Below are 144179 nucleotides of genomic sequence, written 5' to 3' on the forward strand. Positions count from 1 at the left end.
TATGACACCTTACTCGACATGTTTTGATAAAGCCAAAACAAAGATAGCATTTAACCGCGAGGTTCATAATGCACTTAAGAGTATATGGTATGGCAGTATCATGGAACAGATAAAGGACGTGGTTCCAAAAGCTGCAGACAGGCTCAGCTCATGCTAGAGCACCATCTCACATATTTCCAAGCACTCTGCCTCAAGGATTGATGAGGCCTTCCATACGAGTGGCTGATAGGAACATATGTGCCCATTTTAGGTTAGATATAGATATACTATACTTAAGTAAGGGGTGATTACACCGACTTACCCCAGCTGACTGATCAGCCAGTTGTGTCAAATATGGAGGCCAGGCCAGGGGTGGCATAATACATGCTGCAGCCCCTGGTAGGCCTTGGAAGCACCTATGCCCCGGGTACCTGGGGTGCACTGTTACAGGGGCCAATAAGGTGAACCAGTTCCAATTTCGTAATGCACCTAATGTGCATTGGCATTAATTTAGAGAGAGAACAGCAGGCTGTGGGTCTGATTAGCAGGCCCACAGCCACATTAAGTCATAAACCAGTGAAGCAAAAAGCAAAAATTTGTGGTGACCATAGGATAGCAGACCCTACTCTCCTACACAACCCCCCCCCCCCCAAACGCAGGGACATTAGACTAACCTTGACCAGTTGTGTCTTCATGTTCTAAATGGAAGTACCGGGAGAGACCATCTGCATTACCATGGTCAATCCCTGGGCGGTGCTCCACTGTAAAGTCCATCCCCTGTAGGGAAATGGACCACCTGAGCAGTTTGGGGTTTTCACCCTTCATCTGATTAATCCATAAGAGGGGCTAATGGTCGGTCTGAATCTTGAAGTGAATGCCAAACAAGTATGGTCTCAACTTCTTCAGGACCCACATCACAGCAAAGGCCTCCCTCTCAATGGCTGACCAACGTTTCTCTCTGGGGGTCAGCCTTCTGCTAATAAAAGCAATGAGCTGGTCTTGACCATCTACATTAAGTTGTGAAAGCACAGCTCCCACTCCCAACTCAGAAGCATCTGTTTGGACAATGAACTCTCTTGAGTAGTCTATGCCTTGAGTTGACTATGCCTAAGATGGCCGCCGAATAAGAGCTCTGTGAAAGAGCTCCTGGGGTAGGGATCACCGTAACCGGTTTAAATCCCAGGAATACCCCGAAGACGAGCTAACTCCCCTGCCTAAAATCTAAAAGATGAGGAGCTGAAGAATAAAGCAACCTGAGCAGCGTAACGGGCAGTGTAACGGGCGCATTGGAAAGCAGCACGGAAGACCGGTCAGCAAACACGGACACCGGACACACACTGACCTGGAAGAAAGAGAACCTCCGGAGGCAGACTGCCCATCCTTGGTGCCTGGTGGAAGCTGGACGAAGCTTGATTAAAAATGCCACATCACGCGGACAGCTGACGGGACGTTTATGAACCCCCGACTCGACACTGACTTGAAGAAGCCTGGAATCTGCATGGGAGAAGAGACGTCCCCCCGGTAGGCGATGAGGCCAGGGGACTCCTGCAAGGACCATCCCATGTAAGGAAGAGCACTTCGCAGCAAGCCAGCCCCAATAGTAGCGAGGCGGCAACGGAGACTCCACAGCGCGAGAGGAAGCAAACCAACCCGTCGGAGACATCAGCTAACACGTCTGAAGCCGCGAGCAGAGGAAAGATGCGAGGCGGCAATTGAAGCGAGGGCCTGTGGAGGTTCCCGCACTCAGCGGTGAGGAGGAAGCGGGAAAGCGGGAAAGCGGGACCTTGTATTTTTCATAAAAATCTCAAAGAGTAAACAATCCGGGAGCCAAATACAGCCCCGCCTGACCTTAAAATGGCGCCCAAACCGGACATGAATAACAATAACCCGGTTAAGGCGAAATAAGCGCTCGATTAATCAAGGCTGGGATTTCAATACTAATCAAGAAAGGTAACATCCGGAACAGTGCAAACCTAGTTCCTCCTGGAAATAACCAATAACGAAATAAAATAACAGTTGACCAGAGAAGAGGGACTTACTCGAAGTAATGGAAAGAGAGAAAGTCTTCTCTGCTCAATGAAGGAAGAAGTGGAAAGAGAGAAAGTCTTCTCTGCTCAATGAAGAAAGAAGTGGAAAGAGAGAAAGTCTTCTCTGCTAAATGAAGAACCAGCTTGACAGCAGCCATCTTACAATGTCTGTTTACTATGAAGACACTACAACTAAGAGATAACGAGAGAACTAAGAGATCTCAAATTGCTACCATCAGGGATTACAACGACAATAAGATAATCAGAAGTAAACTGAGATGAAAGTGGAAATTTTATTCACCACTACACAACAAAGTTTTTAGCTATACACGCCTAGATTCGGAAAGAAAGCACAAAACTGGAACAAAGCATCACCAGTAGCCTCTCTACCCTGAGACAAGCTGAGGAAAGAGACACTTGAAGACCTGCCACACAGTGCCAATATGAGCGGGCGATACCTAGAGACGGGAGGCTCGAAAGCTCAGATTATAAAATACCCACCTAATCTATCCAAAAATGCAGCAAAAAAGTTTAAACACGACACCCTGAGAAAAAATCAGGACATACTATTTACGGACCTATATTTCAATATAACCAAAGGCACATCAATGAATGACCTCATATTCCACACGAACAAAACAACAAAATGGCGCAATACCTTCTCAAGGATGCTTGCCATAAAAACGACTACAAACATCCCTCATGGCACAAAAATGATGACCTCACCATCATACAGATGTAGAGCAGAACTAAGTATCACCATATATAAATCGGGTATTGTGCTGATTCAAGCAGCAAACCGAGAACTGGAGAAATTTGCCAAGATATTCCAAATAATGAAAGATTCATTAGAAGACCCAAGACACCAACTACTCCAGACCCCACCAGGAGACATTCCCGTCACTAATGATAACATCAGAGGAGCCATTAGAAACAGGGGTCACCATGCTCAAAGCTCTAAACGAGAAGTTAGACCTGAGATGGTAATGTCCAAGCCTGAGAACCCGACAGAAAGAACGGAGAGGTTTATCAAACACGCAAATAAAGATCAAGACCAGCTCCAAAGAGAAGAGCAGCCCTCGCTCAGGAACGAAGAGACCTCCCAGGTTGAGCATACATCGGACTCGAGAAGAATGCCCCAGGATGACCAAGAAGTGGACGACGAGGGAGAAGGTATCAACCCCCCTACACCCCCTTCGAGTACAATACCAACGTCATGCAGACTCTCACCCTCAAACGCACTCACAACAACACAGAACGGAGCGAGCAATGACGACATCTCCAATAGTAACGGAAGGGCCAATCAAACAGGGGTTACAAGGGGAAAGGATGATGATCTAAGAACAGATCCAATAAAGAGAAGAACAAAATACAAATCCCGGATAAACAGATCCGTCTACCCTAAGAAATCACATCAGAACAGGAAAGATATTAATATGCTCCAGAAACTAGCAAACAAGATGGCACAAATCACTATAAATACCTCACAGGCAATTGAAAAAATCGAGGAGTTAATGACGAGCATTCACTCCAAGGTCACGCACATCCAAAACGTTGTACACTTCTCACAAAAAAAGAATAACGAAACGGTCTGGCAGCTGAAACCTAATGACAACCGACCGAATAGGACAAAACCGTTATCAAAGGAGGAAACTCTGGCCTTAACCCGATCGTATGAAATACCGGACCACGAGAGAGAGGAAAGAATCAAAACAGTACCACTCGACCCAAACAGAACATCGAGAAAGAATGATAGAACATCTAACCCTCACAACCTACAACAGATACAGTTTACAGCAACAGAGAATAAGAATGGCAACCTTAGCAACAAAGAGAAACCTCTGACATGTCTACTACTCAACTGTCGGTCGGCAACCAAACATGCATCGGATATAGTTGACCTCATCATTAATAAGGACACTGATATAGCAGTCCTTACTGAAACATGGCTCACGGAATCCTCATCCCCTTCCATGGATCTCCTAGTACCACCCCAATACAACATTTTGAGACGTGATAGACCCATAAAGTTAGGAGGAGGTATAGCCTGCATTCACAGATCTGATATTGAGGTCAAACAAATTCAAACCGACCCTCTAGAATCCAGCGAATACCTAGGTCTTAATATAAGAACAACTAACAACCAAAGATGCAACCTGCATTCTTTCTACCATCCACCAGGAGACAGCGCAAAGTTTACAGAGGAGCTAATGGAGATCATAACGACCAACTCTAACAACGACGTTAATAACATATTTCTTGGTGATTTCAACTTACATTGGGAAGACCACAACGACAAACTGGTCAAATCGCTGAAAGACTTCCTTGATGAACTGAACCTTACTCAATTATGCACACAACCCACTCACTCGAAAGGAGCGACGTTAGACTGGATTATCTCACGAAACAAAGAGACATCAATCCTCTCTATAACACCATGTGACTGGTCGGATCATCATGCCATAACATTCGTGATACCTATAATGGTAAAAGGCATGACCAGACAACCCCTCAAGACCAAAAAATGGATTAGAGACACAAGAGATGCAAACTTAGAGCTACTAGTTGAAAGCTGGGAAAGAGACCTAAAACCTCATAACAACCTGCATAATGTGAACGAGCTGACCGACCACTACATAACAACGGTCGAAAATATTGTCAAAACGCTTTCCGAAATAAAACAAAACAACCACTACCAAGATCCCCTTCCCGCAAAATGTGTAAAAGAAATCAATCACGTTTTGGTTCCAATATGGACTGAAATTATAAATGCCTCACTATCACAAGGGATCCTCCCTGACTGCCTAAAAACAGGACTAGTTGCTCCCATAATCAAAAAACCCTCAGCAGATAGATCAGACCCAAACAACTTTCGCCCAGTGACCAACATCCCGCTACTGGCCAAACTAATTGAGAAATGCGTACAGAACCAACTAAGCCAACACATCACCAAGTTCTCATTGCTTGATGAATGCCAATCAGGATTCAGAGCAGGGCACAGCACGGAAACAGCGATCCTCCATATTGTCGATGATGCTCTACAGGCACTTGACCAAAACAATGCATGCCTACTGATTCTCCTAGATCTGTCCTCGGCCTTTGACACGGTAAATCACGAAGCTCTATTGACCAGGTTACGGGACAGGATGGGACTGTCAGGAACTGTGCTGAAATGGTTTATCTCCTTTCTACAGAACAGGACACAGCGATTCCTGGTCAACCAGTCAATCTCACCTCCATGCCCTATTTCAATTGGAGTCCCTCAAGGATCATCGTTATCCCCAGATCTGTTTAACCTTTACGTCGAACCGCTCACAGAAATTCTCCAAAAATCACAGATATCCTATCACATGTATGCAGACGACACGCAAATATACTTAAAGATCTCTTCCCTAAAAGACATGGAACTAATGAACACGACTCTAAAAATGGCTCTACAATGGTTAACCACCAACCAGCTGAAGTTGAACGCTCACAAAACAGAGTTCCTACTAATCTCACCAGCTAGGAGCCATACGGAAATAAAGGAATGGACGAAAGTGGTGACTGCGCTAAACTGCACCCCAACACTAATCAAGTCTGCGAAATCGCTAGGGATCACTCTAGACGAGAATCTGGACATGAAAGCCCACATCAACTCAATGGCTAAAAATGCTCGATTCCACCTGAATTACTTAAGAAAACTGAAACCATTCATCTCAGAAGCGGATCTCAAATTAGCAATCCAATCCTTAGTTATCTCGAGGATTGAATATGGCTGCACCACCTTAGCGGGACTACCAAAAATGTCCACAGCGCCATTGAAAGCATGCCTAAACGCTGCGGCAAGAATTATCACCGGATCAAGAAAATACGATCATATATCGCCACACTTGAAAGCTTTAAGCTGGCTACCCTATGAAGCGAGAATCCAAATGAAGATAGCATGTATCACCCATAAAGCGCTACACCACAACACCCCAAGATACCTAGCGAAGAAAATCCAGCTATCGGGAGGTAATCGACCAGCGAGGAGTACTGAGGAACTGCTACTACGGCCAGCCTTTTTCCACAAGAAAAAAACCTATGACAGAGCGTTCTCAGGAGCTGCCCCCAGAATATGGAACTCACTCCCTCCTAACATCAGGAAGATCCAAAATGTGGCATCATTTAAGCGAGAAGTGAAGAGCTTTCTGTTGAAGAAATACATTACCTAGAATAGAACATTCACGATCTGATAATGACCTAACTGTCATACTTGCTTATACATTTTTACTTAAGATAGAAGTATACCCACTATTGACTATCAACGCTAACTGCACACGTGATATTGTATATTTATCATCTACCTCATATTTTGTTGTCCGTATAACTGTCTGATATATATGTATTTCTCCTACGCCTTCTATGTTAAGCGCTCTGATACCCACGGGTCTTGTTCGCGCTATACAAAACTTTATAATAAATAAATAAATAAATAGTCAGGACTCTTCAGGATAGGTGCAGAGCACATGGCCTTCCTCAGGTCATCAAATGCCTTTTGACAGTTTACTGTCCACTGAACCTTTTTGGGCATCTTCTTGGATGTCAGATCATTAAGAGGAGTCACAATGGACCCATAGTTCTTAACAAACTTCCTGTAGTACCCAGTCAGGCCCAAGAAAGCTCTGACCTGAGTCTGGGTAGTTGGAGGGGACCAGTCCTTTATGTTCTGGATCTTACCCTCCAGTGGTTGAACTTGGCCTCCACCTACAAGGTGGCCCAAGTACACAACTTTACTCTGCCCTATCTGGCACTTTGTGGCCTTGATAGTGAGGCCTGCCTTTTGAGGAGCCTCTAGCACTTCCTTCAGGTGGACCAGGTGATCCTCCCAGGTGGAGCTGAAGACAGCAATATCATCCAGATATGCTGCGCAAAAGTCATCCAACCCAGTAAGGACTTGATTCACCAACCTTTGGAAGGTGGCAGGTGCATTTTTCAAACCAAAGGGCATCACCACAAATTGGTAATGCCCACCTGGGGTAGAAAATGCAGTTTTGTCTTTAGACTCCTCAGCTAACCTGATTTGCCAATAGCCAGCTGTCAAGTCAAATGTGCTCAAATACTTGGCAGAAGCCAATTTGTCTATGAGCTCATCTGCCCTCGAATAGGGTGTGCATCTGTCCTGGTGACAGCATTGAGTCCTCTGTAATCCACACAGAACCTCATCTCTCTCTTTCCATATTTGGTTTGAGGTTTGGGGGCCAGAACCATTGGGCTAGCCCAGGGGCTCCCTGAAGGCTCAATAACACCTAATTCCAGCATCTTTTGCACCTCAGTCTTTATACAGTCCCTGACATGGCCAGGTTGCCTGTAAATCTTGTTTTTCACAGGAAGACTGTCACCAGTGTCCACCACATGGGTACACCAGTTAGTCTGACTGGGTGTCAATGAGAACATATGTCTGTATGACTGCAAAACTTGTCTACAGTCATTTTGCTGATGTTCAGTGAGGCTGCCATCTAAGGCCACACCATCAACTGAGCCATCTTCAGGGTTCTGAGTCAGCAGGTCTGGGAGAGGGTCACTCTCTTCCTCCTGCCCCTCATCTGTAGCCATGAGCAAGCCCATGTCTGCCCTGTCAACATATGCGTTCAATCTGTTAACATGGAGCACCAGGTGGGAGCTTCTGGGAGTTCCTAGGTCCACCAAATAGGTAACCTCTCCCTTCTTTTCAATGATAGTATGGGGTCCAGACCATTTGTCTTGGAGTGCTGCTGGGGCCACTGGCTCCAACACCCATACTCTCTGTCCAGGCTGGTACTCAGTCAAGACAGCCTTTTGGTCATGCCAGGCTTTTAATAATTCCTGGCTGGCTTCAAGGTTTTTGGGCGCCTTCTCCATATACTCAGCCATCCTGGAGCGGAGACCAAGTACATAGTCCACTATGTCTTGCTTGGGTTTTCTGAGAGGTAACTCCCATCCTTCCCTCACTAAACACAGGGGTCCTCTTACAGGGTGCCCAAACAACAATTCAAAGGGGCTGAAGCCAACCACCTTTTGTGGAACCTCTCTGTAAGCAAACAGAAGGCAGGGTAGAAGGATGTCCCATCTTCGCCTGAGCTTTTCTGGTAATCCTTTGATCATACCCTTTAGGGTCTTGTTGAATCTCTCAACAAGCCCATTGCATTGTGGGAGATAAGGAGTGGTGAACTTGTAGTTGACACCACATTCCTTCCACATAGCTGTCAAGTATCCTGACATGAAGTTTGCACCTCTATCAGATACTACCTCCTTAGGAAACCCCACTCTGGAGAAAACTCCAAGTAAGGCCCTGGCCACAACAGGAGCTGTAGTGGTCCTAAGGGGAATTGCCTCTGGGTACCTGGTGGCATGGTCCACCACCAATATTTTGAATCTGTGCCCAGATGCTGTAGGGGGGTCTATTGGACCTTCAATAGCAATCCCCACTCTTTCAAAGGGGACCCCCACCACAGGTAGTGGTATCAGGCGGGCCTTTGTTGTTCCACCTGCTTTGCCACTGGCTAGGCAGGTTACACAGGAGCGACAAAACTCCTTTGTATCTTCAGACATGTGAGGCCAGTGAAAGTGAGGGACAAGCCAGTCCCAAGTCTTATTCTGGCCTAGGTGTCCTGCTAAGGGAATATCATGGACCAAGGTTAGAGGGAAGCCCCTAAATTGCAGAGGTATAACCAACCTCCTGGTTGTACCAGGCTTGGGGTCTCTACCCTCTGAATAAAAGAGCCCATCATCCCAATACACTTTATGGGTACCTTGAGCATTCCCAGCAGCCTCAGCAGCAGCCTGCTGTCTGAGGGGTTCAAGAGAAGGACATGTTAACTGAGCCTGCCCCAAGTCTGCCCTAGAAGGTCCCCCTGTCCCCAGAAACTCAACCTGATCAGGTTCAAGTTCTTCAGGGACAGTTCCTTCAGGGGTCTCAAGATCATCTTCCTGTGAAGGCTGATCCTCACTTGTAGGCAGTTTGGAAGGCACAGCCTTTACCCTCCTGTTCTTCTTCTTGGAAGGTGCTTGGTCCATTGTTCCAGGATCAAAGTCCTGAGGTTCAGAGAGGCACTTTTTGGCCTGTGACCTGGTCACAGCAAGGACATGTGATGATATCCCTAACATCTCTGCATGAGTCCTGTACTCAACTTCTGACCATAGAGAGCTCTCCAGGTCATTGCCCAACAAACATTCAACTGAGAGATCAGCACTAACCACAACTCTTTTTAGGCCAGTTACCCCTCCCCAGGAAAAGTTAACAATTGCCACACTATGTGTAGTAGTGACATTGCTGGCATTGGTCACCAGGTAATTATCACCTGGTATGTATTGTCCAGCGTCCACAAAGTTAGGTGTCACCATCGTGACACTGGCACATGTGTCCCTGTATGCTTGAGCCACTTTTTCATTAATCAAAGGCGTCTGCCTGTACTTGCCCAGATTACTGGGACTGACAGTAGTGGACAAATCTATTTCCACATCACAAATCAGAACAGCCTGTGTAGGGGTTCTGACTAGGCCAGACTCTCCCTCAGTTCCCAAGGTGATACCAACTACCCCGTTAGTTTGTGGACCAACACTGCTGACTGTACTATTGGGTGCAGGTGCCTTAGGGGCTGCAGTGTTGGGGGCTCCACCCTTTTTACACTCACTGGTCCAGTGAGAGGTGTTTTTACAAGTAGTACACCAGGGTTTTCTTTGACCTTCTTTCTTCTTCTTCTTGGAAGTTTGGGACCCCACCTCAGTATTAGTTTGGGGCCCCCTTATGAAGACTTCTGGTCTTTAGCTTTCTGCTCCCCACCCTTCTGATCTGTTTTCTTTTGGTCACCACCCTGGTTCTGGGTCTGGTTCTTTTGCTTAACTCTGGTTCTAACCCATTTGTCTACCCTCTTTCCCAATTCTTGGGGAGAGGTCAGATCTGAGTTACCCAAATGTTGATGCAGCTGCTGGTTCTGACAATTATTTAAAATTTGTTCTCTCATCAGTAAATTGTACACTCCTTCATAGTCTGTAACCTTACTTCCCAGCAACCAGCCCTCCAGAGCCTTAGTGGCACAGTCAACAAATTCAGACCAGTCCTGAGTCTGTGTCTTCTGGGTTTCTCTGAACATTAACCTGTACTGTTCAGTGGTTAAGCCTAACCCATCTATCAGAGCACTCTTCAGGACCAGGTAGTTTCTAGCATCCCCATCACTAACTGTGAGGTGTCTGTCTCGGCCTCTACCTTCAAAGGAGAGCCACAAGATTGCTGCCCACTGCTCCTGGGGGATCTGTTGTACTCTGCAGGCTCTCTCAAGTGCAGTCATCCATTTGTGGATATCATCCCCAGCTTTTAGGGGGGCACAATCTTACTCAGGTTTCTATTGTCATAGGACCTGTCTTTATCCTTAGGGATAGTGCTGCCACCAGTGGATCCTAATCCACTCTCTCTAGGCTGTCTTGCTCTAGCAAGTTTCTATTTGGCCAGGGCAACTTCTAGTTCTTGCTTCTGGATCCTAAGCTCAGCCTCTCTCATTTTGGCCTCATGTTCCCTTCTCTGAGGGCTAGTCAACCCCCTTCTGGAGTGACCATGAGAACCTCTAGAAGCTTGGGAAGTATTGGATTCACCTGAGTGATTCCTCCTCCTCCTTTGCTCCTGGTTAAGTCCACTTGGGGGTCTGAGTGGGTTGGACCCTGACTCAGTCCCAATTGTGGCTTAAGTTAGCCTGGCTAAGTCTCCTGACTGGCACCTGACTAAGTCTCTCATCATCAGAATCACTTTCTTCCTCCTCCTCTTCCTCTTCCTCATCCTCAGGCTGAGTATCTCCAGTGTTCTGGTCTTCCTCATCTATCTGGACAACAGGGACAGGGGTGTCAGTATTATCATCTTCAGTGGGAGAACCTCCCTCAACATTCCCTGTGGGGTCTGTTTTAGAGGTCTTTAGAGCTTCAGACTGGTCTAAACGCTCTCTGGGGTGTGCTGTAGTAGGGGTTGGACCCGTCTTGAGACCTCTTAAGGTACACAGCTGCCTCATTTCTTTAAAGTTTAACATAGCAAATTTGGATGGTGCCTTTGGAGGGGCACTCTCAACAGGGATAGGTCCAGTGGACCCCTCTGCTCCAGACATTGCTCTAGTGTGGGTGGATATGTTGCAATGTACCTACACTGGAGTTTACCTACTAAACCTATCTAGTAGTTGTAGTCAGGGTGTGCTACTCCCTATCCTCTACAACAACTAAGTTCAGTAGAACCTAAGTATACTAGTCTTGTTTTATATGTACCTAATAGGTACCCTTATGATCTTTCAAATGATACTCTCAAAGATTGTAATGGTAAAACAACAGCAAGCTCAAATCCCAACCGCTGCTCACCAATGTGAGAAGTTGGCCTGGTATGTGATGCTCACTAGTTCTAGTGATCACCTTGTACCATGCCAAGCAACCTTTATGATGATTGGTTGTAAGTCAACCTTATAGACCAGCTATCCTAGTAGCGTGGACAAAGCAGTCTTAGGCTAAACTCTGTAAAGGCATGTGAAGCAAGCTGTTTTACCATACACAATCCCCTTGAATACCAAATGAAAGGACACTACACAGATATATATTGAAAATATATATATATTTATTTACTACAAATATCCCCTATACTCTTTATGAGCACAGAAGCAAATGCGTTAAAACAAAACACAGTTTAAATACACAAAAGTTGCACAATATGGATGAGCCCTAGGGGCCACCTAAACCATATACTAAAATAGTGGTATAAGGACCACTAATCTGAAAGAAAATAGGCCTAGGGCCTGGGGAATCGCTGGAGCTGCTCGGGACTAACAGGGAAGAAGTCGGGAAAGTCCCGCGGGACTCGGGTGCAGCGCTTAAAGCACACGCATGCACCAATGCAATGTCAATGGTGCATAAAAGTTAAAAAGTTAGTGTTTTAGGAACCTTCCGACTGACCTAGAAGGACAAAACTTTAGAGCTAGGCACTAGAGGTGTGTACCAGTGTAGTAACACTGGCGTTGCTGAGTTACCTCACCCACAGGAAGCGGGTGCACAGGTGCCAAGTCGTGTCGGGTTTCGTCACGCAGGTCGATGGTGCCTGGAGATGAAGATGCTGCAGGCGGGTCGTCGAGGAGAGTTCCGGTGGATACAAGGATGGATCTGAAGATGTGAAGACCTGAAAGCAGAGGGGACAATGTTCAAAGTCACTAGCCAGTGACTACCGTGGAACCAGGATGGAACCAGGTGATGTCGGGTGCAAACAGGTGAAGAGGTGCAGCTTGTCTCCGCAGCCACGTGGACACGAAGAGGTCAAGGATGTCCAGGAGTCAATCACGAGCTGTCTTATGAAGGCTCTAGCTGATGGCGGTGTCGGCAACTTGATTGGAGTAAACAGGCCTTGGCTAATGCATGCCATGCAGGAAGTGGAAAAAGCTTGTTACTCAGACCAGCAAGGTTGTAGCGGGTACTCCTTCTCAGGGGAGCAAGGGCCAGTCTGGAGCAACTAGACCAGCAGTGTAGATTGTAGATTTCATCGCCAAGATGGACGCTAGCCATGTGGCAAGTGGCCGGGATGGCGCATCAAGTGGCAAAGTGCAAAAGGGACCCACGCAGATCGTGGAGATGCTGGGGGGCTGATCTTCAGTGCAGATGCTGCTCGGTAGTGGGGCTTCTCAAACCCCAAAGCACAGCATAGAGGATGCCTCGGGTGCTGCGCAGTCAGCTTCTCGGGGGTCTTTCAAGATGGCCGGTCCCACGTCTCTCGGTGCCTCCACGGGTCTCTTCTTTGCAGGGACTGTGGATCGGGCTCTGAGATGTCTGCGAGTCTGAGTCTCGTTGGGCTCTGGGCTCGGGCTACGGCAGGAGGCGGTGGCAAAGCAGACGAGTTGCTGGTTGGTGCCTGTATTCACAGGGTGGTCACTCCTTGGCCACAAAGGAGATTCTCTTCAGTCTTCTGTGCAGCATAATGTCGAAGTCCAATTTTCTTCTTAGTTTCAAGTCGAGTTCAGGATGATCTGAAGTCTTGGGACACAGCTCCTACTCTTATTCTAAATCTAGGGGCCGGATTACCTGCTCGGTCCCTTCTCTGGGTGGGACCAGGAAGGGGGGTGGTTACACCCCCTTTTCTTTGTCCAGCTTCGTGCCAAGACTGGGGCTGGAGAACCCCAGCACCGGTTTGAACTGGCATATGCACAGGGACACCTTGTGTGCCCCAGGCATGTCTCAATCTATTCAGCCCTGTCCTACCCAATACACAAAACCCTGTCTGGGATGGTGCTAGCACCTCCCAAGGCAGGAAACCCATTGTCCAAGCCTCCCTCGCTGGAAGGACTCCCAGCAGCAGGAGGTCAGACTTGTGTCTGTGGTGGCAGCATCCATTTTGTGATGCTGAGGCTCATGTTTAACTTTACCCGGGTTTCAGGTTATGTACATGTTGTTTCCCTCTAGAAGGGTGGAATGCTACCCCCGTCGCCAGAACTGGCGAAGGGGGTAGTATTCCAATTCGTATGACACCTTACTCGACATGTTTTGATAAAGCCAAACCAAAGATAGCATTTAACCGCGAGGTTCATAATCCACTTAAGAGTATATGGTATGGCAGTATAATGGAACAGCTAAAGGACCTGGTTCCGAAAGCTGCAGACAGCACCATCTCACATATTTTCAAGCACTCTGCCTCCAGGATTGATGAGGCATTCCATAGGAGTGGCTGATAGGAACATATGTGCCCATTTAAGGTTAGATATAGATATACTATACCTAAGTAAGGGGTGATTACACCGACTTACCCCAGCTGAGTGATCAGCCAGGTGTGTCAAATATGGAGGCCAGGCCAGGGGTGGCATAATACATGCTGCAGTCCCTGGTAGGCCTTGGAAGCACCTATGCCCTGGGTACCTGGGGTACACTGTTACAAGGGCCAATAAGGTGAACCAGTTCCAATTTCGTAATGCATCTAATGTGCATTGGCATTAATTTAGAGAGAGAACCGCAGGCTGTGGGTCTGATTAGCAGGCCCACAGCCACATTAAGTCATAAACCAGTGAAGCAAAAAGCAAAAATTTGGGGCTACCATAGGATAGCAGACCCTACTCTCCTACAGTTACCATTTTTCAATTCAACAGTCCTCCACTGTTGCAATGACTGGAGTGGGAATATTACATTTTTCCCCCAATCCAACTCTTTCCCTACTATTGCACTGACTGGAGTGCAAAACTATCGGTAGAGTCATATGTTATGTTCCAATCGTTTTTTTGTGAGCAACAGTGAATCTGACGAAGTCCAGTGTCACATTTTGCGAGGAGCGCAGCGGAGCAGAGAGGGGAGAGTGAGCTGCGAGAGGCTGCGAGAGAGGCTACGAGAGCCCGTCAGCGTTGCCATTGCCGTTGGCGTTTTGGGCATCTAGCACTGACCGCTGCAGAAACGCTGCAGCAGGAGGCGCTGCCGGAGAGCCGGGACTGGCTTGACCCCCACTTGTCTCCCCAATTGGGCCACAACTCACTACCAGCCTCTCTGTGCCTCTCTGAGCCATGGCATGGGCCACAATTGACTTTCTGGTGTCTGGTACAGTGAGACCCTAGAGCTGCCAGCTGACCGTGCCCGAACCAGCAGCTCAGTCTCCAGTTTGGTGGGAGCCGCAAGGCCATCACCTGGTGCGGTTTGGGAGCCGTGAACGCTAATGCGGCAGGAGCTGCTACCGCACGTTACACTCTAGCTAATCTATCGATGACATATGAGGACATCTGAAAGATGTCAGGAATTTCGTGGGGGCCAAGGCTGTTCCTTGCAGGACATCCTGGGGGGTGCTCGTTGCAGGACACTTGGGTGGCAGAGGCGGCCTGGTACTGGGACTAGGACTGGGATACCAAGGCCGGAGGGCAACGGAAGAGGCACCAGTGGAAGAGGAGAACGGGGGACGTGTGCAGGATACAGCGGGCTGTATGGTGAGGAATCCTGATTTACTGATTTACTGTGCAGTGGGGAGAGCTGATTTGACCCCAGCTGCTGTTGTCTCCTTGCGGTATTATTATTATTTATTTATTATTATTTATACAGCTTATAGAGCGCTTGGTTACACTGGCTAGTGTGTCCCCGGGCTGGTTGCTTAGATGCCGCTTCTCTTACGTCCTGGCCTGAATAAGGAGTATCTTTAGTTCATGCACTAATCTTTGGGAAACAGAATTGTTTTGAGTACTCTCCGGAAGATGGACTCTGATGTCTCCAATCACAGCCTCTGTGGCAATTTGTTCCACTGAGTGGCGGTCAGGACTCTGAAGGAGCGTCTACCCATTCGCACTCTATTGAACTTTGGGACCTGAACTTTCCCAGTACCACGGGATCTTAACTGGCGAGTGGGCTCATATCGATTGAGGAGACAATGAAGGTACTTGGGGCCCTTTCCCTGTAGGATGCGGTGCCCTACACAGTGGGCCTTGAAAGTCACTCGCTCCCTGACCGGGAGCCAGTGTAGGGTCCTCTCTGCTTTTTTCTGGGTAGCAGTAGGATCAGGTGGGCAGCCACATTTTGTATGTGTTGTAATCTCTGGAAACATTTTACTCTAGCACCTAGACATAGGACATTTCCATAGTCCAATCTGGACGTTAGCAGGGCGTGGACCGGGGTTTGTCTTACCGGCACAGGCAGAAGATCCAGTGTTTTCCTTAGGACCCGTAACATGCCAAAACAAGGGCCCGCCACCTGTTTAGTCTGGTGATCAAATTATATTTTATTGTCTAGCCAGATTCCTAAGTTCTTCACTGGGTTGCTGGGTACGGGTAGGACACCCAGCGCATCTGGCCACCAGGCCGAGGTCCACACTGAAGGTGATTTGCCCACAATCAGCACCTCCGTCTTGTTTCCATTAAATTAGAGGCAGTTGTCATCCATCCACTTGGCGAGCTCCTGCATACATATCGAGAAATTGGCGGCACATTGCTCCTTTGGTTGCGTCAGGGTCACAATCAATTGTGTGTCGTCTGCATATGACACTATCTCAACCCCAAATCTGTCTGTGATACCTCCTACTGGTGCCACATACAGATTAAATAGAGTGGGGCTGAGACTGGAGCCCTGTGGCACTCCCTGTTTTAGTTTTATTTCTTTAGACCGAAAAGGTCCCTGTGCGACCTGGAAGCTACGGTCTGCTAAAAATGACTTCAGCCACTCCCATGCTTTGCCCACCACTCCTCCCTTTTTCAGACACTGTAGCAGTGTATGATGGGCTACAGTGTCGAATGCGGCACTGAGGTCAAGAAGAATCAGCGCTGCTGTCTGACCTTCATCCGCATATCTTTGTGTAGTTTTGGTAGAGGATAGCAGGGCTGACTCCGTTGAGTGTAGAGCGCGGTATCCCGACTGTGAGGGGTGGAGCAATCCACTAGTCTCAATATACGCAGAAAGTTGTTTATTAACTGCTTTCTCCGTGATCTTGGCGAAGTAAGGGAGAAGCGAGATAGGCCGTAGATTCTCTAATTTCTCCATACTTATGTGGGGCTTCTTTCTCAAAGGAAGAACTACTGATTTCTTCCATGTTTTAGGTATCTGCCCAGATTCAAAAGAGAGAGCAAGTAGGTACCTAATATAGGGCTCCAGAATATCTATGCTGCCATGGAGTATTTTTGGAGATGCCGGATCACTTGGTGAGCCTGATTAGATGCTTCCTGCGATCTGGCATAAAATTTCCCGAAAGGGTACCAGAAATGCCATGAAGAAGTTCCTATCCTGAATAGTTGTGGGGATTCCCGCCCTCCCAACGCCTCCCCTGGCTGCGTCCGGAAAGGCAGAGTAGATCTTATATACCTTGCTAGCAAAGAACTCTGCTACCTGATTACAAGATTTAGCTGAGCCGCTCATAGGAATTGCTAATCGGGCGAGATCTGACAATTCACTATATACTAGAAACATTTCTTTCATGGAGTTGTCGGCATCTTTGATTCTAGTGCAATAATAGGTTTTTCGAGTTTTCCGGATTAGGGCGTGATATTCCCTCAAATCCTGTTTGTATCCACCTCTCTCTGTCTCAGAAAAACATCTTCTCCATTTCCTCTCTAAGCGTTTACATTCTACTTTTTTTTCCCGCAGTTCATTATTGAACCGTGGGGCGGACTTGGATTTCCTCGCCGGTGGGTTCTGCGTCCATGGCGCTGTGTAGTCTAGCACCTTTTGGATCCGGAAATCTAATGCCTCACAGGTAGATTCAATTTCCACACCCTTCGGTGGGCCTCCCAGTGTTATTACTTAATTAAATGCCTCTGTAGAAAATTTTGCCCATATCCTTATCCGTGCTGGCGACAGGCTCGGTCGGCAAGGAAGTTGTGCGATGATTGCTGGAAGGTTTAGGATGGCCAGATAGGCTTGCAGCAAATGAGCACAACCTATTGCTTGAGAGCCAGGTCAGCAAGTGGTGAAGTTGTTTTCCATCCCAGCACATTTTGTCATTATAACCCGCGAATTACCTTCCTCTGGGTTTTCACGGCCAAGTCCAACCTTCACCTTAATCATACCACTCACTATTACCAGAAAGACCTCCCAAAAAAGACAGATAAATATCTAAAGCCCCGCACAAGTAAATATTGTAATCACTTATCCTACAATGGCCTACAAAAAATTAAGATCTTTTACAATCTTTATGAAAAGAATCGGAATACAGCAAGACATACGTAAAAATGCATACAAGAAAGTCCATATGGGACACATGACGGGGACTTCTGAAATAAATGCATTCTTCCTAAAAAATAAATCATAAAGTACAAAGGATCAACTCCAATGACCAAGGAAACGCTCTGACCGTCGGAAGCTTCATTAAAGTGATTTTGACTAACCTTGATGAGGATCAAAAAAACCTTAAGGGGCATTAAGAGAGTAAAGACAGTAACTCCAACGCTCACAGTCTGGTAAATATAGAAGTATTGCAGGACCAGGGAACAACATCATCACCTCCCCTAGAACACAATTTACAACAAGTTCCCGCTACAGACTTTACTTTACCGTACATCAACGTCACTCTCTTGACCCAACGCCTAGAGAGATGAAGGATCACTTGACAATTACAAATAGTACCCCCCGCAAAAGATGCTAATTTAATTTAACTAGGGAATTTCTCCCCATCATCAATATTTCTTTCCACAATGCATTTAAAATCTTCAAATGGTTTTCCCTGCAAATAATTCTAGAATCAATTCTAAACCTTCTGGGGAATATGATGGATAACTCAGATCAGATGCTGGACACACAAATAGGTATGTTGTTATATCATATCGACAAAAAAAGGAAACAGCAATGGATCTGCCAGTCACCACTCCAAAAAGGAATGAGAACAACTGAGGACAAGCTTCCTAATCACAAAGATACTCTTTTAAACGAAGAAACTCTAGTAAAGATGAAGCATACCTCAACCCAAATGGGGAGGAATAAACATAACAAACTTTTTAAGGAATCAGATAACGATAAAGTCTCAAAACCAATCAAAGTATATTATCCAATATTTAATCAGATCAGCTCTAAAGTCACAGCTGATCAAATTAATAAATCCTTGACAACTGGCAGTTACTTTCTCAACTACCTTAAGCTGTAATAAATGTTCCAAACCAGCGTCCACCCAACCGATAGGAAAACTCTGGACCCCTTACGAAGAGCAGATTCACCAGCATACTTTGGAGTTCACTGAACAATTCCATCAGGGAATGATCAACTTAACCGGGAGAGAATTAAAAACCTTATACAAAAGATTCTTGTGTTACACACCTTTTCAAGTGCAGAGATGAAATTAGCAGTCTTTCCCTTAAAAAACCCACATTTATGGTAGCCGTTGTGGAGTTTTTGTCTCCAGTGATTCCGGGTAATATTTTAAAGGAAAGAGAAATTCTGTTTAAGAATGGATATGACGTAGTAGCAGCTGACTACAAGAGATACCACAATAGGAATAATCCCAAAGAAAGTACTGATAAGAAAAACTACTCACTCCCGCAAGGCCACCGTGATCACACTGACTCGATTAACACCACAAATGAAAATCTAACAATGTCAATCAGATATGGTGAAAGAAGGATCTGGAACAAACCTGTCCCTAAAGGGGAGACAAAACCAGATGAAAAGCAATGGTCCTGGATTGCATTGAACTTAAATGCCAAAACAAAGGGAAGGGCACAAATTCTCCCTTTTTAACCAAGGCCTGAGCATTACCTTCTGGAATATCGTGTGGAAAACTCATGAGAAATGTGCAAAGATTATGGAAGATGACCCAGGGATTGTGGCACTTCAGGAAACATGGTAAACTACAACATTTCACTTAGTCAATTATATTGTATATGATATTGCGGCAGAACCAGTCAGCCGGGGACATTCTAAGGGCGAATTAGCAGTACTTTTAAGCGAAGATATTTTATAGAAACAAGAAATCATCCTTACGAAAACACCAAATAACCAATGTATAAAGGTTAAGTGCCAGGAGGAGCTAGCAGATACTCCAAATGGTTCACTCATTTACAACTAATATATTCCATCTGGTTCCAAATTAACCCTGGGCGTAGATTGCGAAGTAGCACTTCGCACTACAAGGCCTGCATAGTGCGCTGTTCGCAATGATTGCACAGTGCCGGATGCTTGTCCACACAGTGCAATCATTGAAAACGGCATCTTGCACAGTGCAAGCTGTCTTTTACTGCCGCTCAAGTAGATTTTTACTCGAGCTGCAGCTTTCTCAATGTGGACTGGTAGTTTCTCATCACGAGCAGTCGCGAGCATACGCGTCCACTCGCAATGAGAAACCTGACCTCCCCACGTTGAGAATCTCGCCGGGAGGTTTATTTTCTATGCTCACGATCGGCAACTTGATGTTGCTGATCGTGAACGAGTAAAAAGTCTCGCCGGGATTTCATTTTGCTTGCTCGTGGTCACCAACTTGACGTTGAGGACTGCGAGCAAGCAAAAAATTACAGGTGCACTACGCTTTGCTCTGCTACGCATGTTTGCACTGTGATACGTGCAATTGCAATTTGTGTAGTGCGTAGTAGCGCAAACTTCGCAAACTATGCGAGCATAGCATAGTGCTTTGGCCAGGGCTATCTACAAATTTGATTTCCTTTTTTTTTTTTTTTTTATTGCCAAATTTTTCCCAAATTTGACATACATACAGGACACGACAATAGATTTTGCATTACGGATAACTAGGCAAGTTAACAGAAGAAAAATGAAATACAATGTTTTTTAATTTCCATATAAATCAGACAATGTTAATACGTTCTATCCGAATCAATCCGAACCATCAATTATTTAAATCAAACCTTTCATTCCACTCTCTCTTCCTTCCAACGAGTAATAGGGCCCCAGATATGTCTACCAATTTTCCTACCCTTTTTTCCCTTTCTTGCATAGATCTCTATTTCCAAGTTATATATTGAGAGTAGTTTAGCCAGCCATTGGTGGTATGTCGGGGTTTTAGGATCTAACCATGACGATGCAATACAGAGTCTTAATACTGCCATAGCCAAAAATAAGAAATATTCCCATCTCTCATCTGCCCTGATGTTGCTCTGCTGCTGTCCATCCCCCTCTTCTTTTACCCCCAAAAGAATAATTGAAGGAGTAAGAATCGCATCTATTGCTAATCCTTGATTTATAAAACCCTCAATGTCTTTTATCAACAACTGTAGGTGAGGGCATGTTGCAAATATATGTATTCAGTCTGCTTCTGAATCCCCACATCTAAAGCAATTAATTCCAGTTGTACCACCCCACTGAGCTATTTTAGCAGGCGTATCATATAGGTGATATAATGATTTGTAATGTTGTGCCTGTAGAGGCGCTGAGCATAACAATGTATATCCCATTTCTAAGGATATATCGAAACTTTCCTCACTAATTTCCAGACTATGTTTCCACTTAGTTGCCCATTTCTCTATATCATCCTCTTTTGAGGTCAGCAATTCTGCATAAAATCTCTTAATGGTGCAATCCTCCCCTGCTTGTATCACTTCCATAATTGCATTTTTATTAAACCCTGATGGACCACCTTTCTTATTATATAGAAAACTCCTAATTTGTAAATACTTTAAAAAATTGTCTTCTATCTAATGCAAACTTAATTTGTAACTCAGAAAACTGGTAGACTCCCTGCTGCCCCAAGATGTCTCCCACCTTTCTAAGCCCCTTTCTTTCCCATTCTGCCAATATGGTCCCTGATGTAATTTCCTCGGATAGATTCGGATTTCCTTTCAATCTCGTATATGCATTATACCGCCCCAACCCTAATTTTTTTGTGAAAGCTTTCCATACAGTTTATGCAGTGATAAGTGTCTTAAACCGTGTCCTTTTGTAATAGCTGGGTTCAGTATACTTCAAAAGAACATTTTCTGCTTCTGGCCCTAGTAGCAAGCCATATATTGCCAATGAGCCTAACTCATTCCCTCCTTCGTCTTCTCCCCCGCCCACCAAACCCACCATATTTTGTAAAGCTGCTGCCCAATAATAAAACCTTAAATCTGGTAGTGCCCACCCTCCCCTCTCCCTTGGCAACGTCATGAACCTGAGTGCTCTCCTAGTTTTTCCCTTTGCCCATATAAACCTATTAATCATGTATTCTATCTTCCTAAATAAGTTGTTCTCAAATAATAAAGGGATTGCTCTAAAAAAATAAAGAAACTTCGGTAACACCAGCATTTTTACCACATTGGTCCGCCCCAGAATTGATAGATGCAAGTTATCTATTCTATCTAAATCCTTCCGTACTTTGTTTATTAAAGGGGTTATGTTTGTTTCCACTAATTTATCTAACTCAGCCGATATACTCACCCCCAAATATATTCCAGATTTAATTACTCGACTATCTGTACAGGGGGTGTGCCAATTTTTAATAATCTGGGTCTTAGCAGTGTTAAGTTTATAGCCCGAGATTATTCCAAACTTCAGGGCTTCCGCTTCTACTTGAGGAATAGCCTCCGTTGGATCTGGTGTAATTACTGCAACATCATCGGCATATGCCAATATTTTACAATACCCAATCCGTGTAGGTAATGGTTTTATTAAAACACTCATTTCTATTCTCCGGATTAGTGGGTCAATGTACATTGCAAATAACAATGGGGAACAGGGGCAACCCTGTCTTGTACCTCTCCTTATCCCAAAGTGGGTAGTGACCCCCGCATTCACCCTCACCGAGGCCACGGGGTTTACATATAGCGCCTGGACTGCTTTAATGAACCCCTTTTTGACTCCTGCTCTTTCCAATGTATACCACAGATAGTCCCAGGAGACCCGATCAAATGCCTTTTCTGCATCTAATAACATAATTGCCATCTGATCCCTTGAGACTGCTGCGGCGTCAAACAGTGTAAACACTTTACGCGTATGGTGGTTGGTGCCCCTCCCAGGTATGAAGCCATGCTGATTTTTGCTCACCACTCTGTCTATTATCTTAGCGTATCTTGTCGCCAATGCCTTAGAAAAAATTTTAGTATCCGTATTCATCAGCGTGATAGGCCTATATGATCCAGGTTCTTCTGCTGGTTTCCCTTTTTTTATTATTATAACTATTTCGGCACCTCCCCATGTCTTAGGTATTGAATTACCATCTTGGGCCTTCTGCATTGTCCTAAGCATATCTATTTTTAGAACATCCCAGAATATTTTATAAAACTCTATTGGGATCGTGTCCGGACCTGCTGCTTTTCCAGATGGGAGATTTGATATAGCATTTTTTATTTCTTCCTTCAAGAAAATCTCCTCTAGACTATCTGCCTCTTCTCCCGTGAATCTAGCCACCGGAATATCCTGTAAATAGTCTCTAATTTTCCCGGGATCACTCCTTATCGGTTCCTCGTATAGCTCTTCATAAAAAGATCTAGAAACTTCCCTTATCTTCTCAGTCTCTGTATGTATCCTACCAGAAGAATCCTTAATCTCCCTTACAGTACCTAGTGCTTCTTGTTGTCTTGTTCGAACTGCTAAAGTTCTTCCCACTGCTTCACTAAACTCGTGACATTTTTCTCTTTTACTAGTATAAAGTTTTGCAGCCCTTCTAGCAATATCTCCCTCAGCTTCACCCTTCACCTTTAATAGTTTCAAGTACACATTTTCTACCGGGGTTCCACTCAAAATGCATTCCTCTAATTCCTCCTCAGCTTTAAGTACTGCCTCCGCTATTTCCACATTTTTCCTTTGTTCCTGTTTTCTCTTATACGAACTAAAACTCAGAGTCTCTCCCCGTACCCCCGACTTGAATGCATCCCAAACCACCCCCACAGAAGTGCTATCTCTATTGTTCTCAAAGAATTCTTTAATCCATAACTTCATGTGCTCCACGTATTTTTCTTCCAATAATAGTGCCCTTTCAAAAGTCCATTGCCTTTGCTGTTTAGTATTTATTGATTTTCTCAATGTGAGGATTAGGGGATTGTGATCGCTTAGGATTCGCGGGAGTCTATCTATCCTAGATTCTATTAATATTTCATTTGAAACAAAGAAATAATCCAATCTCACGCATATTTTGTGTGGGGCAGGATAGTATGTATAGCCCTTATTCCCTGGCATTCTTTTCCCCCAGACATCAGATAAAACATTATTAGTCGCTAATTCTTGTAAAGCACGACACATTCCTTTTTTTCTGCCACAATATTTACCAAATGAGCCTAAGCCTAATCCATCAGCACCATTAATATTCACGTCTCCTGCCATTATAATTCTCGGAGCCCAAGTGGCTAATTCCACATCTAGAAATTGAAAAATCTCCGGGTCATCCTCGGTTGACCCATATACACTTATCAGCTTGTCCACTCCCCATCAATCATGCATTCAACCATTGCCCATCTTCCCCATTGATCGTGTGCCTTTTTTCTCAAGCATATGTTTTTATCTCTAGATAATATAGCAACTCCTCTTTTTTTAACATTTTGCTGTGAAGCTACCAATACTTGAAAACCCAATTGTTTCAAAAAGAAATCTTGTGAGCTCATGACATGCGTTTCCTGAATAAAAATAAAATCTACATTCATTTGCCTTAATAACAGTGATACCTTAAGTCTTTTTTGAGCCTCATTTAGCCCACAAACATTCCACGTCACATACTTCGTTCCCATAAGTGTTTCTTTATATATCTATTGTGTACCCAGCTATACTTGTACTCATACTCATACTCATACTTTACCGCTCTATACCTTTTTTTTCCCCTCATCTTATCGATTATATTTCTCCTTCTTTTTCTTTTCAACCTCATATCTCTTATCTTGCATCTTATTTTATCACCTTTTCCTCCCACTCCTGTCCTTGCTTCCATCAACAATTCTGCCTTTTTCTGCCTTGTCGTGCCCTGTCCCTCCCCCCCTCCCCCTCCCCTAGGCCCCATCCCTCCCACCCCCCCTCCCTACTGGCAAAGAGGTCAATATTGACCTCTGTCTGACAGCCGATCCTCCCCCAGAGGGCCTCTCCGTTCCCACCCTCCCGAAGTGTTAATATCATTTTGTACAATCTGTATCACTAGTGCAATTTATCCGTACTGCCCCACCCTTGATACTTTATTCTCTTTTTATTTCATTTCATTTTTTCTTTTTTTGTGTCACATACTCGGTTTGTCTTATGGCTAACGCTCTCTCATTTTGTGTCTTCCCCTTTCTTTGTGCTTTCACTTCTTTTAAGTAATTCAGATCCTCCTGCGCTACTACTTCTGAGAATAAAACCCTAAATTGGCCATTGTGGCCAACTTTGAGTCGGCAGGGAAACATTAAATATACTTCACATCCCAGATTCTGAAAGGGTGTTATTAGTTGCCTCATACGCCACCTTCTCTCCACAGTAGTGTGGCAAAAATCTGGGCGGGTAAAAAATGTTATATCCTTATATGAACGCTTAGTCATAGGTTTTGCCTTTTTAATTATTTCCTCTCTCAACAAGAAATTCCCAATGTATACTAGAATAGCCCTTGCTTTCGGATTTGTGGTTTTCTTTTGTGTTAAGGGAAACCTATGTGCGCGCTGCACCTCTTTGTCCCAATCCCATTTATCAAGCTCTGGGAAAGCGCCCTTCAACAATTCTACAACAAAAGCATGTGTGTTCGACCCTTCCTTGTCTTCATCAACGCCCAGTATTCTTATATTATTGCGTCTTTGTCTGTTTTCAAAGTCTTCAAGTTTCCACAAGACATCAGATGATGTTTTTTCTTGCTCTTCCCTGTACTCCTGCAACTTTACCATTTCGTCCTCAACTTTGCCTGTCCTCTCCTCAACTTCCGCCAATCGATCAGCCATTTCTGTATACAATTTGTCAACCTTGCGGAGAGACCCTTGTATTTTTTTTGTTCGCCTGCTTAGCTCTTTGACTCTCCTGACGGGCCTCTCCCTGAATCTGTTTTAAAGTTGAGAACAAGAGTTCAAAATTTGCTGCATTGCTATTTTCCTGTGTCTGTGAGCATACCCGTGCCTGATTTTGTGATTTATTTGGTTGCTCAGAGCCTCTGGCTGCGCCCTCTTGATACATCTGTGAAGTGGCTGCGTAGTCCCAATCCAGTTTTTTCGCCACCCCAGATTGAATTACACTCCCTCTTTTCTTTGTTCTTCTACAAGTCCTTCCCTTAGCTCCCTTTTTTCTGCTTAGCTTAGACACCAAATTTCGTTTTAGTATAGTATTATGTTCTGGGTTTGACTCAGTCTCTAATTCTGAGATATCTGTCTGCGAGGTCTCTGAGTCACTTTCCGTAGTTATTGGTGTATCTTCCATATCGGTGGATAAATTACGATTGGAAGCCGTCTCTTCCGGCTCTTCAGAGTCAATTTCTTCCTTATCATCATCATTACCAGTGAAGAAACAGTCATCACTGGGTGAACCAGTGGCTGCTGGGAGGGAATCAACATTTCTGTCAACATGTTGTTTATTTACCCCCCCGTTATTTCTTTGGGAGCCATCTAGTATGTCCTCTGAAATATTGCTAGTGACATTATTAACTTCATCTTTTTTGTGCGCAAGAGTGACTGAGGGGTTTTCTTTTGGTGAAGCTGAGCCAATCATGGATGCAGCTCCCTTATTACTATCAAGCTGTACAGAGATTTCAAGAAGTTCAGAAGCGTTCTTAGTTAGATAGGATCCCCCCTCTTGCTCCTTACCCAATTCAGCTGCCGGGAGAAATACGGGCTCTGCTGCCTCTCCGGTACCTATTTTACCACATGCGTCTATTTCACCCGCTCCCCCGCTGACACAAGTCTGGTGCTCTATAATTACGCTCGGCTGTACAGTCTCATTTTCCAAACCTGAGCAGTTTCTTCCCATATGCCCTTCCTTGAGCATTGTTGCCAACTCATTCTCCTCGGCATTTTCCTTTACACTGTTTTCATTTTTCCCTCGCTGTACACTGCAAATACTCCCCGGTGCATCGTCCCGTTCTTCCGCCTGACTCCGGGCGGCTGCTCCTTCAGAGAGCTCCGTGCTCTTCCCTTCAATACCATCTTCCGCCGACTTCATTCCGGCCTCTGAGTGGTCAGCCTCTTCTATAAGCCTCGCACCAGGGAGCTGCTCTGTAATCCCGTCCAGTCCGTCACAGCCACTCAAACCGCTAACATCAGGTATGTCAGGGACGCCCTCGGTTCTCAGCCCCGGAAAGGACTGAAACAATGTCTGCTGTCGGAGGGAGGCTTCCTTTGATGTTTCGGAGCCTGCATCGAAATTCCTGGTAGAGCCTTTTTTTATTGTTTCTTTCTTTTTCTTTTTCTCTATGTCTTTATCCTGTTTTCTCCTCTCTGCAACTGATATTCTCAGTTCCTCGCGTACTTTAGCAGCCTCCCTTCTTAGCTGGACTCTATGTCTTGTCTTCGCTCTCAGCTTCACCGATGGATTCTCAGTCTCGCTAGTCAGTGGATCCTCTTCCTCTGACCTGTCCATATCCTTATCTGCTCTCGCTGTTTTCGTGGCCATATACTGCCTTCTTACTTGCCACGGACCCTGGACTCGTTGTAATGCTTCTTCTATCGATGCTCCTAATAACTGCCACAAAATCCGAGGTTCTTTCTCCAAGTTGGCGAGTACTTGTAGTGCGGACCACTTTGCAAAATTAGCCCAGCTCGTTAGGGACTTAATCATGCTGTTACATCCCGCAATATCATACGTCGAATCTCTGTTTTCTTTCTTTTCTTTGCACTGCTGTTCACTCCCTTCTTTCCTCTATTCTCCGCAGATGCTGGGTGTTGCAGTTTATTTCCCAAATTCACACCATTCTCCGAGTTTTCAACATTCACTCGGGAGAGTGGACAGGAGCTGCTGCCTCCTACGGTCCGTCGGCGGCCATCTTGCTTTCGCTACAAATTTGATTTCCTTATGTACGAAATATTTGAGGAATTGGAAGAAGTGGTAGAATCCTTAGGATTCCCGTCAGTCTTCCTAATGGGAGACTTTAGCGGGAAATTCCCCAATGACTTGCTGGAGAAATGGGAATGTGTATTACACAATGAGGCGCAGTTAATTTCAACACCAGTTTTTCCTTCAGGGATCAAAGCAGACAAATGGGGGAAACTAATCATTACCTTGCTACCAGCTTTCAACGGAATAATCTTAAACTGTAAGATAGAAGGAGACATACCGGCAACAAGTACAAGAACAGGTATATTTAATTCCTCAATATTAGACTACATGATATGTAGCCAGGACTTGTTTAGGAAGATAGAACACTTAAGCATCAACTTTAATCAGGGAAGCAACCACGCAATTCTTAATCTTACAACTGGCCTAATCGCACAGTCTAGCCCAGCAGGTTTTAACATGTTTCCACAAAATCCTGCATATGTGAATCAAGTACAAGGATGAAACACTTAGAATTTCAGAGCACTCAACAATAATAATGTAACCAAGGCACTTACGCAAATATTTGAGAGTATACGTTACACAGACCCATTAACAAATTTTGGAGTCGCTTTAAAGAAATTAGTGAAATTCCTGCAACCGTCTTTTAATCCCCGAAGTTTGCAATCAAGAAATCACAAAAAGAAAAATCCTGACAGAAATGTAATACTAGTTAACAAATTAATTGGGGCACAATTCGTAAGTTTCTCCGACAGTAGACAATAGAAAATTAAAATACTCACAAATCGCAAACGAAGGGCGAAAGAAAAAGAAAAAAAGTACAACAGGATAAAAATGTATGGACATTCAGATAGAGGCTAAACAAAGAAATATACGTGAATACTGGAACCTTATTGCAAGAGAAACAGGCACAAAAAAATCTTTGCAAGCCTCACCAGCCCCCCCAAGGGAATGGGAAGTGTGTTTAGCAAATTTATACAAAATAAATGAGAGGAAAGAAATCATGATATGACCATCGGGAAAGATACGGGTTTCAACTCTCGATGATCCTGCACCTTCACCAATTTGCACTTCATATAACAAATGCAAGAACATCTGCAGCAATGGGCCCAGATCACATCCCAATAACGGTGCTCCAAAAGAACCCAAAGGAGTGGAGTTTGTTTTTAGCTCCCCTATTTTCCCATAGCTTCGCCACTGGCAAAATTCCCAAATCTTGGTAAGGAAGTATAATTATGCCTCTCTACAAAAAGGGCTCCCGAATGTGCCCCGGCAACTACCGTCAAATCGCCCTGCTCGATGCGACAGGAAAGATCTTCACGGCCAGGGTATTGGAACATCTTAAGGAGTGGGCCTTCTCAACTCAATCAATTCCATTTAACCAAGTTGGGTTTCGCAAATACCATTCTGTTCTCCATTGAGATGTTACAAACAATAATTGATAAATATGTGGTTTCGAAATCACAGGTCGTCTACTCTGTCTTTGTTGATTTTTTAACAGTATTGGACAACGTAGACAGACCAACACTGTGGTGCAAGCTAAAAAAATTGGGAATCCCAGATAACCTATTACATATAATGGTGTCACTCCACTCCGAAACTTGGTGTCAAGTATTATTGGGGAAATAGAAGGGCCTCACATCCCCAATGAAAACTTAGTTTGGCCTAAGACAAGGGTATATTTTAGCTCCTCTATTATTTTACCTCTACCTTAGTGACCTCCCAGATTGTTTTATGCAGATAACTAGTTTCCCACCGAAAATATCACTACCTAAAATTCATACTCTGATGTATGCAGATGATGTGAATATCCTCGATCTTACTCCATTTGGCCTTTAAAGAAACTTGTACGCCCTTGAGTCATATGCAGAAAAAAATTGTTTGGTCCCTAACACAACAAAAACAAAAATAGTTCCTTTCTGAGGGACTAAGAGATACGTAAACTATAATTGGACCTTAGGAGAACAATCTTTTGAAATATTGAATGAATACATCTATTTAGGTCCCATTTTTACCTAAACCTTAAAAAATCATTCCCATCTTCAGCGCCTGGCCTACAAAGCTGATGTTCACATAGGGGTGCTTCAACGATTATATTCTTCTACCGGGCATGGCCAATTTTTAACCCTGTTACAGGTTTTTAGTATCAAGATCCCTCCAGTTCTTTCATATGCTCTTGAGCATATTCCTATAAATCAATGGCCCCCAATACAACTTAAAGAAAGCAAGATTCTTCAGAAATTAACCAAAATGTCTCAAGCAGTACCTGTGCAAGCCCTGAACCTTGAGTTTTCTCTAACTAGTACATATGCTAGAGGAATCACTAGTATCATTCAATGGGCGTATAACATCATACATGCTGAACAAGGTTCTATAAGAGCTTTACTAAAACTGGACATTTTTGATGAAAGATCTTCTAAATACGTCTTTTATCGAAACTTAATATTTGCTCTGAAGTTGTCAGAATGTACAGTTGATCTACTGAAAACCTGGACCCCGGCACATTTGAAACTCTTTTTAAAACACTTGACTCCAAGGATCATCTACGATCTTGATCTCCAGCACTGTACAAAACTGCAATATTATAAGTTATATGCTGAGTCAATTGAATTCAAACATAGGCAACAATATCTTGCCTATAATCTAAGACACTGCGCCCAGCGTTGCATGATTTTACTTCGGTTTGGCATCCTTCCACTCAAATAGTCTACCTGTAAATGGCCAATTAACAATAATGCCAGTAGCTTATGTGAGCTCTGTAAAGGAGGAATTCAAGATCTGATGCATATTTTGTTTGTCTGTCCTAACCCTACTGTAGTCGCCACCAGAAAGTGATTTTTAAAACCAGTTCAAAGAAAGTGTAACTCTACAAGTGTACAGAGTTTGAGTTCCATTTTTAAATCACCTCCCAATGAATTTGTATGCTATGATCTGTTTACATTTTTTAAAACTTTTTAAGAATTGTATTAGGATAAGTGTTTACAATTCTGACTATAAAATGTAATCTTATTGTTTTATCATCCTATTTGTTGTTCTCAGTTCTCAGACTCATATCACTGCTCCCCTTCCCAGTCACAGTCATTGAGGACGCATGCAACCAACAACTATCCAGACACCTTGAACAGCACCACCTCTTGGATGCTCCCAGTCAAGCTTCCCAGCAAACGCAGCACTGAGAAAGCACTGAATGGAGCCACTGACAACATTCAAACACTCCTTGACCAAAGAAGACAGTGGCCCTCATCCTCCTGGACCTCTCAGAAGCCATTGACACCAACTCCCACCATAGGCAAATCACAATACTGAACAACATAGGCATCCAAAGACTGACCCTCAAATGGATCGCCTCCTTCCTCACCAAGAGAACACAATGAATCCACCTCCCATCCCAAACCTCGAATCCCAACCCTACATATGCAACATCTTGCAAGGATTATCTTTCACCTCCACCCTCTTCAATGTCTACATGATAGCCCTGGCAGACCTTGTCAGATCCCACGGACTCAAGACCGTCTCATATGCCAATGGCACTCAGATCATACTCTCCGCCATTTCACCTCTACAAGATAAATCTTTTTCAACTGCATGGCGGGCATTACTGACTGGATAAGAACTGGCTGCCTCAAACTCAAAATGGACACGACTGAAATCTTTATCCTCTGCACCAAAGAATCCCAGTGGAATGCCTCATGGTGGCCTAACAAACTCAGACCTGCCCCAACCACAACCCAACAGGATAGGAACCTCTGCATCATCTTGGACAGCAAACTCACCATGAAATCTCAAGTCAGAGCCGTAGCCTCTGCCTGCTTCAAGTGTCTCCCCAAAGTACCAGATGCACTATCTCCCAAGTCCTCATTACCTGCCATCTAGACTACGGAAATGCAGTCTACTTGGAAATCAACACACACCTCATCAAAGACTCCAGGCCATCCAGAACGCCACTGCAAAACTCATCTTAGACCTCCTGCGTCATACATCATCCCCCACTTCAGAGAACGGCATTGACATTCAAGGCCCTACAAGACTTTGGTCCCACCTACATCAACCACTGCCTGAAATTCCACATGCCCACCAGAGAACTCTGCTCCTCCACCCTCACGCTGACCAACACCCACTACATCCCCCTCAGCATAAAGGGAGAACATGCCTTCTCCAACCTAACAGCCAAGAACTGGAATTAAATGAAATCTCCCTGCACCTGCGGACCTCCCTAGCCCCTCAGGATTTCTGAAGAACGCTGGAGACCTGGCTGTTCAACTGACCTCTTGGTCTGTGCCAGTGCCCTGGATACCTTCATGGGTGACAAGCTGCGCTGTACAAATTGGTTGATGTATTTAATATTCGTGCCCAAAAACAGCTGATAACATACCACTTTACAGAAAATGAACTCTGGGAAATCTAAATATTTTTCAAAACAGATGTAGGTGCTTGATTTACAGAGGTTATGTACATGTTGACTATTGCAAGAGGATTATAATTTCTAAGCCCACAATCTAATATTTAGTTGCAATACATGCCGTGATGTATACATTCTCTGGAAGTCTTAACTGTAGCTAACAAATTCCATAACTCTCTAATTGGTACAGTTGTCTTCAGGTAAGTCCAGGTATGTAATGCTGGTGTGCCACATCATAAGAGCCATCTTAAGAATGTTTGAGGTCCTGAGCTTGAGGCTTATTTTCGGGCAACCTATATGACAGATTCATTGACTAGGGCCTGATTTGGTGTCCACGGATGGGTTACTCAGTCACAGAGGTGATGGGTAGCCGGTCCTCTAAAATCTAAATCCCATTATATCCTATGTGATAAGAATAAGCAGTCATGCAAGGTTAGTAAAAAAGCTTTAAATATTGTGTGCATATTTGTGATACTGTGTTTCTGTGAGAGAGAACATTTGAATGTGTGAGCTTGTTGATATGTGTGAGTGAAGGCGAGGGAATCAGTGAAGGAATGAATCAAGTGAGATGGAATAGATCATAAGAAGAGTGCTCATGAGTAAGAATGAACAAGTGTGTGTGAATGAGAGTGAGACTGAGTGTAAATGAGTGCAACTTTGTGTGATAATGAGTGATTCAGAGTGAGCCTGAGTGAGTCACAGTAAAAATCAGTGACAATGATGGAGTCGGTGTGAGTGAGACTGAGTGAGACAAAGTAGTAGAGACTGAATGAGTAGGATTGTATCAGAATGAGTGAGTGAAAATGAGTAAGAATGAATGTGACTGCATGGATATGGGTGAGTCAGAGCGATATTGATGAATCAGAATGAGTGTACTGCATAAATCAGTGAACCCAAGTGAATTAGGGAAACTGAGTGAGAATGAGTGAACTAGAATAAATCTAAATGAGAATGAGTGAGTCGCAGTGAGAGGAAGTGAATCAGAATGAATAGGACAGTGTGGGAATTAGTGAGAATATGTGGGTTAGAGTAAGAATGAGTAAGACTGCGTGAGGCAGTCGGACTGAGTTAGAGTAAGTAGAAGTGAGTGCAAGAGCAAATAAGAAGAATTAAGCAAAATGAGTGAGAATTGATTGAAGAGATAAGACTCAGTGCAGGCGAGTATGCTGCGGTCTCCTGCTGACAGGAGCTGGGTGTTTGTGAGTAAATCTGGCAGCTGTAGTCTGACTTGTATAAGAATATGGCCCCCTGACCACAAGCCTTCCATCAAAAGGAAAGTCAGGACTGAGACTTGGTATGGAATGAACCTGAAAACATGTAGAGAAGTGTCCACTATGGAAGGATATTAGCATCTTTCGGTACTCCATTGCTTCCTTCACCATCTCCTAAACAGATACCTACCAGTAAAAGGACAATATATAATCAGATTCTTTTTTAGCATTTTCTGTCTTCCGAGGTTGAAACCACATATGACATTCAGCCACCTCTGCCACACATATTGCTGAACAGATCTTGTCAAACATGAGATCTGACAGACTCAGACTACTTTTTTCATGTCAATAATGACTTGAAGGCCATCATTACCCTCTTGAAATATATTAAACAATGCCTAGAAATCTTTAAGTAGGGACTGTGTAGAATATACAGCTTAGAGGGATACATGCAGATTGAAATTCATTACTACATACCATCTACTAAGAGCACCTTTGATCTTCTTATCTACCTGATTGTTCTACCTGAAAATGATCTTTAATGAAGAGGGCTCTACTTGGCACACAGGGCTTGCAATAGCAACTTGCAGATTGAAGATCATGGTGGACAGCCTGCACTCTAAAGAAATCACATTCTCAGTCTGGCAAAAAGCTGTGAACAGGCAGGTGATAATAACCTCGTTTGAGCGGGACATTGAAAGACTGCCCGTCATCCCCACTACCGAGAGGCCGGATGCATCATGCACCCCGGGGAAGGCACAGTCACATTTTCAACAAGCACTTTCAGCCCAGGCATGCCGGAAAATTCTCTACATGAGGCTCTTCGCTCTGTAAATCTCTAATTTTAATACCGTTTCAGCCAGTCGAGTATAGGCAATCTCAGGCTATGCAACTATCTGCAAGAAGCATGGCTACCTAAAACTGCCCGACGAGTGCAGCTGCCTGCTTTTCCCTTTGTTTCACTCTAACGTCATCAGGCGCTGTAGGGAGGCCTTGGATCTATGCTTCTCTGAAAAAAACACCAAGTGCCCTAGCCAGAATGGTGAAATTTATGATCTCTGGGGCTCATTATGTAGTCCGTCCACCATCATAGCAGCAATGGCGTGGGGCCATTGGGCTGGTGGGACCGCTGCACATCTGGCAGGAGGTCCCACCAGCCCAATTAGGATGTTCCCACCATACTGGCGGGCGCATACTGGGCTTTCAACATTACAGGTGTGCTGCTGGCTGCAGCGCTGTCCACAATGTGGAAAGTGATTGCACTTCATTTCCCAGAACAGCGTGACAGGCACCATGCAGTGCCTGCCATGCAGTGCATGGAAATGCAGGGTCGTACCATGGGTATCTAGAGTGCAGCGACACCCCCACCAAACAAGGGGGGCCCGCAACGGGCCCCCAAACCCTATCTCCGTCAGCCTCCAATACCCACATCCTAATATGGCGGACAGTGCCTGCTAGGTATCGCCACCATATGAGTGGCCCTGCTCCGCCCACCATGTAATCATTACAATTGCCACCGGCAAAAAAGTGGCAGATGGACTTTGCATGATACCCACCACCATTCTAATTTGGCAGTGGGTAAATCTCATTGTGATGGCGGTAGGATCGCGATCACGGGGGTGATCATTCCGCTATCCTAATGAGCCCCTCTGTTCGACTTGCACTTACCAATGATGCCTCAGGATGATATTAGCTCTTTGCTGTCCACCACATGTTCAGCACCCAGCTTTCAGGAGACGCAGACAACCAGCATTGACATATGCAAAGGCCATACCCAACGTGCCCCATGGGCATGAGGCCTTGCAATCTGCAGGTTGTACGTTTCGCACTTACATGACTCAGGCCCAATCGTGGTGACCCTCACTCAAGGGGGCTGTGGCGCTAACCAGTCTAGATTAAAACATCCTCGGGGGTCCTTTGCTAAACAGCCCGAGCCCCAAGCATCACTTGGCCTTACTAGTTGTCATGTTGCGCTTTAACCCCAACTAACGAATAGTTCTACACATGTAATGATTTTAATTCATCGAACATTAAAAAATTACTGTTCACCTGATTGCCAGGTTGAAATTCATTCGGCACCACCGATAATTTGAGCATCACAATTGCAAGCAAAACATTTACTTTAATGAGAGGTGTAAAGCCACTTTTAACAAATCTTTAAAGTGTAACCCTGACACAGTATGAAAGGAAACCAGTTTCATCGATTTTTGACCAGGCTTTTAGCATTATCTTTTCAATTGCCGGATACAAGGGTAAGAAATCGGTGTCCGTAGGTTGATACTGGTCAAACAGTTGCTTCTCCCAAACTGGATCTGTTCACTGAAATTCCAAAGTGTTTTAATGTGGTTCCTCATGTGATTCCTTTCTGCAGCCTGCATGTATTTTCATTTGGGAATGTCTTTCATTTTTAAGACTGCACTGCATGTTCGACTGCCTTGTCAATACACATCTTCCTGTCCTCATCACCAGGTGCATCTTTTACAAGAGATGTATTGCACTTCTTTGCTTAACACTTGTAAACCAAAAAAAAAGAAATATTGATGATGACGTATTTGTGTATTTTAACTTTTTTTAAGTCTTTTTGTACATGCATTGGGAATAAACATAATAAATTGTGTACTATTTTTGCATATATATGAGTTCAATGTTTCAGCTGGAAATCTTTTTATTGAACAGTGAGCGAGCGAGATGCAGCAAGAAAAAGGTCCCTCACATGGGCTGGCATCCCTCATGGTGCTTCTCACAGCTTCAAGGTAACCCTAGAACAAACCTCCATCCCACCGATCTCCCCCCTCCCCCCTCCCGCCCCACCCCCTCCCACCTCCTCCCCCAGGGGAATAGCTATGCAACAAAAGGCAAGGGGTGAAGGCAGAGCTCGTATTGCACAGCACAAGGCCATAGGACTTAGCTCACAGTGTGATGCAGCTCGGGAAGGCGTAAAAGCAGCAGGTATTGAGGGGAGGACAGTTCACAAAATCCAGTGCACAGCAAGGAAAGAAATGACTGCCAAGTCTCTGCAAAGGAAGTCCCACCTCCCTGTGGTGTAGAAGAAATGCGTTCCCTACTGAGTACAAACCATAGATGGTGCAACCATCCCTGCATCGTCTGAATCCGACCCATGCCCCAGTGTGAGAAAATATGCTGTAGGGCAGCCCCTAAGGCGATGCCAATTTGTTTCCCTTTACTTGATTTGAGGGTAAATGTAAGCCTGTCTGACACTCCTAGAATTACATAGGCGGGGAAGCGGAAGAGCGCGGTGTCAAAGTGTTTATCTATCTCGTCCAGCACTTCCGTCCAGTGGGAAGTCCCAGTGGAGATGCAGGATTGTGCCGTTGGCATCACAGCCCCTCTAGCAGGTAGGGGAGTGGTCTGGGTCATAGGTATGCAGTAGGGAGGGGGTGACCTTTGTGGCCGTCCCAATGCTAGAGATATTGCGTGCTGTGTGTTCCACTCTATCATAAATGTCTGACCATTCCTAGGTGTCAGGGTCCAGCCGAGCTTGGCTTCCCACCATTTTTGACCATTGGATTTAACTGCCGGTTCCGGGGGATGGATTATGTCGTAGAGTTCTATGATAAGACGTCTTGGAGTGCATCTTGTAAGCAGCCAACACTTGTACTGCTTCAGGGGCCTATCAGCGCTAGTGTGAGTGTGGGGGTGAAGGGCTCAATCTCATATTTGGTAGTAGTGGTAACGTTCAGATTCAGGTATGTTGTAGTCGGTTTTAAAGTCCTCTAAGGGACGAGGGCCCCCCTTGTCAAAGAAACAACCCAATGACCAGCATCCCAGGAGATCCCAGTGCCATAAATTGCTTCAGTCAAGACCGGTGGAGAAGTCCAGAATGTCAGTGATGGGCATTAGGGGCGACAGGAAAGTTGTCAGGCCATGCCAAGTAGCAGTGGTGTCCCAGGCACTGAGTGTGGCCCGGGCCACCGGAGAGCCGTAAAGCCCGAGCCGCTTGGAAGCCTTACATAGGAAGGCGACCTTATAGAGAGCTTTATGTGCTAGGGCTCGCTCCATGAAAAGCCAGCTCTTTTCCGATTCGGGTTGAGCCATTTAAAAAGTGAGCATAACTGGGTGGCCTTATAGTAGCGTTCTAAGTCGGGAATCCCCAATCCCCCTTCTTCATGCGGACAAAAGCCCAGAATCCTTGCAATCACAGGCTTCGTATCCACCCAAACATAGCAATAAACTCAGAATCGAGTTGTTTTAGGATCCCCCTTGGTGGCTCAATCGGTAGGGTCTGAAAAAGGTAGAGGACCTAGGGAAGTATGTTCATTTTAAGTGCTGCAACCCTGCCCAACCATGAAAGATTAAACAGCCACCAACGCCTGAGTTCCCGTTTGGTTTGTTGAAGCAACCAGGAGTAGTTCATAGAGGTCGTCTCAGCAATAGACGTAGAGAGAGAGATACCCAGGTAGGGCATTCTCTTTTTATCCCTTAGAATAGGACAAGCATTGGTAAGGGCTGTTACAGTGGCCTGCGACAGGGAGAAGCCCAGTGCCTGAGACTTGGTGACATTAACTCTGAATCCTGAGAACTTCTCCAATTTGGCTAATAAACACTGCGACAGAGGTATGGGGGGACTCAAGTGTGGCTACAACATCGTTAGCATACAGGCTTATAGTATGCCACTCACCCCCGAAGAGAACCCCCTGGATCCATTGATTATCACATACTCGTAGGGAGAGCAGTTCAATGTAGCAGGCAAACAACAGTGGGGAGAGCGGACAGCCCTGGTGCATGCCCCTAGAGATAAGAAAGGGTTGGAGGTGAAGCCATTCACCCGGACAGTGGCCTAGGAGCGACAATAGCCACGAAGACCCATAGTCGAAAGGGACATCCAAGACCAAACCTCTCCAGGATAGTGTCTAGAAAGGGTCAGTGGACTCTATCAAATGCCTTATTGGCGTCTATTGACAGAAAGACTCGTTCCTCTTGCTGCTGGTGGGATTTTTCCAGCAGGTGCAGCAGCCACCTGGTGTTATCGCTACATTTTCTAATTGCCACAAATCCAGCCCTGACGGGATCTATCAGTCCCGGCATCATAGACCCCAACCGGGACGCGAGAATGTCCGTAAAAATCTTGAAATCGATATTCCCAAGAGATATCATCCTTCACGAGGCACAAAGTCTGGCGTCTTTGCTGGGTTTCGGGTAGCACGGCCACTGACACGAATAACATGGTAGTGGGCAGCTCAGTAGCATCATCTATGGCATGAAAGAGTCTGGTCATCAGCAAGACTATGAGGGAGCAGAAGGTTCTTTATAAAAGGGCAGCTAACCCATCCGGGCAGGAGGACTCGAGTAACTTTAGTTGTGCTATGGCTGAGATAACCTCCCCTATTCTGTTGAGACTATCCAGAGTCAATGGCTGTTCGGTGTTGAGGTTAGAATAGGTCACACCTTGGTAGTACTCGAAGGAGTCCTGTGCAGTCAGAGACTGTGGGGTGTACAGATCTGCATAAAAGTCCTGAAACACATTTGCAACTACCTCATTTGCAACTACCTAAGATGAGGGGGACTGTGGCAGATTGTCTCTGAGTAGGCAGCTTATGAGCTAATAGCCGTTCACATTTGTCCCCCTCGGAATAAAAGGTATGCTTCAAGCAGAGGGCCGCATGTTCTGCCCTGTCGAGATCGAGGCTAGCCAGCTGCACCCTAGCTGCCTTCAGCTTCAGCTAGATGTGGGGTGCCCCAGTCTGTTTGTGAATCCCTTCCAGTTCAAGCACCTGCGTGGATAGCTCATCCCTCTTTTCTTTACACGCCTTATTAACTGCAGCTGACGTCACTATAGTGTCGCCCCTAGCTATCAATTTAAAAGTTTTCCAGAGGGAGAAGATGGAGGGATCTGGTGTGTCATTCGTAGCTAAGAAGTACTCTAACGTTTTCGTGAGACGTGTAACCACATCAGGGCGATGAAGAAATGAGTCCCTTAGTCTCCAGGAATATGATGGCCTAAGGTTGGAGGAAATTGCAGCATCGCAGTGAGAGCCAAGTGGTCTGAGAGTGCCTGGGTTGTGATCATGAAACAAAGTCAATTTTCAGAGCGTCGTGCCCTTGGTAATAGGGAAGAATGGGATCAGTGGCCTAAATTCCCCCTCTCCCACCAGAGAGGGCCCATGCAAGTTTAATCAGCATTTTCCTCTAGGGGAAGGTCCCGGAGACAGCATGCCAGGACATTGTTGCACAGTTGGAGGAGTCGTCCTACTCTAAAGAGGCCCCAGGGAGAGATGACAGCACCGCCTGTCATAATTTAGCCATCTTGCTGGGATCAGGTCATTACACTGGACTCAAAGACTTAATGGTGGTCCAGCCATGGCTGCTGCGGCGCCTGCGAGGGTGCGGGTGCTGGTTAGGTTGGTCCGGAGCTGGCTCAGTGATATCCAGGAGTTTAAAGGCTGCAGAATGTGAACAGATTTGCTGCAGTTCTCCTTTGTAGACAAAAATCAGTCTGAACGGGTGGCACCATGAGTATCTTATACCAGCCTCCCGGAGATGAAGCGTGATCGGCCAGAAGGACTTACATTTAAGGAGGGTAGAGGCAGCCAGATCCTGAAGGAGCACAGGCTTCTGTCACTGGAATGTGAAGTCAAGACAGCATCGGGCCTCCTGGAGGATCCTCTCCTTCAGTTGTTAATCGCGAACACATTTAAGGATGTCTGCCAGAGGCGTGGTTGCCACGCGCCGTGGGCCCACCATGTGGCTGCAATCCAGCTTGATCTGAAATTCTGGAGGTTTTTCGAGGACAGAGCACAAAAGGCCTTCTCCAAGGGCCTTGATGTCTTCATTGCCCATCTCCGTGCGCCATGCCTCTTATGCAGACATTATTTTGACAAGACCTGTTTTCTAGGTCTTTGGTGTGGGCCTGCAAGTCCAGGTTCTGCTCCTGCAAGCAGAGGACCTCCTGTTGAAGGTGACAGTTTCTACATCTCATCCTATCTCATATTCCTCCAGCCAAGTCTTTGTGGAGAGAGGAAAAGAGGGATTCCAGGAACGATCGGCTTACCGGTGCCCCAGGTCCCTCATTCTCCGCAGGGTCATCCGTGTGTCCCGGGTCTGCCTGGCTTCTGGTCCTTCACAGAGCGACCCTTTCTGCGATTAGGGGCGGCTATAGCGGGTGCACGTTCTGGGCTTGCAGCCGGGAAATGCCAGGAGTTGGCCACAGTCAGTAGGAGCAGGCTATACAGTTCTACATGCAGTCTTGCACGGTCTCCCACCGGCCCATGGTGCCCCAGGTGCGGAGAAGTAGGCAGGTGCATTCTGAAGTTGACACTAGAGGCCTGGGTGTTAGTACCAGTCTCTCAGCATGAGGGGCAGATGACCACCCGAGTGGAGATCCAAGTTGCCAGTTCCGGACAGGAACCCCTGCAGCTGAATTGGGCGGCGTGGTGAATGAGTCAGGCCATGCCATTAGGGCAACCAGGACACCATGAGCAAAACAGGCTGGCTAGCGATGGGTGCCGGTCCACAGGATCACAGGGTGCTGTCCTACTACCCCCTCAGGGAGCTCGTGCTGACCAGCGAGCGGGGGGCCCCAACATGACACCCCCGCCTCGTGTGCTCAACTCCCATAGCCTGAGATGCCAAATCTGGTACACAGGGGCCCTCCAGGCAGGCAAAGTAGAGCGTGCCTTCACTCTGCCGTTGCCGCCCACCAAGATGTGCCACACCACTCAGGGTCCTCCAACTGCTCCTCTCATGGGCCCCAAGCAGGAGGTGCTGTCCACTGCATCTTGGGCGCCAGAACCCACACGGGTGTCAGTTGCGGGGTTGCCATCCCCAGCTAGGATGAAAGGATGGGGTCTTCATCCTGTAGCCACGCCGGAGGCTTGCGTAGGTGGCACCGCCCATGCCTCACCGCAGGTATCAGGCAGGAGTCTTCCTCTGTGCCCTGGCGGATGGCGTCGCTGGTGACCAAGTCACGGCATCCACGCAGAGTCACGTGGGCCAAGAGTTGCTTGAAGGTAGTAACGAGAACCAGATTTTGCTTAGTTGGGGATAACCTTTTGTTGAAATTTCACTCATTGACACATGCATGTTTTCCATATTTACGCATGTTTAAGCCTAATCCTGTGAGTTTTCTTGTTTTTGGGAACCAGGTACCTCCAATTTTACTAGGTCAAAGTTTTACTGGTCCAGGTCTGGATTTACCGGTGTGAAAGCATCTAACCACATATTTTGGTCCAGAAAAAAAACTGCTGACAAATCAGAAGAGACTTTGGCTACAGCAGCAGCCAATCCTCATGCTTCTTTTTTCTAAGCGGGGGAAGCATACAGTGCTTTCCTCTGCTAAAAAGAAAACTCACCTTCCCTCTTCTACTCCCTCTCCCTCACACCAGACTCCAAGCACTGACCCTACATACATTTACCACCTGCTAAGAGCAGGTGTAAATGTAAATGCACTAAATCCACATGGAACAGGGCATTCTGATTGGTTTTATGGCCCTGTTGCTTGGAGTTTCAATCGTGAGAGGACAGAACTGGCTGATTTTACTGCACGGGAACTGTAAAATCAAAAATTGTCCTAGTACCATGCAACTTATAATTAGAGGAATAGTCTTAGTATCTGTCTCCAAAGAACAGGGTTTCAGATGTGAGGGAGATTCTGGGCGCACTACTAGGTTAACGCACAAATGGATGCTTAAGGCGCGCAGATGAGAGGCAATTCCCTGTAACCCCTCACAATGTGTTTTGAGGACACATCAAGTAATAGAAAAACAAAATTATGCAGCACACTTGTAGGAATAATTCAAGTTAGAGTGATGTCTCAATGGACATATACTTTACTTTACTTTAAAAATATTTCTAGAGCGCGCGTACACCAGGCGGTTTCATGGCGCTTATTGTAGTACTACAAACCCGACAAGACAAAAAAGCACTAGAAGCCAGGAACAGAGTTTAAGAGGGAAATGCTTGGGAGAACAAAAAAGTTGTAAGAGCTTTGCGAAAAAGGGAGTACTGGGGACAGGATCTCAAAGAAAGTGGGAGAGAGTTCCAAAAAGCTGGAGCCACTGTTGAAAACTTGGATCCTCCCCATTTTTTCCGTTTGAAACGGGGCACGGTGAGGAGCTGTTGGGTGGACGAGCGCAGTACTCTGATCGGGGTATAGTCATGAATAGCAGAGCTAATAAAAGCAGGGGCAGAACCAGACCGAACATTAAATATGATACAGCCTAGCTTAAAGAGGGCACGTTGCTGAACCGGGAGCCAATGTAGAGATTTGAGAAGGGGCGTGACATGGTGTGACTTAGGTAGGTTGAACACAAGACGGGCTGCCTGGTTCTGCACCAGCTGGAGACGCCGCATGAGGTACGCCGGCATGCCACAATAAAGGGCATTGCCGTAGTCCAAGCGGGACGTCACCATAGCCAGAAGTATAAGTTTAAGGGCAGGTGGGGTGAAGAAGCGGGAGACTTTGCGTATAGTCCGGAGGGAAAGAAAAGCTGAGGAGACAACCGCGCTGACTTGGGAGTGAAGGGAAAGTTGGTCATGGAATTTGAAACCAAGAGTTTTGACCGAAGAAACAGGGGTGGGGGGGGGACCTAAAGTAGGGGGCCAAAAAAGTGAAGACCAAGGACTGGAGCAACCACCCGTCAACACCAATTCCGTTTTATCGGGATTGAGTTTCAGGTGGTTGTGATTCATCCAATCCTGAATGAAGGTCATGACAGAGTGAAAGTTGGATATGGACACAGAGGAAGGGGAAAGTGAGAAAATAAGCTGGAGATCATCTGCATAAGTATAGACAGAGACCTCCAGCTGTTGTAAAGCAAAAATGAGAGGGGCAATGTATAAATTAAATAACAGTGGTGACAGTGAGGAACCCTGGGGGACCCCACACTGCACAAACCTGGAGTCAGCTGAGTAATCGCCCAAGCGGACTGCTTGGGTGCGGCCGCTCAGAAAAGAGGACAGCCAGACCAAAGCAGACCCCCCCGATCCCCGCCGCCTTGACACGTGAAAGTAAGATGGCATGGTCCACCGTGTCAAAAGCGGCGTGGAGATCGAGAAGAACCATAGCCTGCGGCTGATTGATGTCCATGCCCTCTCGGAGATTGTCCAATACGGAAATGGCAACCGATTCTGTCGAGTGCGCAGGGCGGAAGCCGCCCTGCCTGGGTGCCAAGACACTGTTCCCTTCCACAAAGGTACTCAGTGTTCTAACTACATGGCGTTCCACTACCTTAGCTAGGAAAGGCAAGAGCGAAATAGGGTGGTAATTGGCTGAGACAGAGGGGTCAGCGCCAGGCTTTTTTAAAAGAGGTACAATTACCGCCGTTTTGAGAGAAGGAGTGACAATACCCTGGGAGAGTGAACTGTTCAAAAGAATGAGAGGAGGTGAAGAACAGGAACCGTAAATCTGTTTCAAGATATAGGTGGGGCAAGGGTCCAGTGGGGAGCCAGACTTGACCAGAGGGAGAAGAGATAGAAAAGAAATGGTTGTGAGAAGCGGGATTGAATCTAAACGTGCTACGGCCAAGGGAAGGGGAGGGTTTGTGAAGGAACGGGATGGGGGGGATGTTGGCTTTAATCTTACTGATCTTGTCAAGAAAAAAAGAATTAAGAGAGTCACAGAGGGATTGGGAAGGGGAGGGTTTAAGTGACGCCCTGTCGGAATAGGCTAGATCCTGGATGATGTCGAAAATTTCTTTTGGTCGATTCTCAGCAAACTGTATTTTTGCAGAGAAGTAAGCCACCCGGAACAGAAACGCGCACTTGAAAGAGTGGACGCTGTATCATCCCCGCACCCCGGGGACTTATTACCAGGCAAACCTCTACTTTTTTCACGTTCTGAAGATACCAACCAAGTGACCATCATCAACACTCTAAAAATAATACCTGTAGCAAGTTTTTCTACAAAGTACTGCTGGAGAAAATCACGATCCATACTTGTGTAATCCTTTTCCGATCTTCAGCACTACCCGGTCTTGAGCGGAGCCGGGTCGGAATTATCACCGGCACCGCGACCTGTGGTAACATACCATCCACCTACAGCCCTGAGGAGTCACGGAAACAGTGTGGTTTCTTGCGACGAAACACGTGTCGGCTGGCTCATGTATGAATAATAAAAGAAGGAACGATACTATGATGGACTACTTCTTCGCTCATGAACTTTGAACTATATGTCCATTGAGACATCAGTCTAACTTGAATTTTTCCTACAAGTGTGCTGCAGAATTTTGTTTTTCAGTCTTAGTATCTGTGACTGGCCATTGGAGTTGGCCTCAGGTAATATATCTTAGAGGAGGTTGCTTCTCAGTTCTTGAAGATGTCCACAATTGGGTTAAGTCGCACCTTGATTCGATTCGATTCAGTAAGGTTTATTCAGTGCATGTAAAAACAACCATAAAAGGACATAATAATAATTCATCAACATACATGATAAAACAACTCTAATACATGGAAGATAGACCATCAAAATCAGTATTATTACAGTATCATACTCTTTCTTGCGTTAATTGATTTAAGTATAAATATTGCAGTAAAAAAGCAGATATCTGATTCCTGCTTTGAGAAAAGCAACTTCATCGATGCATTCACATTAAAAATATCATATTTTATAAACAGGGATTTTAAAAAGGCAATGCGGAAATTCATATACAAATCACATATAAAAAAGAAAGTGCAGCGTGCTTTGTCTAGTGTTACCATCACACGGGCAAAGTGGGTGTGGGAAAGCTACAAGGTGATGAACTAGCCCAAACCTTAATCTGGTAAGGATATATCTATGGGAAATTCTTATGACCTGGCTTAGGTAAGTCTGGAATCCTTCAGAAACTGAATAGCTGTTATAGAACAAACACTATGTTAATTGTCCGCTGAGGCTAAGTGCCTCCTTGATCTATATGACAGAAATGTATTCCTCATAACTGTTTTGGGTATCCTAGTTACAGCATTAGGTTCTTCCAGAATATCTAAATCAAAAACTTTCTTAAAACTAGTTACAATGCACTTTAACCAGGGTATCATTAGATAATTGTCCAGTTTAAGGCATCTTTAATTATTTACCTGTTAAAGGTAGTCTCATTTTTTTGCCACATGGATTTCCATATCATTAAAGGCCTTAAGGCTATCAAGTCAGACAGGTAGCCAACCCCGATTTCCTTATGTATTAACTCTGTTGGCGCAGAAGTTGGTAAACAGAGTAGTTTTTAATTAATCTGTTCTCAACTTGCAAACTACTATCGGGATAGTATCCCCACACACCAGCACCATTAAGTGCGATGGAGACGCATCTAGACTGGAAAATCTGCGTCATATCACTGATACGTCTGTCACCTAACTTGGCTGCAAATCTAAAAACTCCATGCACACTTTTTGCTAATTTTGCCCTGACATTTAATATGTCATGGGACCATGATCTATTTCCAGCAAAGGTGATCCCTAAATAGCAAAATGTTTCCACTTGTTGGATCCATGAAAAAGGAGTAAGATTTTTTACAACTTCTGCCACAAACCATAGTGTAGGTTTTACTCTTATTGATCTGCAACTTCCTGCTGGTTATAAAATATGTGAACCTGTCTATTAGCCGCTGAAGGCCAATCGGGGTCCTGGTTAATATCACGGCATCGTCTGCAAAAAGCAGTACCGGTACACTTATGCCATTAGCCTGGGGGGCGTCAGAGTTTACTAATATAAGTGTTGCATCCACCTCGTTAATAAAAAGGGTAAAAAGCAAAGGGGCAAGGATGCCGCCCTGTCTGATGCCACATCTGACGGTAAATTTGGGCGTACATTCCCCTTGTGACCGTACCGTACTGAAGTTTGTAGTCTATCATACATTTGTGCAAGGAAAGAAATTATATTCTAATAAGGTTCTCCATAAAACCGTATGATCAACTAGATCAAACGCGCTACTTAAATCCACGAAGCAAAGATAAAGGGAACCCTGCATAGCGTAAGTATATTTACCCACTAATTAGTCTAAGTTTTTACACTGTTCAAGTGTTCCGCGCCCTTTCCTAAAGCCGTATTGGGTATCTGCTAAAATCCCGTTCTCCTCCGCCCATTCTTCCAGTCTGACTAACAGAATCCTGGTGATAATTTTGACAGAGGAGTCTAGAAGAGAGATTGGGCGGTAATTTTTAGCGGTCGATTTATCCCCCTTCTTAAAAATGGGGATAATGATAGATTCTCCCCAAGTGGGAGGGACACCATTAGTTACAGCGGCATTGAAGACACTAGTTAATACGGGATCCCATAAGGCTGGAACAGCTTTATAAACATCAATGGCACCCCAACTGGGCCCTGGGCCTTGCCTCCCTTACTTGCTTTAATGCCTTGCTCCACTTCTTCTAGGGTTATATTTAGTGGTACAACCGGCCAGGTGCTAGTGTTCATGGGGTTGGAACTTGGACAATGGTTAGTTTTAAAAATACCGGAAAAATTAGTTACCCAGGCCTCTCTACTCACATGGGACCTTAACTCCGGGACCCTCTCATATCTAAAAAAGGGGGACTTGACTGTTGCCCAAAACAGTTGGCAGTTAGAAGTCTCAGCCGCCAAGGTGAGTTTATCCCAGGCATCTTCTTGCAACTCTTTTTTCCTTAGATTAAGAGCGGAATTATAATCTGTTCTTAGCTTAGTCACTAACAACTGATCCCTAGGTCTACTTGACAGTGCCTGTTTTAACTGGGAAAGGGAAGAAGTGCAAGCATGATCAAACCAGCCTTGATTGCGTACGAATTCCCTATTTTCATGCCTAGTAAAAATGGGAGCAATTGAATGGTTGATTTTACTAAAACTCTTTAAAACAAATGCTGGCGCATAATTAATATTCAAAATGTCATTTATCTCAACGGAACATTTCGATACAATGTTTTTAGTAACCTTATCTGCTTGGGCTCCTTTCCATCTTATTCTACTGCCATTGGGTCTATGGGGTTCAATGTTACCAACAGTTCTAATACTATTTACAGGCCTATTTTCCCAGTTAGCAACTATTAAAATATTACAGTTGTGCTTGCTAAGTAAGGATACATCGATGCTGGGAACAGTACATGATGCCGTGATATTTGAGGATACCATAATGTGATCGATAACTGAATTGGCGTTCCTGCCGGTGAAAGTGGGGATCACTTTTCTGCAATCATCTCTTGCACCTTGCAGGAGTTCCAGATCATAATCTGCCATAACTTTGTTTAATGACTCACCATACAAGGTGTGGGAAAGTAAATATCATCTTCTCCTATATACGTTCTTACCCCACAAACCTGTGTGCCGGACATAGGGCATATAGAAATATTAAAGTCTCCACCCCAGATAAAATCAAAAATAACATTTGCCTCAACACTTAACTTATTAATAGCATTTTCTAGGTCCATGATTACTTTAGATCGAGTGTTATCAAAAATTTTACTATAATAATTAATTAAAAGTACATCCCGGACACGTTTTTGGTAGAACCAGAAAATCTGCGAGTGAGACCCAATTTTGATATGTCTTTTAACTTCAATTGGTAAGTCAATCGATATAAGTATTAAAAGGCCCCCCTTTGCTCTGCCGGCCCCTGAACCCTGTGCCGGTAGATTATACGAGGCGAACCCCTCATAACTGACTAATTCGGTGCACCAAGTCTCTTGTAAACAAATAATGTTGTGAGATCTAATGAAATCTTTCCACCCCAGTTTTTCCCACTTAGAAGCCATCCCAGCTATTTTCCAGCTGGCTATCGAGAGCCCTTTAATGTTACATATAGCTTCTGGCTCTATCAAATGGGTAGAGTTACTTACAGGGGTCACCCCCTCATATTGGCTAGGATGTCTTGTATTATGGCTTGCTGTGACGTCTTCAAAACCACAGTTCCCTGACCCTCCCTATTTTCCCCTTTGAAATCATCAGATCTGTGTTCTACCGCCATATCGACCATAGGGCTGTCCAGGTCTTGTCAATCGTTCTCGTCAAGAGTACTAAATACTTTGAAACGATTAGAGACAGGTACCTCGAACTGGGGTTGTATAGGTTGCGTACTGATCATATGGTGGTCCGGGGTTGTCCCCCTGGGAGATATATGTTTTGAGTGGCTATAAAAGAAGACGAGAGGGCGTAAGTAAGCACACTGGTCGTTAATAGGTAGGGTTGCCGCTCTAATCAGGGAGGTGCTAGCATAATGTTTTTTTTAAATTAATGATCACACAATCACCCCGTATATTCTTTTCCGATGGTCCGATCCAGTTGACCCTCCTAGTAGTGAGGATCTGGTTGGCATGGCTCATTGGAAATCCACAATGATGGTTAAGCCAGTGTACCGTTTTGTTCTTAAGGGAGTCATGAGATTCTATTAGGGTCGGGTTGGGGACGGGTACATTTGTCAAAACCGCCACATACGGTGAACAGTCAGGGGGTACATTTATTGTGTTGCTCCGTTTCCCAACTCTGGGTGTTCTCTCAGATTGTACGTTAATCTCCTGTGTTTTCACCTTTCTACCGATGGCTGAGTTATTAACTCCCTCGGAATCGGTCATCCTTTGCCTATCAACACCAGATACCTCTTTAGGTGGGGTTATTACACCTGGATTTTTTTGGACATTCCTTATAGATAACTTTCATTGATTTAAGCAATTCTTTATGGAGTAATAATTCCCCGCCTAACCTGGTAACTTCGCCATTAAGTAAATCTAATTTATCGTATAGTGGCTTAAAATAAATATCACTTATTGCGGCCAGGGCGTCAATTACCTGATTGACCTGTATATTATTTAATGTACCCGAGTTACTGTTAACTAAACCCTCTTCTGTTGTAGGGACGGGAGTTGATTTTGGACTCCTTGCGGCGCTAATCGTTCCTATTTTTGTCTGTGGCTTCCTACACCCTCTTTTCGCTCTACAGATGGGTGCATCACCGGCAGATAAACTAGAAGCATCCTCAGGTACTAAACCAGGGGGTTTGGATGCAGCCTCACCACAAGCCTGAGTAGATGAATGACTAGGACTAGGGGAATGACTAAGCTCTATAGGGGAATCTATCAAAGGTACAGATGGTGTGGTCGACGTACTACCCAAACCTAAAGAGAGCCGGCTTTCAGCCTTATCAATTTCCACATTAATAGCGCTCACTGCTTTTACGAGATAGGTGTCAATCGTTGCGCCTGCAAGCTCACCCGGAGTTTTAAGACCTTTATGTTTAGACATTATCAGAATAAAATCGCAGCAAACAATAAACATAAAATTGCAAGCCCACGAACCGTAATTAAAACTCAATTGGACAGTTCATTAAAGTCCGACAAGACTACATAACATTTTAAACCATATGGAGATACTCGAATGTTCAGATGTAATGGGCGCAGTGGGCTACTCACTGTCTCAATATCTGCGGCTTGTCCTTAGGGGCACACCATGTGCATCTCTAATGTAGAGCCAAGAGATATGGCCCAGCCTAGCCTCGAACAGTCTCGGACAGGCTCAGACGGGTCCGCCCTTTGCCCAGGCTTAGCGCGGCGTTCTCCCGCGTGCGTCCCACGTGTCTGCCAGCAGTTAAATACCCCTCGTAGTGAGGGGGAGGGGCTGCCGGTCGAGGTCTCGCTGGTCCCTGGGCCTTGCAGTCCTTGGCTGCTTCTTCCCCCGCTGCTGCCCGCACAGAAGAGGTGCACGATGTGTTTCCCGCGGGGCGGGAGACGTGAGGAGCTGATAAAACCCCCAGTAGTCTGGGGGAGGGGCTGCCCATCGAGGCCCCGCTGGTCCCTTGGCCTTGCAGTCCTTGGCTGCTTCTTTCCCCGCTGCTGGCCGCACAGAAGTGGTGCACGATGCATCTCCCGCGGAGCGGGAGACGCGAGGAGCTGATAAAACCCCCGGTAGTCAGGGACAGTGGCTGCCGGTCGAGGCCCTGCTGGTCCCTGGGCCTTGCAGTCCTTGGCTGCTTCTTCCCCCGCTGCTGGCCTCACAGAAGTGGTGCACGAAGCATCTCCCTCGGACCGGAAGATGCGAGGAGCTGATAAAGCCCCGGTAGTCAGGGGGCGATTCTGCCGGTCGAGGCCCCGCTGGTCCCTGGGCCTTGCAGTCCTTGGCTGCTTCTTCCCCCGCTGCTGGCCGCACAGAAGTGGTGCACGATGCATCTCACGATTGGGTTAAGTTGCACCTCATCTTCCCTTCAACCTGAGGCTCTCGTTGACTTGCGGATAGACTTGGTACAGGGAGTGGTTTGCAGATGCACTACCAGTCAAATACTCGCGACTTGGGGTGCAAGGTTCAGCTTGACTTAGTCTCAGTACCTTGAAATATTTTGAACACTGATATATTCCTGGTTATTATCTTAGTCCTTTTTGGGCCAGTGGGCATTATTATTTTCATCACAATGACCTCTATGGGCCTTTTTCGTAAGGTTTTCGAAATGTCCATACAGAGTAATGATCACTGACTGAGACTCCTTATTTAGAGTTTGGGAGATGGGATTCTCTATCAAAACTTGGCTTATGTCCTGCCCACCAAATACAACTGCTATAGTTATTAACACCGACTTTAATAAATTGACAGCTTAAATCAAATATAAACTCACTATGCAATACAAATGAACCACTACTTCTACAAGAAACAAAATACAAACAAATTGCTCAAACCCCCAACATTATGTGCAGCACTCGTTTTGCCTCTCTGGTTGACCTAACAACTGATCTGCCACCACCTCCTACTCTAGATTTGCAGTCAACCTCAAACTGCACTCAAAGTAAATGTCTGCTCATTGAGCACCTAAGGAAAGAAACCACCTAAACCCATTGTGCACATAACTAACCAGAATGTATGTGATCTCTACAAGCTGAACTCAGACCTCAAAAGAGACCATGCAAAACAACCAACAGACGATTGCCAGTGTTATCAGGGTGTTTAGCCCCATTCTAAGAAGATGGGAGGAGACAATCCACCTGAAGCCCCCAGCCAGCCAACACTCTAGACTGAGCAACTTATCTAACGCATCGTACTGCTAGATAAGTTTCCTAACCCTTTTACTACACCACAAGAACGTGATCAATCATTTCTCCTCCTGTCACCAGGTACGAGTAAACTTGTTACTTTAAAAAGTCATGGCTAACACTAACTATTTTACATACAATAGTAAGGAAGGAACTGGGACAATGGTTTCCCAGTTGCTAATCTGTTGGCTTCAACCTCAGGTGTATACACAAGCCAATGCTCTGTATATATATGACCAACATCCCAAGACTTAAACCAAATGAAGTAACATATTGGATTAGAAAACAACACACCTTTTGTTAACTACTTTTGAAACACAGTTAATCTGCAAGAGGAATGCATCATGCATCATTTGCTGATGGTCTATTAGATTTAGAAGCTCGTTCATGTCCCCCAGCAGGTTCCAGCATTCAATTTAAATGCTAGGTGGGCCATTAATCAAAACAACCTACCGCTCTCCTTCCTTGCATGTTCCACAGAAAACAGGCCCAAGGTAGGAAGGAAAGAGTCAGAGCTGCCATTGGAAGGTAACTATTCCTATTGGTTCCGAGACAGCTCCACTGAGAATGGTTGATTGACTGAAATGCCCATTATTAACCACTAGGTTGACTAATTTGAGTATTCCCACATGTCCATCTGTCCATGACCATGTAATAGCAACCCATAGAGATGTACACATTATATCTATATGTGAGCACACTGAAAGTAACATAGACAGATTCGCTCTGCACCAGCTGAGTATAATATTATCAGGGCTATCTGCTTATCAAGCAGATGCTGATGAGCATTCTAGAGAATTTGTTGGGACAAGTCAAGAACATTTTATTACTAATACACCTCAATACCCAGATGAAAGACGCATGTTACCTTTTACAGTTAGGCACAGAGCAGGCCTTCGAGGGAAACTTGCAGATTGGAGTATTTTTATTAGTACATTTGATGTGTTTCTATTATAAGAGACATGGGCTTTAGAATAACTCTTTATGCTGCAGTGTACTAATTATTGCCTTGAGGCAGTCCCATTGAGGGCGGGATGACCGTCAGTGGGCTATTTATCTGAGTCAAAACATGCCCAATATTACACAAAAAAGCCTACAGCTTGGCAGCAATGATATACTTGGCCTGAGTATTAGTGGCACAAATAGCCGCATGGAAAATATGTACAATATCTATACCACATTACACTTAGGAATACTGAATCACTAATGAGAAGCATTGCTGGGTCCTGAAAGGGTTAACATTTGTCACAGAAAGGGAGGATGAGGTAAGGGGCATTCAGAGGGTGGTGGTAAAATCACTTAAAAATGGGTCGGCAGCTGCCATTCAGTTACTGTCCCTTACACTGACTCATGTTTTGCATTTTTGCAATGTTCAATTCAGGTCCGACTACCAACTTGCTCTCACTTTTATAAGAGGAGATAGTAAGACACAAATTTACAATATTGTCTTAGACCTCACCACAATGTCTCATACCTGTACATATAGTGATTATAATGGCATAAGGTTGACACTGCAACGGAATTTGTTTACAACTGACATAAACATCGGGCCAAATTTAGATCCTGGCAGACAGGTTACTCCGTCACAGCTAGCCAAGATGGCAGCTTTAGAAGCCTAAATCCTGATTATGGCGAAATAAAGAATTGAATTTGGCCTAGGACCCGTCTCTGGTGGTAGCCAAGTATAAATAGGTAGAAAGAAGACGCTTTTGACCCTAAAATCCCCGAAGAGATAGTCCTCAAATATACAGAAGGTGATGACATCACAAAATGGTCCACAGCTTTCGAGATAGCTTGTAGAATGAGGAATGTCAGCCAGAAGTATTGGTGCTCTCTCTTTTGGGAACTGTTCTCTGGTTAGTGCAGGAATAGAGTCCGGACACTTAACTAGGTAGAGGCTTTTGATTAACCCCTCCCATGCTCATGTCGAGCTCAGCTCGCCATGAGCCACGGTTGCCGTGTGCTCATGATGAGCTGAGCTCGTCAAAATGGCCGCAATGCTCAAACGTGGGGCTAATTCCGCCGCTGTGCTAAGCGTTCAAAAGAAAAAGGTGTGGCTGTCATGAGCACACGGCCACTGTGGCTCATGACGAGCTGAGCTCGTCATGAGCACTGGGGTGCTGTGTACACCCCCACCCCACAGCACAACGGGGGAATTAGCCCTGCAGGCAAGGGGTTAAAGGAGGGTACTATGTTTGAGGGCTTTGGACTCACCACTAAATAGAAAACCTTGAGTCAGTCCTGGGTTGATTTTGTAGATTTTTCAGTTAAGACACTAGGTGGTTGGTTGAAAGGAAGCTAAGTGCAAAACTATGATCAGCTGTATAATGTGATTATTAAAGAACATCTGTTGAGTAACTGTGCTTCTGAAAATTTGCATTAATACCTGGTGGACCCAGGTCCAGTCTCTCCCCAGGAGTTGAGGAGGAAGGCTGACCATTGGCTCAAAACAAGAGTGTCATAAACTAATCACGGGTGACCAAAAGAAAGGGCTCGCTAAGCCCTCTCAAGAAAAAAAGGTAGACCATTCTAAAAACCAACAGAAGGTCTCCTTTGCAGGCCCCCAAAAACGAGACCCGTAGGCTGGTGCCCGAGACACTTCATTAACCAAGAGTGCGTACCAGTGTAATAACTGGAAACAAAAAAACTCTACTTTTGGTCTCAGTTAAACTTAAGACCAAAACTTAAGTTTAAATGAAACAAAATTGAAACTTTACTGCTTGTAAATGCCGTTTGTGAACACCGAAGGTCGTAAAGTTAGACTTTCGTCTCAGTTTACCTTTGTGAATCAGGCCCTCAGTGCCTTAAATGTAAAAACAGGATACCAAGCAAAATAACTTTCCTGTCCTAAAAACAAATCCACTGGTACACCTCCAAGGGTTGCTACTGGAGGCCTTGAGCATGATTTCTCCGATGAGAAAGTCCTTATAGCTTTCAGCTGGAAAATGGGACCAAAAGGAGAGTTGGAAATTCCATAGAGAACCAGACACTTCCACCACCAACTGGTGAATGGAATCCTAGCCATTGCCCTTAGATATACTTGGCCCGTCACATTAGGGTGCTGGATAGGTTGGTACTCTTAAAACAGTACATCCCAGGTGAGACTAGAAGAGTCAGGGCTATCCCAGGGTAGGTTACTGTTAGGCCTGTGGCTTTAGTACCCCTTGAAATAGCTGGGCCCCTTAGATGGAGAAGAGTGGTAGTCAGTGCTGACCGCCACCCTTGATCTTCTCCTTGCAAATGACGAACCTAGATATTGGTCTGAGCACAAAAGAGATACTGGCCCAGTGCCAGTCCTTTCCAAAGGCTTCTGGAGGTGCTGAACCAGCAGCTAGTGCAAGTATGCACCAGAAGCAGAGAAAAGGAAGGCAGTGTTGAAAAGGTGGCCAACATTTAGCCAAGTTCCAGTAAGCCAAGGAGCTCCTGCTTCAGAAGAGTGGACTCCCTTTGTGGCACTGTTGTAGCCCTACCTGCCCCACAAGAAGTCCTGACTAGTCATGCATCTGTTAAGCATGAGAAGGTGACTCTTCAGCTAACAGAAGAGAGAGTGGAAGGAGGGTGTTTGCTACAGGATGTAGTAAAACCCCCATTCTTAAGCTTCACACAGACAATCGGAACCCAAAGAAGCCTGTAAGTTAGCCCCTTTGCTAAGAAGAGCTAAGGGTGTAGCTCTGGGCACTGACAGCTATCAGTGGCCTCTTCTGGGTATTAGCCTTGATAGATGCACTGTCCTTGGCATGGTGGTCTGACTGTCTATCCAAAAAGCTAGGCCCCCTGACCCTGTTCGTCATGGTGGGATTACTCAAGTTGTGGGAAACCTCTTTGGGTAAGATGGGGACTGCCTTAGCTAAGATAGGGTTGGCAGAGGTAGACATATTTGAAACCAAAGCAAAAAGAATGGGAAAAGAAACTAAAGAAGTGTATTTTAACCGGGTCCTGACACTGATGAGGAAGGTCTGCTTTCCAAAGAAAGTGACCTGGACAGGAGGATGCAAGGTCGAGTAGGCCCTGCAACAATCCAGCCTGTTTTCTTACCCTTCCTCCCCTGATAGACTAAGAAGACTCTCCCAGGTTGTAGCTGAAGTCTCCTGGCCTGTTGGCTGGGGGGAGGACTTGTGTAGGAAACTGGGTTTTTGTTGTTGTACCAACCCACATTGACTGAAGGTGTGCTGAATTCATGCTAACTAGGTCCCCATTACCAGTTTTCATTCCCTAAGCTGCACCATTGTTCCACAATTGGTACTGCTTTAGCCTCCATGTAAGTCCCTAGTAATTGTACCCCTGGTACCCTGGGCCTCAGGAATAGAGAGGGGCCCTAAGGGCTGCATTAATAAGTGTGCCACCCTAAGGGGCCCTTCTCCGAGCTCATGAAAACTGCCATCGCAGACGTAATGTCTTGGTGGAGAGAAAACTGAAGAGGAGATATGGCACAGACCTCCATGTGCTATTCCAGCACAGCTTTGCATGTGGTATAGGTAAGCCACCCCTACAGAAGGCCTTACAGCCCTAGGGTAATTTGCACTATACCCCATGTTTGGGCATATCTGTGTGAGTGAATATGTCCATGTAGTATCTAACCCTCAGTATCCCTAATGCACAGGGAAGCCATAATGAGTACATGGGCTGGACACTCGTGATCATGAGTGCCCCAGCTTTATGATGACTCCACTTTACCCACAGATGCTTGGTACCAAGGGGACTAGATGATGTGAACCCCGCTTTTTGGATTCCTCCATATTGTTTTGGGTGGACTTAGCTTTCTATGGTCAGGGTTATGCCCAAGTCCCACAGGGAGTGGTCTAAAGGTATGCACCCATTGGCTACTACCTATCACTCCCCATAAATGTAATACTAAGGTGGCACCCCTGAACCAAAGAACTTGGATTCAATAGTTCAAGAGAAGATGGATGAAGAAGACTCACTGCCTGGCGGGAGCGGCAGAAGACCAATGATCTTTTGGCACAAAACCCAAGTTGCTCACATCTCTCTTGACAATCGCAACAGAGTGAATCGTTCTACAAGTTGGAGAACCACTGAAGCCTTGAGTAGCCTGCCAGCACTACACCTACAATCTCTATTGGAGTAGAGGAGCTACTCCCCAGCAGTTCGCAGATACCGACAAGCAGTGTCCATTCCACCACCTTTCAGCCCCCCAGCTCAACCGAAGCCCAAAATGACCACGTAAGGTACTCTTGCTCTGGAAGGTCAGATCTAGCACCCCATCGAGTGTGAAGACACCAGGACCAACTGGAGCCACTCTGCTCCAAACATAAATAGTGAGAATCCAGTCCGGATTTCCACTACACCACAACAGAGCAGCCATCAAGGGACGTCACCATCACTGGGACCCCTTCTGGAGTGGCTCAGCTGTCCTGGTTTTGCCCCTGCCAGCTGTTTGTCACTAACTGCTAGGATCATCTTTTGGTATCCAGCCCAACCGACCAAACAAATCTGCACCGAAACCGCCTGGCCTTGCGACTGACAAACTGGCTGTGCCTCCTTGGTCCATTAGCCCTTGAGACCTAAGCACCAATTTGTCAGCTCTTAGACTTGTTCCCAAGTCCCCCTATGCAGCCTATTTTTAGATGCCCCCCCTTTTTCGAAGCACCCAGCTACCAACTTCATGAGCAATCTGCTCCCGGTGGAAACCGGGTAGTTCATGAAGAAGTGCTGGTAGTGCTTTCAAGCTTGGCCCCCTACAACTCTAAACCCAGAAGGTGAACCCCTGAAACTGACTGTAGTTCCCTATAATGCAGACATGACTTGTCCTTCCATAGGACTGCATTGTGCCTAAATGCGCACACGTTTGAACTGTTTGCTCAATTGTGAAAATTGATATGGAAAAGTGTACTTACCTTTGAACGAAGTTCTTATATTTAAAAAGATATATAAAAAGAAGTGTTATTTTTCTAATTTGGTCTCTGATTTATTCTTTGAGTTTGTGTCTCATGTATTGTCTATATTAGTATAATAAATGCTTAGCACTACCCACTGATAAGCCTAACTGCTCATTCACTCTACAACAAAAGAGAGCATTAGTATTATCTACTGTGCCTCTGTCAGCCAATTGGGGACCGACTAGACTCTCTTTACAGTGTACTTCTTATTGCTACATTATAGAGGGAGCCAGCTTCCTTCAGGCTGAAGTCATCGCGATCTATAAAAAAAGTGACACGACCCTCCCTAGAAAGCTTTCTGCCATCAACTGCGTGACCGCTTACATGACTGGTTTGAAAAATATAAGTTTCCCACCCACTTTAAGCAGGGTTTGATTCTGAAATAATTTACAATTTAACATGTCTTTCACTTACATTTTATAGTCTGGAAATACCAGGGGCTTTCTTACGATCATCTTTATCCAATATTTATTGATCTGAGGGACGACTTTGGCCCGGTTCCAAGAAACAAATTGTGGCGAGCTCCAGAATGGGTTTCATGAAAGAATCAATGCCCAAATAGGATGGAGGGCTGGGGGTGAGCTTACTTATTGCATACCCGTCACTCGTGGGCTGCAACAGGGGTGCGTTCTTGCCCCAACACTTGTTTCCCTCTATATTCTGGATCAGCCTTTGGTCCACCCAGGAACTGGCTTTACACAGCACAGCATTAACAGATGTCATTAGCCTAATGAATTGTAGTGGAATTCCTTGGCTCTATTACATTAAACAATTGGGAGCCACAGTGCTGGGCATGTACTGGTCAAATACATCCTTAATAAATAACAACTCTAAGAGAACTGACAGCAGCAGCCCTGTAGGTTTCAGCCAGAGACGCCCCCTGAAAACAAGCCCAAGAAGGAGTCTCTCCACTGACCCAGGCACAAGCACCCCACGAGCCACATTTGTTGCCCCCAGCCCCCACCACAGCCACCGACTTAGAGTTGCACCAGAACCCCTGAAAGGGGATTAGGACAAAACACAGGCAAAATTAGAACCTCCGAAAAGACAAACGAGGAGGGACCCTAGGAACAAAGGAAGGATTAGTCCGGAGAACAACCTCATTCGAAAAGAACGCCAAAAAAGGGTCCGAATAAGCAACAAGCCCAACAACCCAACACCTCAACTCACTGGGTTGAGGCAATAGTGACCAGAAAAAACACCTAGATCAGCTGAAAACACAGAGGCCACGCCACCAGAGGCCCAAAGGGTGTAGACCGCAAAGGCCACTGCACCAGAGGAAGAATCTAATCAGGCATAAAGGACGTAACCCAAAGAGGAAACTACTCCACAACAAACAGGACCCCCTCAGAACAGTAGGCTCACAGGCCAGACTCTGAAAGGCCCACACCACCGAATACAGAAACTGCAAGGAGTCCACAGCAAGACCCAAGTGGATGCTAACCCAAAGGAATCGAAGATACACACAGGATCCACCACCACAGCAGACCAGCCCCGATCCATACCCTAACCCTGAAAGACACTCAATGCCGAACACAGGACACCAAAGTCAAAGGGCACAGGGACTCCTGGAGTACAGCGCCCATCCAAAGAATACACCCTGGCCATGAGGTTCATCCTCCTAACAGTCAACCTGCCAGACACAAGCGGACTAGACAATCCCTGGACAGAGGGCACAACAGGGGACCCAGAACCACCAGCAACAGCCAGCCAGTCCCCCCAACGTCAACAACAGAGGGGACCAAGGCTTCCGGCTCCAAGTAAACACCACCAGGAAAAAATAAGCCTTGCCCAACTAGACCTCCAGCAGGACCCATGTAACCAAGGCAATCGGGGGCAGGCACACAGCAAACCCCCTACAACCTAAAGGATAGCGCATCCACTCACAAACCTGAGTCTGACTGAACCAGAGAAGCACATGACCAACAGGAAGGGAAAAAACCCAGGACAGGTGACCCGTCGCCGGCACCAAAACCTCCGGCAGGCGAAATGGGCACAGAAAAAGTGAAACTCCACCCACCAGCAAAGCAGACACCCCAACAAGACAAGGGAGGCCATATTAGCACTCCGCCGGTGATCGACCTGCCACGCAACCAATATGTCATCCGACCACACAAGCAAATTTCGCTGTAGGACCCAAGAGAGAAAGAATAATGGACAACAGATCCGCCAACAATCCCCTCCAAGCGGAAGACAACTCTGTCTCCCGGACTGACCAGACCCCTCAACCAAACTCCTGGGCCAACAAAGCCCCGCAACGCAGCATGCAGGCACCACAAGGCAGCACCAACTGCTCCTGGGACCCAAAGGAAAAGCTCAGTCAGAGGGACCGAACCTCCAGCCAACAAGTCCTGGGAAATCTCCACTCACCCCATAAACAACAGGGCATATGACAGAGACCCCGGACACCAAAGCCCCAGACCATAAGATAACAGAGGGCACAAGTGCAACAGTTTAATGAAAACCATAGCCTACACCTCGAACTGAAGAAACAGCACCAACCAATTACAAGTGGTCGAAGAAGGAACCCTGAGAATAAGAGAGTAAGACCTTAACCACTAGGTCACAGGGAATCTCCCCGCAACCACTGCTGAGCGATGGAAGAAGGGGAAACCAACACCCCCCCAGCTGGTGCACCAGGGACAGACAGTGAGGTTCTGCCAAGAAACCAAACCAGCCAGGTTATGAAGCCCCCCCAATGAACATCAGTTCCCGTGAGGGACACGGATGGGACTTAACCAAGGTCAGAGTCCATCCGAACAGCCACAGTAGGACAGACCTCTGGTGAATGTGAACAAGCTTCAACGAAAAAGAGGAAGAGAGCAACCAACCATCCAAGGACGGAACACCCAGAGCCTCTAAGCATGCAATAACCCCACCCAGGAAGCTAAACCGTAGCAAACACCCTATTTGCGGCGGAGAGACTAAATGACAAGACCAGGAACTGGTAATGAGCACCGCCCACATAAAACCTCAGAAACCCCTTGGGTGCCACGAGCGCGGTACATGACGTAGGTGCCCTTCAGCAACAGAGAAGCCAGGAAATCCCCTACGAACAGGAAGGGCAGAACCACCCGAAGAGACAACCGTCCGAAGGAAATAGGAGGGATGCACTAACATATAGCCTTCAGAACCATAACAGGACCGAAGACCCCATAGAGATATTGTATCAGAAAAAGGATTGAGTAAACCCCCCCAACCCAGCCGATCCACATGTCCCAAAACCATGGGCCCATTGGAAACCAGGAACTGAACTCCCTCCAAAAGAGCCCAACACTGGACCGGAGATCCGGTAACAGGAGAATCCCGGAACCTGGCCCCCGGTGGCACACCAAAATCCATCCTACAACCAAGGCGACAATATGGAGGGCCCGTCAACCCCGGCCAAACACCTCCCAGACTGGAAAAATACACGAGGCAGCCCCCAATCAGAGCCCCCCAAAACAACTCTCACACAGCCACGAAACAAAGAACCTGAAGAACAGGAGGCACCCTGTTGACTCTGAGATTCGTAGTGGGAAGGGACCTCCAGCTATGAGCCCCACCCCAAAAGGTCAGGGTGGCCACAAGGGTAAAAGGCATTGTCACTTACAATGCCAATAAACAAATGCGATAACTATTTGCATTGCAAATGCTTGTTTATCCATTAAGAAAAGCTAGCTATAAAAGTCACGTAAATATGAGGGGGTTAGCATTAGATGCTAACAGGTAATGGAAGAGAAATGCTGAATAAACATAGGCAGGCTACATGTAGGTACATGAGCAGTCCCTCTTATCTTTGACACTCCTTCAGTTGCAGATGTAAGAACTTGGGCATTTAAAAAATCTTTGGATTTCCTCTTGTCGAGACTGACACCTTCTTTTGGGAAGCCATATCTGAAAAACTGAAACTGATTCTTGAAGAATTAGCATTTTTCCTAAAAAGTAAGCCTGTGGTCTGAGTGTCTCTTTAGAGTGCGCAAACCCTGTGGTGTGTTTTGCACTGTCTTGGTAAAGATTAGGATTGTGTCACTGATGTTGATAATGCCTGACAGTATTTCCATGATGGTTTTGAAATACATTGGCATCCAAGGAGATGCTGAAATTCAGCCTTTTGTATCTCTTATGCCTCACATGTGTAGAGCAGGTAGCGATGTACCTAGAGAGGTATTCTACCTTTAGTAGGTGATCATTACTTCGTATTACCATTACTACACATATTTTAGTTTGCAGATGTCATTACTTAGCATGGATTTACTTAGCATGAATTTCCTAAGCATGTTCCATTACTTGGCATGCACTTACTCTTCATAATGGAATTACTGTGCAAATTAAAGTTTTTGGGGTACAGGGGTATATTTAGGGCTCAAGGTGGGTTGGGGCTTTGGGTTTTAGGGGGTATTTTTAAGGGTTTAGGGTACGTTTAAGGTTTTGGGGTGCTGGGGTATTTTGGGGGTTTTGGGTGCGTTTAGGAGTGCTGGGTTAAGTTTAGTAGTCGGGCTGGTTAGGGTTTTGAGGATGTAAGGGGTAGTTTTAGGGTTCAGGGTGTGTTTAGGTTTTGGTGTGTTACAGGGATTCTGCTCAGACACAGAACTGGGCACAGAGACCTCAGTGAATTAGGGTGTGCCAAAAACTCACCTTAGTACCCAAAATTCCCTACCAGGCTATCATCAGTGTCTCATTAGCTCTTTGTCCTACAGCAAAGTAACCAATGATTAGACAACCCAGACCATGTGACTTAGGATACCTCAGGTAAGGTGGGTAACATGAGCACTCTTTTGTTATACTCTCATACCAGTCCAGAGCAGGGAGTAAACGGAGACACGTGCATGTTTAAAATATTTATTTTAACGTTGTGATCTCAGGTGCAGCATCTTAGATAATACAAACAGACATATGATAAGAAATAAGATTGTCAGCATAGTTACTATTCCATAAAATCCAAAGGCAGAAAGCATGTTATAATGCTTTATGGAAACAGGTTAAATATATACCTATATTTCACCCTCCCTTGCTAGTAAGTTATTTTATAACTAAAGAAGGTCTCTTAGGCTTGCATAGGCGACCCCATACCTCAAAGATTAGCAGGAGTGAATCACATTGATTCTGCACAAGCTCTCAGCATACGAATGTACTCCAAGTGTGTGTGCAGGAAATTGCATTTATCAGTCTGTCAAAACTAATTTATTTTAGGCTGTACAGACATAAAAGCACAATACAATTTATATTGGTAGAATAAATCAGAATATGACAAAAAAGGACAATTAAGAGTAGATGATCAAAAACAGCCAATCAATGGAGACAAAGATTAATTGCATCAATACAAGTTCAAGTTCAAGTTCGGGTATTTGTATAGCGCACTGCTCACCCAGAGGGTCTCAAGGCGCTTGGGTAAGGGGTTCATTATTTGTCGAATAGCCAGGTTTTAAGTTCTTTTCTGAAGGAGATGTGGTTTTGAGTAAGGCGGAGGTGAGTGGGGAGTGAGTTCCAGGTCTTGGCAGCAAGGAAGGAGAAGGATCTGCCACCCATGGTGGATTTTCGGATGCGCGGGACAGCGGCGAGGGCTTGATTGGACGATCTTAGTTGGCGGGTGGGTTTGTAGAAGGACAGTCGAGTGTTGAGGCATTCGGGTCCTAGATTGTAGAGGGCCTTGTGTGCGTGGGTGAGAAGGCGGAAAGTAATTCTTTTGTTGACGGGAAGCCAGTGGAGGTCTTTTAGGTGTCCGGTGATGTGATCTTGGCGAGGGATGTCTAATATGAGTCTCGCTGATGCGTTTTGGATGCGTTGGAGTTTTTTCTGTAATTTTGCTGTGATTCCGGCGTATAGTGTGGTACCATAATTCAGTCGACTCGTGACCAGTGCGTGGGTGACAGTCTTTCTTGTCTCGAGGGGGATCCAACGGAAGATCTTTTTGAGAATGCGAAGTACATTGAAGCAGGAGGATGAGACTGCGTTGACTTGTCTGGACATCGAGAGAGAGGAGTCTAGGATGAAGCCAAGGTTACGTGCATGGTCTGTGGGTGTGGGTGCTGTGCCCAGAGCGGAAGGCCACCAAGAGTCGTCCCAGGCAGAGGGGGAAGATCCTAGGATGAGCACCTCCGTTTTGTCTGAGTTGAGTTTTAGGTGGCTATGTTTCATCCATTCGGCTACTTCTTTCATGCCTTCGTAAAGATTGGTTTTGGCGGTGTTAGGGTCTTTGGTGAGGGAAAGGATTAGCTGGGTGTCGTCGGCGTAAGAGATGATGTTAAGGTTGTGTTGACGCGCGATGGAGGCGAGTGGACTCATGTAAACATTGAAGAGGATGGGACTGAGTGACGATCCTTGTGGTATACGCCACAGATGACTTCAGTGGCCTCAGAGTTGAATGGGGGAAGTCGGACTCTTTGAGTTCTCCCAGCGAGGAATGAGGTGATCCAGTCCAAGGCTTTTCCTTGTATTCCGATGTTGCTGAGGCGTTGTATAAGGGTGCTGTGGCAGACTGTGTTGAAAGCGGCGGAGAGGTCGAGTAGAATGAGGGCCACTGTTTCACCGTTGTCCAGTAGTGTTCGGATGTCGTCAGTCGCTGCAAAGAGGGCGGTTTCGGTGCTGTGTTTGGCTCGGAACCCGGATTGAGATGGATCGAGGGAGTTGTTGGATTCAAGGAAGGCGGCGAGCTGGTTGTTGACGGCTTTCTCGATGACTTTGGCCGGGAATGGGAGGAGGGATATGGGTCGGTAGTTTTTAAGTTCAGAGGGGTCTGCTGTGGGTTTCTTCAGAAGGGCGCTGAGTTCGGCGTGTTTCCAGCTTTCTGGAAAGGAGGCAGAGTTGAACGAGCAGTTGATGACATCACGGAGATGAGGTGCAATGATGGAGTCCGCTTTGTTGAAGATGTGGTGGGGGCAGGGGTCAGTTGGCGAGCCAGAGTGGATGGAGTTCATTAGGCGGATGGTGTCTTCAGTGGTGATTGGGTTCCAGGTGGTAAGGTTGTTAGTTGGCAGAGTAGGATCTGAGCGGGGTGGGGAGGGTTGAACGCCGGGAGTATTCTCGAAGCTGTTGTGGATGTTTCAATTTTGTTGTAGAAGAAGGAGGATAACGCATCGCAGAGGTCTTGGGAGGGAGTGATGTCGTTAGATGCTGCGGTGGGGTTGGTGAATTCTTTGACGATGTTGAAAAGTTCCTTGCTGTAGTGAGTGTTGTTGTCGAGATGATCCTTGAATGCTGATTTCTTGGCGGATCGAAGCAGTTGGTGGTATTTGCGGGTGGCTGCCTTGAGGGTGGACATGTTGTCGGTGGTTGGGTTTTTTCTCCATGTTTTCTCCAGGGTGCGGCATAGCTTCTTGGATTTTTTAAGGTCATCATTGAACCAGGGAGCATTTTCAAACAGTAGAAGACTACCAGACCCCCATATTAATGGTAAGCAGGATATCGAAAAAGCCCAGATCTCAGTTAAAAGGTTTTTTAAAACTATTAAAAGACACTATCAATTCACATACAAAATTAATTAAACTACTGGGTAAAACAATGAATTAAAGGGAATAAAGTTAAAAATATACATTCCTATACAAACAAGATAAACACAATTATTATCATCACAGTCTCTGAACAGTACTATGTAGCAGCAAAGGGAAATGGAGAGGTGATATCAGGAGTAACATCAACTGTTGCCCAGCTCTTTTGCCTTTAAAATTCCTCTTCGTATACCCCACATTGCAAAGAGAAATTTCAAGGTAGGGACTACAAATAATGGTAATGTTTCGTATTTAGTCTAAAAACCTCAATATAGTTTTGTAGCACCAAATTTCTGCACAGCTGGAGAACCCACTTTGATCTAGACCTATGGTATGCAGGGCAAAAGAGCATTACATGGAGTTCCGTTTCTTCTGAAGCAGAACAACCAGGGCAAACTGATTTATCTGTACCCTTCCATTTGTTCGTAAATGCACCTAGCGGAAGGGTTCCATGCCTAAATTGTATAAACCGTTTCTTGGCCATGAATGGTTGAATGCTATCCAAGGTCTTTTCCAGTTTATACTGCTGCTTGGCATCAAGAAACCTTGATGTCAATGTGCATGAAGTTGTGCTTTGAGTTAATTTGGCAAGTTTAAATTCCTTCAAGGCTAAAATTAGAACTTTTTTAGGGGTACTGAAGCAGAACTCCTCCGGATTTGACCACAAGTTGCCACAACCCAATGAAAAACACAGATTCCTAACATAGGACAGCCATGGAAGATTTGTGTCCCCCAGTTTGCACATACCATCCCTCAGTTCATCCCTTAAGTTAATTAACTCTGGCGTGCTCCAAATATGGCACCAGAAAAGGAGAGGACGAGAGGCGATTAGTTCTGATATGGGGCCAATACCCAAGTCCATCCTGAGGGGCGTTAGGGGCGTGCTTTTTGGGAGACCCAACAATTGTTTGATGAATGTGTTCTCAGTCACCTGTAAGGGATGGGATGAGCAGTGTCCCCAGAGTTCGGCCTCATGAAGGGATGATCCCCTTGCTTGTATTTTATAGATTTCAGCACAAAAGGGGGGTGGTGATGGACGGAGCATCTGAACCAATCAAACACTCACACCCAGTCAACAGATCTGGGTTTAATCTAAGTATGGGCAAAATTTGCGAATTCGCGGTCCGTGAATTCGTGCGAAATTGCTAAAAAGTCAGTGACATCGCAAATTTTCCCGCGAACTCGCGGATGTTTGTGCCATTTGCACAAATATGTGACCACGTGTGCCTGTAACTCAGCCAGCACGCCAAAAGGCGCCGAGGTCCCTTGAGTGAGCTTGTCATTATAGTGGCGACGGGCGGGAAGACGTTTTATACCGCTAGTGTGTGGTGGATGGGGCTAAACGGGCGAGGTTTCTATGCGAGTTCACATGCATCTTGTTTAGAAAGCGTCAGAGACCGAGCAGAGCAGCAGATGAGGAGAAAGCAGCCTCCTGGTCACACGAGCTACACGGGGATGGCGCTCGGGAAACTCATGAATGCGAAAATACGTTTGGCACAGGAACCCAGAATCCTTCAGATCTCCAAGATAGTTCTGCTACACGTGTTGGTTAAAAGCCATTCTGATCCTGCTCAGTGAGTTCAGGCGCATGCAGCTGCTGCTGCTGGACAATGTCCCATCTCATACTAAACTGCCCCGTACAGGCATATTCTGGCGCTGGGCAGTAGAGTGCAGTGGCATGCGGGTGCTCCACGCCTGGTACATGGGCATACCGGTGCCATGGGGGACACGTGTTTATTGGTGCTGTGTAGCAAGTTAGGACTTTACATTTTGACGGCACCAGACGGTGGTACCACCAACACGGATCAGGAGCACCCAGGCACCAGACTTCATGGTGCAAGAGCATAATGGTGCTGAGCGGTACGCGTATATATGTACTGGGGGCAGGGGGACACTTAGCACAATGTGTGCTTACATCCAGAGGGCACCCAGGCAATTGAGCACGAATGATTTTCACACTGAGAGGGCTCCGGGCAGTTCAGCAGCACAGGGGCTCACTCCCACTGGGCCCTGGGGCAGTTCAGTAGCGTGTTGCCTCACAAACCCTGGGCAGCTCAGCAGCTCAGGGGCTCACACCCACAGGGCTCTCGGGCAGTTTAGCAGTGCCACCCTCTGGTTCATCACTGCCACCATCTGGTTCATCACTGCCACAATCTGGTTCACCAATGCCACCCTCTGTTTCATCACTGCCTTCCTCTGGTTCACCACTGCCACCCTCTGGTTCACCACTGTCACCCTCTGGTTCATCACTGTCACCCTCTGGTTCATCACTGCCACCCTCTGGTTCATCGCAGCACCCTCTGGTTCACCACTGCCACCCTCTGGTTCATCACCGTCACCCTCGGGTTCATCACTGCCACCCTCTGGTTCATCAAAGCACCCTCTGGTTCACCACTGCCACCCTCTGGTTCATCACTGCCATCCTCTGGTTCATCACTGTCACCCTCCTCTGGTTCATCACTGCCACCCTATGGTTCAACACTGCCGCCCTCTGGTTCATCCCTGCCACCCTCTGGTTCACCACTGACACCCTCTGGTTCATCACTGTCACCCTCTGATTCACACTGACACCCTCTGCTTCATTACTGTCACCCTCTTTTTCATCACCGCCACCCTCTGGTTCATCACAAAACCCTCTGGTTAACCACTGCCACCCTCTGGTTCATCACTGCCACCCTCTGGTTCATCACTGCTACCCTCTGGTTTGCCACTGCCACCCTCTGGTTCATCACTGCCACCCGCTGGTTCATCACTGCAACCCACTGGTTCATCACAACACCCTCTGGTTCACCACTGCCACCCTCTGGTTCACCACAGCCACCCTCTGGTTCATCACTGTCACCCTCTGGTTCATCACTGCCACCCTAAGGTTCACCACTGCCACCCTCTGGTTAATTACTGTCACCCTCTTTTACATCACTGCCACCCTCTGGTTCATCACAACACCCTCTGGTTCACCACTGCCACCCTCTGGTTCATCGCTGCCACCCTCTGGTTCATCACTGCCACCCTCTGGTTCATTACTGCCACCATCTGGTTCACCACTGCCACCCTATGGTTCACCACTGCCACCCTCTGGTTCACCACTGTCACCCTCTGGTTCATCACTGTCACCCTCTGGTTCATCACTGCCACCCTCTGGTTCACCACTGCCACCCTCTGGTTCATCACTGCAACACTCTGGTTCATCACTGTCACCCTCTGGTTCATCCCTGCCACCCTCTGGTTCACCACTGCCACCCTCTGGTTCATCACTGCCACCCTCTGGTTCACCACTGCCAGCCTCTGGTTCATCACTGTCACCCTCTGGTTCATCACTGCCACCATCTGGTTCACCACTGTCACCCTCTGGTTCATTACTGTCACCCTCTGTTTCATCACTGCCACCCTCTGGTTCATCACAACTCCCTCTGATTCATCACTGCCACCCTCTGGTTCATCACTGCCACCCTCTGCTTCATCACTGCCACCCTCTGGTTTGCCACTGCCACCTTCTGGATCATCACTGCCACCCTCTGGTTCATCACTGCCACCCTCTAGTTCATCACTTCCACCCTCTGGTTCATCACTGCCACCCTCTGGTTCACAACTGCCACCCTCTGGTTGATCACTGCCATCCTCTGGTTCATGACACCACCCTCTGGTTCACCACTGCCACCCTCTGGTACATCACTGCAACTCTCTGGTTCTTCACAGCTCCCTCTGGTTCACCACTGCCACCCTCTGGTCCATCACTGTCACCCTCTGGTCCATCACAGCACCCTCTGGTTCACCACTGCCACCCTCTGGTTCATCACTGCCAACCTCTAGTTCATCACTGCCACCCTCTGGTTCACCACTGCCACCCTCTGGATCATCACTGTCACCCTCTGGTTCATCACTGTCACCCTCTGGTTTGCCACTGCCACCCCCTGGTTCATCAGTGCCACCCTCTGGTTCATCACTGCCAACCTCTGGTTCATCACAACACCCTCTGGTTCACCACTGCCACCCTCTGGTTCACACTGCCACCCTCTTGTTCACCACTGTCACCCTCTGGTTCATCACTGCCACCCTAAGGTTCACCACTGCCACCCTCTGGTTCATTACTGTCACCCTCTTTTTCATCACTGCCACCCTCTGGTTTGCCACTACCACCCTCTGATTCATCACTGCCACCCTCTGGTTCATCACTGCCACCCTCTGCTTCATCACTGCCACCCTTTGGTTCACCACTGCCACCCTCTATTTCACCACTGCCACCCTCTGGTTCACCACTGTCACCATCTGGTTCATCACTGTCACCCTCTGGTTCATCACTGTCACCCTCTGGTTCATCACTGCCACCCTCTGGTTCATCACTGCCACCCTCTGGTTCATCACTGCCACCCTCTGGTGCACCACTGCTAGCCTCTGGTTAATCACTGTCACCCTCTGGTTCATCACTGCCACCCTCTGGTTCACCACTGCCACCCTCTGGTTCATTACTGCCAACCTCTAGTTCATCACTGCCCCCTTCTAGTTCACCACTGCCACCCTCTGGTTCATCACTGCCAACCTCTAGTTCATCACTGCCACCCTCTGGTTCACCACTGCCACCCTCTGGATCATCACTGTCACCCTCTGGTTCATCACTGCCACCCTCTGGTTCATTACTGCCACCCTCTGGTCCATCACTGCCACCCTCTGGTTCACCACTGCCACCCTCTGGTTCATCACTGCCACCCTCTGGTTCACCACTGCCGCCTCGGGTTCATCACTGTCACCCTCTGGTTCATCACTGCCACCCTAAGGTTCACCACTGCCACCCTCTGGTTAATTACTGTCACCCTCTTTTACATCACTGCCACCCTCTGGTTCATCACAACACCCTCTGGTTCACCACTGCCACCCTCTGGTTCATCACTGCCACCCTCTGGTTCATCACTGCCACCCTCTAGTTCATTAATGCCACCATCTGGTTCACCACTGCCACCCTATGGTTCACCACTGCCACCCTCTGGTTCACCACTGTCACCCTCTGGTTCATCACTGTCACCCTCTGGTTCATCACTGCCACCCTCTGGTTCACCACTGCCACCCTCTGGTTCATCACTGCAACCCTCTGGTTCATCACTGTCACCCTCTGGTTCATCCCTGCCACCCTCTGGTTCACCACTGCCACCCTCTGATTCATCACTGCCACCCTCTGGTTCACCACTGCCAGCCTCTGGTTCATCACTCTCACCCTCTGGTTCATCACTGCCACCCTCTGGATCACCACTGTCACCCTCTGGTTCATTACTGTCACCCTCTGTTTCATCACTGCCACCCTCTGGTTCATCACAACTCCCTCTGATTCATCACTGCCACCCTCTGGTTCATCACTGCCACCCTCTGCTTCATCACTGCCACCCTCTGGTTTGCCACTGCCACCTTCTGGATCATCACTGCCACCCTCTGGTTCATCACTGCCACCCTCTGGTTCATCACTTCCACCCTCTGGTTCGTCACTGCCACCCTCTGGTTCACAACTGCCACCCTCTGGTTGATCACTGCCATCCTCTGGTTCTTCACAGCTCCCTCTGGTTCACCACTGCCACCCTCTGGTCCATCACTGTCACCCTCTGGTCCATCACAGCACCCTCTGGTTCACCACTGCCACCCTCTGGTTCATCACTGCCAACCTCTAGTTCATCACTGCCACCCTCTGGTTCACCACTGCCACCCTCTGGATCATCACTGTCACCCTCGGGTTCATCACTGTCACCCTCTGGTTTGCCACTGCCACCCCCTGGTTCATCAGTGCCAAACCTCTGGTTCATCACTGCCAACCTCTGGTTCATCACAACACCCTCTGGTTCACCACTGCCACCCTCTGGTTCACACTGCCACCCTCTTGTTCACCACTGTCACCCTCTGGTTCATCACTGCCACCCTAAGGTTCACCACTGCCACCCTCTGGTTCATTACTGTCACCCTCTTTTTCATCACTGCCACCCTCTGGTTCATCACAACACCCTCTGGTTCACCACTGCCACCCTCTGGTTCATCAATGCCACCCTCTGGTTCATCACTGCCACCCACTGGTTTGCCACTACCACCCTCTGGTTCATCACTGCCACCCTCTGGTTCATCACTGCCACCCTCTGGTTCATTACTGCCACCATCTGGTTCACCACTGCCACCCTTTGGTTCACCACTGCCACCCTCTATTTCACCACTGCCACCCTCTGGTTCACCACTGTCACCATCTGGTTCATCACTGTCACCCTCTGGTTCATCACTGTCACCCTCTGGTTCATCACTGCCACCCTCTGGTTCATCACTGCCACCCTCTGGTTCATCACTGCCACCCTCTGGTGCACCACTGCTAGCCTCTGGTTAATCACTGTCACCCTCTGGTTCATTACTGCCACCCTCTGGTTCACCACTGCCACCCTCTGGTTTAACTCTGCCACCCTCTGGTTCACCCCTGCCACCCTCTGGTTCATCACTGTCACCCTCTGGTTCACCACTGCCACCCTCTGGTTCACCACTGACGCCCTCTGGTTCATCACAGCACCCTCTGGTTCACAACTGCACCTTCTGGTTCATTACAGCACTCTCTGGTACACCACTGTAGATTATGGGGAGAAAGCACACCTGCCCAGCCTCAACCGGGGGCTGGTTAATGTGTTACTGAATTTGAGCTTCAGGTCCGGCACCTGCTTCCTTATCTGTAAGTGCTTCCTGTTGTGGTTTAATTTTTGTGACAGCCTGGAGCATTGTGCCATACTTGTAACTATTCTCTGACCCTGCTACGAGTGTCAAAGCAGGGTCAGAGAATAGTTGCAAGTAGGCACCAACTCTGAATGCGCCGCTCCGGAAGCACTTACAGGGTTACAGCAGGTGCCCAAGTTGAAGTTAATTTCTTTGTAACCATTTTGTAAAGACCAGCCCCAATCCTATGCAAAACCTAAAACAAGGACTTACTCTCCACAGAAAAGACAAAAGAGTAGAAAGTCAAGGAGTAGGATTGTCAGATAGTCAACGAAACGCCATTACCCAAGCAACTGTGACATCACATATACGGGGAGACCGCACAACAATAGAACCGGCACCTGTAAATCTGACAGGCAACGTGCACTGGCCGTGCGGAGGGGGGAGACATAAAGAACCCGGAACTCTCGCACCTTACCAATGCACCAATGACCAAACTTCAAGCGGAGCGACCAAAATCGACACCTACCTGGTAAAAGCAACACCAACAGAATGTGCGGACCTGAAAACATCAATAAACATCTTCAACAGAGGGCGGTGTGTAAACGATCAAGGGAATACCCCAGACGCTATATGGTTTAACACAGATTATATCTCCAAAGGAAGACATGACACCCTCAATAGAAGCAACATTTTACGGCTACTATCCCATATCCCTTCACTGGCAAACGTGCCAAGTACAGATTTTCTGTCGATTGAATTTATAGACTTAGAAGGCACAGGAAGGGAAGCGACGAAGGCGACTTGGGCCTCGGGAGCAATATCGCAGAAAATGTTATCTGAAGCCGAGGTATTCAAAAACTGGGGCATTACGATAAAACCACATATAAAGCCAAGATACCCGGACATACTATACCCAGGACTAAAGCTGGAGTCCAGGGATAATGCAGGCAGCTTCAGAACCTCGGTTCTTAGAGGCGCGGCAGGGCCATGTGGAACAGGCAGCAATGAGCACATTGAAATTACTTGCTGGAAAGGAGCAGACAGGGCAGCTCCAACTGAGCTGAAAGACCAAAGATGGATTGTGAGAACCATAAAAAATAACAACTGACAAACCGGCCAGAACCCATGGGAGCATACGCAAAACCAACTGTGCATATACTCCTGGAATATCAATGGTCTAGCCACCAAAATGCTGGATCCAGAATGTGTAGCTTACATAAGATCTTTCGACATAGTGGCCTTGCAGGAAACATGGCTCGCCGAACCGCCACACCTCCAGGGGTATTTAAGTTTTTTCACAGGTGCCAAAAGGACAGCCAAGTATGGGCACCTTAAAGGCGGCCTAGTAACATACGTAGCAACCACTAGTTTTGTCAAGATAGAAGAAATTGGGCCTCCTTCCGCAGCTACTCTTGCAATTAAGCTGGCCCTAGAACCACCAGGTTCAGGCAAAGCCAATACTGACTTCATTCTGATCAACGCTTATATCCATCCTAAAGGGAAAAAGAAAGCACCAAAGGAATTATACATCTTCCTGGAGGAGTGCATTTCGGGAAGATCAACAACTAACATTGTGCTTAAAGGGGATTTTAACCTTCATGGGTACGACACAAGAAGAGGTAATTTTAGCTCAAAATATAACGTGGGACCTTCCATTGCAAGAGAAACTACAAATAGCCAAACAAACAATATTGGGAGCACAGATACTCGAAGAATGGAACACTTTAATATCAGAGCCCTAAACGGTAGACTTGTGGGAGATAGCCCGCCAGCCCCAACTTATCATTCAACAAGGGCAAATAGTATATTAGATTATACCTTTATCTCACTACCTCTCTTTCATTACACAACCGCGTTCCGGATAGGAAAAAAAAGTGACAGCGACCACTGCCCTCAGGAAATTGCCTTGGATATTGCAATACCTATACTCGAGCGTTCAAATGCCCCAAAAGAGACTATCCATACTGTTAATTTTAAAAAAAATGAAGTACTCGGTAGCGATGGGCGAAGCCCTAATAGGAAGGGCACAACAACATTTTCTGGAGCGCACTGGATCAAATGAAATTATAAAATGGGAACAATTTACAACCACCATGTCGAATTATGCAATGAAGACCAAAGCATATGCAAAGCTCAGTAATATGGACAACCTATCTCGAGAGTATAGAGAAAAAATTAAGGAAACAAAAAACATGATTTACCGTTTAATGAGGGAAATACAGCTGGATCCCATTGAAATAGTAAAGCAAAACCATCTGCGGACACTGAAATACAAACTAAAAAAGCTGAAATGGGAGGCAACCAAAACAATGGAGGACAACTTATGGGCAAAACTCCACTTAGATATCAAACAGAATGATGGGGCAAGGTTTTGGAAAACCATTAACTCCCTAACATGTCCAGCAAACTTGGGGGTTTCATCTAATATCACAGAGGAAACATGGGCACTCTATCTTGGTAAGCACTTCAACCAAGACCCACCCAACAACCGGGATTTACCTAACTCCAACATCGGAATAGACCACAAAGTTGACAACGCACAACAAACACAATTGTGCACAAACACTAAAATCAGATATGAATTAATTAATCCCTCAAAACTGCAACACAATATTAAATGCCAAATCAAAAAAGGCAGAAGGGAAGGAGCTCCGGTACATAACGGGATCTCGACAATCCTCTTCAAGCAAGATGTAGGTTACTGGGCAACAGCTCTTGAACCCTTTTTTTTGGAAATCAGGAGCTCGAACATTCTCCCAGGCTCCTGGAAGGGCTCTATTATCACCCCAATATATAAAGCAGGCGACAGGGCTCTCCCTCAAAACTACCGACTAGTGGCCCTAATCGACAATGAGGCGAAGTACTTCGCAGGTCTACTGCTGGAGGAACTACAGGCATGGGCCACAAAAAAATCTCTGATACCGGTTTATCAGACAGGCTTTGTTAAATCAGTGGGCACGACAACCAATATACTAACTATGGGCCTACTAATAGACAAGGCAGAGACAAAAAAACTGCCATTCCATCTCTGCTACATAGACTATAAAGCGGCTTTTGACAACATTAACCGGAATCTTCTATGGTCAAAATTAAACGGCTGGGGGATTTCGAAATCACTGTTGGACCTGTTAATAAACTTGCATACGGAGACTTGGCTACAGATAAAGGTGGGGGCTGGCTCACTACTGTTGAGGCGCATACAGACAAACAAGGGCCTCAAGCAGGGCTGTGTCTTGGCCCCAACACTGTTTAATATGTTTTTGGGCGATCTGGCTCCAATTTTGAACAATTGCAATTCACATGCTCCTAAACTAGGAGGTCTTAATCTACCATGCCACTTATATGCGGACGATATTGTTTTAATGAGCCACACTAAAGTAGGGCTTCAAAACCTCTTGAACACCACACAGAGCTATTCCAAGGCAAACAACTTAATAGTAAACCTCGAGAATACTCAAACTATGACTATTAGTAAAAGGAAAAGAAAAATCTTCTCGTGGTTCTGGAATAACTCTCGCATCAAAGACACGCCAACATATAAATATCTGGGCGTGAAGATTGATAATGGAGGTCGATTCAGTGCGCAAATGTCTAGCATTAGAGGCAAAGGACTTGCTCTGGCAATTGCTTTAAAACACTAAATAACAAGTTATCTGGTCCATCTCTAACACCTTTGGTACAAGTTATCCAAGACAAATTATTGCCTACTATAACTTAAAGAAGTGAGGTCCTACGAGGCAGAGACACAACAATACTTGACAGCACAATCATAGCCGCATATAGAATCATTTTTAGTCTTCCTAAACGAACCTCCCCACCACAGATTAGGCTGGAGTTTGGCATCCAACAACAGTTCCTGGCACGTCAGGGGGCCTATATTTGTGTAAGGGACAAAGTGAGGAAATATGCTCAAGGAACACTGAACGAATATCTTTGGAGGGAGATAGAGCAGTCTCCAACCTCGCCAGCAGCTAAATATTTAACAAAAAGTCTTGCAAACAACGGGCTGGAACATCTCTGGGCTGCCTCCTCAGATCACAAAACGTTTAATAAATTGGTAAAGAAGTCAATTAAACTACAGTCGTGGGTACAAGATAAAGCAGATTTCTCAAAAAGAACGCACGCTTGGATGATTGTGAGCTCATATTCGCCAAAATGTGTTTTTTAAGGTACAGGTTAGGTCTGTTGCCCTGCATTCAGCATCTCCCGCACTGGCTAAAAAAGAAAGCAGGAATGCTATGCCGTCTATGTGGTAACACGCAAGAAGATATGCTTCATCTGCGATGCTCTTGTGAGAAAATGCAAGAGGAGAGGAAACTTATTTTGAGACACCATTTTATTCGACACGGGACACGCACAAGAAGGAGTGCAGTCCTTACCTGTTTTTCATCTCAGGACCCTCAACTGAGTTGCAGCCTTGTACAATTTTTAAAGGCTGTGGAGGAAAAAATGCCAGGACTTGACACTTGAACCGTTTTGATCTTAATCTGTTTTATAATATAAACTATGTTTACTGTCCAAATACTTGTGTGACAAATGGAATGCCAATACGATTTTTATAATTAGGATGAACAGAACAGCAATGCTCACACCATGATGCTTTTAAAACACATGAGATTTTATATTGTATTTTACTTCAATTGTATTTTGTATTGTATTGCATTGGTTTTAATTAACTGTGCAAATAAAATTTACTTACTTACTTACTAACTTATGGCGAACAAAGCGGTACAAAAGGGGGTGGTGATGGATGGAGCATCTGAACTAATCAAACGCTCACACCCAGTCAACAGATCTGGGTGTAATCAATCACCGTTCTTTAGCCCACTCTGCCACCCCAGTTCAGACATGGCCATATGCAAATCAGTCTGACCCTGTGCCTCACGGGAACAGTCCAGCCTGAACTGCCAAGACATGTCTTACCTGGACCGGAAACAAACATCCTAGGACCCATTTCTGGCATTTCAGCCATCAACAGCCAGGCTTGCTTGAATCCAGTGGCAAAGTGAGCAAGGGACTCAATTCTGAGCATACCCTGCCAACTTATGGCGAACAAAGCGGTGCTAAAGGGGGTGGTGTTGGACGGAGCATCTGAACCAATCAAACACTCACACCCAGTCAACAGATCTGGGTTTAATCCATCACCGTTCGTTCAGACATGGCCATAAGCAAATCAGTCTGACCCTGTGCCTCATGGGGACAGTCCAGCCCGAACTGCCAAGCCATGTATTCCCTGGACCGGAAACAAGCATCCTAGGACTGGTTTCTGGCATTTCAGACATCATGAGCCAGGCGTGCTTGAATCCAGTGGCAAAGTAAGCAAGGGACTTACGTCTGAGCATACCCTGCCAACTTATGGTGAACAAAGTGGTGCAAAAGGGGGTGGTGATGGACGAAGCATCTGAACCAATCAAACACTCACACCCAGTCAACAGATCTGGGTTTAATCCATCACCGTTCTTTAGCCCACTCTGCCACCCCAGTTTAGACGTGGCCATATGCAAATAAGTCTGACCCTGTGCCTCATGGGAACAGTCCAGCCCGAACTGCCAAGCCATGTCTTCCCTGGACTGGAAACAAGCATCCTAGGACCGGTTTCTGGCATTTCAGCCGTCATCAGCCAGGCTTGCTTGAATCCAGTGGCAATATGAGCAAGGGACTCACATCTGAGCATACACTGCCAACTTATGGCGAACACAGCGGTACAAAAGGGGATGGTGATGGACGGAGCATCTGAACCTATCAAACACTCAAACCAAGTCAACAGATCTGGGTTTAATCCATCACTGTTCTTTAGCCCCACTCTGCCACCTCAGTTCAGACATAGCCATATGTAAATCAGTCTGACCCTGTGCCTCACTGAAACAGTCCGGCCCGAACTTCCAAGCCATGTTTTCCCTGGACCGGAAACAAGCATCCTAGGACCGGTTTCTGGCATTCCAGCCGTCATCAGCCAGGCTTGCTTGAATCCAGTGGCAAAGTGAGCAAGGGGCTCACGTCTGAGCATACCCTGCCAACTTATGGTGAACAAAGTGGTAAAAAAGGGGGTGGTGATGGACGGAGCATCTGAATCAATCAAACACTCACACCCATTTAACATATCTGGGTTTAATCCATCACCGTTCTTTAGCCCACTCTGCCACCCCAGTTCAGACATGGTCATATGCAAATCAGTCTGACCCTGTGCCTCATGGGAACAGTCCAGCCCGAACTGCCAAGCTGTGTCTTCCCTGGATCGGAAACAAGCATCCTAGGATGGGTTTCTGGCATTTCAGCGGCCATCAGCCAGGCTTGCTTGAAACCAGTGGCAATGTGAGCAAGGGACTTACGACTGAGCATACCCTGCCAACTTATGGCGAACAAAGCGGTACAAAAGGGGGTGGTGATGGACGGAGCATCTGAACCAATCAAACACTCACACCCAGTCAACAGATCTGGGTTTAATCCATCACCGTTCTTTAGCCCACTCTGCCACCCCAGTTCAGACATGGTCATATTCAAATCAGTCTGACCCTGTGCCTCATGGGAACAGTACAGCCCGAACTGCCAAGCCATGTTTTTCCTGGATCGGAAACAAGCATCCTAGGACCGGTTTCTGGCATTTCAGCCGTCATCAGCCAGGCTTGCTTGAATCCAGTGGCAAAGTGAGCAAGGGACTCACGTCTGAGCAGACCCTGCCAACTTATGGCGAACAAAGCGGTACAAAAGGGGGTGGTGATGGACGGAGCATCTGAACCAATCAAGCACTCACACCCAGTCAACAGATCTGGGTTTAATCCATCAGCGTTCTTTAGCCCACTCTGCCACCCAAGTTCAGACATGGCCATATGCAAATCAGTCTGACCCTGTGCCTCATGGGAACAGTCCAGCCCGAACTGCCAAGCCATGTCTTCCCTGGACAGGAAACAAGCATCCTAGGACCGGTTTCTGGCATTTCAGCCCTCATCAGCTAGGCTTGCTTGAATCCAGTGGCAAAGTGAGCAAGGGACTCACGTCTGAGCATACCCTGCCAACTTATAGCGAACAAAGCGTTACAAAAGGGGGTGCTGATGGACGGAGCATCTGAACCAATCAAACACTCACACCCAGTCAACAGATGTGGGTGTATTCCATCACCGTTCTTTAGCCCACTCTGCCACCCCAGTTCAGACATGGCCATATGCAAACCAGTCTGACCCTGTGCCTCATGGGAACAGTCCAGCCCGAACAGCCAAGCGATGTCTTCCCTGGACCGGAAACAAGCATCCTAGGACTGGTTTCAGGCATTCAGCCGTCATCAGACAGGCTTGCTTGAATCCAGTGGCAAAGTGAGTAAGGGACTCACGTCTGAGCATAGCCTGCCAACTTATGGCAAACAATGCGGTACAAAAGGGGGTGGTGATGGACGGAGCATCTGAACCAATCAAACACTCACATCCAGCCAACAAATCTGGGTTTAATCCATCACTGTTCTTTAGCCGACTCTGCCACCCTAGTTCAGACATGGCCATAAGCAAATCAGTCTGACACCGTGCCTCATGGGAACAGTCCAGCCTGAACTGCCAAGCCATGTCTTTCCTGGACCGGATTCAAGCTTCCTAGGACCGGTTTCTGGCATTACAGCCGTCTTCAGCCAGGCTTGCTTGAATCCAGTGGCAAAGTGAGCAAGGGACTCACGTCTGAGCATACCCTGCCAACATATGGCGAACAAAGTAGTACAAAAGGGGGTGGTGATGGACAGAGCATCTGAACCAATCAAGTATGCGATCTTCATGCTTCTTCCGCTAGGTTTGGAGCAATGGCCAGGTTGCCTTCGGTGTGACCAGACTTCACTAAATTCCAAAAGCAACGCATGTCTCTAGTGTCCAAAGCTTTCCTGATCGCTTCCCATTTTTCGTTCTCCCAGGCTGCTTTAGCCTCAGCCAGGGTATTTTTCAAATAAGACCTAGCTAGTCTGGTACCTAGAAGATCCTTATTCTTAACTCCTTGTACCAGTGCAGTTTTGGCTTCCCTGCATGCCTTATTAAACCATGGATGTTTTGGTTCAGGCTCGAGCTTTTTATTATTTTCATGTTTGTTAAAGTAAGAGGCCAATTTTAAAAACATCTCCTGATTATTGGTTTTCATCATCATCATCACAGATTTTTGGTCTTGGTGATTTTCGGTCATAGAAAAAGCAAACTCTAAAAAAGGGATATTCTCATTATACCGGTAGGCCATTTTCTCATCTGCCTCGGCTAATGTACCCAGCAAACTCTTCTACCACCTTCTCTTACAATTAGGTTTGGAGGAGATTGGGTGGGATGGCCTTGAGCTTTCCTAGGTTGAGGAATACACAAGTTAAGTATCAATGGATTATGGTTGCTTTCACATCTTGTTTGGACAGCAAAGTCCCGAATTTTGGACCAATTCTCAAGATCGACAAAAATGTAATCAATTATAGAAGCCTGTCCTATTTTATTAAAAGTTGTTTTTCCCGGATTATCTGATAGGAATCGACCATTACAGGCTCTAAGTGAATGAGTGAGTGTAAGTGAGGTCAACTGACGAACAAGGGGAGACCACCCCCTTGTTGGATAAGTATTAAAATGTGGGATTGACCAAACAGAATCTTCTTCACTTGTAATATTTAGACTTATGCCATTGAGAGGTTCAAAGTGGCAAATAAATTCTCCCCCAACAACTAAGTGTAAAGACTCCGGAAAGGTCAAAAGAAAGGAGGACAAAGAGTCTATGGTCTGCAAGGTTTGCCCCAGATTCACTGGGCACGAGTATACATTTATAATAGCCAATTTAGATTGGTCATTAAACGGAAAGAGGATACAAAGTATGTCCAAGGATGCAGTATCGAGGACTTTAATAGAACACACCAAATGGGTAGCAATCCAGATACAAAGGCCCCCCCGAGGGTCTCCCCCTTTGGCCGTGTAAGGCTGGAATTAAATAAGCTGCAAATCCTAGCCTATATAGTGGGGTAGCAGACCATGTCTCTTGAAAGAGACGTAGCTCATGCTTGTCCATATAAGCTCTCAAATCAGGATGATCCAACTTGGAGGCAAGACCCCGCTATATTCCATGAGAGGACCTTTATGTTGCATAGATCTAATGTATTTAAAGTCAGGAGGTCAGGAATTTCCACCTCCTGCTGGGTTGTTAAACAAGGTGCCTCCTCATAATCTTATAAAGTTCCCAAAAAATCCCCCAGTATACTCAATGGGGCTCCTCGTCTGTCCAGATCTTCTATAACCTCGAGTAAGTCACCAGAGTGGCAAACCCCTTGCTCAGTTCTTTCACATTTTTGTGGAAATGGTGCCTGGATCATTATACCTTCAACAGCTTCTACTGGGGGGTCCAGTCAATCAACTAGATCTAAGCTCCTAAATCTGTTCTTAACTGAGATATAAAAAAACTGCAATGTTTTGTGGTCCCGTCTCATATTTGATAGGAGGTCATTCTGGGCTCTCTTTTCCCATTTTTTATATACACCTCCCACTCTTTCTTTCGAAGGTGTGGGAGGATAGAAATAGCGGAGTGGAAGGGTCCTTATACCACTGGTCTCCCTTGCGTAATCCCAATATAAAATATGGTGAACCGCCCTAGTATCCTGTAGTGTAGTTCCTATATTCCCAATAGGCTCTGCGCATTGGAATAATATATCCTATAGATGTGAAGTAGGACTTTTGTCTACTAGGTCACTATTGAATATATTACACTTAATTGTGAGTTCCAGCTAGCTCAGAGGTCACTAGAAACTTTCTCGAGTTCACAAGAAGGGATTTAGTATCTGAAAACCGCATAAACATGACAACTTTGTTTGAACAAGATAAAACTGATCTTCAGAGTAGTGAAAACATTTAGATAGATATTTTACTTAGTCATCCGTGCATGCTTTGTTTCACTAGAGGTGCCAATGAAATAGAGAGATGGGTGTTCTCAATACAAGTATTTATTGAACAGTCTTCTTTCTCAAGCAGAAGAAATGAACTGCTACAATCGTGATACTGGTTGCAAATTATAATGCGTACAGCAAGAAGAGTATTATAAAATAATACTGTAAAAGCATTGTATGGGTCCTAGACCATAGATAAATACATACATAAATAACAAAGGCTAAAAAGTACTCAACTGGTGCTACTCAAATACGCCTACCCCGATGTACCTGACCTAGGCCTAGTACGGGGGAAGAAGTAAGTGAGGTATAGCAGAAATGTAGTGTTCTTTGCCTAGAATCTATCCAAGATTTCACTTAGGGTCTAATCAGCTCCCTACCTTGGTTTAGAATGAAGGAGGTCAGCCTCAGGACTCGATTTCCCAACAACCCACAAGGATAGCTTGGAAACCCTGGAGCTGGATTTCTCGGCAAGAGAAAAGACATTGTCTCTCTCAGTGCGTCTGCTGGAGGGTCGACTTCCTTCGGCACTTGCTGTAGCAGGATGTGTCGGGCAAGTAGATAGTCGAACTGCTCCAAACCACCTATGTTTGCTATGGCAAGTGTGGGCATATTTATACCTTGAAGGTGCCGAGTTTGACAGAAAGGTGGACATAATAACGTCATCAAAGAGCCTTAGTTCTTTGAAAACTCCATGAGTTCTTGGACGAATCAATAATAAAGCAAGGGGAAGTTCCTAGCTACTGAAGCCGAGTTTTCCAAGAAATCATTGTGGATTATCGGAACTAGTGGAAGTAGTTTGGACTGCATGAGCTATGTCTAAATATGGTTATGATTTCTATTCCTATATAACGATATGGTGATTTATACCTATATAAGGGCATGAATCGGGAAAATTATACTAGGGTTCTAAAATGCTATACAACAATCCCTAAAGTTGATTAATATGCAATCCCCCTGTATATCTTTCTTCTTTTGTCCAAGCCAGCTAATCCGCCTACTAAAAAGGATTTCGCTCTGAATTACAGGGGGCAATGGTCTATTTTGTTTAGCCAGAAAATAACTTTATTTTTTAATTCCGGGTACAGCTCCGTTCAGGGACTCCAGTTATAATGGCAGTATAAGGAGTCGAGGCAGTGGGCAGGTCTATACATGGGAGACTAGGTTTGGATGTAGGTCTATTGGAGTCGACCTTGTTCCCACAATCTCCTCTACTTTTACTAGAAAAGTTACCTTCTGCTAATATGTCCATTGGTGTTACCATTGTCATCGGGACTTGGCCTCCCACCTCTATTTTGTTACCTTTATTGCCCCAGGTCGAGACACCCCCAAAACAGTAGAATGATTAACTAAGGAGAGGGGCTCAACTACAGTATTAAGTTCTCTGTTGGCAATACGGGGGTGTAAGTTCTCCTGGTTACTCTGTTGTGTAAAGGCCTGCACAGAAATCTTCAAATTACCCAAGGTATTAAAAAGGGCATTAATTTTACTTCCCCATGAGTCACCCATCGAGGTAAGCTTCTCTAGATGCTGTCTAAGAGCTCCTATCTCACTATTGATATAAGTTTCCAAATGCTCTTTAATTTCTCAAGCAGGTGTCACACAAGGGATGCCGGGACTTGCAGTCCTTCGTCCGACCCCTCTGGTAAGGGCGAGGCAGTGGAAGCGTCAAGGAACCGGCGGTGAGAGTTACGTTGCGGTCACCCAGGAACAATAGACAGGTGTGTACAACAGCGTCCAGGTGTTAAAGATGCCCAGAGAGCTCCAGCACCACTCCTCTTTATCAAGCGCCTCCTGGGGCTTGGTGGTGGTGTAGATTGCAGGCGCCACACAAGGGATGCTGGGACTTGCAGTCCTTTGTCCGTCCCACGCTGGTGGTGCGAAGGCAGCGGGACCGGTAAAGACCCGGGGGTGAGAGTTACGCTGCGGTCACCCAGGACCGATAGACAGGTGTGTACAGCAGCTTCCAGGCGTTACAGATTGGATTTATAATAGTCATACATTCCACAATATGTACCGTTTATCAGAAGGTCATTAAGACAAAGGATACAATCACTGCCAATGTGGGGAGGCTTCCTTCTGGAGTGAAGCAGTGGAAGCATAGAATGCCAAGTAAGTAGTGGTCGCTGCTATAGTGAGAACAATGTAACAAGTGTAACATCTTAGAATGGACTGGCCAGCACCTACCAGTATAAGGCAGAAAAAATGGAGTAGTGTCATGGCAGTGTAAGGACTGGCAAACAATAAGGGGAGTAAGTCATGTAGGGTGTGGCGTGCGGAAAGTCCAGTGCAGCGTTAATGGGGAATCATTGAAAGTTCCTTGCTAGAAGAGTCACCGGTCTTGCGCATGCTGGTGAGTAGCTTCAACAGGAGTCCGTCCCAGGCAAAAGCTATGCAATATTTATGCAAACCCCTGGAGTCCCCTAGGTGATGTGCAGGGCTTTTGACTTGGGCCCAAGTCTCCATGAAAAGGGCCCATTCAGTAACTGTGGACAGATTGGTAGAGTTCTATCTAGGCGTAAGTTGGCACTTAGCAAGGAGGAGTGCCAAGTCTACAAAACGTGTGGATGCCTTGGATTTTTTAGGGTGAGGTAACAAACCTAGGAGGCACACCTCCCAAGAGTGCTGGCTGGCGTGTCCCATACAGCAAGTCAGATGGGTGGTGATTTAGCTTCAGTATTGCGCAAGGGATGGGCAGAGACAAAGCATGTGTAATAGGTCAGCTTAAGTTATATTCAATGAGGGCTTTAAGTGGGCTGGGTCTTGCCGTTGCTCAGCAATGGCAGTTCTAAAACCCAGGTGCCGAGATGGGTCCCTATCAGGCTCTCCGTTTTTACCCTCACCCTCAGGGTGAAAACAAAAATCTTACCTCTGCAGCAGTACTACCCTTCACTGCCTTTGATGGATCTTCAAAGAGACTTGCACAGTCTCATCATTTCAGTCCTAAAGCATTCTCAATATTATTTACAATGAAGCCATAGTTGTTGCTTATTTAACCATTGGCACAGCCAATTGTCCTGGTTTGTTGTAGGTTAAATGTTACTTGCTGTATTGTATATCTGGATACATTGACCACGCCCCTTTGAGAGACACCCAGTTTTATTAATCACACTTAAACTCCTGATTACATCATGGACAGATGGCATCAGTGCACTGAAAATAGCGATTGATCTTTGCAGGAGTGAGATATGTTCTGTGAAGGACATAGTACAGTATCAGGCAGAAAGGGCATTACGGGACACCCAAGCAGGATATACTAATGCTCGCTGCCATTCTCTATCGGTTAAGGGCTTGCCGTTGTCAACATCCCAATGGTGATGCAGCGGAGTGAGAGGCATAGCGCCATGGGAGCACGGGGAGCTGGCCAGCCATCTCATTAGGTGACATCCATCTCCTAAGACACAAATATTCTGTACAGTGTGATGCAGTGTGGGTTCCTGTTGGATATTGTCTCAGTGTCTGTCAGTGAGCATGTGATTGAAGTGTAAAGCAGGAACCGGCCCAGGGGGACACAGGTGTCTGCAATATGCTTGGTCATCGTGAGGATCTCCCTGTCTCTATAGAGATTTCTAAGTGTTTGTGACCCCTCCAGAGCTGATGTCACCATCATTCTGCGTGGAATACCAAGAAGCGGCAGGGCCTGAGAATAGAGTGGGATAGCTCGAGTGAGAAATATGCTCCTCCTGAAGCAGTGGTGCACCACTTGTAGCGTAAGGGAAGAGATTGTCATAATCGCGTGCTAGGGTGAAATAGGTGGAGCAGTCAGGGCAGATGCTTGGTAGGAAGTTAGGTATTGGTTGTGTCCTCTAGCTGATGTCCCACCAGCTATCTGACCACCCACTGCAGTTGGGAGGCCAGGTAGTAGTGCTCAAAGTTCGGTATGCTTAGGCTACCCTGATATTTTCAGCAGGTGAAGTTTAGCAATGGCACATCTGCACCTTGTGGCATGCCATATAAAGTCCCTGATGAGTTATTTGAGTTATCAAACGAAGGGATTAGCAATGTAAAACAGGCAGGTTAGTGAAATAGCATAAGAGGCAAGGCAACATCACAATCTTGGTTAGCGTAACACAGCCAGAAATTCAAAGTGGTAAAGAATGCCAGCACCCCATCTGTCTGGGGTAGGGGTCAGGTTGGCATCCAGTAAGTCAGACGGGATTTGATATATATACGTATATAAAAATAGCGGAAAGTGGCTGTTAAAAATTGGGGTCTCTAGTTGGTAGAGGTAAGAACCTTTGTCCAAGTAGGGACCCTTTTTCCTAGTCAGGATAAGGGCGTACACTCCTAAAATAAGCCCTGCTGTCAGGAAACACACTTTGGCTGCTGTTTTTATACAGAAAGGGTTCCCCTAGAAAGCGAGTTCGGATCAAGCCCAGCCGAGTAAATGTCTGGGTGAATTGTAAATAGGCACATTCCCTTCCCCCAAGATGGCCACCGCATGTACTGTTAGTGGGGGCGGCTGTACAGTCTAGTGTACATAGTGCGTGCGCGAGATTCTAACTGCACACTTCAACGAGTTTAGTTTCTGAGTAGCAGCTTGGCACCGCCGTTCCGTGTTGAACTCTTCACAGTAGTTGCGTAGGTGCTATTAAAGTAAATTCTTCAAAGTATCTCTCGGTCGTTTCTCCGCGTCTACGTTTATGACGGGAGACTTCGACAAGACTTCTCAGCGGGGGTTGAAAATCCCTATTATATTCGTCGGAGTCCAGTCAGAGGATTCTTCACAGCAGTCGAGTTCGTTCATAGAGAATTTCATAGGAGAAGCAGAGAAGGTCTAGAATTCACCTCACAGAACGTCCAGTGGAACTAAGAAGATACAGTAAGACTATTGCCGCTATAGCGTTGAACAGAGTCTCTATCTGCCAGAACACTAACCCTCCGGTTGCGCTTTTCCTGTTACCTTCCTTCCTTTTTCAACCGTAAGAAAGATAAGGTCCTCCTGTTGGACCACCCGCTCTCCCCTATGAGGGGAGGAGCAGGTCAATTGAATCCACCAGATCACCAAACAGATCACCAAATAGTAATCAACTTGGAGCAATCTGCGCCCTCTCTGGAAATGCACGCACCACTGGTACCCCTATCTTCTCCAGCACTACAGAGTGTTCTATCTAGCCTCAGCCTACAGACTGCCCTTCAAGAAACAGGTTCAACTCCCTCTGCAAGTGGCATAGATTCTAGTCTACCTGATGACACTGTTCAGGCTCTGAACCCGGATCTGGTTTCCACGCTGCAGGCCTCTTTCCAGGCAATGTTCTCAACCCTGGCAACAGATATTAAAAAGGGGTTTGAGACCTCCGCATCAAATCAAGCCGATATTCGATGTTATTGTCAGGCATTAGACAGCAAACTAGGTGCTCTCACCACCAGGACAGAAACTCTTGAAGACTCTGTCACAGAGGTTAATATTAACTTAAGCGCCACAAATGCAGAGCTTAGGAACCTCAGACAAGAGAACCAGAGTTTATCCGAAAGGCTGGAGACTTTAGAAAATCATGCTCGCAGAAATAATCTCAGAATTTTGAATATACCGGAAGAGAAAGAGGGTTCGGACATTAAGCAATTTATTGTTGCTCTCTTGAAAGAGGCCCTTCGGCTTGATATGTCAGAGCAAGAAATAGCCACGGACATCCAGCGCATCCACAGAGAGCCATTTAGGAGAAACTTGCAGAGAACAAAACCTAGGAAGATTTTGGTTAATTTTCTCACATACTCCATCAAAGAATCTATTCTAAACTTGGCATTGAAACAGAAAGTGGTAAACGCCAAGGGGTTTAATTTCCAGATTAGATCAGACCTCTCGAGAGTCACGCTCGACAGACAGTGGGAGCTTGGCAAAAGGATGGAAGCTTTTAGGAGTCAAGGGGCAGTCGCTCAGTTAGTCTTTCCGGCGGCATTAAGAGTTATGTATAAGAACACCATGCATAACATAAGATCAGTACAGGCTGCTGATGACTTTTTGCTGAGTATGGGCAGGGGGTCAGAGTCAGCCAAGTAGGACTGTCCCTTTCCTCTATATGTTTTTCCCTTAGGTTGTCTTATTTTATTTTAGCTTCCTGACAAACCAACAAATTCTCAACTAGCTCTAATAAGTTTTTTTTTTAGGCCTGGGTTTTATAGCCTAGGTTAATAATCTCCTAGAAATCTGTAAGAACAATGGAATCCTGCAGCTAGGCATATAATAGTATTGAATATTAGGTGACGGGTAGAGGGTTTAAAAGTCAATATAAAGGGAAAAAAAAGAAAAAAAAGAAAAAAAAAATGGAAGAGGGGGGCAAGGAAAGGGAAGGGAAAAGAAAAAAAAAAAAGGGGAAGAAAAGAAGAAAAAAAAAAATAATGTTCTCACGGGTGGGCTTTAGTTCAGGAAATCATAGTACCTTTGTAATTTTTATTTAGGGTTCTTTTTTCTCTTCCACGCCCCTGTGTTTTTGTTTTCCTCTTTTCTATTTCTTCCGATAACCTGCAGAGGGTTGATATATGCAGGGGTCCACAGCGGAGTGCTATCTCTCTGGGTTGCCAGATAGATTGTGTGGGGGTTTCCCATGGGTTGGGGTATGGGGTGGTCGGGGGGGTAGGGGGGAGGGGAAAAGCAAAAAAAGTCCTCTTAAACGTCCTTTACAGCACACTAAAAAAAAAAATGAAAAGAGTCGATCAATGCTTAGTTGTCTCTTTGGAGTTTGGCAGTATTGCTTTTCGAGCTATCTGATATTTGTTTCCTCTTGCTGTAATGCATAATGTACGTATTTTGTCCTGGAACACTAACGGTCTTCGCAATCTACCGAGAAGAAACAACATCATGCAATATTTACGTGACTCGGTTGCACAGGTATTAGTGCTCCAGGAGACACATCTTGCAGAAACAGAAATGCAAAGCCTCTTGAGCAAGAATAGATGGATAGATTTTGGAGTTATAACATCTCAAACCTCACATATTAGGGGGGTGGCCATTCTTTTTAAAAAATCTATCAAGGCTAGGCTAGTCGCTAAACAGGTAGACCCATATGGTCGATGGGCAATTGCTTCTGTTATTATTTCGGGTTCACCATTCACCATAGTAGGTTACTATGGCCCAAACCAAGACGATCCATCTGTATTGACATCTCTTTTTACAGAACTATATGCATTTGCAGAGCCGGTCATCCTAGCAGGGGACTTTAATATAGTTCTAGATCCACTATTAGATAAGTCTTCCACCAACAGGGCTATTATTTTATCCAAGACAAGGACGTTTCTATTGAATAATATGAAAATATTAAACTATATTGATATATGGAGAACTCTACACGGGTCCCAAAAGGGGGTCACTTTTAAAAATTATAAATTTCATCACCAGTCTCGGATAGACTTCATTTTGATTAATCAATCTTTAGTTAAATACGTAAAATCAATTGCTCATCTTCCTTTCCATCTCTCAGACCATACTGCTATTTTGCTTGAGCTTGAGGTTCCATCTAGGCCCGCGTTAAAATTTTGGTCGTTTGACAGATCAATACTTTCTTCTTCGGACATCTCTGAGGCATTAAACCAGGAAGTTAAATTCTTTTGGGAGTTTAACCAGGGGTCTGCGCCACCTGGAATAACATGGGACGCATTTAAAGCAACTCTAAGGGGCTATCTATCAAATATTTCAGCACATAAAAATAAGACCTACAGGGAAGAAGTGGCCTCTCTTGAATTTGAGATAGCAAGACTCCAAGAAGAGATTCTCACGAATCCAGCCTCAATAGGGTCCACACCTGATGGGATGCAAGAGAGACTAACAGTTCTAAAGGGAGACCTTTCCTCAGTTTTGAGCGCACGGGTCTTAGAAAGATGGGAGGCGAGTAGACTGGCCCACTTCAAATATGGGGAAGGTGCCGGTAAGCTTCTTGCCTGGAAGTCAAAGTCGGATAGGGCCCGAAATAATATTAGCTCCATCAGTAAAGATGGTATACTATATTCCACAGATGAAGGAATTAGTGGTGCTTTTAGAAGTTTCTTTAGTGAGATTTATCAAGAAGACATTGACGTACAACCCATTTTTTTCTGGAGTAGTGGTAAAATATACTAGGTTTCTGGCGCCACTGGGAAAGTTACTCCTTTCTAATATATGCGTGGTTGGGTAGTAGTTCACACGGTGCTATAAGGAGAAGAGAACCACTTCCCTCTTCTAGTTAGGCTAAGCCACAGACATTCGTTGCTCCCTAGCACACGTAAGAGATTAATACAGTCAAATACAGGTGTTTCCACATTACATTTCATACAGTAATACACTCAATAAAATTTTCCAGTTCCTTTTGTTCAGGGTTTTTGTTGTTGTTTAATGAGGAGACGTCACAGCCAACACGTGTTTCGTCGTACTGGGGAATGTAACCCCCGACTTTTTCAAGGCTGTTTAAAGAAAATTATGATGTTGTAGTACATTGCTACTGATCAAAACAGTCAAAATAAAATAAACACATTGCTTGTCTGATGTGGTAGGATGGTAGTGCATGCATCCAATTTCACCATAATATGCATGTTTAATATTTCGTCTGGTTAAATATCTCAGTTTTGTGCTATATTAGTCAGATTTAATACTTTATGACATCATTTAGATAGATTATGAGCCCATTAGGAGGTATGGAGAGAACCCGGTGCGCGTGAGCTTATCTTTATCGTTGGGGTGACATGCAAACTTATAACCTGTGATTGTTTGTGTTTAGGTTTTAGTGGGAACATGCTTATAAAGAACCATTCCACTTAGATACCTATTCTCCGTTGCTGTAGTTCGTTCTGTGGGGGCAAATATTGAAGCAGTATGTAAGCATAAAAACTCAGCCTGCTTTGAACATTTTAAGTTTGAGAAAGCCACAGGTTAAGGTCTGGATTCCAGAATTTACTCACGTTGTTTGAGGTGATACTTCCAACCCTCAAAGGGTTTCTGGTGTATTTGTCGTGTTTATTTGTTGTTCCAGCTTCTTGTGGTGTGAACACCATATATTGGTTCACTTTCTGCAAGTTGTGAACAATATCAGACTTTAGTTATTTGTATTCGCCTTTCTTTTGTTTATATACTTCGTCTTACAGACGCTATCAGCTTTACTGAGATATATAGATATAATCTATATGGGAGTGCTGCCCTTTATATAACCCAAAATGTGCTTCCTTGGATGTGGCATATTTTCTTTGTCATTATTGCCATGTGCTCCCCTCGCAACTATCACCGTGTTTTCATATTTTTATTATTGGTGAGACCCGCTAAGTTTAGCTTTCGTCAGCGTGTTTAAACTCGCCGCGTTAGTGTCTACCCCTTCTCATTGTGCTCCAGTGTTCTTATTTAAAAAGCGCTTTGGTCAGCCAGCAGTTACTATTACCCGTTGCCCGCGTTGTCTAACCCCTTCGTTTTCATTGACAGTTACGCTCTAAAGCTCGCGTTAGCAGTGTTGGTCTCCCGTTATCCGGGTCTTACCTTTTCGGCGTGTTCTTAGCGGGGAGTATGATAAGTCCCTTCTGCTTCGAGTAGGAGGCAGTTTGAACGCTCCGAACTCGCGCCCTGTATTTACATCAGAGGTTCTGCCATGTAACTGGCAGACGTCACTTCCTGATCGCCCCGCCTGTCGGTCCTGTTTAGGTTTACAGCTTTTCGAGCCTCACACGGCCGCCATATTGGAGTGTCTATTACACGATATAGCCATATACTTATTATTTGAAGGGTTCTATGTTTATCAGGGTTTCGCTATAATCCCCCTTATGTTTCAGGGTGTAATTACGTTTTGTGGTTATTGAGCTCCTTGTTGTAGCAATACCTACATCCTCTGTTCATATTACCTTAAATTTCCAAGTCTCTCTTATGGTGATTTAATTACGTATTATTCTCATGGTGTTGCAATACTTTGTACAATTATTTCCCAGTTGTTTAGGTTATTATTTTGTTTATTCGTGATATCCCGTGATATATATGTGAGGACTTCGAATTGTGCGGCGGTTGTGACCTAACTTTCTGTGATTCTCATCGTGGTTGTGAACTAAGTGGTCGCCACAATTACTCTTTAAAAATTTTTTTAGGGTTGGGCCGGTCACTAATAAAATCGAGTTCTCCATCTCGAATGGGCTCAGCACATTTTTGTGCCATTACGTGGCCATTAGAATGTTCAGTGATACAATCAAAATCTCATTTCACCTTCTCTTAGTTGGCTCACAAACATTTCATAATTAGCTCTTAATCATTTAGTACTGAAATTACATTACAAATACCAATTAACCATATTTCATATTCCATATTCCACATTTCATGCAACTTACTCCCTTGTTGTTTTATTTATTTACGTTAGTCTGCATTCTATGTCATCATGTTTGGTCTAGGTGCCTAAAAAATAGTGTAGCTCAGGGTCAATGTTAAGCCCCAGTTCTACACTTCTCAAAGTCATTATCCAGATAGCCTCTCTTCTTCGCAGTGCTAGTTCCCTATTACCCCCTCTCGGGTGTATGGGTACATGTTCTATCCCAAAGTACTGGAATGAGTGACTCGTAGTTTGTGCAGGGCATATTGACATATGGGCTGCCACTGGGTAGCGCATATCTCCTTGTTTGACTGCCCTGATGTGTTCGTTTATTCTGTCTTTTAGCATCCTTTTTGTGCTTCCTACATATCTCTTGCCGCATTTGCAATCTAGGGCATAAACCACAAATTTGCTACAGCAGTTAATGGTTGTCACTATTCGGTGTTCTTCATTGTACAGTCCTTTGAATCCCTTCTTCTTTTTGTAGGCCCATTTACACGCTGCGCACATACCGCAGCTATAGAACCCTGGGTCTGTTAACCAACAGCTTTTGGTTTTCTTTCCCTGATAACTTGGGCTCAATATGTTCCTCAGTGTTGTGCCTTTTCTATATGTTAATGTTGGCCTTTCTGTTATGTGTTTTGTTAGAATCGTGTCTTTGCTGAGTAGGTGCCAGTGTTTGTTGAGACTTTTGCGTAGAATGGGAGCCCAGTTATTATAACATGTCACCAGTCTAACGGTTTCATTTCTCTTCAGCTGTTTGGGCTTCTCTGTTAGCGTGTCTTTTCTGGCTAGTTGGTTTATTCTGCTCTCAGCTTTTTGCAATACCTTTTGGTTGTACCCTCGGTTTCTGAATCGTTTAATCGTGCCTTGTTTTTGTTTTTCAAATTCTGTTTCCGTGCTGCAATTGCGGCGGGTTCTAACTAATTCCCCGTAAGGGATTGCCTTTTTTTGGTGTTCCGGGTGTGCACTAGTTGCATGTAGCAGGGAGTTGCAGGCCGTGCTTTTTCTATACAGTCTGCTTTGAATAGTGTTGTTTTCAATGAAGAATTCCACATCTAGGAACGGTAATTTTGTTTTGCTGTATTCCATCGTGAACCTAATGTTTTGATCGTTGGTGTTTAGGTATGTGTGGAATCCCTGTAGTTTATCTGGGGTACCTGTCCATATCATGAGACAGTCGTCAATATATCTGCCCCAGTATAGTATATCCTTATTCCATTCTGAGGCCGGTGGACCCCAGATTCTCGTCTCCTCAAACCGCCCCATTACTAGGTTGGCATACGAGGGCGAAAATCTGGAGCCCATCGCCACTCCTTGTTTTTGTCTGTACCACTGTTCCTTGTAAAGGAAAATGTTGTTGTCCAGAATTGTCTCAATCATTTCTAGAATCATTTCGCTGTGTGCCCATGCACTAGCAGGTCTTTTGCTGAGCATGTGCTTCACTGCTGTTAGTCCCGTGTCTCTTTTGATGCAGGTGTATAAAGAGACAACGTCTAATGTGACCATTGTCATGGTTTCATCCCATGGTAGGTCTGCCATGGTTCCCAGAATATGTTTCGTGTCCTTTATATAAGATGGAAGGTTTTGTACTAACGGTTTTAGGAACACGTCTACATATTCTGAGAGCCTCTCTGTTGGCCCCCCGATGCCTGATATAATAGGTCTACCCGGAGGGAAAGTATGGGGTTTGTGTACCTTCGGTACTGTATAGATGCAAGGATATCTTGGTCTGTCTACCCTTAGATAGGCGTGTTCATTGTCATCAATCAGACCATTGCCACGCCACTGTCTTAGTAATGTGTTGATATATTCTGTCAGTTTCCACATCGGGTTGGCTCCTAATTGTTCATAACAGTTATCATTCTCTAACTGGGTGAGTATTTCATGGTCATAATCCTTGCTTTTCATTATTACCATGTTCCCCCCTTTGTCCGCTTCACGAATAGTTATTTCTCTGTTTGAACTAAGTTCTTTCAATGCTTTCCTCTCTTCCTTTGTGAGATTATCTCTGTGCATATGTTCAGCTGTTTTTTTCATGGTGTGTTTGTCTAAGTCTGCTGTTACTGCTTTATAAAACTGATCGATATTGTTACCTGCTGTTAGTGATGGTGTCCATTTTGATTTGTCTTTTAACCCACTTGTTATGTTGTAGTCGAGGTCAATTTCAAAGTCCCTCATAATTCTTTCTGTTAGTATTGCCTCATCTTCACATTCTGTGATTGACAGTAGTAACCTAGTGTCTAGGATATCCTGGATGCTATAATTACCATTAGCCATCAAACCCAAATTCTGTTGCATTTCTTTATTTGTCGGATTAATCATTTCAAAATGTTTTTTCAATTTCAAGCATCTGGTGAACTTAAATAAATCAATTTTTGTTTTACATACATCACCAACATTATTCGGGCAAAAACTCATACCTTTTTCAAGCACAGATACCATGTTATTTGTGAGTTCCAAGTCACTCAGATTCATAACAGTAACATTATTTATTTCTTCTGATTCACATTCTGGTTCCAGGACCTGGTTCGCATTCCTGCCCTGCCCTGGCCTGGCGCCTGCTCTTTTGCCTCTCCTTGTTTTCCTTGTGCGCCTGGTTTTTTGCTTTCCCTGTTTCCTTTCTTGATTCTGTTGATTTCCAATAAAAAACTATTATTGGGATCAACCGAACCTGTAGCTCCCATTACTTCTATGCTGGCTTCACTAGAATTAATGGTGTCAATAGAAGTCGTGCTTGAGCCAACTGAAATGGTCTCACTTGGGGTCTGAGTGGGGTTTCTAGGTATGAGGTGGTCATATTTTTTGGCGAATGTAAATATTCTCCCGCCCAGATAGTCCCGCTCATCTCTCTTAAGTTTCTTGCTTTTTTTCTGTTTAATGTCCATGACATGTCGCTGCACTATGTCGTCCAAAATTTGGTAGTTCTTGGAGGTCACATCAGGGAGATTAAAGTCTTTAATTTCTTGTTCTAATTTATCTATCTCTGTTTGTAATTTGGCCACTTTTCTTTCACAGTTCTCTATTAAGATCATTATTAAGTTATTGGAATTATTGATCAATTCCTTTTCCCAGGCTAGTAAAAGGTCCGGTTCCAGGTCTTCGTAGGTTGGCATTATCTGCGACCTGAGACCTCTAGGGATCCTCTTTACCTTCACATATTGTTTCAGGGTAGCTGCATCCCACCACCTTGATGATTCTGTGATTTTGAGTTTTTCTAATCTTACAAACTTTTCTTTCATACCCTCAGCTTTTGCAGGTTTTCCTCCCTGTCCTGCTGAGGTACTTGGTGTTTGCACTCCTATATTGTTGAATAAGTCTTCTGCTTCTTTGTCCCTGTCTGCTCTATTGTTAGTGCTATTCATTTTGGACCCTTAGGCTGCCCCTAGTTGAACAGGCGTTTTTTTCTGGAGTAGTGGTAAAATATACTAGGTTTCTGGCGCCACTGGGAAAGTTACTCCTTTCTAATATATGCGTGGTTGGGTAGTAGTTCACACGGTGCTATAAGGAGAAGAGAACCACTTCCCTCTTCTAGTTAGGCTAAGCCACAGACATTCGTTGCTCCCTAGCACACGTAAGAGATTAATACAGTCAAATACAGGTGTTTCCACATTACATTTCATACAGTAATACACTCAATAAAATTTTCCAGTTCCTTTTGTTCAGGGTTTTTGTTGTTGTTTAATGAGGAGACGTCACAGCCAACACGTGTTTCGTCGTACTGGGGAATGTAACCCCCGACTTTTTCAAGGCTGTTTAAAGAAAATTATGATGTTGTAGTACATTGCTACTGATCAAAACAGTCAAAATAAAATAAACACATTGCTTGTCTGATGTGGTAGGATGGTAGTGCATGCATCCAATTTCACCATAATATGCATGTTTAATATTTCGTCTGGTTAAATATCTCAGTTTTGTGCTATATTAGTCAGATTTAATACTTTATGACATCATTTAGATAGATTATGAGCCCATTAGGAGGTATGGAGAGAACCCGGTGCGCGTGAGCTTATCTTTATCGTTGGGGTGACATGCAAACTTATAACCTGTGATTGTTTGTGTTTAGGTTTTAGTGGGAACATGCTTATAAAGAACCATTCCACTTAGATACCTATTCTCCGTTGCTGTAGTTCGTTCTGTGGGGGCAAATATTGAAGCAGTATGTAAGCATAAAAACTCAGCCTGCTTTGAACATTTTAAGTTTGAGAAAGCCACAGGTTAAGGTCTGGATTCCAGAATTTACTCACGTTGTTTGAGGTGATACTTCCAACCCTCAAAGGGTTTCTGGTGTATTTGTCGTGTTTATTTGTTGTTCCAGCTTCTTGTGGTGTGAACACCATATATTGGTTCACTTTCTGCAAGTTGTGAACAATATCAGACTTTAGTTATTTGTATTCGCCTTTCTTTTGTTTATATACTTCGTCTTACAGACGCTATCAGCTTTACTGAGATATATAGATATAATCTATATGGGAGTGCTGCCCTTTATATAACCCAAAATGTGCTTCCTTGGATGTGGCATATTTTCTTTGTCATTATTGCCATGTGCTCCCCTCGCAACTATCACCGTGTTTTCATATTTTTATTATTGGTGAGACCCGCTAAGTTTAGCTTTCGTCAGCGTGTTTAAACTCGCCGCGTTAGTGTCTACCCCTTCTCATTGTGCTCCAGTGTTCTTATTTAAAAAGCGCTTTGGTCAGCCAGCAGTTACTATTACCCGTTGCCCGCGTTGTCTAACCCCTTCGTTTTCATTGACAGTTACGCTCTAAAGCTCGCGTTAGCAGTGTTGGTCTCCCGTTATCCGGGTCTTACCTTTTCGGCGTGTTCTTAGCGGGGAGTATGATAAGTCCCTTCTGCTTCGAGTAGGAGGCAGTTTGAACGCTCCGAACTCGCGCCCTGTATTTACATCAGAGGTTCTGCCATGTAACTGGCAGACGTCACTTCCTGATCGCCCCGCCTGTCGGTCCTGTTTAGGTTTACAGCTTTTCGAGCCTCACACGGCCGCCATATTGGAGTGTCTATTACACGATATAGCCATATACTTATTATTTGAAGGGTTCTATGTTTATTAGGGTTTCTCTATAATCCCCCTTATGTTTCAGGGTGTAATTACGTTTTGTGGTTATTGAGCTCCTTGTTGTAGCAATACCTACATCCTCTGTTCATATTACCTTAAATTTCCAAGTCTCTCTTATGGTGATTTAATTACGTATTATTCTCATGGTGTTGCAATACTTTGTACAATTATTTCCCAGTTGTTTAGGTTATTATTTTGTTTATTCGTGATATCCCGTGATATATATGTGAGGACTTCGAATTGTGCGGCGGTTGTGACCTAACTTTCTGTGATTCTCATCGTGGTTGTGAACTAAGTGGTCGCCACAATTACTCTTTAAAAAATTTTTTAGGGTTGGGCCGGTCACTAATAAAATCGAGTTCTCCATCTCGAATGGGCTCAGCACATTTTTGTGCCATTACGTGGCCATTAGAATGTTCAGTGATACAATCAAAATCTCATTTCACCTTCTCTTAGTTGGCTCACAAACATTTCATAATTAGCTCTTAATCATTTAGTACTGAAATTACATTACAAATACCAATTAACCATATTTCATATTCCATATTCCACATTTCATGCAACTTACTCCCTTGTTGTTTTATTTATTTACGTTAGTCTGCATTCTATGTCATCATGTTTGGTCTAGGTGCCTAAAAAATAGTGTAGCTCAGGGTCAATGTTAAGCCCCAGTTCTACACTTCTCAAAGTCATTATCCAGATAGCCTCTCTTCTTCGCAGTGCTAGTTCCCTATTACCCCCTCTCGGGTGTATGGGTACATGTTCTATCCCAAAGTACTGGAATGAGTGACTCGTAGTTTGTGCAGGGCATATTGACATATGGGCTGCCACTGGGTAGCGCATATCTCCTTGTTTGACTGCCCTGATGTGTTCGTTTATTCTGTCTTTTAGCATCCTTTTTGTGCTTCCTACATATCTCTTGCCGCATTTGCAATCTAGGGCATAAACCACAAATTTGCTACAGCAGTTAATGGTTGTCACTATTCGGTGTTCTTCATTGTACAGTCCTTTGAATCCCTTCTTCTTTTTGTAGGCCCATTTACACGCTGCGCACATACCGCAGCTATAGAACCCTGGGTCTGTTAACCAACAGCTTTTGGTTTTCTTTCCCTGATAACTTGGGCTCAATATGTTCCTCAGTGTTGTGCCTTTTCTATATGTTAATGTTGGCCTTTCTGTTATGTGTTTTGTTAGAATCGTGTCTTTGCTGAGTAGGTGCCAGTGTTTGTTGAGACTTTTGCGTAGAATGGGAGCCCAGTTATTATAACATGTCACCAGTCTAACGGTTTCATTTTTCTTCAGCTGTTTGGGCTTCTCTGTTAGCGTGTCTTTTCTGGCTAGTTGGTTTATTCTGCTCTCAGCTTTTTGCAATACCTTTTGGTTGTACCCTCGGTTTCTGAATCGTTTAATCGTGCCTTGTTTTTGTTTTTCAAATTCTGTTTCCGTGCTGCAATTGCGGCGGGTTCTAACTAATTCCCCGTAAGGGATTGCCTTTTTTTGGTGTTCCGGGTGTGCACTAGTTGCATGTAGCAGGGAGTTGCAGGCCGTGCTTTTTCTATACAGTCTGCTTTGAATAGTGTTGTTTTCAATGAAGAATTCCACATCTAGGAACGGTAATTTTGTTTTGCTGTATTCCATCGTGAACCTAATGTTTTGATCGTTGGTGTTTAGGTATCTCAGTTTTGTGCTATATTAGTCAGATTTAATACTTTATGACATCATTTAGATAGATTATGAGCCCATTAGGCTTTCTCAAACTTAAAATGTTCAAAGCAGGCTGAGTTTTTATGCTTACATACTGCTTCAATATTTGCCCCCACAGAACGAACTACAGCAACGGAGAATAGGTATCTAAGTGGAATGGTTCTTTATAAGCATGTTCCCACTAAAACCTAAACACAAACAATCACAGGTTATAAGTTTGCATGTCACCCCAACGATAAAGATAAGCTCACGCGCACCGGGTTCTCTCCATACCTCCTAATGGGCTCATAATCTATCTAAATGATGTCATAAAGTATTAAATCTGACTAATATAGCACAAAACTGAGATATTTAACCAGACGAAATATTAAACATGCATATTATGGTGAAATTGGATGCATGCACTACCATCCTACCACATCAGACAAGCAATGTGTTTATTTTATTTTGACTGTTTTGATCAGTAGCAATGTACTACAACATCATAATTTTCTTTAAACAGCCTTGAAAAAGTCGGGGGTTACATTCCCCAGTACGACGAAACACGTGTTGGCTGTGACGTCTCCTCATTAAACAACAACAAAAACCCTGAACAAAAGGAACTGGAAAATTTTATTGAGTGTATTACTGTATGAAATGTAATGTGGAAACACCTGTATTTGACTGTATTAATCTCTTACGTGTGCTAGGGAGCAACGAATGTCTGTGGCTTAGCCTAACTAGAAGAGGGAAGTGGTTCTCTTCTCCTTATAGCACCGTGTGAACTACTACCCAACCACGCATATATTAGAAAGGAGTAACTTTCCCAGTGGCGCCAGAAACCTAGTATATTTTACCACTACTCCAGAAAAAAACGCCTGTTCAACTAGGGGCAGCCTAAGGGTCCAAAATGAATAGCACTAACAATAGAGCAGACAGGGACAAAGAAGCAGAAGACTTATTCAACAATATAGGAGTGCAAACACCAAGTACCTCAGCAGGACAGGGAGGAAAACCTGCAAAAGCTGAGGGTCTGAAAGAAAAGTTTGTAAGATTAGAAAAACTCAAAATCACAGAATCATCAAGGTGGTGGGATGCAGCTACCCTGAAACAATATGTGAAGGTAAAGAGGATCCCTAGAGGTCTCAGGTCGCAGATAATGCCAACCTACGAAGACCTGGAACCGGACCTTTTACTAGCCTGGGAAAAGGAATTGATCAATAATTCCAATAACTTAATAATGATCTTAATAGAGAACTGTGAAAGAAAAGTGGCCAAATTACAAACAGAGATAGATAAATTAGAACAAGAAATTAAAGACTTTAATCTCCCTGATGTGACCTCCAAGAACTACCAAATTTTGGACGACATAGTGCAGCGACATGTCATGGACATTAAACAGAAAAAAAGCAAGAAACTTAAGAGAGATGAGCGGGACTATCTGGGCGGGAGAATATTTACATTCGCCAAAAAATATGACCACCTCATACCTAGAAACCCCACTCAGACCCCAAGTGAGACCATTTCAGTTGGCTCAAGCACGACTTCTATTGACACCATTAATTCTAGTGAAGCCAGCATAGAAGTAATGGGAGCTACAGGTTCGGTTGATCCCAATAATAGTTTTTTATTGGAAATCAACAGAATCAAGAAAGGAAACAGGGAAAGCAAAAAACCAGGCGCACAAGGAAAACAAGGAGAGGCAAAAGAGCAGGCGCCAGGCCAGGGCAGGGCAGGAATGCGAACCAGGTCCTGGAACCAGAATGTGAATCAGAAGAAATAAATAATGTTACTGTTATGAATCTGAGTGACTTGGAACTCACAAATAACATGGTATCTGTGCTTGAAAAAGGTATGAGTTTTTGCCCGAATAATGTTGGTGATGTATGTAAAACAAAAATTGATTTATTTAAGTTCACCAGATGCTTGAAATTGAAAAAACATTTTGAAATGATTAATCCGACAAATAAAGAAATGCAACAGAATTTGGGTTTGATGGCTAATGGTAATTATAGCATCCAGGATATCCTAGACACTAGGTTACTACTGTCAATCACAGAATGTGAAGATGAGGCAATACTAACAGAAAGAATTATGAGGGACTTTGAAATTGACCTCGACTACAACATAACAAGTGGGTTAAAAGACAAATCAAAATGGACACCATCACTAACAGCAGGTAACAATATCGATCAGTTTTATAAAGCAGTAACAGCAGACTTAGACAAACACACCATGAAAAAAACAGCTGAACATATGCACAGAGATAATCTCACAAAGGAAGAGAGGAAAGCATTGAAAGAACTTAGTTCAAACAGAGAAATAACTATTCGTGAAGCGGACAAAGGGGGGAACATGGTAATAATGAAAAGCAAGGATTATGACCATGAAATACTCACCCAGTTAGAGAATGATAACTGTTATGAACAATTAGGAGCCAACCCGATGTGGAAACTGACAGAATATATCAACACATTACTAAGACAGTGGCGTGGCAATGGTCTGATTGATGACAATGAACACGCCTATCTAAGGGTAGACAGACCAAGATATCCTTGCATCTATACAGTACCGAAGGTACACAAACCCCATACTTTCCCTCCGGGTAGACCTATTATATCAGGCATCGGGGGGCCAACAGAGAGGCTCTCAGAATATGTAGACGTGTTCCTAAAACCGTTAGTACAAAACCTTCCATCTTATATAAAGGACACGAAACATATTCTGGGAACCATGGCAGACCTACCATGGGATGAAACCATGACAATGGTCACATTAGACGTTGTCTCTTTATACACCTGCATCAAAAGAGACACGGGACTAACAGCAGTGAAGCACATGCTCAGCAAAAGACCTGCTAGTGCATGGGCACACAGCGAAATGATTCTAGAAATGATTGAGACAATTCTGGACAACAACATTTTCCTTTACAAGGAACAGTGGTACAGACAAAAACAAGGAGTGGCGATGGGCTCCAGATTTTCGCCCTCGTATGCCAACCTAGTAATGGGGCGGTTTGAGGAGACGAGAATCTGGGGTCCACCGGCCTCAGAATGGAATAAGGATATACTATACTGGGGCAGATATATTGACGACTGTCTCATGATATGGACAGGTACCCCAGATAAACTACAGGGATTCCACACATACCTAAACACCAACGATCAAAACATTAGGTTCACGATGGAATACAGCAAAACAAAATTACCGTTCCTAGATGTGGAATTCTTCATTGAAAACAACACTATTCAAAGCAGACTGTATAGAAAAAGCACGGCCTGCAACTCCCTGCTACATGCAACTAGTGCACACCCGGAACACCAAAAAAAGGCAATCCCTTACGGGGAATTAGTTAGAACCCGCCGCAATTGCAGCACGGAAACAGAATTTGAAAAACAAAAACAAGGCACGATTAAACGATTCAGAAACCGAGGGTACAACCAAAAGGTATTGCAAAAAGCTGAGAGCAGAATAAACCAACTAGCCAGAAAAGACACGCTAACAGAGAAGCCCAAACAGCTGAAGAAAAATGAAACCGTTAGACTGGTGACATGTTATAATAACTGGGCTCCCATTCTACGCAAAAGTCTCAACAAACACTGGCACCTACTCAGCAAAGACACGATTCTAACAAAACACATAACAGAAAGGCCAACATTAACATATAGAAAAGGCACAACACTGAGGAACATATTGAGCCCAAGTTATCAGGGAAAGAAAACCAAAAGCTGTTGGTTAACAGACCCAGGGTTCTATAGCTGCGGTATGTGCGCAGCGTGTAAATGGGCCTACAAAAAGAAGAAGGGATTCAAAGGACTGTACAATGAAGAACACCGAATAGTGACAACCATTAACTGCTGTAGCAAATTTGTGGTTTATGCCCTAGATTGCAAATGCGGCAAGAGATATGTAGGAAGCACAAAAAGGATGCTAAAAGACAGAATAAACGAACACATCAGGGCAGTCAAACAAGGAGATATGCGCTACCCAGTGGCAGCCCATATGTCAATATGCCCTGCACAAACTACGAGTCACTCATTCCAGTACTTTGGGATAGAACATGTACCCATACACCCGAGAGGGGGTAATAGGGAACTAGCACTGCGAAGAAGAGAGGCTATCTGGATAATGACTTTGAGAAGTGTAGAACTGGGGCTTAACATTGACCCTGAGCTACACTATTTTTTAGGCACCTAGACCAAACATGATGACATAGAATGCAGACTAACGTAAATAAATAAAACAACAAGGGAGTAAGTTGCATGAAATGTGGAATATGGAATATGAAATATGGTTAATTGGTATTTGTAATGTAATTTCAGTACTAAATGATTAAGAGCTAATTATGAAATGTTTGTGAGCCAACTAAGAGAAGGTGAAATGAGATTTTGATTGTATCACTGAACATTCTAATGGCCACGTAATGGCACAAAAATGTGCTGAGCCCATTCGAGATGGAGAACTCGATTTTATTAGTGACCGGCCCAACCCTAAAAAAATTTTTAAAGAGTAATTGTGGCGACCACTTAGTTCACAACCACGATGAGAATCACAGAAAGTTAGGTCACAACCGCCGCACAATTCGAAGTCCTCACATATATATCACGGGATATCACGAATAAACAAAATAATAACCTAAACAACTGGGAAATAATTGTACAAAGTATTGCAACACCATGAGAATAATACGTAATTAAATCACCATAAGAGAGACTTGGAAATTTAAGGTAATATGAACAGAGGATGTAGGTATTGCTACAACAAGGAGCTCAATAACCACAAAACGTAATTACACCCTGAAACATAAGGGGGATTATAGCGAAACCCTGATAAACATAGAACCCTTCAAATAATAAGTATATGGCTATATCGTGTAATAGACACTCCAATATGGCGGCCGTGTGAGGCTCGAAAAGCTGTAAACCTAAACAGGACCGACAGGCGGGGCGATCAGGAAGTGACGTCTGCCAGTTACATGGCAGAACCTCTGATGTAAATACAGGGCGCGAGTTCGGAGCGTTCAAACTGCCTCCTACTCGAAGCAGAAGGGACTTATCATACTCCCCGCTAAGAACACGCCGAAAAGGTAAGACCCGGATAACGGGAGACCAACACTGCTAACGCGAGCTTTAGAGCGTAACTGTCAATGAAAACGAAGGGGTTAGACAACGCGGGCAACGGGTAATAGTAACTGCTGGCTGACCAAAGCGCTTTTTAAATAAGAACACTGGAGCACAATGAGAAGGGGTAGACACTAACGCGGCGAGTTTAAACACGCTGACGAAAGCTAAACTTAGCGGGTCTCACCAATAATAAAAATATGAAAACACGGTGATAGTTGCGAGGGGAGCACATGGCAATAATGACAAAGAAAATATGCCACATCCAAGGAAGCACATTTTGGGTTATATAAAGGGCAGCACTCCCATATAGATTATATCTATATATCTCAGTAAAGCTGATAGCGTCTGTAAGACGAAGTATATAAACAAAAGAAAGGCGAATACAAATAACTAAAGTCTGATATTGTTCACAACTTGCAGAAAGTGAACCAATATATGGTGTTCACACCACAAGAAGCTGGAACAACAAATAAACACGACAAATACACCAGAAACCCTTTGAGGGTTGGAAGTATCACCTCAAACAACGTGAGTAAATTCTGGAATCCAGACCTTAACCTGTGGCTTTCTCAAACTTAAAATGTTCAAAGCAGGCTGAGTTTTTATGCTTACATACTGCTTCAATATTTGCCCCCACAGAACGAACTACAGCAACGGAGAATAGGTATCTAAGTGGAATGGTTCTTTTTATTGTGGAGAAGTGTGGCTCACTGGTTAGAAGCAGCAGACACTGAAGCAGAGGTCTGCCCGGGACCAGGGTTCAATTCCCGCCTCGGCAGGGTCTTGGGTCAATGTCCGCGGACTCGATAATTCTCGCCTAGGTGCCTAAGCTAACCATGGGTCCCACTCTGCAACTCTGGGCAATAGCTTGCTTAATCTCCACAACGGCCCCATCAGCGCCGGGGATGCCTGGCTTCACCTTGGGGGTGCCCAGGAGGGACCATCTCACAGGGAAAGCCAGGACGGGTTCCCCAGCGGTATACAGCGCCAGGACACTCCGAGATGGAGTAACAGTGCGCTTTACAAGTATACATTTACATTTTACATTTTACATAAGCATGTTCCCACTAAAACCTAAACACAAACAATCACAGGTTATAAGTTTGCATGTCACCCCAACGATAAAGATAAGCTCACGCGCACCGGGTTCTCTCCATACCTCCTAATGGGCTCATAATCTATCTAAATGATGTCATAAAGTATTAAATCTGACTAATATAGCACAAAACTGAGATATTTAACCAGACGAAATATTAAACATGCATATTATGGTGAAATTGGATGCATGCACTACCATCCTACCACATCAGACAAGCAATGTGTTTATTTTATTTTGACTGTTTTGATCAGTAGCAATGTACTACAACATCATAATTTTCTTTAAACAGCCTTGAAAAAGTCGGGGGTTACATTCCCCAGTACGACGAAACACGTGTTGGCTGTGACGTCTCCTCATTAAACAACAACAAAAACCCTGAACAAAAGGAACTGGAAAATTTTATTGAGTGTATTACTGTATGAAATGTAATGTGGAAACACCTGTATTTGACTGTATTAATCTCTTACGTGTGCTAGGGAGCAACGAATGTCTGTGGCTTAGCCTAACTAGAAGAGGGAAGTGGTTCTCTTCTCCTTATAGCACCGTGTGAACTACTACCCAACCACGCATATATTAGAAAGGAGTAACTTTCCCAGTGGCGCCAGAAACCTAGTATATTTTACCACTACTCCAGAAAAAAACGCCTGTTCAACTAGGGGCAGCCTAAGGGTCCAAAATGAATAGCACTAACAATAGAGCAGACAGGGACAAAGAAGCAGAAGACTTATTCAACAATATAGGAGTGCAAACACCAAGTACCTCAGCAGGACAGGGAGGAAAACCTGCAAAAGCTGAGGGTCTGAAAGAAAAGTTTGTAAGATTAGAAAAACTCAAAATCACAGAATCATCAAGGTGGTGGGATGCAGCTACCCTGAAACAATATGTGAAGGTAAAGAGGATCCCTAGAGGTCTCAGGTCGCAGATAATGCCAACCTACGAAGACCTGGAACCGGACCTTTTACTAGCCTGGGAAAAGGAATTGATCAATAATTCCAATAACTTAATAATGATCTTAATAGAGAACTGTGAAAGAAAAGTGGCCAAATTACAAACAGAGATAGATAAATTAGAACAAGAAATTAAAGACTTTAATCTCCCTGATGTGACCTCCAAGAACTACCAAATTTTGGACGACATAGTGCAGCGACATGTCATGGACATTAAACAGAAAAAAAGCAAGAAACTTAAGAGAGATGAGCGGGACTATCTGGGCGGGAGAATATTTACATTCGCCAAAAAATATGACCACCTCATACCTAGAAACCCCACTCAGACCCCAAGTGAGACCATTTCAGTTGGCTCAAGCACGACTTCTATTGACACCATTAATTCTAGTGAAGCCAGCATAGAAGTAATGGGAGCTACAGGTTCGGTTGATCCCAATAATAGTTTTTTATTGGAAATCAACAGAATCAAGAAAGGAAACAGGGAAAGCAAAAAACCAGGCGCACAAGGAAAACAAGGAGAGGCAAAAGAGCAGGCGCCAGGCCAGGGCAGGGCAGGAATGCGAACCAGGTCCTGGAACCAGAATGTGAATCAGAAGAAATAAATAATGTTACTGTTATGAATCTGAGTGACTTGGAACTCACAAATAACATGGTATCTGTGCTTGAAAAAGGTATGAGTTTTTGCCCGAATAATGTTGGTGATGTATGTAAAACAAAAATTGATTTATTTAAGTTCACCAGATGCTTGAAATTGAAAAAACATTTTGAAATGATTAATCCGACAAATAAAGAAATGCAACAGAATTTGGGTTTGATGGCTAATGGTAATTATAGCATCCAGGATATCCTAGACACTAGGTTACTACTGTCAATCACAGAATGTGAAGATGAGGCAATACTAACAGAAAGAATTATGAGGGACTTTGAAATTGACCTCGACTACAACATAACAAGTGGGTTAAAAGACAAATCAAAATGGACACCATCACTAACAGCAGGTAACAATATCGATCAGTTTTATAAAGCAGTAACAGCAGACTTAGACAAACACACCATGAAAAAAACAGCTGAACATATGCACAGAGATAATCTCACAAAGGAAGAGAGGAAAGCATTGAAAGAACTTAGTTCAAACAGAGAAATAACTATTCGTGAAGCGGACAAAGGGGGGAACATGGTAATAATGAAAAGCAAGGATTATGACCATGAAATACTCACCCAGTTAGAGAATGATAACTGTTATGAACAATTAGGAGCCAACCCGATGTGGAAACTGACAGAATATATCAACACATTACTAAGACAGTGGCGTGGCAATGGTCTGATTGATGACAATGAACACGCCTATCTAAGGGTAGACAGACCAAGATATCCTTGCATCTATACAGTACCGAAGGTACACAAACCCCATACTTTCCCTCCGGGTAGACCTATTATATCAGGCATCGGGGGGCCAACAGAGAGGCTCTCAGAATATGTAGACGTGTTCCTAAAACCGTTAGTACAAAACCTTCCATCTTATATAAAGGACACGAAACATATTCTGGGAACCATGGCAGACCTACCATGGGATGAAACCATGACAATGGTCACATTAGACGTTGTCTCTTTATACACCTGCATCAAAAGAGACACGGGACTAACAGCAGTGAAGCACATGCTCAGCAAAAGACCTGCTAGTGCATGGGCACACAGCGAAATGATTCTAGAAATGATTGAGACAATTCTGGACAACAACATTTTCCTTTACAAGGAACAGTGGTACAGACAAAAACAAGGAGTGGCGATGGGCTCCAGATTTTCGCCCTCGTATGCCAACCTAGTAATGGGGCGGTTTGAGGAGACGAGAATCTGGGGTCCACCGGCCTCAGAATGGAATAAGGATATACTATACTGGGGCAGATATATTGACGACTGTCTCATGATATGGACAGGTACCCCAGATAAACTACAGGGATTCCACACATACCTAAACACCAACGATCAAAACATTAGGTTCACGATGGAATACAGCAAAACAAAATTACCGTTCCTAGATGTGGAATTCTTCATTGAAAACAACACTATTCAAAGCAGACTGTATAGAAAAAGCACGGCCTGCAACTCCCTGCTACATGCAACTAGTGCACACCCGGAACACCAAAAAAAGGCAATCCCTTACGGGGAATTAGTTAGAACCCGCCGCAATTGCAGCACGGAAACAGAATTTGAAAAACAAAAACAAGGCACGATTAAACGATTCAGAAACCGAGGGTACAACCAAAAGGTATTGCAAAAAGCTGAGAGCAGAATAAACCAACTAGCCAGAAAAGACACGCTAACAGAGAAGCCCAAACAGCTGAAGAAAAATGAAACCGTTAGACTGGTGACATGTTCTAATAACTGGGCTCCCATTCTACGCAAAAGTCTCAACAAACACTGGCACCTACTCAGCAAAGACACGATTCTAACAAAACACATAACAGAAAGGCCAACATTAACATATAGAAAAGGCACAACACTGAGGAACATATTGAGCCCAAGTTATCAGGGAAAGAAAACCAAAAGCTGTTGGTTAACAGACCCAGGGTTCTATAGCTGCGGTATGTGCGCAGCGTGTAAATGGGCCTACAAAAAGAAGAAGGGATTCAAAGGACTGTACAATGAAGAACACCGAATAGTGACAACCATTAACTGCTGTAGCAAATTTGTGGTTTATGCCCTAGATTGCAAATGCGGCAAGAGATATGTAGGAAGCACAAAAAGGATGCTAAAAGACAGAATAAACGAACACATCAGGGCAGTCAAACAAGGAGATATGCGCTACCCAGTGGCAGCCCATATGTCAATATGCCCTGCACAAACTACGAGTCACTCATTCCAGTACTTTGGGATAGAACATGTACCCATACACCCGAGAGGGGGTAATAGGGAACTAGCACTGCGAAGAAGAGAGGCTATCTGGATAATGACTTTGAGAAGTGTAGAACTGGGGCTTAACATTGACCCTGAGCTACACTATTTTTTAGGCACCTAGACCAAACATGATGACATAGAATGCAGACTAACGTAAATAAATAAAACAACAAGGGAGTAAGTTGCATGAAATGTGGAATATGGAATATGAAATATGGTTAATTGGTATTTGTAATGTAATTTCAGTACTAAATGATTAAGAGCTAATTATGAAATGTTTGTGAGCCAACTAAGAGAAGGTGAAATGAGATTTTGATTGTATCACTGAACATTCTAATGGCCACGTAATGGCACAAAAATGTGCTGAGCCCATTCGAGATGGAGAACTCGATTTTATTAGTGACCGGCCCAACCCTAAAAAATTTTTTAAAGAGTAATTATGGCGACCACTTAGTTCACAACCACGATGAGAATCACAGAAAGTTAGGTCACAACCGCCGCACAATTCGAAGTCCTCACATATATATCACGGGATATCACGAATAAACAAAATAATAACCTAAACAACTGGGAAATAATTGTACAAAGTATTGCAACACCATGAGAATAATACGTAATTAAATCACCATAAGAGAGACTTGGAAATTTAAGGTAATATGAACAGAGGATGTAGGTATTGCTACAACAAGGAGCTCAATAACCACAAAACGTAATTACACCCTGAAACATAAGGGGGATTATAGCGAAACCCTGATAAACATAGAACCCTTCAAATAATAAGTATATGGCTATATCGTGTAATAGACACTCCAATATGGCGGCCGTGTGAGGCTCGAAAAGCTGTAAACCTAAACAGGACCGACAGGCGGGGCGATCAGGAAGTGACGTCTGCCAGTTACATGGCAGAACCTCTGATGTAAATACAGGGCGCGAGTTCGGAGCGTTCAAACTGCCTCCTACTCGAAGCAGAAGGGACTTATCATACTCCCCGCTAAGAACACGCCGAAAAGGTAAGACCCGGATAACGGGAGACCAACACTGCTAACGCGAGCTTTAGAGCGTAACTGTCAATGAAAACGAAGGGGTTAGACAACGCGGGCAACGGGTAATAGTAACTGCTGGCTGACCAAAGCGCTTTTTAAATAAGAACACTGGAGCACAATGAGAAGGGGTAGACACTAACGCGGCGAGTTTAAACACGCTGACGAAAGCTAAACTTAGCGGGTCTCACCAATAATAAAAATATGAAAACACGGTGATAGTTGCGAGGGGAGCACATGGCAATAATGACAAAGAAAATATGCCACATCCAAGGAAGCACATTTTGGGTTATATAAAGGGCAGCACTCCCATATAGATTATATCTATATATCTCAGTAAAGCTGATAGCGTCTGTAAGACGAAGTATATAAACAAAAGAAAGGCGAATACAAATAACTAAAGTCTGATATTGTTCACAACTTGCAGAAAGTGAACCAATATATGGTGTTCACACCACAAGAAGCTGGAACAACAAATAAACACGACAAATACACCAGAAACCCTTTGAGGGTTGGAAGTATCACCTCAAACAACGTGAGTAAATTCTGGAATCCAGACCTTAACCTGTGGCTTTCTCAAACTTAAAATGTTCAAAGCAGGCTGAGTTTTTATGCTTACATACTGCTTCAATATTTGCCCCCACAGAACGAACTACAGCAACGGAGAATAGGTATCTAAGTGGAATGGTTCTTTATAAGCATGTTCCCACTAAAACCTAAACACAAACAATCACAGGTTATAAGTTTGCATGTCACCCCAACGATAAAGATAAGCTCACGCGCACCGGGTTCTCTCCATACCTCCTAATGGGCTCATAATCTATCTAAATGATGTCATAAAGTATTAAATCTGACTAATATAGCACAAAACTGAGATATTTAACCAGACGAAATATTAAACATGCATATTATGGTGAAATTGGATGCATGCACTACCATCCTACCACATCAGACAAGCAATGTGTTTATTTTATTTTGACTGTTTTGATCAGTAGCAATGTACTACAACATCATAATTTTCTTTAAACAGCCTTGAAAAAGTCGGGGGTTACATTCCCCAGTACGACGAAACACGTGTTGGCTGTGACGTCTCCTCATTAAACAACAACAAAAACCCTGAACAAAAGGAACTGGAAAATTTTATTGAGTGTATTACTGTATGAAATGTAATGTGGAAACACCTGTATTTGACTGTATTAATCTCTTACGTGTGCTAGGGAGCAACGATTGACGTACAACCCACTCAAGCAAGGGACTGGTTATCCAGGATAGTTTTACCGGCTCTGGACCTTGAACAAATGGGAATTCTAGATGGCCCTATTACATCGGAGGAAGTGAGTTTAGCCATCTCGAAAAGTAAAAAAGGCAAAGCAGCAGGACCATATGGGTTACCATCGGAAATATACAAAGTAATATGTCCAACTATTCTCCCCTACTTAACAAATTTGTTTAATAACATCTTATTAGAAGGTGCCCCACCTCCTGTATCTTGGGATAGGGCCTCTATAACCCTGATCTTAAAGCCTGGTAAGCCCGAATCTAACTGTGGGTCATATAGACCAATTTCAATTCTTAGTACGGACTACAAGATCTTTGCAGCCGTTCTTGCGAATAGATTGAGTGGTCTAGCAAATAACATCTTGCATATTGATCAGAAAGGCTTTGTGAAGGAGAGGCAATTGTATGAACTGACGTATGATCTCATCGGTGCAATAGATATGGCTACTTCAGCATCACTTCCTTTAGCAGTTTTTACTCTTGATGCCACCAAAGCCTTTGACAGGGTAAGCTGGGTGTATTTAGAAGAAGTGTTAAAAAAATTCAATCTGGGAGACAATTTTAAACGAGCAGTAAAACTGCTATATAAAAATCCTTCTGCTTCATTACTGGTTAACGGAGAACTTACGGAGCCATTTGATATTACACGAGGAACCCGTCAAGGGTGTCCCCTCTCACCACTTTTATTTGATTTATATATCGAACCTTTCGCTCAACTAATTCGGGACAATATTAATATAAAACCTTTTATTTTTGAAGGTTGGGAGCGGAAAGTCGCACTATATGCGGACGACGTTCTTATTTTTTCATCAGAGTTAAGCTCAGCCTTCCCTACGGTTATATCTATTGCACAAGAGTTTGGGGCAATATCTGGTTACGAAGTAAATGCATCAAAAACCGACATCATGGTTTGGAATCAATCTGCTCCGGGTATAGGAGTACAGCCGAGTGCCACCCTTAGATATCTCGGGTTAAATATCTATACGGATATTAATAAGATTGCTCCGTTAAATTTTGCCCGTGTGGCTAAGGAAGCCCGAAGGTTGTTGAGATCATGGTCAGCTCTTCCTATTTCCCTGATTGGTAGATCTAATTTGGTCAAAATGACCATCTTACCCAAGATTATGTTTTTGTTTAACACTATTCCTCTTTTTTTTTATCCTTCCTCGACTGCCAAACTTCAAACGGAATTAAATAGATTTATTTGGAAGAGCCGTACGCCCAGGTTATCTTGGAAGAAGATCAGACGGCGCCGAGAAAAAGGAGGCCTCGCAGCACCAGACCTACAGATATATGGGTGGGCGTTTCAATTTTCTCACATTAGGATGCTTTTAAAGACCCCTAATAACGTAGGGAGCGGAAAACTATTTGTAGCACTTCTCAAAGGGGAAAGAATTGGGCCAACAAACTTTTTGCTAAAATTTGGGGACCCAAAATACTTTAAGAAGGTCAAGCTAAAGGTGCTAAGGGATTTAGCTAGAACATGGACAAACTTAAGACGCACTCTTAATTTGGATTATTATCAGAGTCGGGCCCCGTTATGGGACTCGCCAGGTGCCCCATCTTGGCTTTTGGACAGTTTAGCCCTCCCAGTTAGAGAGGCCGGGATCTCAGCATGGGGGGACTTGTTTGTTGATGGAGTATTACTTCCATGGGAGATCTTGAGCTCAATAATAGGAACTCGCTTTTCACGCTTCAAATATCTTCAAATCCACAGTTGGTCCCAAGCTTACAGCCTTGGAAGGGGTAGGCATAAATTAGGAGCTGATCACAACCTAGTATCCTATATGATGGACAGACCCCCATTTAAAAAAGAGATAACATTTTGGTATAACCTTATACTAGATGAGATTGATGGCGAATTCCTGCTACCCCAATCCCTTTGGGAAACATATATACCAAATACTGATGTAGAGGGCCTATGGCTTAAATCGTTCAAGACTCTAGGCGAAACTGTAAAGCCTTCTTGGCTTCGTCGGAACCATTTGTTGACTCTGCATAGAGCGTATTACTCACCACTACGTCTATCAAAATTCTCCAATAATGCTCAGGTTGTATGCCCCAGATGCGGTTTAGTAGCAGCATCAGATACACACATGTTCTTGGAGTGTCCCTATATAACATCTTTTTGGAATGAAATTTGTGCCTCCCTTTCACTAGCAATTGATCTACAAGTAAGTCTCTGCCCCACGTTAGTTTTCTTTGGTATTATACCCGGGATCGAAGGTATAAGTAAAAAGTTGGTCTTCTATAGTTGTCTATTAGCTAGAAGAGAAATTTGTAAACGCTGGAAAGACAAGATCCCTCCTCTTTACACAGATTGGCGAGCAGCGATGTTACAGATGTCTAAACTAGATCTGGCTAGAGGAGGCAACCAACATAAAAGGAGATTTTGGCTACTTTTGAACTGGTAACAGGCCAGAACATTGAGGTTTTTTTTTTCCCCCTCAAGTCCTATGATTATGCTGCTTGGATGGATCATTTGGTTTCTTGATCCCTTTTTCATCTTTTTGCTTTACATACCCTATATATGCGACTCCAGCTATAAAGTGGGTTGTACATAGCAGTTTACTAATCCTGTCGGTACCATTGGATGAGGATAAAGTTGGAGGCGTGGCATTGTGGGATACGCTCCTAGGTACCATCTAAATCCCCCCCAGTTTATCTGGGCCAGTACCTCAGTCATCTTCAACACTCCTTCGTCATTACATGGTTACCAAGGGCGAATATGAGGACAAAAAAAAAAGAAAAAAAAAGACTTCTCAGCGGGGGTTGAAAATCCCTATTATATTCGTCATAGTCCAGTCAGAGGATTCTTCACAGCAGTCGAGTTCATTCATGGAGAATTTCAGAGGAGAAGCAGAGAAGGTCAAGAATTCACCTCACAGAACGTCCAGTGGAACTAAGAAGATACAGTAATACTATTGCCGCTATAGCGTTGAACAGAGTCTCTATCTGCCAGAACCCTAACCCTCCGGTTGCGCTTTTCCTGTTACCTTCCTTCCTTTTTCTCCTTACCCTGTCCCTTTTTGCGCGCTTCTTGGAGGAATCTTCATTGGCATGAGACAATCATCTTTAGTCGAAGAGTTCTTTCAAATATACGAGTAACCCACAAGGCAAGAGCCTCAGGTATAAGCAGGTTTGGGGTGATAATTAGTAACTGAATCAGAAGTATTAAGAACTTGTCATACTCATTGATTTCTCCCCCTCAGAGAGAAAACTTCCTATCATAAACATAAATAAAAGAGAGGCGAGAACTCCCCAATCAGCTGGTAGGACAAGCTCTAACTTGATTATAGAGAGTAAATGATAGTGGAGGTTGTTGTGGATGTTTATGCTCTCTCCTTTCATGTATTAGGCACCCTCACCACTAACCAGGAGATATCCTACCAAAGAATCCAGAACAAGCGGCAAGGGTGGTAGCTGTAGCCGGAGTGTCTCTTCTTTCTCTCATTCCACTTCCCCTTTTCCCCCTCATTGGTGGGGTTGCTTGTTGAGAAGCGAAGTCCCCGGTGGATGGGAGATTGGGTCCAGCATCTCTTCTGCTCCTGCAAAGTTTTTGGGAACCTGACAGATTGAAGTGTCCAAGAATTAACTTTGCCTGAGCAGAATGACTGGAGGAATGAATCTTAAGGCTTTGGGTGAAATACTTGCAGGAATACAGCGGGATATAGGCGTAGTTAGGGAGGAAAATAAAGGTTTAAAACAAGAGCTATTGGCATCTCGTCAAAAGACTCAAATGTTGTCACAAAAGGTCGAAGGGTTAGCATTAGGAAATCCTGTGGCAGGTGCCTCCACCTCTAGTAAAAGTAGTTCGAGTGCAGATCCAAAGGTGGTAGCGCAGGTTATTCACTCAGTGTCCCCATTAATCCCATTAGCGGCACCAGAAAGATTTCAAGGTGACCCTCAGAAAGCTCAATTATTCTTGACACACTGTTCTCTACATTTCATGTGTCGTTCTAACCTGTTTCCTGATGCCCAGTCGAAGGTTGCCTTTGTTCTGTCTTATTTAGGAGGGGATGCCGCCAATTGGGCTATGGCCTTAGTCACCAAAGATGATCCCTTACTTTCCGATTTTGATTTATTCAAAAGCGAGTTTCTCCGCATTTTTGACAGGAGGCGGATATGCCAGGCTACTGATAACGAACTCCTAGAGCTTCGTCAAGGATAGAAAGACTTAATCACTTATTTGACGCAATTCAATAAGTTGATCTTTGAGACTAATTGGCCAGACGAAAAAAGAGCTGCTCTTTTTTATCGAGGATTACGTGATGACATTAAAGATGTCCTTGCACAAATACCCAATCGTCCCACTGAACTTTCAGCTTTAGTGGATTTAGTGTTGGAGTTGGATTTCCGTAATTCTGAACGTAGGGGAGAACAGAAGAAGGATTGGAAGGTGAACTGTCCCCGTTTTGATAGGATTAGAGTTGACAGTGGTAAGACATCTGCAGTGAATAATGATGTTGAACCCATGCAAATAGGAGCAGTTTGTGGGCCCTTGAGTAAAGAAGAAAAGGAACAATGGCATTTGAAGAAATTATGCTTGTACTGTGGGGCCTCCGGCCATTTTGTAAAGGAATGCCCAAAACGTCCAAAGTCTCCGATGAAGGGAAACGATTCGAACCATCAGTAGGTGGAGTCGCTCTGGTGGTAGAAGAAGATAAGACGACTCCCGAATCTCACGTGGTTATGAATACCCTCCAGTCCATGACCCCACATGTCATACTTCACATGACCTTGAAGTTTAGGGAACATACCATTTGTGGTGTTGCAATTATGTTGGATTCTGGGTCGACTGGACATTTTTGTGACATCAAGTATGCCAAGCGAATGGGAATTCTGGCAATACGAAAAGAGAAGAGTGAATCTGTGCGAGCAGTGGATGGAACTAATTTATCTTCGGGGCCTATCACAAGTCATACGGAGTGTTTAGAACTAATTCAAACTGATGGCCATCGAGAGGTTTTACAGTTTAATCTCATTAATGCTCCACAGTTTCAACTCATTTTAGGATTGCTGTGGCTGTCCATTCATAACCCTACCATTGATTGGGAAAATCGTACTGTGAAGATGCAGTCCACTTTTTGTAAAGAATATTGCTATCAGTTAGAAGAGGGTTTGTTGGAAACATATCAAGCTCTGTTGTTATCCTCCGGAGGACAGTCTATTGGGCTTATCGACTCCTTTGAAATACCTACAGAATGTCAAGAGCGGAACTTTTACCACCTAATCGTTCATACGACTGTACCATCGATTTGGAACCTGCAGCAGTGCTACCCTGCAGTCGCATTTATGCATTCACTGAGGCTGAGAATGAACATCTAAAAGATTATTTAGACCGCTATCTGGAAAACGGGTTTATCAGACCATCACAGTCTCCAGTTTCTTCCCCCTTGTTCTTCATCCCTAAGAAGGAGGAAAATCTCTGAATTTGTATAGACTATCGTGCCTTGAATCAAGTCACTATCAAGAATCGATATCCTCTACCTCTGATTTCAGTTTCATTAGATCAAATTAAAGAAGCTCAGATTTTCACGAAATTAGATCTGCGTGGAGCATACCATTTAGTCCGTATGAAAGAAGGGCATGAATGGAAAACGGCCTTCAGAACCAAGTTTGGCCTATTTGAGTATTACGTCATGCCTTTTTAGTTGTGCAACGCCCCTGCAGTCTTCCAGCATTTCATCAACGACAATATGGGGGATTTGATCGACAAGGTTGCAATTATTTATCTTGATGATATTTTGATCTATTCTAAAGACCCTCATGAACACCCTACACATGTGAAATGGGTGTTAGAACGATTACGAACCCACCAGTTGTTTGTCAAAGTAGAGAAATGTGTGTTCAGTGCAACGAAGGTTGAGTTTTTGGGATTTGTCATTTCCCCACAGGTCATTACAATGGATGCGAGAAAGGTACAAGCAGTTGAGAATTGGCCCTCTCCAAAAGATATTAAAGAAATTCAAAGGTTCCTTGGATTCGCCAATTTTTATCGACGTTTTATTCAAGGATTTTGTCACTTGATTGTGCCGATTACCCGTTTGCTGAAGAAAGGAGTCAAATTTGAGTGGAACACTGAAGCCGAAAAAGCCTTCATCAGTCTTAAGAAAAAATGTATTTCCACTCTAATCTTGTTGCACGCTGATCCCTCAGAACTGTTCTATGTAGAGGCTGACGCATCAGATCAGGCAATAGGTGGTATCCTCTCACAAAGACATTGTCAGACTGGACAGCTCCATCCAGTAGCCTATCGCTCCAGGAAGTTAAACGCAGCGGAACTGAACTACACAATTGCTGAAAAAGAGCTTCTGGCAGTTAAGGATGCTTTCGAAGACTGGAGACATTATTTATAGGGTGCAAAACACACAGTCATAGTGTTCTCCGATCATAAGAATCTTCAGTTCTTGAAGCAGCCAAGACTTTGACCCCCAGACAACTGCGTTGGTCACTTTACTTCGCAGATTTTGATTTTGTGATTACCTATCACCCTGGCAACAAGAACGGAAAAGCAGATGCTGTATCATGTTTGCATACCGAGGAATCTGAACACTCTGTGGAGCCCCAACCAATTATTCCTGACTCAAAAATTATTTGCACCATTGCTATAGACAACTTCCAAGAGGGAGTTCAGAAGAGTTTCTCAACTGAAGAAATTCAGAATTGGGTGGCCGGGGGTGCTGATAGACAAATTCGTCAACAGCTGCCTTATTATAAGGAGGCATTATATCTCCTTACGACCACGTTGCAACATAAAGCTCTTTAAAGTTGTCACGATCATCCATTAGCAGGTCATAAGGGTATTACCAAGACAATGGATCTAGTACAACGATATTTTTGGTGGCCTGGTTTATCCTCTCATGTCAAAAATTATGTTCAGTCCTGTGAGTTGTGTGTGCGGAGCAAATCAAATAGACAAGCCCCTCAGGGATTATTGCAACTACTCCCTACCCCAACTCATCCTTGGCACACAATTTCAATGGATTTAATAGTTGATTTGCCTGTTAGTAAACAATTTGATACCGTATTGGTAGTTGTAGACACCTTTACTAAAATGTCACAGCAAATCTTCACAGCAGTCGAGTTCGTTCATAGAGAATTTCATAGGAGAAGCAGAGAAGGTCTACAATTCACCTCACAGAACGTCCAGTGGAACTAAGAAGATACAGTAAGACTATCGCTGCTATAGCGTTGAACAGAGTCTCTATCTGCCAGAACACTAACCCTACGGTTGCGCTTTTCCTGTTACCTTCCTTCCTTTTTCTCCTTACCCTGTCCCTTTTTGCGCGCTTCTTGGAGGAATCTTCATTGGCATGAGACAATCATCTTTAGTCGAAGAGTTCTTTCAAATATACGAGTCACCCACAAGGCAAGATAGGAAGAGCCTCAGGTATAAGCAGGTTTGGGGTGATAATTATTAACTGAATCAGAAGTATTAAGAACTTGTCTTACTCATTGATTTCTTCCCCTCAGAGAGAAAACTTCCTATCGTAAACATAAATAGAAGAGAGGCGAGAACTCCCCAATCAGCTGGTAGGACAAGCTCTAACTTGATTATAGAGAGTAAATGATAGTGGAGGTTGTTGTGGATGTTTATGCTCTCTCCTTTCATGTATTAGGCACCCTCACCACTAACCAGGAGATAGCCTACCGAATAATCCAGAAAAAGCGGCAAGGGTGCTAGCTGTAGCCGGAGTGTCTCTTCTTTCTCTCATTCCACTTCCCCTTTTCCCCCTCATTGGTGGGGTTGCTTGTTGAGAAGTGACGTCACCGGTGGATGGGAGATTGGGAACAGCATCTCTTCTGCTCCTGCGAAATTTTTGGGAACCTGACACCTGCTCACCCCCTTGGTAAGCAGTGTGTAAAGCATTTGCACATAAACAACAGTAATATAGTTAAGACACTACAAAAAGGACACCACACGAGTTTAGAAAAATATCCTATATTTTATATATCCAAAACAAGACCAAAAACAATAAACATCCACCATACAGTTCTCAAAAATCTTCGATCATAAGGACAGACTTGCAATACAGTTTCTTAAACTTGATAGCCACGTTGGGGCTATCACAGCTTCTTGAACAACAAATCCAAACAGTTCTAGCTTGACCGTGGTGCTGCGGGCCAGGTACGGTGTCGGGAAGAACCGCAAAATAGTACCTTTACAAAGGGTGTTGGTTACCTCTCGATGAACCCTGAAAGGCCCGGCTTCCGAAGGCGTCACTTCCTGAGATTTATGCAGGAGTCGTCGGCCCCTTGAAATCACACACGTTACAGATCAAACACTTTGAGGTTGAAGTAGGGAGTGCCGGTGTCGGCGGGCATTGGGGCTGCATGTGAAGTGCAGCGGTATGGCATGTGGTGCCCTCAGGTCACGGTGCAGGAAGCGACTCAGTGACGGTCATCCAGCGGCATCGGTAAGACCAAGGCTGTGGTATGAAGTGATGAGGGGCTCGTCGCGGTGCTGGCAGGTCACCATGAAAGCAGCAGCAGCTTCATTGCTGACGTGCTGTAGTCGACTGATGGACTAGAGTCGAGGGCGCCGGCTTCAGTAGGACAAGGCTGCGGTGCGGGATGATGACGGTGCATTGTGTAACTTACAAGGGGTGCTATTGAACCACGATGCACGCAGCGGAATTGATGTCTAAGTGGAGAGTCATCATCGGGGATACCAGGGCGGCATTGTGTATAGAGGTGGTGTGAAGTGCAGTGTCCACAGGTCGTGGTGCAAGCAGCAGCTCAGTGGCAGCATCAGGTGGCATCATCGGTGAGACCAGGGTTGCGGTGTGGTGTGCGGGGGTGCCCTCTATGGTGCCTCAGGACACGGAATCAGCAGCAGTGTCATGGACAGGGTCGGGTTGCCCTTTCTTTTGTTGCAACACAAAACACACAGTCCCCAGTGCTGATGGCAGAATGGTTTGAAGCCCTCCTGAGACTTCTTGAATGGGAGACAAGCCCTTGGAGAAAATCAATAAAGAAGTTGCAGATTTTTATCCCAGCAGCACAAGGGCTAGAAAAGAAAGGAACAGCACAAAACCTTGGAAAGAATGGAACACCAAAATAAGAACCTGGCAGTAGGGTTTAAAATAGCCAGCCTAAGTCTTTTTCAGACCTGTTTCTGTACTCCCTTTCTTCCAAAGCCGCTTTCTATGACAAGCCCTAGGCACAAACATGATCTTACCAGTAAATATTCCAGGATATGAAACTATGGTGACTTAAGAAACTGGACCGGAAATTATGCATAACAGTTTTGAACTTTGCTCCCTGTCCATTTTCAGTTGGCATTAACACTTTAATTTCAACAGAAAGCATGGACATGTTTACATTGCTGTCGTGATAGTCCCCTGCTGTTTGGTTCCATCTCATACGAGGGTTATGATAACTAAAAATGTTTTAATGTCATTTTTATCTGTATCTGAATTTTGATGTTTTCATCATGGCGGTGTGTTCCGCTCTTTTGATAATTTTAACAGATCAAATAAAAGTATTTTACTACTAATTAGGAAGTTGCAGAACGTTCAGTCCAGTTCTTTAACTGTCCTAGACAGAAGCAGCCAATGCAGGCCAACACAGCAAAGCACTCAGCAAAGTGGTATTTCCACCTAACAGCTTCTCCAGCTCTCCTTCTAGGTAGTCTTTGTTGGAACTGGCCCTTCTTGCAGGGTCATCCTCAAACTTTTTGCTTCTTCCTCCCTTATTTTTCCTGACCCGTGGCTGTTGGCAATAGAACTCTGCGCACTTTACCACTGCTGATCAGTGCTAAAGTGCATATGCTCTCTGTGTAAATTGTTATGATGATTGGATATACCTGATTGGCATATTTGTATCACCAAGAAGTCCCTAGTAAAGTGCACTGAGTGACCCAGGGCTGGTGATGACAAATGCTACTAGGGGGCCTGCAGCACTGATTGTTCCACCCACATGAGTAGCCCTAAAATGGTGTCTAAGGCCTGCCACCGCAGTGCCTTGGTGCAGTCTGTGAACTGCCATGTCCTCCTGGTCAGTGTCCCCACTGACCAGGCCTAACCCTTCCCTTTTTGTGCACATTGGTCACCCCTATGGAAGGCCCAAGGTACCACCCTGGGCAGGGTGCAGTGTATGTGAAAGGTAGAGCAAGTACTGGTGCAGGTGACATGCTCTGGTAGTGAACTACACAATTGCTGAAAAAGAGCTTCTGGCAGTTAAGGATGCTTTCGAAGACTGGAGACATTATTTATAGGGTGCAAAACACACAGTCATAGTGTTCTCCGATCATAAGAATCTTCAGTTCTTGAAGCAGCCAAGACTTTGACCCCCAGACAACTGCGTTGGTCACTTTACTTCGCAGATTTTGATTTTGTGATTACCTATCACCCTGGCAACAAGAACGGAAAAGCAGATGCTGTATCATGTTTGCATACCGAGGAATCTGAACACTCTGTGGAGCCCCAACCAATTATTCCTGACTCAAAAATTATTTGCACCATTGCTATAGACAACTTCCAAGAGGGAGTTCAGAAGAGTTTCTCAACTGAAGAAATTCAGAATTGGGTGGCCGGGGGTGCTGATAGACAAATTCGTCAACAGCTGCCTTATTATAAGGAGGCATTATATCTCCTTACGACCACGTTGCAACATAAAGCTCTTTAAAGTTGTCACGATCATCCATTAGCAGGTCATAAGGGTATTACCAAGACAATGGATCTAGTACAACGATATTTTTGGTGGCCTGGTTTATCCTCTCATGTCAAAAATTATGTTCAGTCCTGTGAGTTGTGTGTGCGGAGCAAATCAAATAGACAAGCCCCTCAGGGATTATTGCAACCACTCCCTACTCCAACTCATCCTTGGCATACAATTTCAATGGATTTAACCCTTTAGGTGCTGCCGTCGGCCAACGGTCGTCACGGGCACTACCTCCCCAGTGCTGCGTGCGACCGCTGGACGTCCAGTTCAGCACTGGATAATGGACAGCGCAGCACTGGGGAGGTTTGTTTACGAAGCTCCTAAGGTGTTAATAGTTGATTTGCCTGTTAGTAAACAATTTGATACCGTATTGGTAGTTGTAGACACCTTTACTAAAATGTCACAGCAAATCTTCACAGCAGTCGAGTTCGTTCATAGAGAATTTCATAGGAGAAGCAGAGAAGGTCTAGAATTCACCTCACAGAACGTCCAGTGGAACTAAGAAGATACAGTAAGACTATTGCTGCTATAGCGTTGAACAGAGTCTCTATCTGCCAGAACACTAACCCTACGGTTGCGCTTTTCCTGTTACCTTCCTTCCTTTTTCTCCTTACCCTGTCCCTTTTTGCGCGCTTCTTGGAGGAATCTTCATTGGCATGAGACAATCATCTTTAGTCGAAGAGTTCTTTCAAATATACGAGTCACCCACAAGGCAAGATAGGAAGAGCCTCAGGTATAAGCAGGTTTGGGGTGATAATTATTAACTGAATCAGAAGTATTAAGAGCTTGTCTTACTCATTGATTTCTTCCCCTCAGAGAGAAAACTTCCTATCGTAAACATAAATAGAAGAGAGGCGAAAACTCCCCAATCAGCTGGTAGGACAAGCTCTAACTTGATTATAGAGAGTAAATGATAGTGGAGGTTGTTGTGGATGTTTATGCTCTCTCCTTTCATGTATTAGGCACCCTCACCACTAACCAGGAGATAGCCTACCGAATAATCCAGAAAAAGCGGCAAGGGTGCTAGCTGTAGCCGGAGTGTCTCTTCTTTCTCTCATTCCACTTCCCCTTTTCCCCCTTATTGGTGGGGTTGCTTGTTGAGAAGTGACGTCACCAGTGGATGGGAGATTGGGAACAGCATCTCTTCTGCTCCTGCGAAATTTTTGGGAACCTGACACCTGCTCACCCCCTTGGTAAGCAGTGTGTAAAGCATTTGCACATAAACAACAGTAATATAGTTAAGACACTACAAAAAAGGACACCACACGAGTTTAGAAAAATATCCTATATTTTATATATCCAAAACAAGACCAAAAACAATAAACATCCACCATACAGTTCTCAAAAATCTTCGATCATAAGGACAGACTTGCAAAACAGTTCCTTAAACTTGATAGCCACGTTGGGGCTATCACAGCTTCTTGAACAACAAATCCAAACAGTTCTAGCTTGACCGTGGTGCTGCGGGCCAGGTACGGTGCCGGGAAGAACCGCAAAATAGTACCTTTACAAAGGGTGTTGGTTACCTCTCGATGAACCCTGAAAGGCCCGGCTTCCGAAGGCGTCACTTCCTGAGATTTATGCAGGAGTCGTCGGCCCCTTGAAATCACACACGTTACAGATCAAACGCTTTGAGGTTGAAGTAGGGAGTGCCGGTGTCGGCGGGCATTGGGGCTGCATGTGAAGTGCAGCGGTATGGCATGTGGTGCCCTCAGGTCACGGTGCAGGAAGCGACTCAGTGACGGTCATCCAGCGGCATCGGTAAGACCAAGGCTGTGGTATGAAGTGATGAGGGGCTCGTCGCGGTGCTGGCAGGTCACCATGAAAGCAGCAGCAGCTTCATTGCTGACGTGCTGTAGTCGACTGATGGACTAGAGTCGAGGGCGCCGGCTTCAGTAGGACAAGGCTGCGGTGCGGGATGATGACGGTGCATTGTGTAACTTACAAGGGGTGCTATTGAACCATGATGCACGCAGCGGAATTGATGTCTAAGTGGAGAGTCATCATCGGGGATACCAGGGCGGCATTGTGTATAGAGGTGGTGTGAAGTGCAGTGCCCACAGGTCGTGGTGCAAGCAGCAGCTCAGTGGCAGCATCAGGTGGCATCATCGGTGAGACCAGGGTTGCGGTGTGGTGTGCGGCGGTGCCCTCTATGGTGCCTCAGGACACGGAATCAGCAGCAGTGTCATGGACAGGGTCGGGTTGCCCTTTCTTTTGTTGCAACACAAAACACACAGTCCCCAGTGCTGATGGCAGAATGGTTTGAAGCCCTCCTGAGACTTCTTGAATGGGGGACAAGCCCTTGGAGAAAATCAATAAAGAAGTTGCAGATTTTTATCCCAGCAGCACAAGGGCTAGAAAAGAAAGGAACAGCACAAAACCTTGGAAAGAATGGAACACCAAAATAAGAACCTGGCAGTAGGGTTTAAAATAGCCAGCCTAAGTCTTTTTCAGACCTGTTTCTGTACTCCCTTTCTTCCAAAGCCGCTTTCTATGACAAGCCCTAGGCACAAACATGATCTTACCAGTAAATATTCCAGGATATGAAACTATGGTGACTTAAGAAACTGGACCGGAAATTATGCATAACAGTTTTGAACTTTGCTCCCTGTCCATTTTCAGTTGGCATTAACACTTTAATTTCAACAGAAAGCATGGAAATGTTTACATTGCTGTCGTGATAGTCCCCTGCTGTTTGGTTCCATCTCATACGAGGGTTATGATAACTAAAAATGTTTTAATGTCATTTTTATCTGTATCTGAATTTTGATGTTTTCATCATGGCGGTGTGTTCCGCTCTTTTGATAATTTTAACAGATCAAATAAAAGTATTTTACTACTAATTAGGAAGTTGCAGAACGTTCAGTCCAGTTCTTTAACTGTCCTAGACAGAAGCAGCCAATGCAGGCCAACACAGCAAAGCACTCAGCAAAGTGGTAGTTCCACCTAACAGCTTCTCCAGCTCTCCTTCTAGGTAGTCTTTGTTGGAACTGGCCCTTCTTGCAGGGTCATCCTCAAACTTTTTGCTTCTTCCTCCCTTATTTTTCCTGACCCGTGGCTGTTGGCAATAGAACTCTGCGCACTTTACCACTGCTGATCAGTGCTAAAGTGCATATGCTCTCTGTGTAAATTGTTATGATGATTGGATATACCTGATTGGCATATTTGTATCACCAAGAAGTCCCTAGTAAAGTGCACTGAGTGACCCAGGGCTGGTGATGACAAATGCTACTAGGGGGCCTGCAGCACTGATTGTTCCACCCACATGAGTAGCCCTAAAATTGTGTAAGGCCTGCCACCGCAGTGCCTTGGTGCAGTCTGTGAACTGCCATGTCCTCCTGGTCAGTGTCCCCACTGACCAGGCCTAACCCTTCCCTTTTTGTGCACATTGGTCACCCCTATGGAAGGCCCAAGGTATCACCCTGGGCAGGGTGCAGTGTATGTGAAAGGTAGAGCAAGTACTGGTGCAGGTGACATGCTCTGGTAGTGAATTATCAGCATTTCTTCCCATAGGAACAAGATAGGACCTACGAGTCTAGTATCCCTGATCTCAGAATTTAATAACACATCTTTTAGGAAAGGTTGTTTTTAAATCCTGTGTTTGAGAACAGCACTTTTAGGAAGTTGCTGTTCTCTTGTCTGACCCTTCTGTGTGCCTTGGCCTGTTTCTGTATTGACTGTCTGGTTTGAGAGGGACAGGGGCTGGGAATTCCCCAGGAGACTGGCTGAGTCAGCCCTAGGCTAAATGACTGCATTGCAACTTGAGTGGTGGGAGGAGATAGTACCTGGGCCTGAATAGGGCTGTGCCTGCCTTCCACAATGCTGGCTCCACCTCCTGCTGTGCAGCTGACGACCCTGCACCTCACTCTGAAAGGAAAGGAGAAGCCAGGAAAACAAAGTGCTCAAGAAACACCCAGAACTGGTTCAGACCGGGCTCAGGGCCCACTTGCACAAAGAGAACAAAGACTTTGAGGGGTATAAGTACAGGACACCTGACAACAGAAAATTAGATCATCCTGGAATCAAGAAGGAACCTCTGCCAAGGAGAAAGCTGAAACTGAAGAAGGAAGATTGTCCAGTTGTTGCTCTGCTGGATTGCCCTGCTGTTGCTTTACTGCCAAGGAGAGGGGAAGGACTTTCCTTTGTGCTGTGTCCCCTTGCTTGAAGGAATCTCCAAGAGCCTGAGAAGAGCTGGCTCCCTGTTCTGAAGTCCCAGGAACAAAAGGACTTCAGCCCCAGCTTCCCCTGAGCTCTACTGAGAGAGTTCTGTCCTTACAAGAGTGCTTGGCCCATGTGTGATGCCTCTGGAAGTTGTACCTGTGTTGGGAAGCTGGAAACTAAGCTTGAGAGACTTTGCTAAAGAAAAGTTATCGCATTGCTCGCTGCGGAGCGCATCCCCGACAGTGCAAGAAGATTCCCGCTACTACGAAGGTCGAGATCGTCACAGCGCCTGTTGCCGCTGTCAGAGCCGTCGCATCCTTCATTTGCAGGACGCACCCGATCGGTGCAGGAAGTCTAACATCGCTGCGAGTATCGTCGCAGAGCCTGTCATCGCTGGGTGAGATCGCCGCACCACCTGCTTGCGGACTGCATCACGTCGCTGCGAGAGTCATCGCCGAATCCAACGCATCGAGGAGGTGCGAGAGAGAAGATCACCGCTGGTCCGCGCATCGTTGCCCCAGAGATCACCGCACCTCCAAAGATCGTCGCGCCGTGCCTTTGCAAGAACAAACTTCCTACGAAACCTACGCACCAGAATCCATGCAAGTGGTCTTCCTCCCCATACTGACCAGATTTGTTGCAACACGCCCGCTGCTGCAGCGGGGCTGTCGCAAACGCCTCCCCAGGGTCTCAGGAGCAATGCATCTCTTGTTTTCCACTGCACCAGCTTCTGCTTTTGGAACTTTGTCGCAACTGAAGGTACTGTTGGCTAAACGTGACGCAACTGTGAACTTTTCACGCAACTGTGGATTATTTTTTCGCAATCTTAAGAACTCTTTTGAAACCATATTCTTGAACTGTGTATGTTGGATTTTTGTCGTTTTGGTCTTGTGTAGTTTAGATTAAATTTTTGTAAAATATTGTGGGGTCAGTTTGTGGGGTTTTCACTGTGTTACTGTGAGTGTTGGTACAAATACATTACACATTGCCTCTGGTTAGCCTAGACTGCTCGTGCCAAGCTACCTAGAGAGTGAGCAGGGGTTATCTCAGAGGGTTTCCTCCTTACCCTACTAGAAGCAAGGGTCCCTATTTGGACAGTGGTACCTACCCCTGCCAACTAGAGACCCCCATTTCTAACAGTCTTCTTGGTCCAAAAGAGTTCCAAAGTCCTGGGGTCTGGGCCCCAGTCTTCATACTACACAATCCTTTGTTCTCTCAGGCAGACAGTGTCTGTTCTTATTCCAAACCAGTTCTGTCCTCTCTGGTGCAGCTACCTGGCACTAGGTGGAGATGGCATTGTGGAAGGAAGACCAGGCCCATTCAGGTGAAGGGAAATCTCCTCCCTCTACTATAAATACAGCCCACGTCTACTCAGTCTCCTTGACTCATCCAGACTCTCTGGATCCACTGTTCCGCCCCCGCTCCTGTCCCTTTCTCACTGCTCCATCAGGATTCAAGCAAGCCGGGCCGAAGAGGCTGAAATGCCAGAAACCGGTCCCCGGTAGCTTGTCTCCTTTCTGGTGAAGAATTGGCTTGGTAGTTTGGTCTGCCCTGTTCCCATGATGCACTGGGCCAGGGACAGACTAATTTGCATTTAGCCAGGTTCTGAGCTGGGATGGGGCAGTGAGATAAAGAACGGTGATGGATCAAGCCCTGATCTTTGGACTGGGTAAGAGTGGTCTGCTTAATTCAGACACTTTGTTCATCACCACCCCCTTTTCTGTATCGTTTTTGGCCACTATAGGTGTGGCAGGGTATACTCAGACATGAGTCCCTTTCTCACTGCTCCATCAGGATTCAAGCAAGCCGGGCCGAAGAGGCTGAAATGCCAGAAACCGGTCCCCGGTAGCTTGTCTCCTTTCTGGTGAAGAATTGGCTTGGTAGTTTGGTCTGCCCTGTTCCCATGATGCACTGGGCCAGGGACAGACTAATTTGCATTTAGCCAGGTTCTGAGCTGGGATGGGGCAGTGAGATAAAGAACGGTGATGGATCAAGCCCTGATCTTTGGACTGGGTAAGAGTGGTCTGCTTAATTCAGACACTCTGTTCATCACCACCCCCTTTTCTGTATCGTTTTTGGCCACTATAGGTGTGGCAGGGTATACTCAGACATGAGTCCCTTTCTCACTGCTCCATCAGGATTCAAGCAAGCCGGGCCGAAGAGGCTGAAATGCCAGAAACCGGTCCCCGGTAGCTTGTCTCCTTTCTGGTGAAGAATTGGCTTGGTAGTTTGGTCTGCCCTGTTCCCATGATGCACTGGGCCAGGGACAGACTAATTTGCATTTAGCCAGGTTCTGAGCTGGGATGGGGCAGTGAGATAAAGAACGGTGATGGATCAAGCCCTGATCTTTGGACTGGGTAAGAGTGGTCTGCTTAATTCAGACACTCTGTTCATCACCACCCCCTTTTCTGTATAGTTTTTGGCCACTATAGGTGTGGCAGGGTATACTCAGACATGAGTCCCTTTCTCACTGCTTCATCAGGATTCAAGCAAGCCGGGCCGAAGAGGCTGAAATGCCAGAAACCGGTCCCCGGTAGCTTGTCTCCTTTCTGGTGAAGAATTGGCTTGGTAGTTTGGTCTGCCCTGTTCCCATGATGCACTGGGCCAGGGACAGACTAATTTGCATTTAGCCAGGTTCTGAGCTGGGATGGGCAGTGAGATAAAGAACGGTGATGGATCAAGCCCTGATCTTTGGACTGGGTAAGAGTGGTCTGCTTAATTCAGACACTCTGTTCATCACCACCCCCTTTTCTGTATCGCCTGTCATTCCAAAGCCAGACAGTCAATACATATCCTAGCAGAGGTACACAGGATAGCTAAACAAGAAAATACCTACTGTCTAAAAGTAGTATTTTGAAACACAGAATGTAAAAATCACCCTACTAAAAGATGCATCTTTAGTTCCTGAGTTCAGGCATACTAAACTTTATTTTCCTATCTGGACCCAATGGGAAGTTCTATTTATGAGATGTTATAAATTTACTCCCATGCTTTCCTATGCGCAAGATAACCTTTCAATAGTGAAAAATAAATTGCCAGTATTTCACTATCAGGACATGCCATACACATCAGGGTATGTCCTACCTTTCACATACACTGCACCCTCCCACAGTGGCACCTTGGTCCTTCCTCAGGGGTGACTCACATATAAGAAAAGGGAAGGTTAGAGCCTGGCAAGTGGGTGCGCTTGCCAAGTCGACATGGAAGTTACAAACTGAGCACAGACCCAGAAGTGGCAGGTCTGAGTTATATTTTCAGGGCTACTCATGTGGGTAGCACAATCAGTACTGCAGGCCCACTAGTAGCACTTGATTTACAGGCCCTGGCACACTCATTGCACTTTACTAGGGGCTTACCAGTACATAAAATATGCCAATCATGGAAACACCAATCCATAAAACAAATTACATAGAGAGCATATGCACTTTAGCACTGAATAGTAGTGGTAAAATGCCCAGAGTCCTAAAACTAACAACAGCAGGACAGGAAAAAATAGGAGCAAGAAGCAAAACGTTAGGGGATAGCCCAGCAAAAAGGGTCATTTCCAACAGAGACATTTTGCCACTGCAGTTTGGTGCCGCCAATCTGCAGAGCGGGATCCAGGCTGGTAACCGAGAATGGAAAAAGACAGGGCAAGGCCCAGTTGACTCTGATTGGCATGGCGCATTCACTATGGATACATGGACGGTGTCATCATTGCAGGGATATAAAATCATGTTAACTGCACACAACAATACCATGTCCAAGCCGTCCCCAAACAAAATCTGCCACTGATAACCCTGCCCAGTCGAAGGCCTTCTGCAGGTCAACAACCATACATCCTGATGGAGGTAACTGTGTCTGAGTATGTTCAAGAAACCTAAAGAAGCACAGCAGGATAAGGGAGGGGTTCATGGTGGGTATGAACCATTGTGTCCAATGTGTACCAATTGTGGGACTATAATGGCTAGCCGGTCAGCGAGTATCTTGGCTGGTGTTTTATCGGTGTTTATTAGGGGTCAATTGTCGATAGGAGGCTAAGCTCTCAGGTTCCCTACCTGGCTTTGCACAGTGTAGGGAGAAGTTGTGCATCGGTCAATGCTGTGTGTATCTTTAGTTGAGGGGCCAGTTATGGGGTGTATGCTTTATAAGACTAAGGTGGGAGGCTGCCAGGACCAAGTGACATGCCAAATTTTAAATCACTGATGATCTCCTTAATCTTGTGTATTTTAATTTCCTCATTGAGTTGCTACTGGTGCTCCAAAGGTGTCATAGGTACCAAGGAGGAGGCAAGGTCTGTCAATGTGGTTTGTGATGTTGACTGGTATTAAAAGGTGTAGTAGCGTGCAAATGCTTTGTGCATATGCTGCTGGGTATGTACACAATCACCAGACTTAAGGAGGATGGCACATATGGGGAGATGCAGCTGCTCTTGGCAGATTACCCAGGCAACCAGTGTGCCACCCCTCTCCAAATCAGAGTGCGTTCAGGAAGTGTGCACTACATTATTGAGGCATTTTAATGCTTCAGGAGAACCACCATCCCAGAGATTGCCCGACCCAATAGTTCCGTTCCAGAAAGGTTTAGCTGCACCTGTCCCTTGAGGCGGAGCTACTCTGGTTCAATGTTGGTGATATCTTTGGTCAGCTGCTGTGACATGTTAAGGATATCACCCAGGCAGTGACTATGTATGGTCACTTTAAAGGCCTCCCTTTGGATTTGGTGGACAGATGCACTGTTGCATTGACGTCAAAGTATTCAGAAATGCAGTTATGTGTGGAAGCAAGAAATCGCGCATCATCGAGTGTAGAGGGTTGGTGATGCCATGTAGGTACAGGGGGGGCATAGTCCAAGCACAAAGTCATGTGTTGTAGATTGTGGTCAGAATGCGATCTGCCTAAGTAGTTGATGGATGTAATATGTGTCCTCTGTAGTGAAGAGACGGTCTATGCAAACATGTACTTGTGTGTGTGGGATTAAAATTAGTACATTTTGGTATGCCTGGTGCCACGTATCAACTAGGTGCCAGTACTGTAGCCAGGTGCGATGTGTTAGCACATTTGAGAGGGTGGTAGCAAGGGGGAGTAGAGTTAAGGATCAATCTAAGTTGACACCAAGGCCACTGTTAAAATTGCCATCAAGGACGCTGGGGAGGCCAGATAAGTTCTGCCAAAACTCTGCTTGTTCAGTGTTGGGATGTATATGCCACCAAGTAGTAGCTGGCGCCCTTTGACAAAGACATATTGGCCCTCTGGATCTATGACTATTTCATCCATCGTGAATGGGACCCCTGTGCAGACCCACACTAGGAACCCACAGACGTAGGCAGCCCAACAGCCGTATTCTGAAGACAAAGAGTCTCTACTTGTGTGAGTTGCGGCTCCTGGATAAAAGCAACGTGGGTGTGTCTGCATTGCAAGTATGGGAAAATGGAGTACCTACAGGAAGGAGTGCGCATCCCTCTAACGTTCAATGTGAGGATGTTTGAGTCGGTCCCCATGGTGATTAGTGTGTGGCTAAAGAACGGTGATGGATTAAACCCAGATCAGTTGACTGGGGGTGCGTGTTTGTATTGTCAACGCTCCGTCCATCATCACCTTTGTTTTTTCTTTGTTCGCCCTAAGTTGGCAGGGTATGCTCAGACGTGACTCCCTTGCTCACTTTGCCACTGGAGTCAAGCAAGCCCGGCTGAAGACGGCTGTAATGCCAGAAACCGGTCCTGGGAAGCTTGATTCTGGTCCAGGGAAGACACGGCTTGGCAGTTCGGGCTGGACTGTTCCCATGAGGCACAGGGTCAGACTGATTTGCATATGGCCATGTCTGAACTGGGGTGGCGGAGTGAGCTAAAGAACGGTGATGGATTAAACCCAGATCAGTTGACTGGGGGTGAGTGTTTGTATTGTCAACGCTCCGTCCATCATCACCTTTGGTTTTTCTTTGTTCGCCCTAAGGTGGCAGGGTATGCGCAGATGTGAGTCCCTTGCTCACTTTGCCACTGGAGTCAAGCAAGCCCGGCTGAAGACGGCTTTAATGCCAGAATCTGGTCTTGGGAAGCTTGATTCCGGTCCAGGGAAGACATGGCTTGGCAGTTCGGGCTGGACTGTTCCCATGAGGCACAGGGTCAGACTTATTTGCATATGGCCATGTCTGAACTGGGGTGGCGGAGTGAGCTAAAGAACGGTGATGGATTAAACCCAGATCAGTTGACTGGGGGTGAGTGTTTGCATTGTCAACGCTCCGTCCATCATCACCTTTGGTTTTTCTTAGTGTGTTGGAGAACATGGCCCTCACTAATAGGAGCAGGGGCTGGTATGGAAAGCGGGTGACAAGCAGGTACTGGCCTGAACTGTGGTCAAATACAATACAAACAACAGTAACAGACAATACCCTACGGAGACGGAACAGTGTCTTGCTCAAATCAGCACAAAAAACTTGCCAGCACATAGTCGCTGATGTAGGGGTGGTAAGCATGTTATCTATCATGTGGATGGTGGGATTTCAGGTGAGCAACAGTTAATTGGAGCTCTGGGAATCTGTTTTTCCATCTGGGGGGACGAGTGGGACCAAGTACTGTGCCGCAGTAGGCAGGAAGTTAGAGAAAGGGAGTGTGGGGGGCAGCTAGATTATGTCACCAGAGGTCTGGCAGATGACATAAGGAGGTGTACCATGGTGAGCGGGAACAGGACTGTGGAGCCAGAGCCTCCCTGGGCAGTACGTTCATTGTCTTCTAGTTCCTGTGGCAGAAAGGGGGTCACAGAACTCGGCTGCAGCATGCAGGACCTTTCGCCTCTCCCAAATCAGATGTTCTAGGTCAGGATGATGGGATAGCAGAGAGTCCCTTTGCCCCTATCTTCCCTGTTTGTGTTAACCTGCAGAGGGATGGTTTTGGTGAGTGAGTGTAGGTCGTGTCTGGGGTGATGGCTGGTGCAGCATTCGACCCACTCCTCAGGCCATCTGATCCAATGCCAGGCTGGGAACAGAAGGGAGTATCTGATATTAGAGCTAGCATTTGACAGCCAGAAAGGAGTACTGCTGCCACTGGATTGTGATTGTACAGTCAGGGGAAAACCATCACTCATGCATTGTTGAATTTGAGAGCATCTTGTTCCGTAACCTCACACAGGATGAGATCCTGATCCTTATAGTGCATAAGCCTAGCCATTAATGGCCTGGGGGCGCCAGGGGTGGGTGCCCAGCTGGCACACACTATGCCTGTTCAATTGAGAAGAATGGAAAAAGGGGCAGCTACAGGTTTGAAGCCACAAAAGCACGCCTCTGGGTAGATCTTTGTATCAGGGGCCGTCAGCTTACTCAGGGACCCCCAAAACATGTACATTATGTCTGCGTGATTGACCATCAGGATCTTCTGCCTGGTCAATTTAATATTTAAGTGTTGCAGCTGATATATCTGTGTCTGCATCTCTTGAGTATGTGGCTTAATGATCACCAGGTCCTGTTACGTTGCACAAAAGCAGTCGGTCAGCTTGCAGTGGTCATCTCGCAGCAATATAATGTGGCCACTGTGTCTATCTTATTTTTTAATGACACCCATAACCTCTCTATAGCTGCCAGAACTGTATCCAATTAGTCATCAGTCACTAGGGGCTATTTAGCAAGTGTATTGCCCTGTTGAGCGCACCTTGGTGGTCATGTTGTCAGAGTGGAGATGATGGGCTGGCTCCCGGTGGGTGAGTAGTGTCACACAAATTCATGCGGCTTCTGGTGAGTACCAGCCACAGCCCAAGTGAGTCAGTGTTTGTGAAGGTAGATTAGTGTAGATCCAATGAGTGGATTGGGCACAGGTTGCCTGTTCAGGGCCACACCTGCAGGTGTCTATTAACTCAGGCGTTGCCAGCAGCAGAAGATCACAGAAAAGAATGAAAGTCAATGTGCAGGCCTTTTGATGAGGGTAAAGCAGGCAGCTGGCCAGTCATTCTTGGACTGAGTGGAAGGCTCACACCTAGCAGCTCCAGTAAGTCCCAGTTCACTGCGACAAGTGGGGGTTGCAGTTGTCACTGAGGTTGTATGGGCAGGTCCTTAGTGCACCCCAAGGATTAAGGGTGGTGTGGTCATGCAGAGGTGGGTAGCCCCGGGCCACACCCCTAGGCTACCACCATAGAAAGTGCTACAAGCAGTAGTGTGATGAGTATGTCAGGCCAGTCATGGCTGGGGTGACCCCTCAGTTTCCTCAAGGCCTCTTCTTGAGCCCTGTGGCATCAGTAGAGGGCTGTGCACAGCATTCAGAGCCCCCACCAGGGTTCCCACATGAAGTGGAGGCCGTCAGGAGGAGGGAAGTTCTGCCTACCTTCAATGTTTGTTGTGTCCCAGGCTCCACAGAGTTCAGGTGTCTGTACAGATACCACACACCGTGGCCAAGGCAATGGGCAGGTTCTCCTTCAGGCCAGCTAGGTGGAGAGCTGGGCATCAGTCCGCACGGTGCGCCAGCCACAAGAGTGAGTCTCCAGCAGTATGCAGCTGAGGCGTAGCAGTGTTGCAGGCTGGGGCAGTAGCCTGGATTGAAGCCATGCATCAGGCAGATCCAGAGCAGAGCAGGCAAAGAGTACAGTGTGCAGTGAGGCTAAAACTTCAATATTGTTACCCGCAGTGAAGTGTTGGGTCTTAGCGACCTTCTGGTAGTGTTGTGGTCCACGGGTAGAATGCCTCCACGGGTACTGTCGGTGTAATGTGGACAGCAGCGGTGTCACAGCACTCATCCAAATCAGGATTCTTGTGCCTGGGTGGGTGTTCAGAGATGACTACGGCACACAATAAGGGATCCTGCTGGTTCCACCACATCCCTGCTGCTTCCCCCTGCTGTCTTGGAAGGGGGTGGCACCAGGCCTGGGGATAAACATTGAATAAGCGGGATTGGGCGGCAGATCTCTGGAAGTTAGCATACTCCATCTTCATCTGCGTAACATACCCCCACCAATGTGTAACTTGATTGTCATGCTCTTAAGGCACCCTAGTTCTCAGAAAAAAATATTTAGAGTCTATAAGAATGTTATGAATGTGGGTGTTTCTTCGAAGATGAGCCTGTGGTCTAAAAGTAGTCATTGATGAGCATGCTGATGTGATACCATGAGTATGTACTGCCAGTAGGGTCTTATGGCTGCTAGCTTCCTCAGTAGTATTTTTGGGGGATTTTTTATTTCTGTTTTTGGTTGTGTTCAATTATTTTTGTCTTGTAGTCTGCATCATGTCTGCCCTTACTTTTCTTTTAGTTTTTTGTTGTGGCTTAGTCTCTTAACTCTGATGTCTTGTTAATTTTTTTGTCTTCATCCCTCTTTTTCAAATGGGGATGGGTAGCAGGTTTCTGTGGCACAAGAGTTGGCATGGTGAAAGACATAAGTAATCTGAGGGGAAGGGTGAGTACAGAGACATGCCCTATCAACCTGTATATGGTGCAAATATACACCTATAAGGCATTAACATAGATCGAATTACCCAGGGACAGGCAGTAGGCCTGTTTATGTGCATGCAATGTGTTGTTAAATGTACAACATAAACCTTAACCAGTAAGAATGAGACAATCTTGACAGTAGAAAAGCTAACTACACAATGGGGCAATAGGAATTCAGTCCTTGCGAATCCCCAGGACCTTTATAGTTATAGAAGAATTGAACACAGAAATTCATATGCATGGATTAAAGATGGTGACTGCAAAGATGAGACATCCATGACAGCATTTTATGGTTCATTATGTAAACAAGTATAAATAGTTATTGTAAAATGGTGCTCTTGGATGTTTTAATACATGCTGCTAAAGAAATATGGATATATATATATATATATTACCTACTGGCGGTCGCCAGTAGGTATATATAGTTAGGATTTTTTCCCTATGGGATTTTTGAAAATTCTATGTCTAATAACTTTGGCGTTTGTGGACGGAATTGGCTGAAATTTTCAGGAAAATGGAACATTTTGTTTCTGAGCAGCCCCTGAAAATTTTGGGGGGGTTCGTCCAGGGGGGGCCGAGAAAAAAGGGGGGTCCCAAAACGTGTTTTTAACATTGAGTTTTCCATAGGGCGGTTAGCCTCACTTTTAGCCCGAACGGCTGAATGGATTTGCACGAAACTTGGCAAAATTGTAGGGACTGGTAGCCCGATGTGCCTTTTGTAGGTCTCAATATATGTGCTCCAGTGGATTTTGAGAAATTAACGTTTAAAAAAAGATATATATCTGTAAGCGCGCTCTGGGCAGCGCTCCGGTCCGCGGACCTTAAGCGTACCGGAACTTCGCGTAGCTAAGCTGATTGGCTCTCCGGTGTCTGTCAACATTCTAAACAGTCCGGAGCGGCCGCCATCTTGTCTCTCGGTAGGATTGAGAGACAAGAGGAGGCCAAAACAAAGGGGGAAATAACCATAAGGGGGCATACTAGCTCCTCCCTGACCCCCTAGGTTTGATGTGGAGGCTTTAAAGGGGCCCCGCTAAGCAAAAAAAAAAAATTTTTTTTTTATTTTTTTTCGTGGTTAGCGCCCGGTACGCGAACCGGGAAGCGTTCTGGGGAGCGTATCACAATGAAAAATGAATGATAGACTTTTCAAATGCTGTATGTTAATTGATTGTTGGTTTTGTTGATTATTTTTTTTTTTTTTTTTTAAGTTTTTTTTATTGTGTTTCATAATTTATTAAACTTTCTAACATTTCATTGTCAGAAATTTCATAATCATGGAATATAGATTGTAGTCTCTGAGGTTGTAAAATGTCCTCATTTGCAAGGAGGTTATCTACTGCTTGTACACATTGCAGTAGTTCTTGGTCCCAAGATTCATCCATAAATTCAATCTCATTTGGATCAATGATTTCTGTGTTGGACTCTGGAAGGACAATTTCAAATGAAATGTTTTGTTCACTTTCCATTTTTCCTGAAATTTGCATAAAAAAATATATATTAGTAGAGGTAGGGCACAGTTGGGATTAATTTTAGATAGGCAGTTTTTAACAGAGAATTTATCTTTGGGCAGTGTATAGTATCAGAGTGGAAGTAGGAATATAAAAAAGTGTATCTAAATTTATAAGTACTACAGAGGGATAGTATATAACTAACAGAAAAAGTTTGCCATATTAACTTAAAGTGCTCAATATACTTCAGTTTTAAAAATAACAACTTACCTTTAAAAAGAAGTTGAAGTTATTAATGAAAATTCTAATAGAAATGTACACCAGGAAGTAGTAGTCAAAATGGCTGTGTTTCCTTCTCTTCCTTTATATATATTCGGGTACATAACCAATTAAATGTCAGGTAAAAAAAGTAGAAAATGAAAGTAACATTTTAATTGGTTGTCAATTCCAACACTTCAGATGTGTTTTGTGAAGTAATTTACCTCACGGTATTTAGTGAGTTCTATAGGCTAAATGGCTAAATGGAATTCCAATCAAATTTGTGAAAATGGTAGGGATTGGTATGTAGTATGAGCTAATCTATATTTGGTGAAATTGTCTCAAGTGGCTTTTGTGTGAACTACTTTCCCACCTTTTTTGATGGTGCGCTTCCCAGGAAGCGACCCGGTACGCGAACCGGTGAGCGCCCTGGTACGCGAACCTTAAGCGTAACGGGAGTCCACCATTTTGTGTTTCGGTCGAATTATGATACAAGATGGAGGGCAAATAATGTTCAGAATAGGTAGAAGGGGGCATGGTAGACTTATCTTGACCCCCTAGGTTTTGTGAGGGTGGCTGAGGAGGCCCATATGTGCGAAAAAAAAACATTTTTTTTTAAAATTTCGCGAGGTTAGCTCCCGGTACGCGTACCGGGTAGCGCCCCAGGGAGCGTACTTTGTTGAAAATTAGTAAAAAAAGTTAGAGTAAAATAATAATTGTGAGTGATTAGATGTAGGGTAGCTCTGAGAAGAGCTTTTGGGTTTATGGTACATTTTGGTACTTATAAGTAGGTACCAATGCACATTTTTAAATTCAGAGTGAAAACTCTGTTGCCCTCATCTGAGAAGTGAACTCCATCTCCTCTGTAGATATCTTGCATGTAGTAACGCAAGTTATTGTTGTACAGGGAGCCCATTCCATGGTCTCTCATGTAAGCTGAAACAGATTTGTTTACATGCTTCCTCGACTTCTCAATTTGTGGACAAAATTGGTTTGACCACCTCCATTTCTGTCTTTGGCATATATTTGAATATACCAAGGCAGTCTGAGGAAAAAGTGCCATTAATTGCTCAAAGGTGTCCTTTAAAAGCATTTCCAGACCTACACCAGTCAAAGTGCCCAAGTCATTACCTCCACAGTGCACAATTAACAGGTCAGGTTTGGGCAAATGCATAAAGGTTTTCACCAATGGTATCAATTGGTGACATTTTAATCCTCTGTGGCCAAACCACTTAATTTCCACATCTTGTAAATTGAGGTTAGGTAAATTCCTGCTTTCAACGTACCTTTGAGCCCAGTGAATATAACTATGACCAACAATCCAGACAGAAAACATGGTGAGAGAAGGTTCTCCTGCAGTCAGATGAAGTGTGGCAATGAAATGGCAGTTGAAAAAATGTGAGTTTGAAATGAAAAAAACTGTGGAGTTTCTGTGTTCATGAAGTAGTAACAGTGATTGGTGGATTTTGATTGATGAAAACAGAAAGTTAGGGTGTAGAGATGTGTTCTTTGAAAGATGTATTTTGAGTGGTCAATAAAAAATCATTAAATGAAAGAAAGCACTGGATATGCAGGTGCACTGAGAGTTCAGAGTTCAATTGCAACATTGTTGTGTGAATTTGCAAACACCAGAGTTTCTCCAAGAGGTGGTTGCTATGGAAAATAGGCAGAAAGGGCAGAGGGGGAAGGGTTTTCATTTGAAAAAAAGTGAGGGAAGAGTTTTGATTGGGTGACATGAGAAATATGTGTGAAGAATTACACCATTTCTGTGCTTTTCATAGCTGCAGACTCTGGAGTGCATACCTTTTGCTCTGCTGAAGACAAATTGGTGTGTTTCTGAGACTGTTTTCAAACTCAAAGTATTTGCTAAGGTGAGAAAATATTTCTTTACTTTAGATAGAGAATAGTGTGCTTTAAGGAGAAAATTATGATTTATGTGGCGCAAATTGCTTGTAAATATGCTCTCACATGTGCATGGAAAATTTAGATTTTGAATGTTTGTGTTAAATAGCTATGTTAAAAGTGACCAAACCATGCTGGGAAGGCAATCAAAAAACGCTTTCATGTGTTTTAATGACATTTTAAGTCATTTTCTGATGTGCAGTGTTTAGAAATTATGATTTTAAAATCGTTTTTGGGGAAAAGGAATTGTTTATAAAATCATGACAAGGACATAATGGTGTATGGTTCTTTATAAGGCAATTGACTGTTCCTGATGTTATTTTTCTCATTTTAGTGTAAGACCTTTCTCTGTGGCGCAAATTGCTTGTAAATATGCTCCCACCTGTACATGGAAAATTTTGATTTTGAATGTTTATGTTACATAGCCATGTTAAAAGTGACCCTACCATGCAGGAAAGCCAATCAAAAAACGCTTTTATGTGTTTCAATGACATTTTAAGTCATTTTCTCATGTGCAGTTTTTTGAAATTATGATTTGAAAATCGTTTTTGGGAAAAAGGAATTGTTTTTAAATGCATGAGAAGGACATAATGGTGTATGGTTTTTTATAAGGCAATTGACTGTCCCTGATGTTATTTTTGCCATTTTAATGTCAGACCTTTCTTTGTGGCGCAAATTGCTTGTAAATATGCTCCCACCTGTACATGGAAAATTTTGATTTTGAATGTTTATGTTACATAGCCATGTTAAAAGTGACCCTACCATGCAGGAAAGCCAATCAAAAAACGCTTTTATGTGTCTTAAGGACAATTTAAGTAAGGTTATGGATACATTTATGATGACTGGTGCAATGAAGTAGAAATCACTTACTTCATTGGTAGGCATTTACAATAAAATGTTCTCCTCTGTTTTGTTCATCAAGCGTAACTTTAATCTGCAATCCTGAGTAGGCCTCACCTTAAACAAACCTCTGGATAGGCCACATATTATTGTCATCCTGATTTAATCATTTATAATGCTAGGGATAGATTTATGATAGGTGTATACCTCTTTTGTGCCACTTAGAAAACATTCTCCATGGGGAAATGACTTAAAATGTCATTAAGACACATGAATGTTTTTTTTTTTTAAACGTTTGCAAATTTTTTGGGTCACTTTCAACATGGCTATGTGTCTGCAACAGTCAAAATCTAAATTTGCAATGTACAGGTGGGAGCATATTTACAAGGAATGTGCTTCATGGGGAAACGTTTGCAATTTTTTTGGGTCACTTTCAACATGGCTATGTGTCTGAAACAGTGAAAATCTAAATTTGCAATGCACAGGTGGGAGCATATTTACAAGGAATGTGCTTCATGGGGAAAGGTCTTATAATGTAATATGGGAAAAATGACATTAGAGATACTGAAATGCTTTATAGAGAAGCATACACCATTATGTAATTGTCATAATTTTGCAAACCATTACTTTTCCCCAAAAACGATTTTCAAATTATATTTTGAAAACACTGCACATGTGGAAATTACTTAAAATGTCATGTACATATGGTGGTTCATCTGTAACAAGATAAGAAGCTTAGGGATACATTTATGATGACTGGTGCAATAAAGTGGACATTACTTACTTCATTGGTAGGCCTTTACATGTATTATCTCCTCTGTATTCTTCATCAAGCGTAACTTTGATCTGCAACCCTGAGTAGGCCTCACCTTAAACAAAGCTCTGCATAGGCCACACCTTATCGTCATCCTGAATTAATCATTTAAAATGCTAGGGACAGATTTATGATAGGTGTATGCATCTTTTGCGCCACTGTGCGTCACTTTTGTGACGCAGTGGCGGTGCAAAAGATTTGCTATGAGGCGAGAAAATTACAAATTGATGCATTTAGGCAGATGTGTCATGGTGTAAAAAAAACGTGCCACATGAAACCGATGCAGCAGTGGATGTGCCAGTCATTTTGCGCCGCTGTTCCGCCACCCATGGTGTGCTGTATTTACAATGCGGCGCAGCATGGGGCAAAAATGGCACAGATGCGTGACGTATCTGTGCTGTAAAGGTGGCGCATTGCTGGAGTTGTATCGTAAGTGCGATGCAGCTCCAGCAAGGCTCAGGGGTGCCCCATCTATACAATGCTGCGTCAAGACCTATGCAAGCTTCAAGCAGGCGCAGGGTTTTGAAGCAGCTTTCTCCTATCTGATTGTAAATGCGGCACACCATGGGTGGTAAAACAGTGGTGCACATTAACTGGTGCATGCCTGGGGATCTGCCATTTAATATAAATCTGCACTTTAACATTTGAGTATGTGCAGGGAACACAGAGTCGTTGAGGCTTATCCAAGGTTAAGAACAGAGAGTCCTGTTCAGTGAAAAATTAGACATAGGCTTCACCTGCTCAGCATCGCTGGACATGGTTAAATAATAGCTGCAAAATGTTACTCTTGTTAAATAATTTTACTATTATAATCTGTGAGATTTGTCTCTTACTCTGCAACATCTCATTGTTGTTATCTTTCTTTAAAGATAAAGACAACCTCAACATGAGCGACAATCTGCAATCAGTTGATTTTGACCTCATCATTGAACTTGTAATTGAAACATCAGTGGATGTTGATCCATTGGATGATTTAAATCCTGAGGATGAAGAAGAGCGTGATGAGGATGCAGATTTGTCTGAATTATATGATATCGGATGGGAAGCTGACTTGCTTCAGCCTTTGGAATTATAAACATTTATTTTTAAAATTTATAATCAATAAAAAGTAAAAAGGTAAACCGTTTAATTTAAAAATAAAAACACCTTCAAAAACAGGTTATGTGTAGTGTTTTCAATAAAATATTAAAATATGCTCATAAAATTAGATCAGATTCACATATAAAATAGCATAGGTAACATAAATATAAATGTCATTTCTTTTCTGGTATTTCTGTATTGTAAAAATGGCAATGACTAAAAAATCTTCAAAATAAAATGTCAAGTAGTGTGTTATATTTTTGATCACTATTAATGATTTACTGTTTGATAATAATGTTTAATAACATTTTTTAGTATCTTTTTCCTCAGATTCAACTGCAGATCATTTCAAGATGCCTACAAAAATAAGAGAGATGAAGGCTGCAAAACGTCAAAGACAGCAGGAGAAAAAAAAAATGCAGCAGTCCTCTAACAAAAAGATTTCTCAAGCCATGAAGAAAGCACCGGGTAAGAGCTCTAAATATTTCATAAGAAATATTTGTAATAAAAAAAATATTAGTACAGAAAATGTTTCAATCCATAAAATGACAAGTAAATCAAATGGAAAGAAAAGGACAAATGAAAATGTTACTGCTAGAGCAAGAGATAAATCTGTGCATGATAGTAGAAGGAAACAACAGTTTACGGAGATTCGTAAACGAATGTTCCGTAACAGGATAATTGGCAATTTGTTAAAAAATATTAAGAAAGGTCAACAGAAATTAGTTTTTTATAGGAGAAAAAAAAAAGTTGAGAAAGTTATTGATCAGGCTTTTGAAATTAAACGTAAGTTATTTATTTTGATAATCAATAGAATTAGGAAGCTAAACAAGGCAATTTTTGATTTCAAAAGAAATAGTAGATGGAAGAGAATAGTTAATCGTAGTAATTTTTGTGAAGTTTTTTCTGGAGAATGGATACATAGTTCAAGCTGTGAGGCATTTTTTAATGAAGAGAGTTATTTCCAGGATAATGATTTGGTGCATGCAGTTGACATCAGTGGTCGTGCTTATGAAGTGAAAGATGGTTGTCCAGTTGAAAAAGAAAAACTTGTGACAACAGAGGCAGAAGAGTTGTTAGGTAATGAGGTTTTAGGAAGACGTGCTAAGGGTCCTGTGTACACCTGGAAGTGTAGTAGTATTTGCAGTGTGCGACAGGATTCCATCAATTTGCTTTGTGATTTTGTACGGACATTTAACAAGAAAAGTTTGAAGCAGAAAATAAGGTTGTTGCAAGAATTAGATCCTTGCAGAGTGAGAGAAGTGACAGGTTTGCATGGTCATTCACTGGCTTGTCTTTCCAGGAGAGTATGCCAGAGTGTTTTTCATCATTTCAGGATGCTAGCAGTGCATCATAACAAAGTGAGGAAGTTAGTTAGACTGTTGTATTATGCTAAGAGTCCAGCAATTATGCTGAAACAATTATGCGCTGCTCTTTTGCATGGTTCTGAAATAGATGTGAAGAATATATGTGAAGAAATTGAGTTTTGTTACTTTGGAAGTAAAGAGGAGAATGTTGAAATTGAGCAAGAAGTAGAGGGTCATTTGGAAGATAGTGTACAGGTTTCCAGTACAGATAATTTCCAGAGGGAAATTGCGACGTTTGACATGAAATCAAGTGAGAGGCCTAATTTCACTTGTGTGTGTTGTAGACGCACTTATTATAAGAATCAGACTAAGTTAGTGGATTTATATGCAAAAAGTGAAAGGGAAAATAATAGTGAATGGAAGGATTTTGCAACATACTTGATGGTAGAAAATTGTTTTGATTTGGGATTGGATCAACGTGTGTGTACTTATTGTTGTAACAAATTAAAACAAAACCAGATGCCTGCTAGAGCAGTTCATAATAATCTGGAATTGGTTGAGATTCCTTCTGAATTGAAGGATTTAAATACTTATGAATCTATTTTGATTCAAAGTATCCATCCCTTTCAGGCTATTGTAAGAATGGAGCCAAAGACAGGGAAATTGCCTCCATCAGATTTACAGAGAGGATTAAAGGGAAGAGTTGTTTATTTGCCTCTAGATTTGAAGAAAAACATTAACACAATTGGAGTAGAAAAAGTGGAAGAGGAACCTCTGGTTATCTTAGTTAATGGGGTTCCGACAAAGAATAAGAAAATATGGCAAGATTTAGTAGATGTTAGGAAAGTTAAAAAGGCAACATTGTATTTGAAAAAAAATAATAAATACTATAAGAATGTATATGTTGCAGAAGAGGAAGTAAGTGAGGAAGAGGATAGCGATTTGTGTGCTGGTCAAATTGAGAAAGTAGAACCCTCTACTAGTGAGGAAATATATGAACATTATAGTGTTCATCCTTTGCATTCAAAGGAAGTCATGGGGAATGCTATTGAGTTGTTTCAAATGAAACAAGCCAAAGGGAGTCCCATTAGTGTTTGGGAGGAAAGTTTGGAAGCTCGGTGTTTCCCACAGCTTTTTCCAACAGGTCAGGGAGGAAGATATGATGAGCGACCTCATCAAATTCCTGCTTCTGAATACCGGACTTTGCGATTGTATGCAGGAGATGCTAGGTTTCGACAATGCATTCCTTATTTGTTTCATCTCCTGTTTGAAAGTGATCTGTCTGGACTGTCATATGCAGTGAACCACATCTTGAAAAGTGGTATACACATGCAAAACATCTCGGCAAGTGATTTTATGGATAAAGTGAATGTCCAAGATAGTATTTTGGATTCTCACCTGATTAATCTCATGGCGTGTCAGCGTGGTACTAATGAGTACTGGTACCGTCGTCATGGTGATTTAAAATGTATGCTGAGGAACTTAGGTACTCCCACATGGTTCCTCACTCTGAGTTGTGCCGAGTATGGCTGGGAAGACTTACTTCAATTTCTACGAGAGGCAAATGCTAACGTAGAAAACATCGAATTCAAGACACCCGGAGAACTGTGCTCTTTGGATCCAGTCAATGTATGTAGGTACTTCAATCATAGATTTGAAGCTATGATGTCTTTCATCATGAATAAGAAGAATCCACCTCTTGGAGAGGTGTTGGATTTCTTCTGGAGAAAGGAGTACCAAGCAAGAGGAGCTCCTCATATACATATGTTGCTGTGGATCAAGGATGCACCTAAATTTGGAACGGATCCAGAAGACTCAGTGATGAGTTTCATCCAACAGTATTCTACGTGTGCTGTTCCAAACGCAAAGGAGAAGAAAAGCCTAAGAGAAAAAGTTCTGCGTTTCCAAAGCCATCGATGTGGAAAGTACTGCCGTCGTAAATTCCGAAACAAAGACAAGTTCTACACCAAATGTCGTTTCGGCTTCCCACGACCGGTGATTTCTAAAGGAAGAGTAAACAGTTTGATGTCTTCGCTGCGACATAATGTGATGAAGAAATCACCTAAAAACACTTACAATTTGAAGAGGAACGAAGAGTCCAAGTATATCAACGACTACAACCCGGTGATTTTGTCCATGTGGAATGCTAACATGGATATACAGTTTGTGGCTGATAACTGTATGGCTGTGGCTCGGTATGTGACGTCGTATATCACCAAAAAAGAGAAGACAGAATTGAAGGATATGTGGGAGGACATTTCCCATGAAAAGAGCCTCAGCAAGAAGTTG

The sequence above is a fragment of the Lissotriton helveticus genome, chromosome 6, assembly GCF_964261635.1.
Source record: "Lissotriton helveticus chromosome 6, aLisHel1.1, whole genome shotgun sequence".
Taxonomy (NCBI): Eukaryota; Metazoa; Chordata; class Amphibia; order Caudata; family Salamandridae; genus Lissotriton; species Lissotriton helveticus.